This window comes from Manihot esculenta, chromosome 16 (genome assembly GCF_001659605.2).
Source record: "Manihot esculenta cultivar AM560-2 chromosome 16, M.esculenta_v8, whole genome shotgun sequence".
In the NCBI taxonomy this organism is placed as follows: domain Eukaryota; kingdom Viridiplantae; phylum Streptophyta; class Magnoliopsida; order Malpighiales; family Euphorbiaceae; genus Manihot; species Manihot esculenta.
Window position 1 is genome coordinate 11822157 of NC_035176.2, and position 144179 is coordinate 11966335.

Consider the following 144179-nt stretch of genomic DNA (forward strand, 5'->3'; position numbering starts at 1 on the left):
ATGCCCAAGTGAGTCTTCCTTGCCGCCCAAGTTGCATTGATGAGGTGGAGCCTCCTTTTGAATTTCGAATTTTGAATGTGTATCTCCTTGAGATTTGGCTTTTTAAATAAGCTGAATTTTGAATTTTGAATGCTCTTGAAAATTTGAAATTTAAATTTCAAATTAATTTCCTTATTTATCTCCTCTTCAGTTGCAACTTAGCATGCTTGCTCTCCTTTATTCCATTTTAGGCAGTTTTAAGGGCATTTTCTCCAAATTACCTCTTTACACCATTTTCTGCAAAATAAGATCAAAATCACAAAATTCGACAGAAAAAAGTGTAAATTAACATTAATAACATCATGATAAAATGGTCTAAATTTAGACTAATCAAATACCCCCACACCTAGCCTTTTGCTTGTCCTTAAGCAAATAAACTTAGTCAAATAAGCTCTCTTTGCTACTTGATCCTTTATTTCCATTTAAGCTCTTGCTCTAGACCCTTACTTGAAGAATGTATGTACTAAGGTTACCCACCTTCTTTCCTTGTCTCCCTTTACCTACCATAGCTCGTATTTGTTTTCCTCAAGAGAAAGATTATGCATGCACATATTCTTGTTCAATCAAGACTCTTTCTAGCCCTCAGAGTGATTTGCCCTTACTTGAAGCACTTTATTCTTGCTTGAAAAAGTCACCAAATTTTTGACATGAAAGTACATATTAGTGATACCCACCCCCAGTTACTCATTTAATCACCTGTCCAAGTGGCTACTAGCTCTGTTCATAGTCTTTTGACCATTGGAATAATTTTTAATTTGTGCTCTTGAAGTCTTTGCCTTTGCTAAATTTCTTTCTCAATGAATTGGGCAAATCAACACCAATTGGTAAAACAAGTCATGTTTAGTTGTTCACACATCTTTCAATTTATTCTCTCTAATGAGCAATATATATTTTTCTCCATGGCATGCTCAAAGATTCAATTCAAAAGAAAATTCCCAAAAATGAATACAACTCACTGCAATTGATTCAACTTAAGTTTAAAAAGTCATCACATCAATGGGGTCATGAAAAGAAATCTCATTCAACATAGCCTATGAGTTTGAGTAAATCATATCAAAACAGAAAAAAGAAAAAAACTGTGGCTACATGTGTGTGCATTGAAAGCAAAAATAACAAAAATAAAAAATGTGTGCAAACTAAAAAATCAAAGCTAAAAAGGACTTAAAATAAAAATTGCATTGTCCTCACTGTATTGGAAAAGTTAAAGTTCAAAGGAAACTGAGTACTCCCCTGGTGTGGTTTGTGTGGTGCGATCCACTTAAGCAGACTGAAAGGGATGAATGATAGAGCATAATTTAGACCATATTATCATGATGTTATTGATGTTAATTTACACTTTCTCTGCCTAATTTTGTGATTTTAATCTTATTCTACAGAAAATGGTGTAAAGAGACAATTTGGTGAAATGCCCCTAAAACTGCCTAAAATGGAGCAAATGAGAGCAAGCATGCCAAATGCAACTTGAAAGGAGCCAAATAAGGAAAGTAATTTGAAATTCAAATTTCAAATCCTTAAGAGAATTCAAAATTCAAATTCAAGATTCAGCTCATTAAGGAAAGTGCTAAATAAGGAAAGTGCCAAATAAGGAAAGTGCAGTCTGCAGAGTAGTTTGAAATTCAATATCTTCAAGAATCCTTTTCCTTATTAAAGAAGCCAAATCTTTAGAAGATGCACATTCAAATTTGAAATTCAAATTTAGCTTGTCAAAGAAGCTAAAGGAGTCACACGTGCCACCTCAAGTCTTGCACATTCAAAATTCAAAATTCAAAAGAGAGGCTCCACCTCATTAATGCAAGGATATGGGCGGCATGGACAGCTCTTGGGCAGCAACTTAAAAACTTGGGCAGCAAGTAAGGATCTAGGGCAATACTTTCAACTATAAAAAGACACATAAGGAGCCTCCCCATACTTTTTCTACACCCCTTTGGACACACCTACGGGATTGCAAGTGGCCACATCTCTTCTTCATCTCTTTCTTTATTTTTGGTTTTTGTTTTAGTCATGAGTGACTGAAACCTCTTATTCTAGTTGAAGATTGGTTGATACTTTGATTTTTTTTATGGATTGTGAGATCTGAACATATATTGTTTACCTTTTGTTTATTCAATATTTATGCAATTTCATGCTTGATTCCATTATTGGTTTGTTATTTTGATCGATGTGGCCAGTTGATTCTTGATTGCAAGGTAATATATTGTTAGTTTGAATAATTTTGAGTCCGTAATTGCTTGGATTGTTCAAACATAAGAACTCTTGGGGTAAAAACTAAGGACATTGCATGATCTACCAATATCACCATGCATTTGGGTAGCTAGAATTAGGTCTCTCTATTTCTTAATGCAATTGACACTTGTTTTGATGCCTAAGGCCCAAGGACGTTCCTTGGCAACTTGTTGATTAGTGATTAATTAGAGGACGTTCCCTAATTGATTTATGCCTAAGGAGAGATACGGTGGTGAGAAGCGTCTTCCATCTCCATAACTAATTTATTGAATCAAACAAAGGAACCTAAGTATCAATGATCAATCCCAACAACTGATGTGGATCCAATTCTTCAACTAGATCTTTCTTATTATTGATTTCTCTTTATTTTTATTATTCGCTTACTTTATTGCTTTCTTTATTAGTTTAACTGAATCAATGTCAAGACCCCCCTTTTACTTTTATTGTCAGTTTATTTCGCTTTCAATTTATTTTCTTGGTCTTGATAAGGAAGATAGGTAAGTTTTCAATTCCTTATGGATTCGATCCCTTCACCACTATCTGCAGTTGTAATACTGTTGATAACCAGTAAGGTTATTTTTGACCGGCTTCGACAACCGACAGTCAATGCAGCAATTGAATTTCTTCCACTACTTGCACTGTAAACCCTTCATAGTATGGTTTCAGGCGATGCCCATTTACCTTGAAGATCTTTCTTGTCTCCACGCTGCGGATGTTTACGGCTCCATGGGGATAAGCATGCTCCACAATAAATGGTCCAATCCACCTAGACCTAGCTTTCCTAGGAACAGTTTCAAACGAGAATCAAAGAGTAAGACTTTATCACCAACCTCAAAATGTTTTCTTAAAATACGGTTGTCTTGGGAGGCTTTGGTCTTGGCTTTGTAGTTCCGAGAAGTCTCATATGTATCTCGTCTTATTTCTTCTAGCTCTTGGTGTTGCAATTTCCGATGGTGTCCAGCTTCCTTGAGGTCCATGTTGCAAATCTTGACAGCCTAGTGGGCCTTGTGTTCAAGCTCAACTAGAAGATGACAGGCTTTTCCGTAGACCAATCTGTAAGGGGGCATCCCTATGGGTGTCTTGTAGACTGTCCTGTATGCCTATAAGGCATCTTTCAACCGTACACTCTAATCTTTTCTGCTGGGGCACACTGTCTTTTCTATAATGGCTTTGATTTCTCTGTTAGACACTTCAGATTGCCCATTCATCTGAGGTTGGTAGGCTGTGGATGTTATGTGTATAACATTGTGCTTTTTTAGAAGATTTTTCACTATCTTCTTGCAAAAGTGAGTCCCTCTATCACTGATGATTGCCTTGGGCACTCCATGCCTGGCGAAGATGTTGGTTTTCAAAAAATCCACTACTGCCTTTGCATCATCGGTTCAGGTTGGTCTAGCTTCCACCTATTTGGACACATAATCCACTGCTAGGATGATATAAGTGTATCCAAAGGATGGCGAAAATGGCCCCATGAAGTCTATGCCCCATACATCAAATATCTCACAGACCATGATGGGATTCTGCGGCATTTGGCTTATGTTCCCTAGATTCCCAGTATCTTGGCATCATGCACATGACCTGCAAAATAAATAGGAATCTTGAAAAAGAGTAGGCCAAAATAGTCCAGTTTCAAGTATGGCTGTCTTTCGTGGTCCAAAATGTCCACCGCAGCTGTATGAATGGGAGAATGTGAGTACTGAGGCTATCTCTTGATCTGGAATGTGTCTCCTTAACATTTGATCAAAACAGTGTTTCCACAGGTACGGTTCATCCCAAACATAGTACTTTGCACTCTAGTTTATCTTGTCTTTTGTGTGCTTGGGCATATCAGAGGGGAAGTTACCTATGGCTAGGTAGTTGACAATGTCTGCATACCATGACTCATCAGTTTGGGCATGGATGATTTGTTCATAGAAGCCATTCTCACTTTCTTCAGATTCTAGAGGTTGTTGCATGAGGGGCTCCTGTATGGGCAGACAAGTGTCTGTCTGTGTTGGATTCCTGGCTGAACTCGATCCGCGTGTTCCTCTTGTGCGTGGCCTGTCTGTGTTGGATGAATGGCAGAACTAACCTGCGATTCGAGCTGCAGAGGTGCGGGCGATCCCACTTCCGCTTTCTGGAGTTGGTCGTAGCTCATCTTCTGGATGTTGCAGACCGTTGCTTTTAGCTCCGGCTCTTTTTAGCTTCCTCTATCTTCCTGGCTAGCATCCCTGCAAAGATCATTGTTTAGCATATCATCTTGATTCATATCAAAAACTTCCTGGCTCAAGCAATCAATGATATTTAAACCATAAACAAGGGACATGTCATGGGGATATTTCATAGCATCATAAACATTAAACTTTATTATTTCCCCTTCAAATTCCATGGTCAATGTGCCATCATGCACATCTATCTTAGTTATGGCTGTGCTCAAGAAAGGTCGTCCAAGTAAGATGTCTAAAGTAGTGTTGTTATTGTCTTCCTTCATGTCAATAACATAGAAGTCTGCTGGAAAGACAAGTTGATCTACTTGTACTAGAACATCTTCTAGAACTCCTTTTGGGTATACCACAGATCTGTCAGCCAATTGGATCACTACTCTAGTGTCTTTCAGTGCACCTGCATTCAAAGAATTATAAATAGACAGAGGCATAACATTGATTGATGCACCTAAATTGCACATAGCTTTTTTTATGCCAACATTGCCAATTTTATAAGAAATAGCAAACATCCCTCTATCTTTGCATTTGGCTGGTAGTTCTCTCTTTATGACAGTTGTCACAACTTCACCTACACTTATCTTTTCTCTCTTGGTAAGCTTTCTTCTGTTAGTGCACAGTTCTTTCAGAAATTTTGCATACCTGGGGATCTGTTTCACAGCATCTAGCAGAGGTATGTTGATCTGCACTTTCTTGAATGTCTTAAGGATCTCTTTTTCTTCTTTTTCTTTTTGTGACTTCTCAAACCTTTTTGAAAAGGAGGTGGAATCTTGAAACTTACTTGCTGATTTGCATTATGCTGGTGTACATGTTCAGTTTGCCCATTCGGTTTAGACAGACAGTGTTCTGGCTGCTCTCGTGCAGCAGCTTGTGTAACGACCCGAAAATCGGACCGCTACCGGCGCTAGGATCCAGATCGGCGTAAGGCCGCCGGGACACTTAGCAAGCCTGATATGCAACCTGAAAACCTGTTTAATCCCATACATGATCATCAACATGCATAAAAATTTAAACTTTTCCTTCAAACATCCAACTCAACCTGAGCATACACTGAACATAGTCATAATCATGACCCCTTTGTGGGAACTCATCAATACCCCAAAGGGCGCTAAAACATGACATGAGTTGGCTTACATGAACATTATAAAACATGTAAGATCATGTATTAAAAGGGATACCTCAAACATAAAGTCAAGCACAATCTCTAATCCTCAATATCTTTACATGACTGAAACTGTACTTTTACATAACATTAATACATTTATCATGTCCACACTATCTATTTCATACACCAGACTTCATTACTCTTGTAAACCTCCTGGTCTACCCTGTACCTGCAAACCTGGGGAAATGGGAGAGGGGTGAGCTACTAGAGCCCAGTGAGCAGAATAATAAAACATTTAAAATCATATGATAACATGGAATGCATCACATCACAGCTAATCACATCAAGGATGAACCTGTCACCAATAGCCCTCTACATGGTCCAACTGTGCCAGAACGTAGAATGGGTCCTGGTCTTTCCCTTACATCTCATAACATAACAGTGTCCAACTGTGCCAGAACGTAGAATGGGTCCTGGTCTTTCCCTTACATAGTGCCAGCGAACGTAGAATGGGTCCCACTGGTCTTACATTCCGTACCGTACATATCACATCGTCATATCATAGATCGAGGGCTATGGATCATCCAGCATTCATCCACATCAACATTTAAAATGTGCAATGCAACATATTCGTGAATTCTAATGCAAGCAACCTAATTCATCACATGGCATTCATGATGCATGAACATGCTCAAAACTATACGATTAATTTGCTTAAAAACATAAAGGTTTATTCCACTCACCTCTGGATAGCTCTGACCAGACACTGGGGCAACAAACTCACTGCTGGGGTCCTCGGTTCCTCAGGTCCGAACCTACACAGGTGGACTCAAATGAGGGACCAAACATACATGAACATAACTCTAAACTATTCCCCAAAAACCCCCTAAAACATCATGGAATAATCATAGAAAAACATGCAAGAAAGGGCTGGACAGGGCACTTTCGGCGGCAGGTTCGGCGGCCGAAAGTCCCTCCAGAGCCGAAAGTGAGGCAGGTTCGGCAGCACCTTCGGCGGCCGAAACTCCCAGACAGAGACGAAAGTCTCCTTTTGGGGGCAAGCTTCGGCAGCCGAAGGCTGCCTCCACAAGCATATTCGGCGGCCGAAAGTTCCTTCGGCTGCCGAACCTGGTTTCTCCCAGAATGGCAGAAACTCAGCTCCCCTATGCATTTATGCCTCCTATCTCATCCAAACATGCATAAACCTATTCTAGAACACTCATACACAAGCATACAAGTTCCTAGGGGCATCAACTAACTAAAACCCCATCTACCACACATCCAACATACATTTGCAAGCCACATTGTTCAAAATCACATCAAAACCCATAAGCTCAACATAAGCTACACATGCATTTTCTAACCCATGAACTTGCATAAAACTTGCTTAAAACATAAAGTAAGCTAGAGATCGACCCTTACCTCTTGAAGATCGAGGGTAGAGGCGATCTAACTTGGAGTTGGAAGAGATTTGAGTTCTTGAACCTCAAAGCTCCAAAACTTGCTCAAAACTCAGAAATCTTCAAAACAAGATGAAAACTAGTGAAAAACTCGAAAGATCTGAAGGAAAAGACTCAAGATCGGTGAGGGGTGGCAGAGAACTCACCTTGGCTGGAAAAGGGGAAAAAGCTCGCCCGTTTTCGGCTAAGGGACCCTTTTATAGTGGCTGGCCAGGCCACGTTCGGGGGCCGAACGTGCCTCCGCATGCATGCCATGTTCGGCGGCCGAACTTGAGGTTCGGCGGCCGAACCTGGACTTTCCTCACTTATGCTTTCGGGGGCCTAAAGGCGCTCCCAAAGGCATGCATGTTCGGCGGCCGAACTTGAGATTCGGCGGCCGAACCTGAGTTTTCCTTCAAGGTTGTTTTTATGCAAAAACTCGTTTCCATTTTACTTAAAATCATGAAATACCTTAAAACATTTTATAAAAACATGATTCTACCCTACTAGAGGCTTCTGACATCCGAGATTCCACCGGACGGTAGGAATTCCGATACCGGAGTCTAGCCGGGTATTACATTCTCCCCCCCCTTAAGAACATTCGTCCCCGAATGTTCCTTAACTAGCACATAGCATGGCATAAAACATAACATACATACATAGCACATAAACACAAAGAGATCTAACCTTAAAAGAGATGAGGGTACTGCTGGAGCATAGACTCCCGTGTCTCCCAAGTGCATTCCTCCAAATTGTGGTGGTTCCACAGAACTTTCACCATCGGGATTTTCTTGTTCCTTAACTTTCTGATCTGGGTGTCTATGATCCGTACTGGCTGTTCAACATAGGTGAGATCCTCTTGGACCTCCACATCAGGCTCACTAAGAACCTTGCTCGGATCTGACACAAACTTCCTCAACATTGAAACATGGAAAACCGGATGGATACTTTCCATTGAAGCAGGTAAATCCAGCTTGTACGACACATTCCCAATCTTTTGCAAGATTTCAAAGGGTCCGATGTATCGTGGGGCTAGTTTACCTTTCTTCTCGAAGCGAACCACTCCTTTCATAGGAGACACCTTGAGCAATACCAGATCCCCCTCTTGAAACTCGACCTGCCGTCTGCAGATGTCTGCATAACTCTTCTGTCTGCTTGCAGCAGTCTTGATTCTTTCTCTGATTATGGGTACCACCCTGCTGGTGATCTCAACAAGCTCAGGCCCTGCCAAGGCCTTTTCTCCAACCTCTTCCCAGCAAACAGGTGATCTGCACTTCCTTCCATATAAAGCTTCATATGGAGCCATCCCGATGCTAGCATGATGGCTGTTATTGTAGGCAAACTCCACCAAAGGTAGATGCTGCCTCCAAGAACCGCCAAAGTCTAGCACACACATTCTGAGCATATCCTCGATAGTCTGGATGGTCCTTTTTGACTGTCCATCAGTCTGGGGGTGGAAGGCAGTACTGAAATCCAACCTAGTACCCATGGCATTCTGCAGACTCCGCCAAAACCTGGAGGTGAACTGGGGCCCTCTATCTGACACTATCGAAACAGGAACCCCATGCAACCTGACGATCTCATCGACATACACCTGCGCCAACTTGTCCATAGAATAGCCACTCCTGACAGGGATGAAGTGAGCAGATTTGGTGAGTCTATCCACAATCACCCATATGGAGTCCACTCTGTTGGACGCCGCCGGTAACCCCACTACGAAGTCCATAGCTATATTTTCCCATTTCCATTATGGAATAGGTAGCGGGTTAAGCATTCCAGCCGGCTTATGATGTTCCAGCTTCACCCTCTGACACACTTCGCAGGCTGACACAAACTGTGCCACTTCTTTCTTCATCGCTGGCCACCAATAAACCTTCTTCAGATCTTGATACATCTTGGTGGCCCCGGGGTGAACGTTGTATCTTGCATTATGAGCCTCCCTCATAATGTCTCCTTTTAGCCCTATGTCATTCGGTACACACAATCGATTCCCATAGCGGAGGATCCCCTTACTATCAAATCTGAACTCACTGTCTTTGCCTGACTGAACAGTCCTGGCAATCTTCACTAACTCTGGATCCTCATGCTATTTCTGAGCCACCTACTCCAGAAACACGGGTGCCACTCTCATTTGGGCCACTAAGGCACCTGTACTAGACAACTCCATCTGTAGACCTTCCTCAATGAGCTTGTAAAACTCCTTCACCACTGGCCTCCTCTCTGCCGATATGTGGGATAAACTGCCGAGGGATTTCTGGCTTAAGGCGTCCGCCACAACATTCGCCTTACCCGGATGGTACTGAATCTTGCAATCATAATCACTCAGCAGCTCCACCCATCTTCTCTGTCTCAAGTTCAAATCTCTTTGACTCAAGATGTACTGTAGGCTCTTATGATCCGTGAAGATCTCACATTTAACCCCATAGAGGTAGTGCCTCCACATCTTGAGTGCAAAGATTACTGCTGCCATCTCCAGGTCATGTGTGGGGTAATTCAACTCATGCTTCTTCAGCTGCCTAGAAGCATAAGCAATTACCTTTTCATTTTGCATTAACACACAACCCAAACCCACTCGGGATGCATCACAGAAGACTGTGAAGTCCTCACTGCTGGCTAGCAAAGCTAACACTGGTGCCGAAGTCAACCTCCTCTTAAGCTCTTCAAAACTCTCTTCGCACTGGTCGGTCCACACAAACTTCTGATTCTTCCTGGTTAGTCTGGTCAGAGGAGCTGCTATCTTCGAGAAGTCCTGAACGAACCTCTTGTAGTAACCTGCCAGACCCAAGAAACTCTTGATCTCCGTTACTGAAGTGGGTCTAGGCCAGTTAGCCACAATTTCTGTCTTCTTGGGGTCCACCTCAATCCCATTCTCTGACACTACATGCCCCAAGAACGAAATGCTCCTCAACCAGAACTCACATTTAGAGAACTTGGCATAAAAGCCATGTTCCCTCAAGGTCTGCAGAACCAACCTCAGATGATGGGCATGCTCCTCTGCGTTCCTGGAATACACCAAGATATCATCTATGAAGACAATAATGAAGTGATCCAGGTATTGGCTAAACACTCTGTTCATGAGGTCCATGAATGCTGCAGGGGCGTTTGTTAACCCGAACGGCATCACAAGGAACTCGAAATGCCCATATCTGGTCCTGAAAGCTGTCTTCGGCACATCTTCATCCCTTATCCTTAGCTGATGGTACCCCGATCTTAGATCTATTTTGGAGAAACAACCCGCTCCTGCTAGCTGGTCGAATAGATCATCGATCCTTGGCAGAGGGTACCTATTTTTGGTAGTGACTTTGTTCAACTTCCTGTAGTCGATACAAAGTCTAAGGGATCCATCCTTCTTCCTTACAAACAAGACTGGAGCACCCCAAGGTGAGGTACTCTGTCGGATGAAGCCCTTTTCTACCAGCTCCTGCAATTGCTCTTTCAACTCCTTTAACTCGGCTGGGGCCATCCTGTAGGGAGGAATAGAGATCGGTCTAGTTCCAGGCACCAACTCTATCTCGAACTCTATCTCCCTAGCAGGTGGTAAACCTGGAAGCTCGTCTGGAAAGACATCCTGAAACTCTCTGACAACTGGCACCGAGGCTGGCTCCCTGACCTGACTACTAAGCTCTCTCACATGAGCCAAATACCCCTGACATCCCTTCCTAAGCAACCTACGAGCCTGAAGAGCTGATATCAGACCTCTAGGTGTGCCCCTATTGTCTCCTCTGAAGACTACCTCTGACCCGTTCTGATCTCTGAACCTGACTACCTTGTCCCTGCAGTCCAAGGTAGCACCATGGGTAGATAGCCAATCCATCCCTAGAATGACGTCAAAGTCTGTCAAATCTAGAACCACAAGGTCGGCGGAGAGGCATCTTTCTTCAACAAAAACTGGACTGTACTGGCAGACTGACACTGCCACTGACGGGTCACACTTGGGTCCACTGACCCATAAGGGACACTCTAACCCAGAGACTATCAGACCCAACCTCTCAACGGCTCTCGGAGCAATAAATGAATGAGATGCACCCAGGTCCATTAAAGCATACACATCAGAACACCCAATGACGAGATTACCTGACACCACGGTGTTGGATGTGTTAGCCTCCTGCTGAGTCATGGTGAAGATCCTGGCTGGAGCTGATGGACCTTCACCTCGGGAACCAGAAGAAGAGGCTTCCCCTCTCCCTCTACCTCTGCCACTGCCCTGAGTTGTGGCTGGAGCTGCTGGCTGTGCCACACTACCAGAAGCTGTCTGCTGGGGCTGGCCCATAAAAGGTGCTCTAGGGCACTCCCGAGCTATATGTCCCTCCTGTCCACATCTGAAACATGTATTAGTCCCAGCTTGACACACTCCCCTGTGCGGCCTTCCACATCTCTGGCATTCTGTACCGTCTGAGCCTAAGCTCGAGCCACCGCCAAATCCCAGACCGGATTTCAACTTATTCCAAAACTTATTCTTCTTCGGCTTCTTGGTGGTGTTATCCCACCTCTTCTTACTTGAGCTCTGAGAAGAGAGACTCGGCCCTCCTCTGACTGGGGTCTTAACCCCTGAAGACTGGGTCACTGATTGCTTCACTGACCCCTCAACTATAGCACTCGCCTCCATCCTTCGAGCCATATCCACCACAGTGTGGAAACTTTCCCTCTCAACTGACTGAATCAATGAGGAGTACCTAGAATGCAGCTTCATAACATATCTCTTGGCTTTCTTCGTATCTGAATCTAGAGCTTGCCCCGAAAAAGGCAATAGCTCCATGAATTTATCTGTGAACTCCTCCACACTCATGTGCTCTGTCTGCCTCAGTTGCTCAAGCTCAATCATCTTCAGTTCTCTGGAACTGTCTAGAAAAGCCCATCCAGCGAACTCATTCGCAAATTCCTCCCATGTCATACCGTCTAGTCTCGGATCCACATAACACTTGAACCATTCCCGTGCCTTCTTGCACTTTAAAATGAACCCTGCCATCTGAATGGCCCTGCTATCATTCGCCCCTAGCTCATCAGTTATTGTCTTCACTACTCTTAGATACTCAAAGGGGTCATCCCCTGACTTGTATTTGGGAGCATCCAGCTTGAGGTAATCTGTCATCTTTACTTTACTCCCATCGGCTGAGCTAGGTCTGGGAGGTTGAGTAACTGGGGCTGCTGGTTCTGTAGGTGGTGGAGGTGGGGGTGCGGCATTCCCCGAGGTGGGGTTTGCCCGGTTTGGATAGAAGGGTAAGGGTGGATAAGCTGGGTACTGTGTGTAAGGTGGATAGAAAGGTGGATAAGGCATGTAGGTAGGGTAGGGGTTAAAGCTGGAGTAATCCGATGTACCTCCCATCGGATACCCTGAACCCTGTGGGAAGGGTGGATAGTGGGGTGGAAAACCATACCCCGAGGCCTGAACGCCTCCCTGAGACTCCCCTGTCCCTTCTTCCTCCATGCTAAGATCCAGGTTCCCATCCCTCCTCTGATCCTCTCCTGAAACCTCCCTCACATCTGAAGAACTTCCTCCTCTATCTGTCCCCCTTCTGCTAGCATCAAAAGACCTTCTAGGGTCCCTTGACACTCTTTCTCTGTTTGCTCTACAAGACATTGCCCTAGGCAATGTAGGAGGACGGGCGCTCGTGCCCTCATCCTCAGGTGGTACTCCGGTCAATCTTGCCGATCGACGGGTTCTTCTCATCCTGTTTTCTGAAAAACATTACACATCACACAAACATCAGCATCATATGGTTCATGTGGGCACACATGAACCCTCATCACATAAACATATCATTCATATCATAGCATCAATGCACAAGTATATAATCATGGCATTTCACATCATCATACAAGACAGGACTCCACATCCTATCCTAGTGGACATGATCTTCCTATTGTGCTTGACCTTCTAGAACATCTATGAGCCCGACACTCTAGGTCCAATCCTATGAACCTAGGGCTCTGATACCATTCTGTAACGACCCAAAAATCGGACCGCTACCGGCACTAGGATCCAGATCGGCGTAAGGCCGTCGGGACCCTTAGCAAGCCAGATATGCAACCTGAAAACCTGTTTAATCCCATACATGATCATCAACATGCATAAAAATTTAAACTTTTCCTTCAAACATCCAACTCAACCTGAGCATACACTAAACATAGTCATAATCATGACCCCTTTATGGGATCTCATCAATACCCCAAAGGGCGCTAAAACATGAGATGAGTTGGCTTACATGAACATTATAAAACATGTAAGATCATGTATTAAAAGGGATACCTCAAACATAAAGTCAAGCACAATCTCTAATCCTCAATATCTTTACATGACTGAAACTGTACTTTTACATAACATTAATACATTTATCATGTCCACACTATCTATTTCATACACCAGACTTCATTACTCTTGTAAACCTCCTGGTCTACCCTGTACCTGCAAACCTGGGGAAATGGGAGAGGGGTGAGCTACTAGAGCCCAGTGAGCAGAATAATAAAACATTTAAAATCATATGATAACATGGAATGCATCACATCACAGCTAATCACATCAAGGATGAACCTGTCACCAATAGCCCTCTACATGGTCCAACTGTGCCAGAACGTAGAATGGGTCCTGGTCTTTCCCTTACATCTCATAACATAACAGTGTCCAACTGTGCCAGAACGTAGAATGGGTCCTGGTCTTTCCCTTACATAGTGCCAGCGAACGTAGAATGGGTCTCACTGGTCTTACATTCCGTACCGTACATATCACATCGTCATATCATAGATCGTGGGCTATGGATCATCCAGCAGTCATCCACATCAACATTTAAAATGTGCAATGCAACATATTCGTGAATTCTAATGCAAGCAACCTAATTCATCACATGGCATTCATGATGCATGAACATGCTCAAAACTATACGATTAATTTGCTTAAAAACATAAAGGTTTATTCCACTCACCTCTGGGTAGCTCTGACCAGACACTGGGGCAACAGACTCACTGCTGGGGTGCTCGGATCCTCAGGTCTGAACCTACACAGGTGGACTCAAATGAGGGACCAAACATACATGAACATAACTCTAAACTATTCCCCAAAAACCCCCTAAAACATCATGGAATAATCATAGAAAAACATGCAAGAAAGGGCTGGACAGGGCACTTTCGGCGGCAGGTTCGGCGGCCGAAAGTCCTTCCAGAGCCGAAAGTCAGGCAGGTTCGGCGGCACCTTCAGCGGCCGAAACTCCCAGACAGAGACAAAAGTCTCCTTTCGGGGGCAAGCTTCGGCAGCTGAAGGCTGCCTCCACAAGCATGTTCGGCGGCCGAAAGTTCCTTCGGCTGTCGAACCTGGTTTCTCCCAGAATGGCAGAAACTCAGCTCCCCTATGCATTTATGCCTCCTATCTCATCCAAACATGCATAAACCTATTCTACAACACTCATACACAAGCATACAAGTTCCTAGGGGCACCAACTAACTAAAACCCCATCTATCACACATCCAACATACATTTGCAAGCCACATTGTTCAAAATCACATCAAAACCCATAAGCTCAACATAAGCTACACATGCATTTTCTAACCCATGAACTTGCATAAAACTTGCTTAAAACATAAAGTAAGCCAGAGATCAACCCTTACCTATTGAAGATCGAGGGTAGAGGCGATCTAACTTGGAGTTGGAAGAGATTTGAGTTCTTGAACCTCAAAGCTCCAAAACTTGCTCAAAACTCGGAAATCTTCAAAACAAGATGAAAACTAGTGAAAAACTCGAAAGATCTGAAGGAAAAGACTCAAGATCGGTGAGGGGTGGCGGAGAACTCACCTTGGCCGGAAAAGGGGCAATAGCTCGCCCGTTTTCGGCTAAGGGACCCTTTTATAGTGGCTGGCCAGGCCACGTTCGGGGGCCGAACGTGCCTCCGCATGCATGCCATGTTCGGCGGCCGAACCTGGACTTTCCTCACTTATGCTTTTGGGGGCCTAAAGGCGCTCCCGAAGGCATGCATGTTCGGCGGCCGAACTTGAGATTCGGCGGCCGAACCTGAGTTTTCCTTCAAGGTTGTTTTTATGCAAAAACTCGTTTCCATTTTACTTAAAACCATGAAATACCTTAAAACATTTTATAAAAACATGATTCTACCCTACTAGAGGCTTCCGACATCCGAGATTCCACCGGACGGTAGGAATTCCGATACCAGAGTCTAGCCGGGTATTACAGCTTGTCTTTGCACTTGTGAACTTCCTTCATCAGCCTTGGCATCCTGGAGCTCTTTCCCACTTCTTAACATGATAGCACATACATTATGTCTAGGATTATTGATAAGTCCAAATTTAGACCATTTTATCATAATATTATTGATGTTAATTTACACTTTTTCTGTTTGATTTTGTGATTTTGATCTTATTTTGCAGAAAATGGTGTAAAGAAGTAATTTGGAGAAAATGCCCTTAAATTGTCTAAAATTGAACAAAGGAGAGCAAGCATGCCAAGTTGCAACTAAATAGGAGACAAACAAGGAAAGTAATTTGAAATTCAAATTTCAAATCTCCAAGAGCATTCAAAATTCAAGATTCAGCTTATTAAGGAAAGTGCTAAATAAGGAAAGTGGCAAATAAGGAAAGTGCAGTCAGCAGAGCAGTTTGAAATTCAAATCTTCAAGAATCCCTTTCCTTATTGAAGAAGCCAAATCTCTAGAAGATGCACATTCAAAATTTGAAATTCAAAACTCAGCTTGTTAAGGAAGCCAAAGAAGACATATTTGCTCCCCCAAGTCTTGCATATTCAAAATTCAAAATTCAAAAGAGAGGCTCCACCTCATTAATGTGCATTAGGCGGCATGGGCAGCACTTAGGCAGCAAGGAGATCAACTTGGGCAGCAAGTAAGGAGCTAGGGAAACACACAAGGCTATATAATTATCTCTTCAAGCACCGGCCACAACTCTCTTCTCTCATTCCCTTTGGATTGCACAAGCCGCACACCTCCAAGCCTTCAAGCTTCGGTTCTTCTTCTCCTTCTTCTTTTCTTTATTTTTTTGGTTTTGTTTCAGCCATGAGTGGCTGAAACCTTTAATTCTAGTTGAAGATTAGGTAAAACTTTGGTTGTTTTGTGGACTGGAGACTTGATCATACATTGTTCATCTTTTGGTTATTCAATATTTATGCAATTTCATGCTTGATTCCATTATTGCTTTGTTGTTTAGATCTTCGTTGATTCTTGATTGCAAAGTAATAATTTGTCAGTTTGAGTAGTTTAAGTCCGTAATTGCTAGGATTATTCAAACATAAGAACACTTGGTGTAAAAACTAAGGAGATTGCATAATCTAGCAATATCACCATGCGTTTGGGTAGCTAGAATTAGGTCTCTCTATCTCTTAATGCAATTGACAGTTGTTTTGATGCTAAAGGCCCAAAGACGTTCCTTGGCAAATTGTTGATTAGTGATTAATTAGAGGACGTTCCCTAATTTATTTATGCCTAATGAGAGATATGGTGGTGAGAAGCGTCTTCCATCTCCATAACTAATTTATTGAATCAAACAAAGGAACCTAAGTGTCAATGATCAATCCCAACAACTGAAGTGGATCCAATTCTTCAAATAGAGATTTTTTATTATTGATTTCTCTTTACTTTTATTATTCGCTTACTTCATTGCTTTCTTTATTAGTTTAACTGAATCAATCTCAAGACACCCTCCTTTTTACTTTTATTGTCAGTTTATTTTGCTTTTAGTTTATTCGCTTTCAGTTTATTTTCTTGGTCCTAATAAGGAAGATAGGTAAGTTTTTAATTCCTTGTGGATTCGATCCTTTCACCACTATCTGCAGTAGTTATATTGTTGATAACTGAAAAGGTTATTTTTGACCGACTTCGACAACTCACAGTCAAAAATTGGCGCCGTTGCCGAGGAATTGATTTAACTGATTTATTTTTCTTTCATGACCAGATCTGGACACCAGGAAACTCTGCCTTATGATCTAGAAATTGAGCGCATCATCAGGAGACTTGGGAAGCAAGCATCTCGACTCTGGGAGACAACTGAAGCCGAGCCCGCGCCCAAGGAGCACCCCATCGCATATCAAGCTTCTGAAACTTCTGAGTCGCACCAAACAGCCGCAGAGTTTGCTGAACACATTGCACAACCTGCTGCCCATGCTGGACATGATGTCCATGATGAATTAATACAAGAAAATCCAGCAATAAGGCCACCTATGTCAATAGAAAGAACACTAAGAGAGTTGGCAGCTCCTATAGGTGATTAAGCACCTCTTTGCATCACCTATCCACCTCTGACAGTGCCTTTTGAGCTCAAAACAGGTTTGATTCATCTACTCCCTAAATTTAGAGGTTTAGAGAATGAGAATCCACACAAGCACTTTAAAGAGTTCCATATTGTTTGTTCATCTATGAGGCCGCAAGGCATAACTGAAGAACATGATAAATTAAGAGCTTTCCCCTTTTCACTTGATGATTATGCTAAAGATTGGTTGTTTTATTTGCCACCTGGATCTATCACTTCTTGGGATGATATGGTAAGAGTTTTTCTAAGTAAATATTTCCCAACTTCTAAAGCTATAGGCATAAGAAGAGAGATTAGTAGTATTAAGCAAAAACCAACTGAGGATTTGTATGACTATTGGGAAAGGTTTAAGAGATTGTGTACAGGTTGTCCTCAACATGATATTTCAGACAAGTCACTCATAGAATTCTTCTATGGAGGTTTGCTACCTTTAGAAAGGAAATTCCATGATATAGCATGTGGAGGTGCAATTGAAGACAAAACACCTAGGGAGATGAGAGAGTTGATTTCAACACTTGCATCCTCATCTAGACAATATAGAGAGGAAAAGCAACTGCAAAGAGGAGTCAATGAGGTAAGTACATCTATTCTCTCTTCTCAGATTTCTAAACTGACCTGTGCTGTAAAAATTCTTTTCATAGGCCAAGCTCAACAACCCCAGCAATCTCAACCACCTCGGCCATGTGGGATTTGTGCATATGTAGGACACCCAACTAATCAATGTCCTACACTTCAAGAGGATGGCCAGCAAGTCAATGCAATTGGAGGATTCAACAGCTAGCCTAGACATGATCCATACTCCAACACTTATAATCCAGGCTGGAGGGACCATCCAAACTTCAGCTATGCAAGGGCCAACAATTATCAGAGCTATTAAAGAAATCAAGCCCAACCAGCACCCCTAAGTTCCAACCAGCACCTCGAGAAGATGATATAGACACTGGCAAATTTTGTGCAAAGTCTCCAACAACAGATGGGACAGATGGCCACCTCAATGAATAAGCTTGAATCCCAAGGTAAGTTACCTTTTCAAACTGAAACTAATCCTAGACAGAATGTAAGTGCTATCATGTTAAGAAGTGGGAAAGAGCTCCAAGATGCCAAGACTGAGGAAGGAAGGCCAAAAGCGCAAGAACAAGTTGTTTCAGAAGAGCAACCCGAACATTCCCTGTCCAAGCCATGTGGGTGAACTAAATCTGAACAACAGCAAAACACAAATCAGCAAGTAAGTTTCAAAATTCCACCCCCTTTTCCAAAAAGGTTTGAAAGGTCACAAAAAGAAAAAGAAGAAAAAGAGATCCTTGAGACCTTCAGGAAAGTGGAGATCAACATACCTCTGCTAGATGCTGCGAAACAGATTCCCAGGTACGCAAAATTTTTGAAAGAATTGTGCACTAACAGAAGGAAGCTTGTTGAAAGAGAAAAAGTAAGTGTAGGTGAGGTTGTTACTGCTGTTATAAAAAGAGAACTCCCAACCAAATGCAAAGATAAAGGAATGTTTGTTGTTTCTTGCAAAATAGGCAATGTTAGCGTAAAGAAAGCTATGTGTGATTTAGGTGCATCCATTAATGTTATGCCTCTCTCTATCTATAATTCTTTGAATGCAGGTGCCCTGAAAGACACAAGGGTGATGATTCAATTGGCAGACAGATCTATGGTGTATCCAAAAGGAGTCCTATAAGATATTTTAGTGCAAGTAGATCAACTTGTCTTTCCAGCAGACTTCTATGTGATTGATACAAAGGAAGACAATGGTAACACCACATCAGACATCCTACTTGGACCTCCTTTCTTGAGCACAGCCAGGATTAAGATAAATGTGCATGATGGAACATTGACCATGGAATTTGAAGGGGAAGTTATTAAGTTTAATGTTTATGATGCTATGAAATATCCCCATGACATGTCCCCTGTGTATGGTTTATCATTGATTGTTTAAGCCAGGAAATTTTTTATATGAGTCAAAACGATATACTAAACAATGATTTTTGCAGGGAAGAAAGCCGAAAAGAGCCAAAACTGAAAGAAACTGTCTGCTGCATCCAATGGATGGACTGTAATCTTACGCAGAAAGAGGAAGCCAGATCACCCGCACCTCTTCAGCCTGGAACGTAAGTCAGTTGCTCCAGCTTTCCAACGCAGATAAGTCTTGTGCAAAAGGAGAAAGCTGAAACCAGTTCAGCCAGACATCCTAATTTGACAGACACTTGTCCACCCAGTCAGCAGAATACAGGTCAGAAAATTTCTGAATCAGATCTGAAGCCTCTTCCTGGACATCTGAAATACATGTACTTGGGACATGAGAAGACACTTCCAGTGATAGTGTCAAATCAATTGAACCAACGTGAAGAAGAAAGCCTCCTAAAAGTACTGAAGAAACACAAGGGAGCGATAGGATGGACCATAGATGACATCAAAGGCATCTCCCCCACCATGTGCATGCATAGAATTCACATGGAAGAGGAATGCAAATGAGATGCTCAAAGAAGACTGAATCCTCCTATGACGGAAGTGGTGAAAAAGGAGATAGTCAAGCTTCTGGACGCATGTATCATCTATCCTATCTCTGATAGCAAATGGGTGAGTCCTGTGCATGTAGTCCCAGAGAAGACTGGGATCACCATTGTTCCTAACGCTGAAGGAGAACTTATTCCAACTAGAGTTCATAATGGGTGGAGAGTATGCATGGACTATAGAAAGCTAAATGCAGCTGATAGAGCATATTTTATTCCATTTTATCATTATGTTCTTGATGTTTATTTACATCATTTCTGCTTAATTTTATGGTTTAAATCATGTTTTGCAGATATTAGGTGTAAAGAGACAATTCTAGAGAAAATGCTCTTAAAACTGCCAAAAAGTGCCAAATATGGAAAGTACCAAAAAAGGAAAGTTTTCAAATAAGGAAAGTTTTCAAAAAAGAAAAGTTTTCAAATAAGGAAAGTGCAGAAGCAAAAGCAAATAAGGAAAGCTCAGTCAGAAGATTATTTGAAATTCAAATCGCAGATCTTTCTTTCCTTGTTCAAAGATGTGCACACACTACAGCAGTCATATCTTCCTATTTAGGCAGCAAGATCTCATGAAGACACACTTGCCTCTTTTACATTCAGCATTCAAAATTCAAACGAAGGCTGCACCTAAAAAGGAAAAGACTGGACATATTCACTTTCCCTTGTGCATTCAATGACCGCGCGCCACTTTCCCTTTGAAGAGCAAGCACACGCCTCTTTCCTTCTGAATAATTTTGGGACGCGATTAATTCCTTTTCAGCACTTTGGGCAACCTCTTCACTAATTAGGCTGCAAGTATGACCTAGAGCAGCACTTTCAACTATAAAAAGACACATAAGGAGCCTCCACACAACTTTTACACTCCCCTTAGGAGACACCTATGGGATTCACATCTCTTCTTCTACCTTTCTTCTTTTCTTTTATTTTTGGTTTTTGTTTCAGCCATGAGAGGCTGAAATATTTTATTCTAGTTGAAGATTAGGTGATGCTTTAGTTGTTTTATGGATTGGGAGACTTGATCAAACATTGTTTATCTTTTGTTATTCAATATTCATACAATCTCATACTTAATTCCATTGTTGCTTTGTTGTTTTGATCAATATGGCCAATTGATTCTTGATTGCAAGGTAATAATATGTTAGTTTGGGTGATTTAAGTCCGTAATTACTTGGATTATTCAAACATAAGAACGCTTGGTGTAAAAACCAAGGAAATTGTATGATCTAGCAACATCTCATGCATTTGAGTAGTTAGGATTGGATCTCTCTCTTTCTTCATGCAATTAACAATTGTTTGATGCCTAAGGCCCAAGGACGTTCCTTGGCAATTTGTTAATTAGTAATTAATTAGAGGACGTTCCCTAATTGGTTTAATCATAAGGAGAGACATGGTGGTGAGAAGCGTCTTCCATCTCTGATAGAGCATATTTTAGTCTAGTTTATCATTATGTTCTTGATGTTTATTTACATCTTTTTCGCTTAATTTTTTGGTTTTAATTATGTTTTGCAGATATTAGTTGTAAAGAGACAATCTGGAGAAAATGCTCTTAAAACTGCCAAAAAGTGCCAAATATGAAAAGTGCCAAAAAAGGAAAGTTTCCAAATAAGGAAAGTTTCTAGAAAAGGAAAGTTTCCAAATGAGGAAAGTGCAGAAGCAAAAGCAAACAAGGAAAGCTCAGTCAGAAGATTATTTGAAATTCAAATCGCAGATCTTTCTTTCCTTGTTCAAAGATGTGCACACACTGCAGTAGTCATATCTTCCTATTTAGGCAGCAAGATCTCAAAGAGATGCTCTTCCTCTTCTACGTTCAACATTCAAATTTCAAAAGAGGCTCCACCTAAAAAGGAATGTATGGACAGCATATCTTCCCCTTTGAAGATCAAAATTCGTGCATCCTTCCTATTCAGAAACAATCTGCGCGCTTTCCTCTTCTGAAAGCCATCTGCGCGCCACCTTCCTTTTCTGTAACAACTTGGGCAACAAGTTGAGCATGGGCAGCATCTTGGGCAGCCTCTACACTAATTAGGAAGCAAGGTCAGCATCTAAACTTATTTAGAAAACACAATCTGCGCCTCTTTCCCTTTCTGAGACCAAACCGCGCGCACCAACTTCCTTCCGCAAAGCATTCGCGCGCAGCCTTCTTTCTGAAGCCGAAAAACGCGATTCTTTCCTTTTCAGATATAACTTGGGCAGAAAATACCTCTTGGGAAGTAAGTCTGACCTTGGGCAACACTTTTCAACTATAAAAAGCCACATAAGGAGCCTCTACATGTCTTTTACACTCCCATTGGGAGACACCTGCGGGATTCACATCTCTTCTTCTACCTTTCCTCTTTTCTTTTATTTTTACTTTTGTTTCAGCCATGAGAGGCTGAAATCTTTTATTCTAGTTGAAGATTAGGTGATACTTTGGTTGTTTTATGGATTGGGAGACTTGATCAAACATTGTTTAACTTTTGGTTGTTCAATATTTATGCAATTTCATGCTTAATTTCAATATTGCTTTGTTGTTTAGATCTACGTTAATTCTTGATTGCAAAATAATAATATGTTAGCTTGGATGATTTAAGTCTGTAATTGCTTAGATTATTCTTACATAAGTACACTTGGGATAAAACCCAAGGAAATTGTATGATCTAACGTTATCTCTATACGTTTGGGTAGCTAGGATTGGATCTCTCTATTTCTTAATGCAATTGACAATTGTTTTGATGCCTAAGGCCCAAGGACGTTCCTTGGCAATTTGTTAATTAGTAATTAATTAGAGGACGTTCTCTAATTGGTTTAATCATAAGGAGATATAATGGTGGTGAGAAGCGTCTTCCATCTCCATAACTAATCTATTGAATCAACCCAAAGGAAACTAAGTATCAATGATCAATCCCAACAACTAAAGTGGATCCAATTCTTCAACTATATCTTTCTTATTATTTATTTCTCTTTATTTTTATTATTTGCCTTATTTTTATGGCTTTTAGTTTTAGATTAATTAAATCAATCTCAAAACCCCCCCATTTTACTTACAGTTTAGTTGGTTTCAGTTTTATCTCGTTTTAGTTTATTTTGCTTTCCGTTTATTTCTCTTTCAGTTTTATCTCCTTTTAGTTTTATCTCATTTCAGTTTTATCTCGTTTCAGTTTATCTCGTTTTCAGTTTTCTTCTTTTGCAGTTTATTTTTGTTTCAGTTTATTTTATTGGTCTTGATAAGGAAAATAGGTAAGTCTTCAATTCCCTGTGGATTCGATCCTTTCACCACTATCTGCAGTTGTATATTGTTGATAACCAGAAAGGTTATTTTTGACCGGCTTCGACAACCGCGAGTCAATCTCCATAACTAATCTATTGAATCAATAAAAAGAAACTAAGTGTCAATGATCAATCCCAACAATTGAAGTGGATCCAATTCTTCAACTAGAGCTTTCTTATTATTTATTTCTCTTTATTTTTATTATTTGCTTTATTTTATTGCTTTCAGTTTTAGATTAATTGCATCAATCTCAAAACCCCCCATTTTACTTTCAGTTTATTTTGCTTTCAGTTTATTTCGCTTTCAGTTTATTTTGCTTTCCGTTTATTTGGTTTGAGTTTTATCTCATTTCAGTTTATTTTGCTTTCCGTTTCTTTCTCTTTCAGTTCTATCTTGTTTCAGTTTATTTTGCTTTCAGTTTATTTTGCTTTCCGTTTATTTCTCTTTCAATTTATTTTTGTTTCCGTTAATTCTCTTAGTCTCGATAAGGAAAATAGGTAAGTTATCAATTCCCTGTGGATTCAATCCTTTCACCACTATCTGTAGTTGTAAATTGTTGATAACCATAAAGGTTATTTTTGACCGGCTTCGACAACCGCGAGTCAGCAGCAACAATGAAAGATCACTTTCCTTTACCTTTCATTGATCAGATGCTGGAAAGGCTTGCAGGTAAGTCCCACTATTATTGCCTTGATGGTTTTTCAGGTTTTTATCAAATTCCAGTAGCTCCAGAAGACCAAGAGAAGACCACCTTCACTTGTCCTTTTGGCACTTTTGCTTTTAGGAGAATGCCATTTGGGCTCTGCAATGCTCCTGCTACCTTCCAACACTGTATGATGAGCATATTCTCATATTATGTGGAGAAAATCATTGAAGTCTTCTTGGATGATTTCACAGTGTATGGTAACTCCTTTGAAGAATGCCTTGCCAATCTGGAAAAGATCCTACAAAGATGCCTTGAATCAAATCTTGTACTCAACTATGAAAAATGCCACTTTATGGTTAACTAAGGTTTGATCTTAGGCCATGTTGTTTCAGCTAAAGGGATTAAAGTGGACAAAGCCAAGGTGGACACCATAAAAAATCTGCCTTATCCCACAAACGTTAGAGAGATCCGCTCCTTCCTTGGCCATGCAGGATTCTATAGAAGATTCATAAAAGATTTCCCCAAAATCACACAGCCATTATATAGATTACTCCAGCAAGATGTGACGTTTGACTTTGATGCAGGTTGCAAGACAGCATTTGATCTGATAAAGGAATTGCTTGTGACTGCCCCAATCATCCAGGTACCTGATTGGAACTTGCCCTTTGAAATCATGTGTGATGCAAGCAACTATGCTGTGGGGGCAGTCTTGGGGCAACGTGTGGGGAACTCACCTCACGTAATTCACTATGCATCTCGCACATTGGATGCCGCCCAAAGCAATTACTCAACAACAGAAAAGGAGCTCTTGGCTGTTGTATTTGCTTTAGAGAAATTCAGACCATACCTCCTGGGGACTAAAGTCATCATCTATTCTAACCATGCAGCCTTGTGATATCTGATCAAGAAAAAGGAGGCAAAACCAAGACTAATTCGGTGGATTCTGCTATTACAAGGGTTCGATATGGAAATAAGGGACAAGAAAGGGAAAGAGAATCCAGTTGCTGACCACCTAAGCTGACTTCCCACTAGTTTTGCGCCATGTCTAGTTAAGGAAGACTTTCCAGACGAACATCTGTTCGTCTAGTCTGCTTAGTTGATCGCACCACACAAACCATACCAAGGGAGTACTCAGTTTCCTTTGAACTTTATTTTTTTTTTCCATTAAATTGAGGACAATGCATGAATTAGGTGTGGAGGTATATATCTTTGAACTTTTATTTTCAGTCCATTTTTGCTTTCAGTTTTAGTTTGAATAGCCACAGTTTTTTTTTCTTTTTTCTGTTTTGGTTTGCTTTACTCAAACTCATAGACTATGTTGGATGAGCTTTCTTTAAATGACCCCATTGATGTGATGACTCTTTAAACTTAAGTTGAATCAATTGTAGTGAGATGTATTTGTAATACCCGGCTAGACTCCGGTATCGGAATTCCTACCATCCGGTGCAATCTCGGATATCAGAAACCTCTAGAAGGGTAAAACCATGTTTTCATAAAATGTTTTAATGTATTTTATGGTTTTAAGCAAGAAAGGAAATGAGTTTTGTATGAAAATAGCCTTGGAGGAAAACCCAGGTTCGGCCACCGAACCTCAAGTTCGGCTGCCGAACATGCATGCGCTTCGGGAGCGCTTTAGGCCCTCGAAGGCATAAGTGAGGGAAGTCCAGGTTCGGTCGCCGAACCTTAAGTTCGGCCGCCGAACATGGCATGCATGCGGAGGCACGTTAGGCCCCCGAAAGTGGCCTGGCCAGCCACCTATAAAGGGGTCCCTTGTCCGAAACGGGCGAGCTTTTCTCCCCATTTTCGGCTAATGTGAGCTCTCCGCCGTCCCTTGTTGGTTTTGAGCTTCTTCCTTCGAATCTTCATGATTTTCTTATGAGTTTTCACTTTGTTTGAAGATATTTGAACAAAAGAGCAAGTTTTGAAGCTTGGAGACCAAAGAGTTGATTTCTCCCCATCTCCAAGGTAGGATCGTCTTTCCTCTCGATCTTCAAGAGGTAAGCTTAGATCCAACCTTTCTTGTATGTTTTAAACAAGTTTTATGAAGATCTATGGGGTAGAAATGCATGTTTAGGTTATTGTTGAGTTTATGGGTCTATGTTATGTTTTTGTGCAATATGGGTTGTTTGATGTGTTTTGGTTGGGGTTTAAGTTAGTTTGAGACCCTTATGTGCTTGTTGGCTTGAGTTTACATGTTGTAGACTAGGTAAATGCATGATGGAATGGATTGGGAGGCATTTGTGCATGAAAGAGGCTAAGTTCTGCCCTTTGGAAGAACTCAGGTTCGGCAGCCGAAGGAACTTTCAGCTGCCGAACCTGCCTGTGGAGGCCAACTTTTGGCTGCCGAACCCTGCCCCCGAAAGTGGACTTTCGGCTCTAGAAGGGAGTTTCGGCCGCCGAAGGTGCCGCCAAACATGCATGAGTTTCGTCTCTGGAGGGAACCTTCGACCGCCGAAAGTGCCGCCGAAGGTGCATGACTTTCGGCTCTAGAGGGACTTTCGGCCGCCGAACCTGCCGCCGAAAGTGCCCTGTTCAGCCTTCTTTTGCATGATTTATGTGATTGTTTTATGGTGTTTTAGGGGGTTTTTGGGGAGTATTTTAGAGTCATGTTCATGGATGTTTGGTCCCTCATTTGAGTCCACCTGTGTCGGTTCGGACCCGAGGAACCGAGGACCTCAGCAGTGAGATAGCTGCTTCAGAGTCATTAGAGCTTCTGCCAGAGGTGAGTGGAATTGCTCTTTATGTTTCAAAGTAAATAAATAAATTTTGAGCATGATGCATGCATCACGTATGCCATGAGATACACTAGGTTGTTTGCATTAGAATTCACGAATATGTTGCATTGCATATTATGTTGTTGATGTGGATGAATGTTGGATGATCCTTTAGCCCTTACTATGTTATGATACGGTTATGGTATGGTATGGAAGACCAGTGAGGCCCATTCTACGCCCCTGGCATATTGGAACATTATGTTATGTTATGTCAATGTAAGAGAAAGACCAGTGAGGCCCATTCTACGACCCTGGCACTATTGGAATGTGTGGAGGGCTATAGGTGACAAGTTCATCCTTGATGTGATTTGTTTGTGATGTGATGCATTCCATGATATCATATGTTTTAAATATAATGTTTTACTATTCTGCTCACTGGGCTCTAGTAGCTCACCCCACTCCCTTAATCCCCCAGGTTTGCAGGTATAGGGTATATCAGGAGGTTAGCAGGAGTAGTGTCATGTTTTATGTAATAGATAGATGTGGACATGAATTTAATGTAATGTATAGTTCAATAATGTAATGAATAGTATTAAACAGTTATGCGATGTAATGATGTTATTGAGGATAGAATTGTGCTTGACCCTAGTATGTTGTTAATCCCTTTCTAGTACATGATCTTAAATGTTTAATGATGATTATTGTAAACCAAGCTTAATGTATGTTATGTTAACCCATTGGAGTATTTGATGAGGACTCCAATGAGAGGTTTTATGTTATGATTGGTGCATGCACAGGTTAAGCTTGGTGAATGAATGAAAGAATGAATGAAAGAATGAATGAAAGAATGAATGAGAAAGTTTTAAATTTTTGTGTAATTGTTGATCATGTATGGGATTAAACAGGTATACATGATGTATGTTAGGCTTGCTACGGGTCCCGGCGGCCTTAAGCCGATTTGGATCCTAGCGCCGGTAGCGGTCCGGTTTCTGGGTCGTTACAAATTGGTATCAGAGCCCTAGGTTCATATGGTTGGACCTAGAAAGTGTCGGGCTCATAGAGGTTATAGAAGGTCAAGCACAATAGGAAGATCATGTCCACCAGGATAGGATGTAGAGTCCTGTCTTGATTGATGATGTGAAATGCCATGATTATATGCATGTGCATTATTGATATGCTATGTATGTGATGTATGTGATGCGGGTTCATGTGTTTGCACATGAACAATTTGATGCTAATATTTATGTGATGTATGCTGTTTTACAGTAAACAGGATGAGAGGAACTAGTCGATCTGCACGATTGACTGGAGTACCACCGGAGGATGAGGGCGTGAGTGCCCGTCCCCCTGCATTGCCAAGGGCAATGTCTAGCAGGTCTAGCAGGGAAAGAGCAATGAGAGACCCTAGAAGGTCTTTGGATATGATCAGAAGCAGATCAGTAAGGGGAACAATTCAAGGAATTCCTCAGAGGATATGGGGGATGATATGGATGTGGATCAGATGAGGGATGGCAGTCTTGGAGTGAGTATGTCGGAGGAGGGTATGGGAGAGTCCCAAGGAGGCACTCAGGCCTCGGGATTTGTTCAGCCACCCCAGTACCCACCCTTTTCTCAGAATCCCGGGTATTCGATGGGAGGTACATCGGATTACCCCAGCTTTAGCCCTTACCACTCACACATGCCATACCCACCTTTCTACCCACCATACCCATAGTACCCTATGTACCCACCCCCATCTTTCTACCCAGGTACAGCAAACCCTGCCCCAGGGGATGCTGTACCTCCTCCACCACCAGCAGCACCTACTGTCCCAGAAACCCAAGTACCAAAACCTAGCTCATCTGGAGGGAGCAAGGTCAAGATGACCGATTACATGAAGTTGGGTGCTCCCCAGTTTGAAACCGGTGATGACCTGTTTGTGTATCTTAAGAGGGTCAGAACGATTATAGATGAGATAGGAGCTGATGACAGTAGAGCCATTCAGATGGCTGGGTTCACACTAAAATGCAAAAGGCCCGTGAGTGGTTCAAGAACTATGTGAACCCGAGATTGGACAGCCTATCATGGGAGGAGTTTGCAAATGAATTTGCTGGATGGGCTTTCCCTGACAGTTCAAGGGAGTTGAAGATGATTGAATTTGAGCAGTTGAGGCAGTCAGATGAGATGAGTGTGGATGAGTATACATATAGATTCTTGGAGCTGTTGCCGTTTGCCGGGCAGAATCTGGACACGGATCAGAAGAAGTCAATGAGGTATATCATGAGGCTCCATTTCAGGTATTCCTCCTTGATCCAGTCAGCAGAGGGGGAGAGGTTCCATGCCATAGTGGATATGGCTCGGAGGATGGAGGCTAGTGCAATCATCGAAGGGAAAGTTAAACAGTCAGTGGCACAGCCTTCTGGTTCCAAGACCCCAGGTGGGGGAAGATTAGACCCTTATTCTCTGAGTTTAGCTAGTAAGAGGTGGAGCAGTACCACCAAGAAGCCAAAGAAGAACAAGTTCTGGAATAAGATCAAGTCAGGTCTGGGATTAGGAAGTGGCTCGAGCTCAGGTGCAGATAATGCAGCATGTATGAAGTGTGGGAAGTCGCACAAAGGAGTATGTCGGTTTAGGATGACAGCTTGCTTCAAATGTGGGCAGGAGGGACACATGGCACGGGAGTGTCCTAGAGCAGCTTTTGTAGCACAGTCTCAGCAGACAGCTTCTGGTAATGTGGCTCAGCCAGCAGCTCCAGCCGCGACTCAGGCTAGTGGCAGAGGCAGAAGGAGAGGGGCAGCCTCTTCTTCAGCGGGCTTCAGGGGTGAAGGTCCATCAGCTCCAGCACGGATCTTCACCATGACACAGCAGGAGGCAAATGCATCAAACACCGTGGTGTCAGGTAATCTCATCATTGGTTGTTCAGATGTTTATGCCTTAATGGACCCTAGTGCATCTCATTCTTTCATTGCTCCGAGGGCCGTTGATAGATTGGGTTTGATGGTCTCTGGGTTAGAGTGTCCCCTATGGGTCAGTGGACCCAAGTGTGACCCGTCAGTAGCAGAGTAAGTCTGCCAGTGTAGTCCAGTTTTTGTGGAGGGAAGATGCCTTTCTGCCGACCTTTTGGTTCTAGATTTGACAGATTTTGACGTCATTCTAGGGATGGATTGGCTATCTACCCATGGTGCTACCTTGGACTGCAGAGACAAGGTGGTCAAGTTCAGATGTCAGGATGGGTCAGAGGTTGTCTTCAGAGGAGACAGGGGGAGTACACCTAGAGGTTTGATATCAGCCCTTCAGGCTCGTAGGTTGCTCAGGAGGGGTTGTTAGGGTTTTCTAGCTCATGTGAGAGAGCTGGATAGTCATGTTAGAGAGCCCGCCTCAGTGTCCGTGGTCAGTGAGTTCTTAGACGTTTTCCCAGACGAGCTGCCAGGTTTACTGCCTGCTAGGGAGATAGAGTTCGAAATTGAGTTGATGCCTGGAACTAGACCAATCTCTATCCCTCCCTACAGGATGGCACCAGCAGAATTGAAGGAGCTTAAGGAGCAGTTGCAAGAGTTGGTAGATAGAGGCTTCATCCGACCGAGTACCTCACCTTGGGGTGCTCCAGTGTTGTTTGTGAAAAAGAAGGATGGGTCCCTCAGACTTTGTATCGACTACAGGCAGTTGAACAAGGTCACTACTAAGAATAAGTACCCGTTGCCAAGGATCAACGATCTATTTGACCAACTAGCCGGAGCAGGTTGTTTCTCCAAAATAGATCTAAGATCGGGGTACCATCAGCTAAAGATAAGAGAAGAGGATGTGCCGAAGACGGCGTTCAGAACCAGATATGGGCACTATGAGTTTCTCGTGATGCCGTTCAGGTTAACCAATGCCCCTGCAGCATTCATGGATCTCATGAACAGAGTGTTTAGCCAATACCTAGATCACTTTGTTATTGTCTTCATAGATGATATCTTAGTGTATTTCAGGAATGCAGAGGAGCATGCCCATCATCTGAGGTTGGTTTTGCAGACCTTGCGGGAACACGGTTTGTATGCCAAGTTCTCCAAGTGTGAGTTCTGGTTAAGGAGCATTTCATTCTTGGGGCACGTTGTGTCAGAAAATGGAATCGAGGTAAACCCTAAGAAAGTGGAAGCTGTAGCTAACTGGCCTAGACCCACTACAGTGACAGAGATCAAGAGCTTCTTGGGTTTGGCAGGTTACTACAGGAGGTTCATCCAAGACTTCTCTAAGATTGTTGTAACGTCCCGAAAATCGGACCGCCACCGGCGCTAGGATTCAGGTCGAATTAAGGTCGCCGAAACCCGTAGCAAGCCTGCTATACTGTCTGTGTACCTGTAAATCTTATACATGATAAAAAATTTTCTGTGAAAAATAAAAACTTTTCTCTGAACCTAGGCTCAACCTGTGCATGCACCATCTCTGTACTACAGAACCCCTGACTAGAGCTGGCTCTAGATGGGCTAGCTCATACCTGTTAAGCCTGGTTTTCACATACTCTTAAAATATACACATAAACAGATCATGTATCTAAAAGATTTACAATACAGAATAACTAAGTCAAGCACAACTCTATCTGAATACACAACGCATACATCTCGTTAACATTACATGTCCACACTACACTATTACAAAACTCTTTTCTCTTCCTGTACCCTGCTGATCTTCCCCTGTACACTGATCCTGCAAGACTGGGGATAAGGGAGTGGGATGAGCTTTATAGCCCAGTGAGTAGAATAATAAAACAGGTCATTAAAACATGATCTTATGGAATGCATCATATCACAGACAATTCACATCAAGGGTAAACCTGTCACCAAATAGTCCCAGTATACTATCCGTGCCAGGGCATAGAATGGGCACCTACTCTTCCTGTCATGTATATCTATATGTGTATATAACACCTGTACTTACCATTGTGCCAGGGCGTAGTCAAAGGCTCCTGGACTTTCTATACCTGCCAGGGCGTAGTCAAAGGCTCATGGTCTTTCTATACCTGTCAGGGCGTAGTCAAAGGCTCCTGGTCTTTCTCAGAGACTATTGGATCATTCAGCATTCACCCACATCAACAAATAACTATGCAATGCAACATATTCGTGGATTCTAATGTAATGAACCTACTGCATAATCGTGTGCATGAAATATGCTAAAGCATTTAAGAGAAATTAACAGAATTAAGTTTAGTTCCACTCACCTCTGGCTATCTCTGAACAGACTCTGCAAACTCTGAAGTAGTACTCACTGCTGACCTCTCTGGTTCCTCTGGTCTGTGCCTACACAGATGGACTGAAATGAGGGACCAAACTAGCTCAAGAACAACTCTATTAAACTCCCCAAGAATCCCCTTAAACTCCCTAAAACAATCATGCAAAGCATGCAAAAGAAGGCTGAACAGGGCACTTTCGGCAGCAGGTTCGGCGGCCGAAAGTCCTCTCCAGAGCCGAAACTCATGCACCTTCGGCGGCCGAATCTCTACTTTCGGCAGCCGAACCCTTTTGGGGGCAAGTTTCGGGGGCTGAAAGGCACTCTAGAGACGAAAGTCCACAACCTTCGGTGGCACCTTCGGCGGTCGAAACTCCCCTCCAGAGCCGAAAGTCCAAAAGCTCGAGGGCAAGCTTAGGCAACCGAAGCCACCTCCTCAGCACATTCGGCGGCCGAACCATTCTTCGGCGGCCGAAGCTGGGTTCATCAGCAAGACAGAACCTTGCTCTGCCTCACGCCAAAATGCACCAAACTCTCCCAAACTCAAACACCTCCATTCCTCAACATGCATACACCTAAGCATATGCTCAAAGGGGTCAAAAACTACCTTAAAACCCCAACAAAACAAAACACATAACACATATACAAGCTTATATCACAAAGACATCAAAAAACACTCTATATACCCTAACCATGCAACTCTCCTCCAAAACTTCATAAAACCGCCATAAATCTTACAAACAAGTTCAGGATCTTCACTTACCTCTTGAAATCAAGAAGATGAACGATCCTAACGTGGAGATATGGAGCAACTCTCCTTCAAACTCTCCAAACTTCACAACTTTAGTTTTTAGCTAAAAACCTTCAAAATAACATAAAAATCAATCAAAACTTTGCAAGATTTGATGAAAACATGAAGAAAGTCCAAGAAAGAGATGGTCTCACCTCTGGAAAGTGAAAGAAAAGGCGGATGCTTATCCTTCCACCGCTTGAGGGTCTTTTATAGGTGGCTGGCCAGACCACCTTCGGCGGCCTATTGTGAAACCGAAAGCCATGCATGTTCGGAGGCCAAATGTCACCTTCGGCGACCGAACCTGGCTTTTCTGCCTTGGTTCTTTTCTTTCAAACACTTAGTTCCATTTAACTTTAAAACATTAAAACATACTACATTACTTTAGAAAAACCATAAATCTCACCCTTCTAAAGATTCCGACATCCTGAATTCCACTGGAACGTAGAATTCCGACGTCAGACTCTAGCCGGGTATTACAATTGTAGCTCCTATGACCAGACTGACTAAGAAGAACCAGAGGTTTGTGTGGACCGACCAGTGTGAAGAAAGCTTTGAGGAGCTCAAGAAGAGGTTGACTTCAGCACCAGTGTTAGCTCTGCCAACTAGTAATGAAGACTTCACGGTTTTCTGTGATGCGTCCCGTGTAGGACTGGGTTGTGTGTTGATGCAGAATGAAAGGGTGATTGCTTATGCTTATAGGTAGCTGAAGAAGCACGAGTTGAATTACCCTACACATGACCTAGAGATGGCAGCGGTAATCTTTGCACTCAAGATGTGGAGGCACTACCTTTATGGGGTAAAATGAGAGATCTTCACAGATCATAAAAGCCTGCAGTACATCCTGAGTCAGAGAGAGCTGAATTTGAGGCAGAGAAGATGGGTAGAACTGCTCAGTGACTATGATTGCAAGATTCAGTACCATCTGGGTAAGGCGAATGTTGTGGCAGACGCCTTAAGCCGGAAATCACTTGGCAGTTTGTCCCATATTTCAACAGAGAGGAGGCCAGTAGTGAGGGAGTTCTTCGAGCTCATCAATGAAGATTTGCAGTTGGAGTTGTCTGGTACAGGTGCTTTGATAGCCCAGATGAGAGTGGCACCCGTGTTTCTGGAGCAGGTGGCTCAGAAACAGCATGAGGACCCAGAGTTAGTAAAGATTGCCAGGACTGTTCAGTCAAGCAAGAATGAAGAATTCAGGTTTGACAGCAAGAAGATCCTCCACTATGGGAATAGATTGTGTGTACTAGATGATATGGGACTGAAGGGAGACATTATGAGAGAGGCTCATAATGCCAGATACAGTGTTCACCCTAGAGCCACCAAAATGTATCAAGATCTGAAGAGAGTTTATTGGTGGCCAGCTATGAAGAGAGAAGTGGCACAGTTCGTGTCAGCCTGCGAAGTATGTCAGAGGGTGAAGCTGGAACATCAGAAGCCGGCTGGAATGCTTAACCCACTACCTATTCCAAAGTGGAAATGGGAGAATATAGCTATGGACTTCGTGGTGGGGTTACCGGCAACGTCCAACAGACTAGACTCCATATGGGTGATTGTGGACAGACTGACCAAATCTGCTCATTTTATCCCTATCAGGAGTGTCTATTCTGTGGACAAGTTGGCACAGGTGTATGTTGATGAGGTTATCAGGTTGCATGGGGTTCCTATTTCAATAGTGTCCGATAGAGGACCCTAGTTCACCTTCAGGTTTTGGCGGAGTCTGCAGAATGCTATGGGTACCAGGTTGGATTTTAGCACTGCTTTCCATCCACAGACTGACGGACAATCATAGAGGACCATCTAGACAATAGAGGATATGCTCAGAATGTGTGTGCTGGATTTTGGCTGTTCTTGGAGGCAGCATCTACCTCTGGTGGAGTTTGCCTACAATAAAAGCCATCATGCTAGCATAGGGATGGCTCCATATGAGGCTTTGTATGGAAGGAAGTGCAGGTCACCTGTTTGCTGGGAAGAAGTTGGAGAAAGGGCCTTGGCAGGGCCTGAGTTAGTAGAGATCACCAGCAGAGTGGTGCCCATAATCAGAGAAAGGATCAAGACTGCTGTGAGCAGGCAAAAGAGTTATGCAGATGTCCGCAGAATGCTAGTAGAGTTTCAGGAGGGGGATTTGGTATTGCTCAAGGTGTCTCCAATGAAAGGGGTGATTCGGTTCGGAAAGAAAGGTAAGCTAGCTCCACGGTACATCGGACCCTTTGAGACCTTGCAAAAGATTGGGAATGTATCGTATAAGCTAGATTTACCTGCTTCAATGGAGAGAATCCATCCGGTTTTCCATGTTTCTATGCTACAAAAGTTCGTGTCAGATTCGGGTAAGGTTCTTAGTGAGCCTGATATGGAGGTCCAAGAGGATCTCACTTATGTTGAACAGCCAGTACGGATTCTTGACACTCAGATCAAAAAGTTGAGAAACAAGGAGATCCCGATGGTGAAAGTCCTTTGGAATCACCACAACATCGAAGAGTGTACCTGGGAGACACGGGAGTCCATGCTCCAGCAATATCCTCATCTCTTCTAAGGTGAGTGCTATGTGTTTTGTATGTATGTTGATGTTTTATGCTTTGTATGTTCATGTTGTATGTTATGCTATGTTTGTTTGGTGAACATTCGGGGACGAATGTTCTTAAAAGGGGAAGAATGTAATACCCGGCTAGACTCCGGTATTGGAATTCCTACCGTCATGTGGAATCTCGGATGTCGAAAACTTCTAGAAGGGTAAAACCATGTTTTCATAAAATGTTTTAATGTATTTTATGGTTTTAAGCAAGAAAGGAAATGAGTATTGTATGAAAATAGCCTTGGAGGAAGACCCAGGTTCGGCCGCCGAACCTCAAGTTCGGCTGCCGAACATGCATGCGCTTCGGGAGCACTTTAGGCCCCAGAAGGCATAAGTGAGGGAAGTCCAGGTTCGGCCGCCGAACCTTAAGTTCGGCCGCCGAACATGGCATGCATGCGGAGGCATGTTAGGCCCCCGAAAGTGGCCTGGCCAGCTATCTATAAAGGGGTCCCTTGTCCGAAACGGGCGAGCTTTTCTCCCCATTTTTGGCAAAGGTGAGCTCTCCGCCGTCCCTTGTTGGTTTTGAGCTTCTTCCTTCAAATCTTCATGATTTTCTTATGAGTTATCACTTGGTTTGAAGATATTTGAGCAAAAGAGCAAGTTTTGAAGCTTGGAGACCAAAGAGTTGATTTCTCCCCATCTCCAAGCTAGGATCGTCTTTCTTCTCGATCTTCAAGAGGTAAGCTTAGATCCAACCTTTCTTGTATGTTTTAAACAAGTTTTACGAAGATCTATGGGGTAGAAATGCATGTTTAGGTTATTGTTGAGTTTATGGGTCTATGTTATGTTTTTATGCAATGTGGGTTGTTTGATGTGTTTTGGTTGAGGTTTAAGTTAGTTTGAGACCCCTATGTGCTTGTTGGCTTGAGTTTGCATGTTGTAGACTAGGTAAATGCATGATGGAATGGATTGGGAGGCATTTGTGCATGAAAGAGGCTGAGTTTTGCCCTTTGGAAGAACTCAGGTTCGGCAGCCGAAGGAACTTTCGGCCGCCGAACCTGCCTGTGGATGCCAACTTTTGGCTGCCGAACCCTGCCCCCGAAAGTGGACTTTCGGCTCTGGAAGGGAGTTTCGGCCGCCGAAGGTGCCGCCGAACATGCATGAGTTTCGTCTCTGGAGGGAACCTTCGGCCGCCGAAAGTGCCGCCGAAGGTGCATGACTTTCGGCTCTTGAGGGACTTTCGGCCGCCGAACCTACCGCAGAAAGTGCCCTGTTCAGCCTTCTTTTGCATGATTTATGTGATTGTTTTATGGTGTTTTAGGGAATTTTTGGGAAGTATTTTAGAGTCATGTTCATGGATGTTTGGTCCCTCATTTGAGTCCACCTGTGTAGGTTCGGACCCGAGGAACCGAGGACCTCAGCAGTGAGATAGCTGCTTCAGAGTCATTAGAGCTTCTGCCAGAGGTGAGTGGAATAACTCTTTATGTTTCAAAGTAAATAAATAAATTTTGAGCATGATACATGCATCATGTATGCCATGAGATACACTAGGTTGTTTGCATTAGAATTCACGAATATGTTGCATTGCATATTATGTTGTTGATGTGGATGAATGTTGGATGATCCTTTAGCCCTTACTATGCTATGATATGATTATGGTACGGTATGGAAGACCAGTGAAGCCCATTCTACGCCCCTGGCACTATGTAAGAGAAAGACTAGTGAGGCCCATTCTACGCCCCTGGCACTATTGGAATGTGTAGAGGGCTATAGGTGACAAGTTCATCCTTGATGTGATTTGTTTGTGATGTGATGCATTCCATGATATCATATGTTTTAAATATAATGTTTTACTATTCTGCTCATTGGGCTCTAGTAGTCACCCCACTCCCTTAATCCCCCAGGTTTGCAGGTACAGGGTAGACCAGGAGGTCAGCAGGAGTAGTGTCATGTTTTATGTAATAGATAGATGTGGACATGAATTTAATGTAATGTATAGTTCAGTAATGTAATGAATAGTATTAAACAGTTATGCTATGTAATGATGTTATTGAGGATAGAATTGTGCTTGACCCTAGTATGTTGTTAATCCCTTTCTAGTACATGATCTTAAATGTTTAATGATGATTATTGTAAACCAAGCTTAATGCATGTTATGTTAACCCATTGGAGTATTTGATGAGGACTCCAGTGAGAGGTTTTATGTTATGATTGGTGCATGCACAGGTTAAGCTTGGTGAATGAATGAAAGAATGAATGAAAGAATGAATAAATGAAAGAATGAATGAGAAAGTTTTAAATTTTTATGTAATTGTTGATCATGTATGGGATTAAACAGGTATACAGGATGTATGTTAGGCTTGCTACGGGTCCCGGAGGCCTTAAGCCGATCTGGATCCTAGCGCCGGTAGCAGTCCGGTTTCCCGGTCGTTACAGTATTCATGTTTGGGAATTTCGTTTTGAATTGCATGTTTAAGCTTGCCATGGTGAAACATATATATTGCTCATTAGAGAGAATGAATTGAAAGATGTGTGAATGAACTTAACATGACTTGTTTTTGCAATTGGTGTTGATTTGCCCAATTCATTGAGAAAGAATTTTAGCAAAGGCTTAGACTTAATGAGCGCAAATTGAAAACTGTTCCAATGGTTGAAAGACTATGAACAGAGCTAGTAGCCACTTGAACAGGTGACCAACTGAGTAACTAAGGGTGGGTATCACCAATATGTACTTTCACATCAAAAGGTTGGTGACTTTTTCAAGCAAGGTTAAAGTGCAAAAGGCTGAATATAGTACTTCAAGGTAAGGGAAAATCACTCTGAAAGCTAGAAAGAGTCTTAATTGAACAAATAATATGTGCATGTGTAATCTCTCTTTTGAGTAAAACAAATACTAGCCATGGTAGGTGAAGGGAGACAAGGAAAGAAGATGAGTAAGCTTGATGCATACATTCTTCACTACAATGATTCAAAGTAAGGATATAGAGTAAGAGCTTAAGTGGAAATAATGGATCAAGTAGCAAAGAGAGCTTGTTTGATTATGTTTATTTGCTTGAGGACAAGCAAAAGGCTAGGTGTGGGGGTATTTGATCAGTCCAAATTTAGACCATTTTATCATAATGTTATTGATATTTGATAGAGCATAATTTATACCATATTATCATGATGTTATTGATGTTAATTTACACTTTCTCTACTTAATTTTGTGATTTTGATCTTATTCTACAGAAAATGGTGTAAAGAGACAATTTGGTGAAAATGCCCCTAAAACTGCCTAAAATGGAGCAAAGGAGAGCAAGCATGCCAAATGCAATTTGAAAGGAGCCAAATAAGGAAAGTAATTTGAAATTCAAATTTCAAATCCTTAAGAGAATTGAAAATTCAAATTCAAGATTCAACTCATTAAGGAAAGTGCTAAATAAGGAAAGTGCCAAATAAGGAAAGTGCAGTCTACAGAGCAGTTTGAAATTCAAGATCTTCAAGAATCATTTTCCTTATTAAAGAAGCCAAATCTTTAGAAGATACACATTCAAATTTGAAATTCAAATTCAGCTTGTCAAAGAAGCCAAAGGAGTCACACATGCCACCTCAAGTCTTGCACATTCAAAATTCAAAACTCAAAAGAGAGGCTCCACCTTATTAATGCAAGATATGGGCAGCATGGGTAGCACTTGGGCAGTCAAGAATACAACTTGGGCAGCAAGTAAGGACCTAGGGCAACACTTTCAACTATAAAAAGATACATAAGGAGCATCTCCATACTTTTTCTACTCTCCCTTGGACACACCTACGGGATTGCAAGTGGCCACATCTCTTCTTCATCTCTTTCTTTATTTTTGGTTTTTGTTTTAGCCATGAGTGGCTGAAACCTTTATTCTAGTTGAAGTTTGGTTGAAACTTTGGTTTTTTTATGGATTGTGAGATCTGAACATAAATTGTTATATTTGGTTTATTCAATATTTATGCAATTTCATGCTTGATTTCAATATTGCTTTATTGTTTAGATCTACGTTGATTCTTGATTGCAAAGTAATAGTATGTTAGTTTGGATGATTTAAGTCCGTAATTGCTTGGATTGTTCAAACATAAGAACACTTGGTGTAAAAACTAAGGAAGTTGCATGATCCAGTGTTATCACCATACGATTGGATAGCCAGGTGACTCGCGGTTATTGAAGCCGGTCAAAAATAACCTTTCCGATTATCAACAATATTACTACTGCAGATAGTGGTAAAGGATCGAATCCACAGAGAATCGAAAACTTATCTATTTTTCTCAAAAAGACCAAGAGAATTAACTGATAATGCAACTGAAAGCAAGTAACTGAAAGCGGAATAAAAAGAAAGTGTAATAAAAGTAAAATGGGGGGGTTTGATATTGATTTGATTAGCAACTACTGAAAGCAATTAAATAAGCAGAATAGGAAAATAAAAGGGAAATTCAATATGAGAAAGGTCTAGTTGAAGAGTTGGATCCACTTCGATTGTTTGGATTGATCATTGATAGAGCATATTTTAGTCCATTTTATCATATGTTCTTGATCTTTATTTACATCTTTTTTGCTTAATTTTGTGGTTTTAATTATGTTTTGCAGATATTAGGTGTAAAGAGACAATCTAGAGAAAATGCTCTTAAAACTGCCAAAAAGTGCCAAATAAGGAAAGTTTCCAAATAAGGAAAGTTTTCAGAAAAGGAAAGTTTTCAAATGAGGAAAGTGCAGAAGCAAAAGCAAACAAGGAAAGCTCAGTCAGAAGATTATTTGAAATTCAAATCGCAGATCTTTCTTTCCTTGTTCAAAAATGTGCACACATTGCTGCAGTCATATCTTCCTATTTAGGCAGCAAGATCTCAAAGAGATGCTCTTCCTCTTCTGCGTTCAACGTTCGAATTTCAAAAGAGGCTCCACCTAAAAAGGAATGTATGGACAGCATATCTTCCCTTTTGAAGACCAAAATTCGTGCATCCTTCCTATTCAGAAACAATCTGCGCGCTTTCCTCTTCTGAGAGCCATCTGCGCGCCACCTTCCTTTTCTGCAATAACTTGGGCAACAAGTTGAGCATGGGCAGCACCTTGGGCAGCCTCTACACTAATTAGAAAGCAAGGTCAGCATCTAAACTTATTTAGGAAGCACAATCTACGCCTCTTTCCCTTTCTGAGACCAAACCGCGCGCACCAACTTCCTTCCGCAAAGCATTCGCGCGCAGCCTTCCTTCTGAAGTCGAAAAACGCGATTCTTTCCTTTTCAGACATAACTTGGGCAGAAAATACCTCTTGGGCAGTAAGTATGACCTTGGGCAACACTTTTCAACTATAAAAAGCCACATAAGGAGCCTCTACAGGTCCCTTAAGCTCCCCTTGGGAGACACCTACGAAATTCACATCTCTTCTTCTACCTTTCTTCTTTTCTTTTATTTTTAGTTTTGTTTCAGCCATGAGAGGCTGAAATCTTTTATTCTAGTTGAAGATTAGGTGATATTTTGGTTGTTTTATGGATTGGGAGACTTGATCAAACATTATTTAACTTTTGGTTGTTCAATATTTATGCAATTTCAAGCTTGATTTCAATATTGCTTTGTTGTTTAGATCTACGTTGATTCTTGATTGCAAAGTAATAATATGTTAGTTTGGATGATTTAAGTCTGTAATTGCTTAGATTATTCTTACATAAGAACACTTGGGATAAAACCCAAGGAAATTGTATGATCTAGCGTTATCTCCATACGTTTGGGTAGCTAGGATTGGATCTCTCTATTTCTTAATGCAATTGACAATTGTTTTGATGCCTAAGGCCCAAGGACGTTCCTTGGCAATTTGTTAATTAGTAATTAATTAGAGGACGTTCCCTAATTGGTTTAATCATAAGGAGAGATAATGGTGGTGAGAAGCGTCTTCCATCTTCATAACTAATCTATTGAATCAACCCAAAGGAAACTAAGTGTCAATGATCAATCCCAACAACTAAAGTGGATCAAATTCTTCAACTAGATCTTTCTTATTATTTATTTCTCTTTATTTTTATTACTTGCCTTATTTTTATTGCTTTCAGTTTTAGATTAATTAAATCAATCTCAAAACCCCCCATTTTACTTACAGTTTAGTTGGTTTCAGTTTTATCTCATTTTAGTTTATTTTGCTTTCCGTTTATTTCTCTTTCAGTTTTATCTCATTTCAGTTTTATCTCATTTCAGTTTATCTCGTTTTCAGTTTTATCTCGTTTCAGTTTTATCTCGTTTCAATTTATCTCGTTTTCAGTTTTCTTGTTTTGCAGTTTATTTTTATTTCAGTTTATTTTATTGGTCTTGATAAGGAAAATAGGTAAGTCTTCAATTCCCTGTGGATTCGATCCTTTCACCACTATCTACAGTTGTAAATTGTTGATAACCAGAAAGGTTATTTTTGACCGGCTTCGACAACCGCGAGTCAATCATTGAAACTCATGTTCTTTTGATTGATTCAATAGATTAGTTATGGAGATGAAAAATGCTTCTCAGCACCATGTGTCTCCTTATGATTAAACCAATTAGAAAACGTCCTCTAATTAATTACTAATTAACAAATTGCCAAGGAACGTCCTTGGGCCTTAGGCATCAAAACAATTGTTAATTGCATGAAGAAAGAGAGAGATACAATCCTAACTACTCAAACGCATGAGATGTTGCTAGATCATACAATTCCTTAGTTGTTATACCAAGCGTTCTTATGTTTGAACAATTCAAGCAATTACGGACTTAAAATTATCCAAACTAACAATTAATTACCTTGCAATCAAGAATCAAGTGGTCAATTTGATCAAAACAGCAAAGTAATAATAGATTTTAAGCATGAACTGTGTATGAACATTGAATAACCAAAAGGCAAACAATGTGTGTTCAGATTTCACAATCCATAAAACAACCTTAGTTTCAACCAATCTTCAACTAGAATTAAAGATTTCAGTCACTCATGGCTGAAACAAAACAGAAAATAAAAAGAAAAGAAAAAGGGAAGATGAACCAAAGGTGTGAGGAATTAAAGTCTTCCTTGCGCCGAACCTTGAAGATAATTGGAGAGAGTTGTGTCCCCTTTGCTGGCCACTTAAGGGGCTCTTATATATGATTTTAAGTGTTTGCCCTAGGTCTTCAAGTTGCTGTCCACGTGATGCTTGAGCTGCTGCCTATGTACATGTGTCCCCACGCCACCTATGCACATGTGAAGAGTAAGGCGTGTGGCTTGGTCCTTTTGTGCAAAGTGTGGGGCTGCCCTTCTCTTACTTGCTTCCCAAGTGTCTCTTGGCTGCCCTTATGCTTTCACAAGGCTGCCCAAGAATTAAGTTGCTGCCCTTCACACATTCTTTGCCGCCCATGCACAAATAAGGAAGGTGGAGCCTCTCTTTGCAATTTGAATTTTGAATGTGCAAAGCATGAGGTGGCAAGCATGTGATCTTTGGATTTAGCTTCCTTAATAAGCTTGATTTTGAAATTCAAAATTTTGAATATGAATCTTGAAGATTTGAAATTCAAAATACTTTCCTTATTTGGCTCTTCATTTATGGCAACTTGAGATTTGGCTTCTTGAATAAGGAGGTGGCTACTTGGAGATTTGAAATTTGAATTTCAAATTGCTTTGGCTGAATGTTCATTCCTTATTTGCCACTTTCCTTATTTATAACTTTCCTTATTTAGCTTCACTTGATTTCAACTTGGCAGGCTTGCTCTCCTTTGCTCCATTTAAGGCAGTTTTAAGGGTATTTTCTCCAAAATGTCTCTTTACACCTAATATCTGCAAAACATGATTAAAACCACAAAATTAGGCAGAAAAGATGTAAATAAACATCAAGAACATAATGATAAAGTGGACTAAAATATGCTCTATCAAATACCCCCATACCTAGCCTTTTGCTTGTCCTGAAGCAAATAAACATGGCCAAACAAGCTTCCTTTGCTACTTGATCCTTATTTATACTTAAGCTCTTACTCTAGACACCTATTTTGAATCATTGTAGTGAAGAATATATGCATGAAGATTACTCACCTTCTTTCATTGTTTCCCTTTACTTACCATGACTAGGATTTATTTTCCTCAAGAGAGAGATTACACATGAACATATTATTTGTTCAGATAAGACTCTTTTTAGCTTTCGAATTGACTTGCCCTTACCTTGAAGTACTTTATTCAGTCTTTTGCACTTAGATCTTGCTTGAAAAAGTCACCAATCTTTTGATGTAAAGGTACATATTGGTGATACCCACCCACAGTTACTCAGTTGGTCATCTGTCCAAGTGGCTACTAGCTCTGTTCATAGTCTTTCAACTATTAGAACAGTTTTGAATTTATGCTCATGAGGTCTTTGCCTTTTGCTGAATTTTCTTTCTCTCAATGATTTAGGCAAATCAACACCAATTACTAAAATAAGTCATGTTAAGTCCATTCACACAATTTTCAATTTATTCTCTCTATTGAGGGTCATCAATATATTTTTCACCATGGCAAGCTCAAAGATTCAATTCAAAAGGCAATTCTCAAACATGAATATAACTCAATTGATTCAACATAAGTTTAAAGAGTCATCACATCAATAGGGTTATGGAAAGAAAAGCTCATCCAACATAATTCATAAGTTTGAGTAGAGCAAATCAAAAAAAGAAGAAGATTGGTGATTGTGTGTTATTGAAAGTAAAAACGAAAACAAACTAAAAGAAACTGAAAGGAAAAATCACATAAACTGAACAAAAAGAAAGAGAAATTCACAAATCTGAAAGGAAAAAGGAAACAAATTTCGCAGAACTGAAAGGAACGAGGAAAATCGCAAATCTGAAAGGAGAAGAAGAAGAAGGAGAAGGAGAAGGAAGATATGCACCCCCACACCTAAATCATGCATTGTCCTCAATGTATAAGAAAATAAAAGAGCAAAGGAAACTGAGTACTCCCCTGGGGTGTGGTGTGCATGGTGTAATCACTTAGGCTGAATGAGTGACGAACAGATGTTCATCTGGGAAGTCTTCCTTGACTGGGCATAGCACAGAGCTAGATGGAAGTCGGCTCAAGTGATCAACCATTAGATTCTCGTTTCCTTTCTTGTCCCTTATTTTCAGATCAAATTCTTATAGCAACGGAATCCACCGAATGAGTCTCGGTTTTGCTTCCTTTTTCTTGATCAGATATTGCAAAGCTGCATAGTCAGAATAGACAATGACTTTGGTCCCCAAGAGATATGGTCTGAATTTTTCTAAAGCAAATACAACTGCCAAGAGTTTTTTTTCTGTTGTTGAGTAGTTGCTTTGAGCAGCATCCAATTTGTGAGAGGCATAGTGAATGACGTGGGGTGAGTTTCCCACACGTTGCCCCAAGACTGCTCCTACTGCATAGTTGCTTGCATCACACATGATTTCAAAGGGTAAGTTCCAATCAGGTGCTTGAATAATTGGGGCAGTCACAAGCAATTTCTTTATCAGATTAAATGCTGCTTTGCAACCTGCATCAAAATTAAATGTCACATCTTATTGGAGCAATTTACATAAGGGCTGTGTGATTTTGGAGAATTCTTTTATGAATCTCCTATAGAATCCTGCATGACCAAGGAAAGAACGAATTTCTTTAACATTTGTAGGGTAAGGTAGATTTTTAATTGTGTCTACCTTAGCCTTATCTACTTCAATACCTTTGGCTGAAACAACATGTCCCAAAACCATACCTTGATTAACCATAAAATGACATTTTTCATAATTAAGTACAAGGTTAGACTCAAGGCATCTCTGTAGGATCTTTTCCAAGTTAGCAAGGCACTCTACAAAGGAGTTGCCATACACTGTGAAATCATCCATGAACACTTCAATTGTCTTACCCACATAGTCAGAGAATATGCTCATCATGCATCGCTGAAAGGTGGCAGGTGCATTGCATAGTCCAAATGGCATTCTTCTAAAGGCAAAAGTGCCAAAAGGACAAGTGAAAGTGGTCTTCTCTTGGTCCTCTGGAGCAATTGGAATCTGATAAAAACCTGAATAACCATCGAGACAACAGTAATGGGACTTACCTGCAAGCCTTTCTAGCATCTGATCAATGAAAGGTAGTGGAAAGTGGTTTTTTCTTGTGGCTGCATTTAGCTTCCTATAGTCAATGCACACTCTCCACCCATTCTGAATTCTGGTGGGAACAAGTTCTCCTTTAGCATTTGGGACCATGGTGATCCCCATTTTCTTTGGGACTACATGCACAAGGCTCACCCATTTGCTATCAAAGATTGGGTAGATGACACCTGCATCAAGGAGCTTAACTATTTCTTTCTTTAGTACCTCCATCATAGGTGGATTCAGTCTTCTTTGAGCATCTCTGACTGGTTTGCATTCCTCTTCCATGTGTATTCTATCCATGCAGGTGGAAGGAGAAATACCTTTTATGTCATCTATGGTCCATCCTATGGCTCCTTTGTATTTCTGCAGTACTCTCAGGAGGCTTACTTCTTCATGTTGGCTTAATTCATTGGACACTATTACTGGTAGTGTCTTGTCAGCTCCCAAGTATATGTATTTCAGATGGCCTAAAAGAGGCTTCAGATCTGATTCTAAAATTTTTTGATCTGCAGTCTGTCGTTTAAGCGAGCAAGGAGGTGTCTGTGTTGACTGTCTGGCAGAACTGGTCTTAGGAACATCCTTCTATGCAGGCCCTGGCTGAAAGGGAGGACTGATCTGCGTTGGAAGCTGAAAGGGCGTGTCTATAAGGCTTTCAGGTGCCTCTTCCTGCACAGGAATGGTCTGCACACCATTCTGAAAGGGTGCAGTTGGTTTCTGTTCTTTCTATTGTTGTCTGCAATTCACTTGTTGGATGCTGCATACTGTTTCCTTAAGTTTTCGCTCTTTCTGACTCTATATCTGTACCTGGTCAGTATCCCAGCAAAAATCATTGTTCAGAATATCATCTTGATTTTTATCAAAAATTTCTTGGCTCAAGCAGTCAACAGTATCAAGACCATAAATAGGGGACATATCATGTGGATATTTCATAGCATCATAAACATTAAATTTAATGACTTCCCCTTCAAACTCCATAATCAAGGTGCCATCATGCACATCAATCTTAGTCCTAGCAGTACTCAAGAAAGGACGTCCAAGAAGGATGTCAGAACTAGTATTGCAACTGTCTTCCTTAGTATCAATCACATAAAAATCTGCAGGAAAGACAAGTTCATCTACTTGAACTAACACATCTTCTAGAACACCTATGGGATATACCACAGATCTATCAGCTAATTGAATCACAACTCTTGTGTCTTTCAGTGCACATGCATTCAAAGAATTATAAATAGCAATAGGTATAACATTAATAGATGCACCAAGATCACACATAGCTTTCTTAATTCCAACATTCCCTATTTTACAAGAAATAGCAAACATGACTTTATCTTTGCACTTAGTAGGGAGTTCTCTTTTAATAACAGCAGTAACTACTTCACCTACGCTTACTTTCTCTCTCTCAGCAAGCTTTCTTCTATTGGTACACAGTTCTTTTAGAAATTTTGCGTACCTAGGAATTTGCTTAACAGCATCTAGCAGAGGTATGTTGATTTCCACGTTCCTTAAAGTCTCAAGGATCGCCTTTTCTTCTTTTCTTTTTATGTTCTTTCAAATCTCTTAGGAAAAAGAGGTGGAATCTAAAAATGTACCTGGTGATCAGCTCTCTGCACAATAGGCGTTTCAGATGAAGCTTGACTGGCTGGGTTGGGTGACTGTTATGCAGATGTTTCAGTTTGTGCAAGCTCTTGTGCCACTTGCTTCTCTTCCTCATATCTGTTATCTTGAAGCTCTTTCCCACTTCTCAAAGTAATGGCATTTATATTCTGTCAAGGATTGGTTTTAGTTTGAGAAGGGAGCTTACCTCGTGATTCAAGCTTGTTTACTGATATGGCTATCTGTCCCACCTGTTGTTGGAGAGCTTACACAGAGTTTGCAAGAGTCTCCATCATCTTTTCAAGGTGCTAGTTGGAACTTGAAGGTGCTGGTTGGGCTTGATTCTTTTGGTAATTCTGATAATTGTTAGCCCTTCCATAGCTCAGATTTGGATGGTCTCTCTAGCCTGGGTTGTATGTGTTGGAATATGGATCATGTCTAGGCTGGTTGTTGTATCCCCCAATGGCATTCACTTGCTGGCTATCCTCTTGCAATGTAGGACATTGATCAGTTGGGTGTCCAACATATGCACAAATCCCACATGGCCTAGGTGGCTGGGCTTGTTGGGGCTGGCCTATGAAGAAATTTGTCATGGTAGAGGTTAGTGCAGAAATCTGAGAGGAAAGGGTAGACGTACTTACCTCGTTGGCTTCTCTCTGCAGTTGCTTTTCTTCTCCATATTGCTTAGATGAGGCTGCAAGTGTTGAGATTAACTCTCTCATCTCCCTAGGTGTCTTGTCTGTAGGAAAGACAAGTTCATCTACTTGCACTAGAACATCTTCTAGGACTCCTTTTGGATACACCACAGATCTGTCAGCTAGTTGAATCACAACTCTTGTGTCTTTCAGTGCACCTGCATTCAAGGAATTATATATGGAAAAAGGCATAACATTTATGGATGCACCAAGATCACACATAGCTTTCTTAATTCCAACATTCCCAATTTTGCAAGAAATAGCAAGCATTCCTTTATCTCTACATTTGGTTGGGAGCTCTCTTTTAATCACAGCAGTAATAACTTCACCTACACTTACTTTCTCTCTCTCAGCAAGCTTCCTTCTATTGGTACATAGTTCTTTCAGAAATTTTGCGTACCTGGGAATCTATTTAACAACATCTAGCAGAGGTATGTGGATTTCCACTTGCCTGAAAGTCTCAAGAATCTCCTTTTCTTCTTTTTCTTTTTGTGTTCTTTCAGATCTCTTTGGAAAAGGAGGTGGAATCTGAAAACGTACCTATTGATCAGCCTTCTGCGCAGGAGTGGTGTCAGATGGAGTTCAGCCAGCTAGCTCAGGGAGGTGGTGCGTAGGAATGGTTTCAGCTGAAACCCCTGGCTCTTGCGCAACTTGCTTGTCTTCCTCATATTTGGCATCTTAAAGTTCTTTCCCACTTCTCAAACTAATGGCACTCACATTCTGTATAGGATTAGTTTTAGTTTGAGAAGGGAGCTTACCTTAGGATTCCAGCTTACTTATGGAGGTGGCCATTTGTCTCATCTGTTGTTGGAGGCTTTGCAAAGTCTTCACTACCTCATCAAGGGTATTATTGGAACTTGGAGGTGCTGGTTAGGCTTAACTTCTTTGGTAGTTCTGATAATTGTTGGCTCTTCTATAGTTGAAATTGGGGTGGTCTCTCCAACTTGGATTGTAAGTGTTAGAGTATGGATCATGTCTTACCTGACTGTTATATCCTCCAATGGCATTGACTTGCTGGCTGTCTTCTTGAAGTGTGGGACATTGATCAATTTGGTGTCCCACATATGCACAAATCCCACATGGCCTAGGTGGCTGGGATGCTTGAGCTTGTTGAGCAAATCCTATGGCAAAATTTTTCATGACAGAAGTTAGTTCAGAAAGCTGAGAAGAAATAGTAGATGAACTTACCTCATTTGCTCCTCTCTGCAGTTGGTTTTCTTCTCCATATTGCCTAGATGAGGCTGCAAGTATTGAGATCAACTCTCTCATCTCCGTAGGTGTCTTGTCTGCAATGGATCCTCCATAGGCTACATCAATGAAACTAATTTCTAATGAAAGCAATCCTCCATAGAAGAATTCTATGAGTGCCTTATCTGAAATATCATGTTGAGGACAACCTGTACACAACCTTTTAAATCTTTTCCAATAGTCATATAAATCCTTAGATGGTTTCTGTCTAGTGCTACTGATTTCTCTTCTTATGCCAATGGCCTTAAAAGTTGGGAAGTATTTGTTTAAGAAGGTTATTACCATGTCATCCCAAGAAGTAATAGATCCAGGTGGTAAGTAAAATAGCCAATCCTTAGCGTAATCATTAAGTGAAAAAGGAAAAGCTCTTAACTTAACATGATCTTTAGAAATACCTTGAGGTCTCCTAGATGAACAGACAATATTGAACTCTTTCAAGTGCTTGTGTGGATTTTCATTTTCTAAACCTCTAAATTTACGAAGAATATGAATCAAACCTGTTTTCAGTTCAAAGGGAACTGGCAAAGGTGGATAGGTGATGCAAAGAGGTGCTTGATCACCTATAGGTGCTGCCAATTCTCTCATGGTTCTTTCTCTAGGCATTGGGGCTTTCATGGCTGGATTTTGGTGTATGATTTCCTCATGGACAGCAAGTTCATTGTGGACAGCAAGTTGTGCGACGTTTTCAGCCATCTCTGCAGCTTGGTGGTGCGGTTCAGTGGTTTCAGATGAAGCTTCTGCATAGAGGTGGTCTTCAGGTGCTGAATCGGGCGTGACTTGTTTGTTCAGTCTCCTGATTGTGCGCTCAATTTCCAGATCGTAAGGTAGAGTTTCCCTATGTTCAGATCTGGTCATGAAAGAAAAAAAACAGATTAGTTAAATCAATTCTCCAGCAACGGCGCCAATTTTTGACTCGCGGTTGTCGAAGCTGGTAAAAAATAACCTTTCTGGTTATCAACAATATTACTACTGTAAATAGTGGCAAAGGATCGTATCCATAGAGAATTTAAAACTTATCTATTTTTCTCAACAAGACCATGAGACTTAACCGAATGAGAAACTGAAAGCAAGTAACTGAAAGCAGAATAAAAATAAAGTTATGTTCTTTTGATTGATTCAATAGATTAGTTATGGAGATGGAAAACGCTTCTCACCACCATGTCTCTCCTTAAGATTAAACCAATTAGGGAACGTCCTCTAATTAATTACTAATTAACAAATTGCCAAGGAACGTCCTTGGACCTTAGGCATCAAAACAATTGTTAATTGCATGATGAGATAGAGAGATCCAATCCTAGCTACTCAAACGTATGAGATGTTGCTAGATCATATAATTTCCTTGGCTTTTACACCAAATGTTCTTATGTTTGAACAATCCAAGCAATTATGGACTTAAAATTATTCAAACTACCAATATATTACCTTGCAATTAAGAATCAAGTGGCCAATTTGATCAAAACAACAAAGCAATAATAGAATCAAGCATGAAATTGTATGAATATTGAACAAACCAAAGACAAACAATTTATATTCAGATCTCACAATCCATTAAACAACTTTAGTTTCAACCAATCTTCAACTAGATTAACAGGTTTCAGCCACTCATGGATGAAGCAAAACCAAAAATAAAAGAAAAGAAGAAAGTTAGAAGAAGAGAAGAGTGGAGGCATGAAGATGATGTTCCGACCTTGTTCTCGGCTGGTTATGTGCTTCTTAAATAAGATTAGAGGCTGACCTTGCTGTCTAAGAGGTACTTGCTGCCCAAGTTGTGTCTGAAAAGGAAAGGATCGCATTGCAAGCTCTTCAGAAGGAAGGAGGCGTGCGGCATGCTCTTCAAAAGAAAGGTGTGCGCGCGGCAAGACTGTGCAGAAAGGAAAGATATGTTGTCCAGTCTTTCCTTTTTAGGTGAAGCCTTCGTTTGAATTTTGAATGCTAAATGCATAAGAGGCAAGTGCGTCTTCTTGAAATCTTGCTGCCTAAATAGGAAGATCTAACTGCTGCAGTATGTGCACATCTTTAAACAAGGAAAGAAAGATCTGCAATTTGAATTTCAAATAATCTTCTAACTGAGCTTTCCTTATTTGCTTTTGCTTCTGCACTTTTCTTATTTGAAAACTTTCCTTATTTAAAAACTTTCCTTTTTTGGCACTTTCCATATTTGGCACTTTTTGGTAGTTTTAAGAGCATTTTCACCAGATTGTCTCTTTACACCTAATATCTGCAAAACATGATTAAAACCACAAAATTAGACAGAAATAGTGTAAATAAACATCAAGAATATCATGATAAAATAGGCTAAAGTATACTCTATCACCTATACTTTATGAGGATGACCAACAAGTGCATGCATTTGGAGGATTCAATGACCAACAAGTACATGGATTTGGAGGATTCTATGGACAGCCAAGACATGATCCCTACCTTAACACATACAATCCAGATTGGGGAGACCATCCAAACTGCGGCTATGCTGGAGCTAACAACTACCAAAATTACAAAGGAAATCAAGTCCAACCAGCACCTCCAAGTTCCAACCAGCACCTTGAGAAGATGATAGAGACATTGGCAGTTTCTGTGCAAAGCCTCCAACAGCAGATAGGACAAATGGCCACCTCATTAAATGCAACCATGTTAAGAAGAGAGGAAGAGCTTCAAGATGTCAAGGCTGATGATGAAAGCTCACAAGTACAAGAACAAGCTACTGAAGAAACACAACCAGAAAACTGTTTGTCCAAACAAACTAATCAAATAGAACCTGTTGATAGTTTAGATATCATTGATTGTATGAGCTAAGAAATTTTTTATATGAATCAAGATGATATGCTAAACAATGATTTTTGTAGGGAGGCTAGCCAAAAAGATGAAGAAAGCCAAAAAGAGCCAAAACTGAAAGCAAAAGCCCTCTGCATTTCGCAGATGGACCAAACGCAGATTGACCATACACAAAAAGAGAAGGAATCACAGAACCAGACGCCTCTTTAGCTTCCATCGCAGGCGTCCTTTCAACTTCCATCGCAGTCTCTTCAGCTCATCACACATCCAACGCAGACAGGTCTTATGCACAAGGAACAAATGGAATTCCAAGCGCCCAAACCAAAGGAACATGCAGATCAATGCCTGCCTAAACCACCGGATAAGGTAGAATTTGTTTTGCCTAAATTCAGTACCAAATTGTAGCTAGCCATGGAGAAACATGAATTGGAGTTCAAAGTGCTGCCCAGTCACCTAAAAAATGCAAACATAAGGGCTAGAGGCACACCTCACCTGAAAGAGGAGAAGCTAATCATGTTACTTCATGAGTACATGAAAGAAATAGGATGGGTTATGACCAAATCAAAAGGAGTGCTACACTTTTTACTTAATGCAGTTGGAATCCTTTTTCCTCCCCCAATTACTTGAGCCTTGATTAAGTGGAGAAGGTCAATCCCGTGACCTTAAATAAGGGCGCACCACACAAACCACACCAGGGTAGTACTCAGTTTTCTTTGATCTTTTATATTTCCTACACATTGAGGACAATGCATGATTTAGGTGTGAGGGTGCATATCTCTTAACTTTTATTTTCAGTCATTTTTGCTTTCAGTTTTAGTTTGAATAGCCACAGTTTGAATTTTTTGCTTTCAGTTTTTGTTTTCATTTTCAATGTGATTTTTTTTTCATTTTTTTGCATTTTTGCTTTCAATAACACACACTTTAGCCACAGTCTTTTCCTTTTTGTGTTTTGATTTGCTTTACTCAAACTCATAGACTATGTTGAATGAGCTTTCTTTCCATGACCCCATTGATGTGATGACTTTTTAAACTTAAGTTGAATCAATTGCAGTGAGTTGTATTTATGTTTGGAAATTTCCTTTTGAATTGAATCTTTGAACTTGCCATGGTGAAAAATATATATTACTCATTAGAGAGAATGAATTGAAAGATGTGTGAATAACTGAACATGGCTTATTTTAGCAATTGGTGTTCATTCACCCAATTCTTTGAGAAAGAAAATTCAGCAATGGCAAAGGCTTCAAACGCACAAATTAAACTGTTCCAATGGTTGAAAGACTATGAACAGAGCTAATAGCCACTTGGACAGGTAAAATATATACTTTCACATCAAAAGGTTGGTGACTTTTCCAACCAAGATTTAAGTGCAAAAGGCTGAATAAAGTACTTCAAGGTAAGGGCAAATCACTCTGAAAGCTAGAAAGAGTCTTAACTGAACAATAATATGTGCATGTGTAATCTCTCTCTTGAGCAAAACAAATACTAGTCATGGTAGGTGAAGGGAGACAAGGAAATAAGGTGAGTAACCTTGATGCATACATTCTTCACTGTAATGATTCAAAGTAAGTATCTAGAGTAAGAGCTAAAGTGGAAATAAAGGATCAAGTAGCAAAGAGAGGTTGTTTGACTATGTTTATTTGCTTGAGGATAAGCAAAAGGCTAGGTGTGGGGATATTTGATAGAGCATAATTTAGACCATATTATCATGATGTTATTGATGTTAATTTACACTTTTTCTGCCTAATTTTGTGATTTTTATCTTATTCTGCAGAAAATGGTGTAAAAAGACAATTTGGTGAAAATGCCTCTAAAACTGCCTAAAATGGAGCAAAGGAGAGCAAGCATGCCAAATGCAACTTGAAAGGAGCCAAATAAGGAAAGTAATTTGAAATTCAAATTTCAAATCCTTAAGAGAATTCAAAATTCAAATTCAAGAATCAGCTCATTAAGGAAAGTGCTCAATAAGGAAAGTGCCAAATAAGGAAAGTGCAGTCTGCAGAGTAGTTTGAAATTCAAGATCTTCAAGAATCATTTTCCTTATTAAAGAAGCCAAATCTTTAGAAGATGCACATTCAAATTTGAAATTCAAATTTAGCTTGTCAAAGAAGCCAAAGGAGTCACACATGCCACCTCAAGTCTTGTACATTCAAAATTCAAAATTCAAAAGAGAGGCTCCACCTCATTAATGCAAGATATGGGCGGCATGGGCAGCACTTGGGTAGCCAAGAATACAACTTGGGCAGCAAGTAAGGACCTAGGGCAACACTTTCAACTATAAAAAGACACATAAGGAGCCTCCCCATGCTTTTTCTACTCTCCTTTGGACACACTTACGGGATTGCAAGTGGCCACATCTCTTCTTCATCTCTTTCTTTATTTTTGGTTTTTGTTTCAGCCATGAGTGGCTGAAATCTTTATTCTAGTTTAAGTTTGGTTGAAACTTTGGTTGTTTTATGGATTGTGAGATCTGAACATAAATTGTTATCTTTGGTTTATTCAATATTTATGCAATTTCATGCTTGATTTCAATATTGCTTTATTGTTTAGATCTATGTTGATTCTTGATTGCAAAGTAATAATATGTTAGTTTGGATGATTTCAGTTCGTAATTGCTTGGATTGTTCAAACATAAGAACACTTGGTGTAAAAACTAAGGAAGTTGCATGATCTAGCGTTATCACCATACATTTGGGTAGCTAGGTGTAATACCCGGCTAGAATCCGGCACCGGAATTTCTGTTGTCTGATGGCATCCGGGGTGTTGGGATTCTATATAAGGGTAGGAGTTATGTTTTCTACGTGTTATGATGTGTTTTCTGGGTTTACAGTGTGATAGTTTGAGTTGAAATGAACCAAGGCAGAGGAGCCAAGTTCGGCCGCAGAAGGTAAGTTCGGCCGCCGAAAGTGCCCAATGTTTGGCTTCCGAAGTTCAGGTTCGGCCCCCGAATGTTGCATGGTTTTGCATGCGATTCGGCAGCCGAAGCTGTGTTGGTCAGCCAGCTTTTGAGCCATCCTTAGTCAGCATTGTGGACAGGTGTTATGTCCAACTTGTTGCCAGAGGTTGGCCACGTCTCCCTTGGTTTATTTGCTGAGTTTGAGCAGCTCATGCACAAGTTTGCTCGTTTACCAAGTTGTGAGGGTTTGAAGCAAAAAGTGAGTTTGAGAGAGTTTGAGAGTGTGAGAGGAGGTGATCCGTTTTCCCTTGTTCAGAGTGTGTAGCTTCTTACTTCAGGAGGTAAGTGATGTTCTTGAATATGTTTTCCTGAAGGGTTAAAGGAAGGAGAAGTATGCTTAGGTTATTCATGATAGTTTTGATGAGTTATGCATGGATACATGGTTATGTGTTATGTTTGATTTGTTGTTTGGGGTTATTAGCTAGTTTTGGACCCCTGTGATCATATACTTATGTATATGTGTGTTGAGGAGTTGGTATATGCATGTTTGGAGTTGTTAAAGGGAAGGAGGAGATGTTTGCCGTTGAAGCTGAGTTCTGGATGAACTCAGGTTCGGCAGCCGAAGGTTCATTCGGCCGCCGAACCTCTTGCATGGTGGCTTAGTTGCCACAGCTTGCCCCCGAGTGTTTTTGTATGTTCGGCTCTGTTTGGGGGATTCGGCCGCCGAAGGTGCTTGAGTTTCGTCTCTGGAGAGGACTTTCGGCCGCCGAACCTGCCGCCGAAAGTGTTCTGTCCAGCTTTTCTTTTGCATGCTTTGCATGGCTAGTGAAGTGAGTTTCAGGGGATTCTTGGGGAGTTTAATAGAGGTATTGATACAGTAGTTTGGTCCCTCATTTGAGTCTATCTGTATAGGTACAGACCAGAGGAACCAGAGAGAGCAGCAGTGAGTACTGCTCCAGAGTTTCAGAGCCTGCAGAGTCAGTCAGTCCAGATAGCCAGAGGTGAGTGGAACTAAACTTATGACTTTTAAATGAACCACAAACTGCTTTTCGCATATCTCATGCATCATGATTATGCCATAGGGTGATTGCATTAGTATCCACGAATATGTTGCATTGCATTATTATTTGATGATGTGAGTAAATGCTGAATGATCCAATAGTCTCAGACAGGAAGTCCAGGAGCCTTTGACTACGCCCTGGCACGTATAGCAAAGACCAGGAGCCTTTGACTACGCCCTGGCAGGTATATAGCAAAGTCCAGGAGCCTTTGACTACGCCCTGGCAATGGTAAGTTCACAGGTGTTATATACACATATACATATATGACAGGAAGACCAGGTGCTCGATTCTACGCCCTGGCACAGAGTTACTGGGACTATGTGGTGACAGGTTTACTCTTGATGTGGCTTGTCTGTGATATGGTGTATTTCATGAGATCATATTTTACTGAGATGTTTTACTGTTCTACTCACTGGGCTATAGAGCTCATCCCACTCCCTTAACCCCAGTTTTGCAGGTTCAGTGTACAGGGACAGTCCAGCAGAGTACAGGAAGAGTAAAGAGATCTGTAATAGCGTAGAGTGGACATGTAATCTTAAAGAGATGTAATAGTTGTTGCTTGACCTAGTGACCTAGTGATGTATGTTTTGTACATGATCTGTATATGTATATATGTTTTCCTGTATGTGAAAACCAGGCTTAACAGGTATGAGATAGCCCATCTAGAGCAAGCTCTAGTCAGGGATACAGAGTACAGAGTACATGAGTACAGAGTACAGAGATAGTGCATGCACAGGTTAAGCCTTGGTTCAGAAAAGAGTTTATTTTCACAGAATATGTATGATCATGTATGAGGTTTACAGGTACACAGAGAGTATAGCAGGCTTGCTACGGGTTCTGGCGGCCTTAAGCCGACCTGAATCCTAGCGCCGGTGACGGTCCATTTTGGGGTCGTTACATTAGGATTAGATCTCTCTATCTCTTAATACAACTGATAGTTGTTTGTTGCCTGAGGCCCAAGGACGTTCCTTGGCAACTTGTTGATTAGTGATTAATTAGAGGACGTTCCTTGATAGAGCATATTTTAGTCCATTTTATCATTATGTTCTTGATGTTTATTTACATCTTTTATGCTTAATTTTGTGGTTTTAATAATATTTTGCAGATATTAGGTGTAAAGAGACAATCTGGAGAAAATGCTCTTAAAACTGCCAAAAAGTGTCAAATAAGGAAAGTGCCAAAAAAGAAAAGTTTTCAAATAAGGAAAGTTTTCAGAAAAGGAAAGTTTTCAAATAAGGAAAGTGCAGAAGCAAAAGCAAATAAGGAAAGCTCAGTCAGAAGATTATTTGAAATTCAAAATGCAGATCTTTCTTTCCTTATTCAATGATGTGCACACACTGCAGCAGTCATATCTTCCTATTTAGGCAACAAGATCTCAAGAAGACGCACTTGCCTCTTCAGCATTCAGCATTCAAAATTCAAACGAAGGCTCCACCTAAAAAGGAAAGACTAGACACATATCTTTCCTCTTCTGCAGAGCATCCGCGCGCGCCTCACTTTCCCTCTAAAGAGCTTGCCGCGCGCCACCTACCTTCTGCAGTGCATTCAACGCGCCTCTTTCCTTCTGAATAATTTGCAACGCGATTCTTTCCTTTTCAGTCACAACTTGGGTAGCAAGTAAGACTTTGGGCAGCATCTTGAAGACACTTGGACAGCAAGTAAGTCTAGGGCAGCAAGCCATGCGCCCCACTCCTATTCAGGAAGCAATCTGCGTGCACACCTTCCTTCTGAAGAGCCTTCAGTGCGCCACCTTCCTTCTGAAGAGCTTGCAAAGCGATTCTTTCCTTTTCAGACACAACTTGGGCAGCAAGCACCTATTGCGCAGCAACTTGGGCAGCAAGGAGACCTAGGGCAACACTTTCAACTATAAAAAGACACATAAGGAGCCTTCCCATGCCCTTTACACTCTCCTTTGGACACACCTACGGGATTGCAAGTGACACCATCTCTTCTTCTTCCTTTCTTTTATTTTATGTTTTGTTTCAGCCATGAGTGGCTGAAACCTTTTATTCTAGTTGAAGATTGGTTGACACTTAAGTTGTTTTATGGATTGTGAGATCTGAACATAAGTTGTTTGTCTTTGGTTTATTCAATATTCATACAATTTCATGCTTGATTGCAAGGTAATATATTGTTAGTTTGGATAATTTTAAGTCCGTAATTGCTTGGATTGTTCAAACATAAGAACACTTGGTGTAAAAACTGAGAAAATTGTATGATCTAGCAACATCTCATGCGATTGGATCTCTCTTTTTCTTAATGCAATTGACAGTTGTTTGTTGTCCGAGGCCCAAGGACGTTCCTTGGCAACTTGTTGATTAGTGATTGATTAGAGGACGTTTCCTAATGGGTTTAATCTTAATGAGATACATGGTGGTGAGAAGCGTCTTCCATCTCCATAACTGATCTATTGAAACAATCAAAGAAACATAGTGTCAATGATCAATCCTAACAATTGAAGTGAATCTGATTCTTCAACTAGAGCTTTCTCATTATTGATTTCTTTTATTTTAATTATTTGCCTTCTTTTATTGCTTTCAGTTTTAGATCTCTTGAATCAATCTTAAAACCCCTCCATTTTACTTTCAGTTTATTTGCTTTCAGTTTATCTCGTTTCAATTACTTCTCATTCAGTTATTTGCTTTCAGTTAATTTCCTTGGTCTTGATAAGAAGAATAGGTAAGTTTTCAATTCTCTGTGGATTTGATCCTTTACCACTATCTGTAGTAGTAATATTGTTGATAACCAAAAAGGTTATTTATGACCGGTTTCGACAACCATGAGTCATTCCCTAATTGATTTATTCCTAAGGAGAGATAATGGTGTTGAGAGGCGTCCTCCATCACCATAACTAATCTATTGAATCAACCAAGGGAAACTAAGTGTCAATGATCAATCCCAACAACTAAAGTGGATCCAATTCTTCAACTAGAGCTTTCTCATTATTGATTTGTCTTTATTTTTATTATTAGCTTTTCCTTATTGTTTTGCTTTCATTATTAGTTCAACTGAAACAATCCCAAAACCCCCTTTTACTTTAATTGCAGTCTGCTTGCTTTTATTCTGCTTTCAGTTTATTTCTCTCTCAGTTTATTTGCTTTCAGCTTAATTACTTGGTCTTGAAAAGGAAAATAGGTGAGTATCAATTCTCTCTGGATACGATCCTTTCACCACTATCTAAAGTTGTAAGATTGTTGATAACCAGAAAGGTTATTTTTGATCGGCTTCGACAACCACAAGTCAATGTTAATTTACACTTTTTCTATCTAATTTTGTGATTTTGATCTTATTTTGCAGAAAATGGTGTAAAGAGGTAATTTGGAAAAAATGCCCTTAAAACTTTCTAAAATGGAACAAAAGAGAGCAAGCAGGCCAAGTTGCAATTGAAAAGGAGACAAACAAGGAAAATAATTTGAAATTCAAATTTCAAATCTCTAAGAGCATTCAAAGTTCAAGATTCATCTTATTAATGAAAGTGCTAAATAAGGAAAGTGGCAAATAAGGAAAGTGCAGTCAGCAAAGCAGTTTGAAATTCAAATCTTTAAGAATCCCTTTCCTTATTGAAGAAGCCAAATCTCTAGAAGTTGCACATTCCAAATTTGAAATTGAAAATTCAGCTTGTTAAGGAAGCCAAAGAAGACATACTTGCCCCCCAAGTCTTGCACATTCAAAATTTAAATATCAAAAGAGAGGCTCCATGTAACATCCTCAAACCCATAGGTAGAGTAGTGCCATCGTTAGGCTATTTCATTCCTAGAGTAAGGGGCATTAGGGGAGGTGCTAGCTTAACTCTAATCTGCTAATAACTGAATCATAGAAAACTTAAATAAAGAAACGGACATATCCAGAAATAAAGCAGACAGTGTGATTAGCGAGTCGGGAACGAGTCACTTTCGGGAGGTGCTTAGGATTTCCCGACGTGCTTGCTTGAGGTGCTTGTTCACATCCGTCATGCTTGCTTAAGTGAAAAGGACTTTTAAAGGCTAAATGTAGAGTTTAGTAGGTCAATCTATGAATCTTGAAAGTTTGAAAACTAAATTGAAACATGGTAAAGAGTTTAGTAGGTCAAAGTATAACTATGGAAAGTTAAAGGATGATGTGTCACCTAATTATGCATGAAAGAATGACAAAGCAAAATAGAAAAAGTGGCTGTCTTCTTTCTTCCTTCCCATTGCCGTAGGTCATCCATTTTGTTAAAAGAAAATGCTTTGCTTGTCTTTCTCCCACCAAAGCTAAGCTAAACCTCACCAAAGCCAAGCCAAACCTCACCAAATCAGCTTCTTCCTTTAACCAAAATTCATCCTAAGATTAAGAGCTAAAGGAACAGCCATATAGTGAAAGAATTGAAGAAGAAAAGTTTAGGATTCCATATGCACCAAGCTTGAAAATCAAAGGTGAGCTTAGAAATGAGTAGGAAATAGCATCATCTCATTTCTTCATGCATGAATTTGAAGTATAAAGCTTTAATTTACAATTTATTCAATCCTTCCCTAAGATATAAATTGGCATAGGTGAAGGAACATCAAAGGGAAAGGAGATAGCTAGAGATTAGAAGAGGAAAAGAAAAGAAGAATTCAAGAAAGGTTTGGTGTTTTAATGATTTTCTGTTTTCCTTTGATTCTGCCATGAATAAGTGAAATTAGGGGTTGATTTTACTTGCTGGAAATGTTGCTTTGATTGTATAAATATGTTATATGAATGTTAAAATGATGTTTGAAAGGCTTAAGAGTAAAGAAATTTAACATGGGAGCTAAAAGTGTAAATCTGGCAGAATAGGTTGTAACAGGACAGCTTGTGTTACTAACTTCATAACTTATTGTGTATATATTGAAATTAGGCCTAAGATATACCAAATGAAAGCTAAGACAAATATCTAAAACTTTCATGAATTGACAAAATTCTGAATCTGTAGTTAAAATGATGAAAATTGCAAGTGAAACTAAACTGGACACAGTGGGAGTGCATCCGGAACAGAGTCTATTGATTATACCATAACTAATGACATACTCAGTGAAATTTGTTCAAACCAGTGCCAAATGAATCTTACGAAGTATACCTAAAACTTTTTAGAAGACACTTAAGCTTGAATTTGTATGGAAATACATGAATCTGATAAGTTTTGTGATACTATAAACAAGTACCAATACTGGACTGATTAAGACCTTATTGAGCAGCTTGTAAAGAAAAATTCATAACTTAAGCTAGGATGATCAGATTTGCATGAACCATACCTTGTTGGAAAGATAAGACATAAATATACATTTCTTATGAAGAAACTGAAGTCAAATTGTAACTCTAAACTGCTTGAAAAGTTTATGCAATATATGGCAGAATGTAGTTTTCTATATTGAAATGCTAAGTCAATAAAGTTTTGCACTATTTGCCATGAGTTTTCCATATTGTAAACCTTGGCATATGATATATGTACTTTGGAAAAAGAAATCAAATAGCTTCAAATGACATGGATTTACATTGATACATTGAGTTCATTATACATTGAGGTAATGATACTTGGCCCTGGTAAACGTAATAGGAGTCGAGGTTAGCTTAAGGGTATGGCATGCCATATAAATATACAGAGTTCGCAGTACTGCTACCGATACATGATCTATATTAGAGGTTACATATCTGGTACCTCATAAGCATGGCCACAGAGCCCTGCTATCACAGTTTTGGCCTCTGAGCCTACTGTTCGGCACCCTGTGCCTACCGTTATAACTCCTTATCTACCTAGTCGATCCTAATATGTGGTTATAAGGGCTAAGATCTTAATTAAGATTGATACTTGATTTTGTGAACTTATTGGTGAATGTTAACATGTTTACATCTACTAGCTTGTAATTGATTACTTGATTATCTATGTATGCGAGCTTGTTTGTTTGATTATATTATTTGTTGTTATCACCCACTGAGCATTAGCTCAGCGTGTTGGTTTTTACCTCACGCAGGTTGTAGATAACGTAGGCACGTGAAGTTCATCAGAGGTCTACATCAGATACCAAGGCCATTATCATAGCTGGTTGTTTTGAGTCTCTGAGTCATAGTGCAGTTATAATTTGGCATGTACATATTTAATAGAGTGAGTTGTAAAGGTTATGTAATCAAAGACTAGTAAGATGTCAAATATTAGTTGATAATTTTTCATGTGTTTTTCATGTGCTACAGTTTGAAATATTAATGAAACAGATGAGACTCTGTTAACTTTTTGGTTTAAAAATCTCACATTTATTTGATAAAATTTACATGCATTACCTTAAAACTTGGTATTTACAGATAAAGGTAATTGTTTAGTTGTGATATATCCAAAAAGGTATAGTTTGTGACATTCCTTGCACTGTCTACTCTTTGATAGGGTAAGGGGTGTTACAATTAGTGGTATCAGAGCATAGGTTTAGGCGGTTCTAGGTCATAGTATGTATGTGTATATGCATAGTATATGTACATGCCAAAATGAGTTACAGCTATGATATGGTTCTGATGTAAATCTCTTCTTTTTGTGTTTAGGTCGTATATAAGATGTCATCTGACTCACAGAGAGCAATAGATGAGGAGGTAGAGAGTCATGCTCCCTCTGAGGCAGCTGCACCTGCTGCTACTCCTCCACCTGCTGCTGCTGGCGGACTAGGGCAGGATGCATTATTTCATCAAATAGCTGAGTTGCTTAGGAGGGTTACACAAAATGTACCAGAGGTACCACCACCACCTGTAGCAGTCCAGGTTCCCCCACCTGTGGTAGCTAGGCCTCCAATAGAAAAACTCAGAAAGTATGGTGCAACAGATTTTAGAGGTAAAAAGGAAGATGATCCTTCAGCTGCAGAATTCTGGTTAGAAAGTACAGAAAGGGTTTTACAGCAGCTACAGTGTTCACCAGTAGAGAGCTTGATGTGTGCAGTATCATTGCTAAAAGATGAAGCGTATCGATGGTGGACAACTTTAACACAGATGGTTCGACCAGAGCGCCAGACTTGGGAATTCTTTTTGTCAGAGTTTAAGAAGAAGTATGTTGGGGCCTTATATATAGAGGAGAGAAGGAGGGAGTTCTTATACCTCAGACAGGGCAGGCTTACAGTAACTGAGTACGAGCGAGAATTTGTCAGACTTAGTAAGTATGCCACAGAGATAGTTCCTACAGAGGAAGAAAGATGTAAACGCTTTGAGCAGGGATTACATGCTGATATCAGGATGTACCTCACAGCTATGCATCTCAGGGAACTTTCAGTTTTAGTAGAGACGGCCCACAGCCTGGAGCGAATTAAAGAAGAAGAGCAAAGTAGAAGGCAGAAAGGGCAGCAGAAGAGGAGTCAGAGCCAGTATCAGGGACAATCCTCTGCATCTCAGACAAGTAGTAAAAGACAGAGGGAATTTCAGCAGACAGGGCAGAGAGGACCACCTAGGCAGATTCAGAGACCTGGGCAGAGTTCAGTAGTAAGGTCTGGACAGCAGACTACCTCAGTATCCAGTACAGGAGGACCAGGCAGAGGGTTGCCACCAGTATGTGAGCATTGTGGCAGGAGACATGGTGGAGTATGTAGGAGATTGACTGGGGCTTGCTACTTATGTGGAAGCTTAGACCACTTTATGAGGGATTGTCCTAGAGGCCAGTCAGTGCAGCCTATACAGACAGAGAGATCTTTGCCGACAGGGTCTAGAGGCAGAGGTAGAGGTAGAGGTGAATCTAGCAGTGCTCAGAGTCACAGAGTATCAGAGACAGTAGATAGACCAGACACTAGAGCACCTGCCAGAGCATATGCCATTCGTGCAAAGGAAGACCAGGACAAACCAGATGTTATTGCTGGTGAATTTTCTATCTTTGGCAAATATGTTTATGCATTAATTGATCCTGGTTCCACACATTCATACATCAGCATACCCATCAGTAATGAGAAGGGAATTCAAGTAGAACACTTAGAACATGACATAGCAGTGACCAATCCCTTAGGACATCTTGTGATTGTGAATAGAGTTTATAGAGATTGTCCTATATGTGTGCAAGGTCATACCTTTTTAGGTGACTTGATAGAGTTACCTTTTAGAGAGTTTGATGTGATTTTGGGTATGGATTGGTTGTCTAGACATCATGTCATAGTTGACTGTAAGTTAAAGCGAGTTGCACTCAAAACATTAGAGGGTTCTGAGGTTATAGTTGTGGGTGAGAGGTCAGATTACCTCTCTAATGTTATATCTGCCACTACAGCTAGGAGGTTAATTAGAAAAGGCTGTATAGCCTATCTGGCTAGTGTAACTGAAACTAAGAAGGAAGGGCCTAATGTGTCAAACCTACCCACAATATGTCATTTTCCAGATGTATTTCCTGAAGAGTTACCAGGGTTACCTCCAGAAAGGGAAGTGGATTTTGCTATAGAAGTTGTGCCAGGCACCGCACCTATTTCAATTGCTCCTTATAGAATGGCTCCTACAGAATTGAAAGAGTTGAAAATACAGTTACAAGAGTTACTAGATAAGGGCTTTATTCGACCTAGTGTTTCACCATGGGGTGCACCAGTGTTGTTTGTGAAAAAGAAAGATGGATCTCTTCGATTGTGCATTGATTACAGACAGTTGAATAAGGTAACTATAAAGAATAAATATCCACTGCCCAGAATAGATGATTTGTTTGATCAGTTGAAAGGGGCCAGCATTTTCTCTAAAATAGATTTGAGATCGGGTTACCATCAGTTGAGAGTTAAAGGGGCAGATGTGCCTAAGACTGCATTCCGGACACGATATGGACATTATGAGTTTTTAGTTATGAGTTTTTAGACCAATTTGTTGTGGTATTTATTGATGATATTCTGGTATACTCTAAAACTAGGGAAGACCATGACAGACATCTAAGGGTAGTATTGCAGACTCTGAGAGAAAAGCAACTTTATGCCAAGTTCAGTAAATGTGATTTTTGGCTCAATGAAATAGCATTTTTGGGACATGTTGTATCAGTAGAGGGAATCAGGGTAGATCCTCAGAAGATAAATGCTGTTCTGGAATGGAAGCCACCAAAGAATGTTGCAGAGGTCAGAAGTTTCTTGGGTCTAGCTGGGTACTACAGACGGTTTGTGAAAGGGTTTTCACTTATAGCAGCTCCATTGACTAAATTGCTACATAAGGATGTTAAGTATGTTTGGGATGATAGATGTCAAGCAAGCTTTGATAGATTGAAGACTATGCTCACTGAAGCACCTATACTTACACAACCTATTTATGGCAAGGAATTTGTGATATACAGTGATGCTTCTCACAATGGACTTGGATGTGTTTTGATGCAAGAAGGTAAAGTGATTGCCTATGCTTCCAGACAACTGAAGCCACATGAGAAGAACTATCCTACCCATGATCTAGAATTGGCGGCCATAGTTTTTGCACTAAAGATATGGAGACATTACTTATATGGTGAGAAATGTTACATCTATACAGATCATAAAAGCCTGAAATACTTGCCCACACAAAAGGAGCTAAACCTGAGACAGAGAAGATGGATGGAGTTACTGAAAGATTATGATTGCATTATAGATTATCATCCAGGCAAAGCTAATTTGGTAGCAGATGCACTCAGCAGGAAATCCTTATTTGCATTAAGAGCAATGAATGCGCAGTTGACTATAGCAGATGATGGAGCTATCGTAGCAGAATTGAAAGTTAGACCCAACTTACTGCAACAAATTAAAGAAGCACAGAAAGAAGATACAGAGATAGCCTTATGGACTAGACAAGTACAAGAGGGGAAGAAGCAGAAGCATGTGATAAGTGATGATGGTTACTTGTACTATGGTAACAGAGTATGTGTACCTAACATTGGAGAGTTGAAACAGAGTATTCTTACAGAGGCACACAATAGTCCATATGTTATGCATCCAGGTAGCACTAAGATGTATCAAGATCTGAAGATGCACTATTGGTGGCCAGGTATGAAAAGAGATATAGCTGAATTTGTAACAAAATGTTTGACATGTCAACGGGTAAAAGCAGAGCATCAGGTTCCATCAGGGTTATTGCAGCCTATCGCTATACCAGAATGGAAATGGGATAGAATTACCATGGATTTTGTGACAGGATTGCCACTCACACCAAGGAAGAAAGATGCCATATGGGTAATAGTTGACAAGTTAACTAAATCAGCGCATTTCTTGCCAATCAGAATGGATTATACATTGGAAAAGTATGCAGAATTGTACATTGATGAAATTGTGAGACTACATGGTGTCCCTATCTCTATCATATCATACAGAGACCCAAGATTCACATCCAGATTTTGGACAAAACTACATGAAGCTTTAGGGACAAGATTGAATTTTAGTACAGCTTTTCATCCTCAAACAGATGGCCAGTCAGAGAGAGTAATTCAAGTTTTGGAAGATATGCTCAGAAGTTGTGTACTTGAATTTGAAGGAAGCTGGGAAAGATATCTCCCACTAGTGGAATTTGCTTACAACAACAGTTATCAGGCTAGTATTAAGATGGCCCCTTATGAAGCATTGTACGGCAGAAAATGTAGAACCCCATTGTGCTGGACAGAACTCAGTGAAGCTAAACTTGTAGGTCCAGAGTTGATAAGACAGACTGAGGAGAAAGTGAAGATTATCAAAGAAAGATTGAAAGCTGCAACAGATAGGCAAAAATCATATGCAGATTTGAAAAGAAAAGATATAGAATTTGCTATTGGGGATAAAGTGTTTTTGAAAGTTTCTCCGTGGAAGAAAGTGCTAAGATTTGGCAAGAAAGGTAAGCTAAGCCCTCGGTTTATTGGTCCATATGAAATAGTTGAGCGTGTGGGTCCAGTAGCCTATAGGCTAGCTTTACCTCCAGAGTTAGACAGAATACACAATGTCTTCCATGTATCCATGTTAAGAAGATACAGAGCTGATCCTTCACATGTCATTCCAGCTGAAACCATTGATGTACAATCTGATCTAACTTATGCAGAGGAACCAGTGAAAATTTTAGCAAGGGAAATGAAAAAGTTAAGAAATAAGAAGATTCCCTTAGTGAAAGTGTTGTGGAGAGATCATAAGGCAGAAGAAGCTACATGGGAAAGTGAAGAAGTGATGAAGCAACAATATCCCCAGCTATTCACAGCAGGTAAAATTTCGAGGTCGAAATTTCTTAAGAGGGGAAGAGTTGTAACATCCTCAAACCCATAGGTAGAGTAGTGCCATCGTTAGGCTATTTCATTCCTAGAGTAAGGGGCATTAGGGGAGGTGCTAGCTTAACTCTAATCTGCTAATAACTGAATCATAGAAAACTTAAATAAAGAAACGGACATATCCAGAAATAAAGCAGACAATGTGATTAGCGAGTCGGGAACGAGTCACTTTCGGGAGGTGCTTAGGATTTCCCGACGTGCTTGCTTGAGGTGCTTGTTCACATCCGTCATGCTTGCTTAAGTGAAAAGGACTTTTAAAGGCTAAATGTAGAGTTTAGTAGGTCAATCTATGAATCTTGAAAGTTTGAAAACTAAATTGAAACATGGTAAAGAGTTTAGTAGGTCAAAGTATAAATATGGAAAGTTAAAGGATGATGTGTCACCTAATTATGCATGAAAGAATGACAAAGCAAAATAGAAAAAGTGGCTGTCTTCTTTCTTCCTTCCCATTGCCGTAGGTCATCCATTTTGTTAAAAGAAAATGCTTTGCTTGTCTTTCTCCCACCAAAGCTAAGCTAAACCTCACCAAAGCCAAGCCAAACCTCACCAAATCAGCTTCTTCCTTTAACCAAAATTCATCCTAAGATTAAGAGCTAAAGGAACAGCCATATAGTGAAAGAATTGAAGAAGAAAAGTTTAGGATTCCATATGCACCAAGCTTGAAAATCAAAGGTGAGCTTAGAAATGAGTAGGAAATAGCATCATCTCATTTCTTCATGCATGAATTTGAAGTATAAAGCTTTAATTTACAATTTATTCAATCCTTCCCTAAGATATAAATTGGCATAGGTGAAGGAACATCAAAGGGAAAGGAGATAGCTAGAGATTAGAAGAGGAAAAGAAAAGAAGAATTCAAGAAAGGTTTGGTGTTTTAATGATTTTCTGTTTTCCTTTGATTCTGCCATGAATAAGTGAAATTAGGGGTTGATTTTACTTGCTGGAAATGTTGCTTTGATTGTATAAATATGTTATATGAATGTTAAAATGATGTTTGAAAGGCTTAAGAGTAAAGAAATTTAACATGGGAGCTAAAAGTGTAAATCTGGCAGAATAGGTTGTAACAGGACAGCTTGTGTTACTAACTTCATAACTTATTGTGTATATATTGAAATTAGGCCTAAGATATACCAAATGAAAGCTAAGACAAATATCTAAAACTTTCATGAATTGAAAAAATTCTGAATCTGTAGTTAAAATGATGAAAATTGCAAGTGAAACTAAACTGGACACAGTGGGAGTGCATCCGGAACAGAGTCTATTGATTATACCATAACTAATGACATACTCAGTGAAATTTGTTCAAACCAGTGCCAAATGAATCTTACGAAGTATACCTAAAACTTTTTAGAAGACACTTAAACTTGAATTTGTATGGAAATACATGAATCTGATAAGTTTTGTGATACTATAAACAAGTACCAATACTGGACTGATTAAGACCTTATTGAGCAGCTTGTAAAGAAAAATTCATAACTTAAGCTAGGATGATCAGATTTGCATGAACCATACCTTGTTGGAAAGATAAGACATAAATATACATTTCTTATGAAGAAACTGAAGTCAAATTGTAACTCTAAACTGCTTGAAAAGTTTATGCAATATATGGCAGAATGTAGTTTTCTATATTGAAATGCTAAGTCAATAAAGTTTTGCACTATTTGCCATGAGTTTTCCATATTGTAAACCTTGGCATATGATATATGTACTTTGGAAAAAGAAATCAAATAGCTTCAAATGACATGGATTTACATTGATACATTGAGTTCATTATACATTGAGGTAATGATACTTGGCCCTGGTAAACGTAATAGGAGTCGAGGTTAGCTTAAGGGTATGGCATGCCATATAAATATACAGAGTTCGCAGTACTGCTACCGATACATGATCTATATTAGAGGTTACATATCTGGTACCTCATAAGCATGGCCACAGAGCCCTGCTATCACAGTTTTGGCCTCTGAGCCTACTGTTCGGCACCCTGTGCCTACCGTTATAACTCCTTATCTACCTAGTCGATCCTAATATGTGGTTATAAGGGCTAAGATCTTAATTAAGATTGATACTTGATTTTGTGAACTTATTGGTGAATGTTAACATGTTTACATCTACTAGCTTGTAATTGATTACTTGATTATCTATGTATGCGAGCTTGTTTGTTTGATTATATTATTTGTTGTTATCACCCACTGAGCATTAGCTCAGCGTGTTGGTTTTTACCTCACGCAGGTTGTAGATAACGTAGGCACGTGAAGTTCATCAGAGGTCTACATCAGATACCAAGGCCATTATCATAGCTGGTTGTTTTGAGTCTCTGAGTCATAGTGCAGTTATAATTTGGCATGTACATATTTAATAGAGTGAGTTGTAAAGGTTATGTAATCAAAGACTAGTAAGATGTCAAATATTAGTTGATAATTTTTCATGTGTTTTTCATGTGCTACAGTTTGAAATACTAATGAAACAGATGAGACTCTGTTAACTTTTTGGTTTAAAAATCTCACATTTATTTGATAAAATTTACATGCATTACCTTAAAACTTGGTATTTACAGATAAAGGTAATTGTTTAGTTGTGATATATCCAAAAAGGTATAGTTTGTGACATTCCTTGCACTGTCTACTCTTTGATAGGGTAAGGGGTGTTACACTCCACCTCATTAATATGCATTGGGCGGCATAGGCAGCACTTGGGCAGCAAGGAGATCAACTTGGGCAGCAAGTAAGGAGAAGGGCAACACACAAGGCTATATAATCATCTCTTCAAGCACCGGCCACAACTCTCTTCTCTCCCTCCCTTCAGATTGCACAAGCCGCACGCCTGTAAGCCTTCAAGCTTTGGTTCTTCTTCTCCTTCTTCTTTTCTTTACTTTTTTGGTTTTTTCAGCCATGAGTGGCTGAAACCTTTAATTCTAGTTGAAGATTAGGTGAAACTTTGGTTGTTTTATGGATTGAGAGACTTGATCATACATTGTTCATCTTTTGGTTATTCAATATTTATGCAATTTTATGCTTGATTCCATTATTGCTTTGTTGTTTAGATCTACATTGATTCTTGATTGCAAAGTAATAATTTATTAGTTTGAGTAGTTTAAGTTTGTAATTGCTTGGATTATTCAAACATAAGAACACTTGGTGTAAAATCTAAGGAGATTGCATAATCTAGCAATATCACCATGCGTTTAGGTAGCTAGGATTAGGTCTCTCTATCTCTTAATGCAATTGACAGTTGTTTTGATGCCAAAGGCCTAAGGACGTTCCTTGGCAACTTGTTGATTAGTGATTAATTAGAGGACATTCCCTAATCGATTTATGCCTAAGGAGAGATATGGTGGTGAGAAGCGTCTTCCATCTCCATAACTAATTTATTGAATCAAACAAAGGAGCCTAAGTGTCAATGATCAATCCCAACAACTGAAGTGGATCCAATTCTTCAACTAGAGCTTTCTTATTATTGATTTCTCTTTACTTTTATTATTCGCTTACTTTATTGCTTTCTTTATTAGTTTAACTGAATCAATCTCAAGACCCCCCCCTTTTACTTTTATTGTCAGTTTATTTTGCTTTCAGTTTATTCGCTTTCAGTTTATTTTCTTGGTCTTGATAAGGAAGATAGGTAAGTTTTCAATTCCTTGTGGATTCGATCCTTTCACCACTATCTGCAATAGTAATATTGTTGATAACTGAAAAGGTTATTTTTGACCAACTTCGATAACTGATAGTCAATTATCTTCGGTTTGGGAAGGTAACTTACCTCGGGATTCAAGTTTGCTTACTGAGGTGGCTATTTGTCCCATCTGCTGTTGGAGACTTTGCACAGAATTTGCCAATGACTTCATTACCTCCTTAAGGTGCATATTGGAACTTGGAGGTGCTGCTTGGGCTTGATTTCTTTGATAGTTTTGGTAATTGTTAGCCCTAGCAAAGCCGAAGTTCGGATGGTCTCTCCAACCTGGATTGTATGTGTTAGAGTATGGATCATGTCTGGGTTGGCTATTGAATCCTCCAATTGCATTCACTTGCTGGTCATCCTCTTGAAGTGTAGGACATCGATCAGTTGGGTGTCCTACATGTGCGCAAATCCCACATGGCCGAGATTGCTGAAGTTGTTAAGCTTGTTGAGCTTGACCTATGACAAGATTTTTCACAGCAGAGGTTAATTCAAAAATTTGAGAAGTTAGAACAGATGTACTTACCTCATTGACTCCTCTTTGCAGTTGCTTTTCATCACCATATTGTCTAGATGCTACGGCAAGTGTTGAGATCAAGTCTCTAATTGCTCGAGGTGTTCTATCTTCAATGGAACCTCCACATGCTACATCAATGAATTTCCTTTCGGATGGTAGCAAACCTCCATAGAAGAATTATATGAGTGATTTATCTGAAATGTCATGTTGAGGACAACCTGTACACAATCTCTTAAATCTTTCCCAATAGTCATACAAATCCTCAGTTTCTTTTTGCTTAATGCTACTTATCTCTCTTCTTATGCCTATGGCTTTAGAAGCTAGGAAATATTTATTCAGAAAAGCTCTAACCATACCATCCCAAGAAGTGATTGAACCGGGTGGTAAGTAAAACAACCAATCTTTGGCATAATCATCAAGTGAGAATAGGAATGCTCTCAGTTTAACATGCTCTTTAGTTATGCCTTGCGGCCTCATGGATGAACATACAATGTGAAATTCTTTCAAGTGCTTATGTGGATTTTCATTCTCCAAATCTCTAAATTTAGGTAGCAGATGTATCAAACCTGTTTTGAGCTCAAAAAGGGACTGTCAGAGGCTGATAGGTGATGCAGAGAGGTGCTTGATCACCTATAGGGGCTGCCAACTCTCTCAATGTTCTTTCTCTTGGCATTGGTGGCCTCATTGCTGGATTTTCTTGTATTAATTCATCATGGACTGCAGGTTCAGCATTGTTTTCAGCCATCTCTGCGGCTATTTGGTGAAGTTCAGAAGGTGTTGCTTTAGCTCCTGCAATGGCAGGCTCTTCAGAGGTAGGTTCGGTGGTGACTTGCTTCCCAAGTCGTCTTATTGTGCGCTCAATTTCTCGATCGTAAGGCAGAGTTTCCTTGAGTCCATATCTGATCATGAAAGAAAAATAAATTAGTTAAATCAACTCCCCGGCAACGGCGCCAAGTTTTTACTGTGCGGTTATCGAAGCCGGTAAAAAATAACCTTTTTGGTTATCAACAATTTTACAACTACAGATAGTGGCAAAAGGATCGAATCCACAGGTAATTGACACTTACCTATCTTTCTTATCAAGACCAAGAAAAGAAACTGAAATTAAAATAAAAGTAAACTGCAAGTAAAGTAAAAAGGGGGGTTTGAGATTGATTCAATTAAACTAATGATGAGAGCAATAAAGTAAAGCGAATAGTTAAAGTAAAGGAATTCAAATATGATAAAAGCTCTAGTTGAAGAATTGGATCCACTTCAGTTGTTGGGATTGATCATTGATACTTAGGCTCCTTTGTTTGATTCAATAAATTAGTTATGGATATGGAAGACACTTCTCACCACCATATCTCTCCTTAAGCATAAATTAATTAGGGAATGTCCTCTAACTAATCACTAATCAACAAGTTGCTAAGGAACGTCCTTGGGCCTTTAGCATCTAATAACTATCAATTGCATTAAGAAATAGCGAGACCTAATTCTAGCTACCGAAACGCATGGTGATATCGCTAGATCATGCAATTTTCTTAGTTTTTACACTAAGAGTTACTTATGGTTGAATAATCCAAGCAATTAAACTAACAATTTATTACCTTGCAATAAAGAATCAATTGGCCTTATTGATCAAAATAACAAAGCAACAATGGAATTAAGTATGAGATTGCATAAATATTGAAAAATAAAAGTTAAACAATGTATGTTCAGGTCTCCCAATTCATAAAACAACCAAAGTTTCACCTAATATTCAACTAGAAATAAAGGTTTCAGCCACTCATGGCTGAAATAAAACCAAAAAAATAAAGAAAAGAAGAAGAGAAGAAGGAGGTGCGGCGGCTTGCTTGGAGAAGAAGGATGGGCGGCCGAATGTGAGATGGGAGTGACCCAGGGGTGTGAGGCACTTGAATGTGATCCTTTTATAGCCTTTATGTGCTGCCCTAGCTCTTTACTTACTGCCCAAGTGAGTCTTCCTTGCCGCCCAAGTTGCATTGATGAGGTAGAGCCTCCTTTTGAATTTCAAATTTTGAATGTGTATCTCCTTGAGATTTGGCTTCCTGAATAAGCTGAATTTTGAATTTTGAATGCTCTTGAAAATTTGAAATTTAAATTTCAAATTACTTTCCTTGTTTATCTCCTATTCAGTTGCAACTTGGCACGCTTACTCTCCTTTATTCCATTTTAGGCAATTTGAAGGGCATTTTCTCTAAATTACCTCTTTACACCATTTTCTGCAAAATAAGATCAAAATCACAAAATTAGTCAGAAAAAGTGTAAATTAACATTAATAATATCATGATAAAATGGTTTAAATTCGGACTGATCAATGCTCCAATACATCCAAAAGTTGCAGGCTACTCTTGAGCAATACAAGGCTCGAGGGGAGGCGTCAGTCACAGCTCCTATGGAAAAGGAAGAAATCAACATTGACACGCCGAGGACTCATACATAGATGACTAAGAGACGGTCCAAAGGGAAGGCTGACGCCTAAGAAGATGAAGCAGACGATGCTCCAAAAAGGTGTGGACTAAAAACTGGTACGGGACGACCTAAAAGAATCTAAAAGCCATCTGGCGATCTTTAGGACGACTATGCAGCTTCAGGATATCTATGACTTTCTATTGTATTGAGTGTTTCTATCAACTCTCATAGATTTGGCTCAGAAATGGTATCAATATCTGAGCCCAGGTTTGATTAAAAAATTTATGCAGTTTACTACATTGTTTAAATCTCGATTTTTTATTTGTATATATCCTAAAAAACTCTCCTCTGACTTGCAGAAGATTCGCAAAGAGAGGGCGAGTCTCCAAGAAGCTTTACCTCACAGTTCAATGTCGAGGCTATACATATGAAAGAGTTAAATCATGAGATAGTGTGTGAAGCACTAAAGAAAGGGACACACAACGTCAAGTTTATGGATTTCTTAATAAAAAAATCCAGCCACAATGTATCAATAGTTGATAGACAAAGCCTAGAAGAATATCAGATTAGATGACGAAGTCCAAGCATTAAGGAAGGACAAAAGGGCGAGCCAAAAGAAAAATCAAAAGTCAGAGAGGTAAGTGACTGTGCGGTTGTCGAAGCTGGTAAAAAATAACCTTTTTGGTTATCCACAATTTTACAACTATAGATAGTGGTAAAAGGATCGAATCCACAGGGAATTGATACTCACCTATTTTTCTTATCAAGACCAAGTAAATAAACTAAAAATAAAGTAAAAGGGGATTTTTGAGATTGTTGAGCTAAACTAAAATTAAAAGCAATAAAGTAAAGCGAATAATAAAGTAAAGAGAATTCAATAATGAGAAAGCCTAGTTGAAGAATTGGATCCACTTCAATTGTTGGGATTGATCATTGACACTTAGATTCTTTTATTTGACTCAATAAATTAGTTATAGAGGTGGAAGACACTTCTCACCACCATATCCCTCCTTAATCATAGATTAACTAGGGAACGTCCTCTAATTAATCACTAATCAACAAGTTGCCAAGGAACGTCCTTGGGGCTTTCAGCATCTTACAACTGTCAATTGCATTAAGAGATAGAGAGACCTAATTCTAGCTACCCAAACGTATGGTGATCTTGCTAGATTATGCAATCTCCTTGGTTTTTATACCAAGTGTTCTTGTGTTTGAATAATTCAAGCAATTACGGACTTAAACTACTCTAACTAACAAATTATTACTTTGCAATCAAGAATCAATGGCCCTATTGATCTAAACAACAAAGTAACAATAGAATTAAGCATGAAATTGCATAAATATTGATAAATAAAAGATAAACAACATGTGTTCAGATCTCACAATCCATAAACAAATTGAAGTTTCACCTAATCTTCAACTAGAAAAAGGGGTTTCAGCCACTCATGACTGAAACTAACATAAAAATAAAAGAAAGAAAACCAGAAAGGAGGAGAGGAAGGAGCCGATCGGCCGACTGGTGTGGCGCGCGGCTGCAGGTGCAGTCTCCCAAAGATTGAAGCTCGTTTGTTGCTGGTTTGATTCTCTTTTTATAGCTGAATAGGCTGTCCTAAGTTTGTTGATTTGGATGGAGTTCTTTTCCTATTTAGAGTTGGATTTTCTTGAAGGCAATTGAATCTTATTGAGATTTGGCTTCTTAAATAGGTGGGATAGAGTGCTGAGTTGTCTTCACATGTTTGGGGAGGGAAAGACTTCTTCATAAGTTTAAAATTTGAATTTCTCGCGTCTCTGCTTCAGCTTTGTTTGGGCAAACGGTCTTGGGCAAATCAGGCTTGATCTCATTTATTCTCTTTTGGGCAGTTTTAAGGCTATTTTTACCAAATTACCCTTATACACTATTTTCTGCAAAATAAGATCAAAACCACAAAATTAGATAGAAAATATGTAAATTAACATTAATAACAATATGAAAAATGGGTCTAAATTTGGCTTAATCAAATACCCCCACACCTAGCCCTTTACTTATCCTCAAGCAAATAAACTTAGTCAAACAAGCTCTCTTTGCTACTTGATCCTTTATTTCCACTTAAATTCTCACCCTAGACCCCCACTTTGAAGCATTGTAGTGAAGGGTGTATGCACCAAGGTTACTTTTCTCTCTCCTCGTTTCCCTTTACTTACCATGGTTATTAATTGTTTTCCTCAAGAGAGAGATTTAATTATATATGCACATACTCTTGTTTAGTTTAGACTCTTTCTAGCTCTTGGAGTGATTTGCCCTCTATTTGAAGCATTTTACTTAGCTTTTTGCACTTTTTATACTTGCCTGAAAAAGTCACCAACCTTTTGACGCGAAGTTACATATTTGTGATACCCACCCCCGGTTACTCAGTTGGTCACCTGTCCAAGTGGCTACTAGCTCTGTTCATAGTCTTTGACCATTGGAACAATTTTTATTTTGTGCTTTTGAGGTCTTTACCTTTACCTAAATTTTCTTTTTCTCAATGATTTGGGCAAATCAATGCCAATTGCTAAAATAAGTCATGTTTGTTTCATACATCCTTCATTTTATTATTCTCTCCAATGAGTAATGAAATTTATTTTTCACCATAGCAAGCTCAAAGATTCAATTGGAAAGGAAATTCCCAAAAATACTTGAAAGTGGCCTATTCTGGCCCACTATTTTTTGAGATGCTTTTCTGTTTTGCAGATCATGTGCTAGGTGCCAACAAACAGGAAATTTGAGCAAAAGAAATCAAATACCACAGAACCCCATCATGGTCTGTGAAGTATTTGACGTGTGGAACATAGACTTCATGTGTAACGACCCGAAAACCGATACCCCTCTGTAACGGCCCGAACCGCTACCGGCGCTAGGATCCAGGTCGGCTTAAGGCCGCCGGGACCCGTAGCAAGCCAAACATACATCCTATCACCTGGTCAAATCCCATACATGATCAAAATTTTAACATAAAAACTGAAACATCTGATGTATATACCTAGCTTGACCTGTATGCAACATAACTGAAAACATAAAGAACCCCTACTAGAGCCCTCAACAAAACTCTAACTGGGTCAACATGACATACATCAAGCTGGGATCACATCCAAAGAACTAGAACCTAACCTGTGCATGCATCAAACCACAAACATAAGACCTCCACTAGAGTTCTCATCACACTCTAGCATGGTAAACAACACATGCCACAAGTTTAGTTCCAACACAACTCAACATTAAACTAATACATACATCATGTACTAAAAAGGGACCAACCAAGTCTTAGGACCAAGCACAACACTAATCCATAAACATAATTCTACTTTACTTTACATTACAATTCATTATCTCAGTTTACAATACATGTCCACACTAACATACTAAACTATTACAAAGCCACAACCTTAACTCTTGAGACTTCCCAATCTTCCTCAGACCTGCAAACCTGGGGTTAGGGGAGAGGGGTGAGCTAAAAAGCCCAGTGAGTAGAAACAAAGAAAACAGTTCATTAACTACATGCATTCATGAAATGCGTCACAGCACAAACAATTCACATCACGGATTGGACATGACCTCCAAAGCCCCCTCTGTCAATGCCCGGCCCCCAAAGGAGCTCACATAGGACTTTCATTACATAACATAGTGCCTGGGCCTCAAAGGAGCTCATAGGACTTTCATTACATGGTGCCCGGCCCTCAAAGGAGATCCACAGGACTTCTCTTGTTGTGACAGATCGTGGGTCATTGGGGTCGCCTTGGTCCACCCACATCAACAATAAATAATGTAATGCACCATATTCGTGGAACTAGTGCAATCAATCTATTACATATAATCATGATGCATGAACATGCTTTAGGCATTTGATTTCATAAAATAAAAGATTAAGTTTAGTTATACTCACCTCTGGCAGACACTAGACTAACTCTGCAACTGCTAACACTGATAGCCTCCTCGGTCCCTCGGGTCCAATCCTACACAGGTTGACTCGAATGAGGTGCCAAACACATTCTAAACAACTCATAAACAACTACCCCAAAACCCCTCTAAACATCACTTAAACATGCATAGAAAACAACCATGAAAGGGCTGGACAGGGCACTTTCGGCGGCCAAAGGTCCCTTCCAGAGCCAAAAGCCATGCAGGTTCGGCGGCAGGTTCGACGGCCGAAGCCTCACTCCAGATCCGAAAGTCAGGCACCTTCGGCGGCCGAACATCACCTTCGGCGGCCGAAAGTCTACTCCAGATCTGAAACACAACTTTCGGGGGCAAGGTTAGGCGGCCAATCCATGCATCCATAGGCAGGTTCGGCGGCCGAAACCACCTTCGGCGGCCGAACCTGAGTTCATCCAGAACTCAGCCTCATGCACAAACAAGCCTCCCAAACTTTACCAACACCCAAAATGTAATACCCGGCTAGAATCCGGCACCGGAATTCCTGTTGTTTGGTGGACTCCGGGGTGTTGGGATTCTATATAAGGGTAGGAGTTATGGTTTCTATGTGTTATGAGGTGTTTTATGGTTTTACAGTTCTTTAGTTTAGAGTTTTGAGTTGCAATGACCTAAGGCAGTTGAGCCAAGTTCGGCCGCCGAAAGTAAGTTCGGCCGCCGAAAGTGTTTGGCTTCCGAAGGGAAGTTCGGCCCCCGAAGGTTGCATGCGTGTGCATGTGATTGGGCAGCCGAAGCTGAGTTGGCTAGTGAGCTGAGTCATGTGTTTTGACAGATGTTGGCTTCAGATTCTTGCCATGAATTAGCCACGTCTTCTATGACTCATCTGCAAGTGTTTTGAGCAGCTCAGGCAGGAGTTTGCTCATTTACCACGTTTTGAAGGGTTTGAAGCAAAAAGGGAGTTTGAGAGAGAGTTTGCGAGTTTGAGAAGAGGTGATCCGTTTTCCCTTGGTCAGAGTGTTTAGCTTCTTGCTACAGGAGGTACGTGATGCTTTTGACCATGGTTTTATGTGTTTTGTGCAGGTTTTATGGAAGTTAAGGGAGAGAGATGCATGGTTAAGTGAGAAGTAGTGTTTTTGATGAGTTATGCATGTATATATGCTTATGTGTTATGTTTGTTTTGTTGTTTGGGGTATTAGCTAGTTTTGGACCCCTGTGATCATATACATGAGTATATGTATGGTGAGGAGGTGACGTTTGCATGGTTTGAGAAGTTGAAGGAAAGAAGGAGATGGGTTGCCGTTGAAGCTGAGTTCTGGATGAACTCAGGTTCGGCAGCCGAAAGTTCATTCGGCCGCCGAACCTCTTGCATGGTAGCTTAGGCTGCCACAGCTTGCCCCCACGAGTTGTGCATGTTCGGCTCTGTTTGGGGGATTCGGCCGCCGAAGGTGCCGCCGAAGGTGCTTGAGTTTCGTCTCTGGAGAGGACATTCGGCCGCCGAACCTGCCGCCGAAAGTGTTCTGTCCAGCTTTTCTTTTGCATGCTTTGCATGGCTAGTTAAGTGAGTTTCAGGGGAGTCTTGGGTAGGTTACTAGAGGTATTGATACAGTAGTTTGGTCCCTCATTTGAGTCTATCTGTATAGGTACAGATCAGAGGAACCAGAGAGAGCAGCAGTGAGTACTGCTCCAGAGTTTCAGAACCTGCAGAGTGAGTCAGTCCAGAGCCAGAGGTGAGTGGAACTAAACTTATGACTTTTAATTGAATCACAAACTGCTTTTAGCATGTCTCATGCATCATGTTTATGCCATAGGTTGAGTGCATTAGTATTCACGAATATGTTGCATTGCATTGTTATTTGATGGTGTGAGTAAATGCTGAATGATCCAATAGTCACAGACAGGAAGACCAGGAGCCTTTGACTACGCCCTGGCACGTATAGCAAAGACCAGGAGCCTTTGACTACGCCCTGGCAGGTATAGCAAAGTCCAGGAGCCTTTGACTACGCCCTGGCAATGGTAAGTTCACAGGTGTTATATACACATATACATATATGACAGGAAGACCAGGTGCTCGATTCTACGCCCTGGCACAGAGTTACTGGGACTATGTGGTGACAGGTTTACTCTTGATGTGGCTTGTCTGTGATATGGTGCATTCCATGAGATCATATTTTACTGAGATGTTTTACTGTTCTACTCACTGGGCTATAGAGCTCATCCCACTCCCTTAACCCCAGTTTTGCAGGTTCAGTGTACAGTGTACAGGGACAGTCCAGCAGAGTACAGAAAAAGTAAAGAGATCTGTAATAACTTAGAGTGGACATGTAATATTAAAGAGATGTAATAGTTGTTGCTTGACCTAGTGACCTAGTGATGTATGTTTTGTACATGATCTGTATATGTATGTTTGTTTTCCTGTATGTGAAAACCAGGTTTAACAGGTATGAGATAGCCCATCTAGAGCAAGCTCTAGTCAGGGATACAGAGTACAGAGTACATGAGTACAGAGTACAGAGATAGTGCATGCACAGGTTAAGCCTTGGGTCAGAAAAGAGTTTTATGTTCACAGAAAATGTATGATCATGTATGAGGTTTACAGGGACACAGAGAGTATAGCAGGCTTGCTACGGGTTCTGGCGGCCTTAAGCCGACCTGAATCCTAGCGCCGGTGACGGTCCATTTTGGGGTCGTTACAGATTGGTATCAGAGCCCTAGGTTCACATGATCGGACCTATCGAGACAGTGTTGGGCTCAGACAGGTTAGAAGTGGTCAAGCACAATAGGAAATCATGTCCACTAGGATAGGGTCTTGAGTCCTATCTGTTATGATATGCCATGAGTGTATGATTGTTATGTGATATTTATATGCTAAAGTGGTATGTTATGTTGTGTTTTCAGAGTAAAGATGCGAGGAACTCGTCGATCAGCTCGATTGACTGGAGTCCCACCAGAGAATGAGAGACTAGCTGCTCGTCCTCCTGCATTGCCAAGGGCAAGGTCTCAGAGATCTAGCAGGGAAGGTACGTCGATAGACCCTAGAAGGTCTGTAGACGAGAGCAGAAGAGGAACAGTTAGGGGAGGAAGATCAGAGGAAAGGAGGGAAGCTATGGAGATTGATCAGTCGAGAGATGACAACATGGGTATAGGCAGTTTTGAGGAAGGTATGGGAGAGTCGCAGGGAGGTGCTCAGGCCTCAGGTTTTGACTATCCATCCTTGTTTCAGGAGCCAGAGTATCCGATGGAGGGGATGTCGGAGTACTCTCGATTTGACCCATATCCTACGTATATGCCATATATGCCATATCCTCAGTATTACCCATCATATCCACCATATCCTATGTATCCACCATCCCCTAGACATCCAAGTGCAGCACACCCAGAAATAAATGAACCAGTACCTCCACCACCACAAACAGAACCAGTAGCCCCTGTTGGTGACAGACATGAACCTAGCTCATCTGGAGGTAAAGTTCAAATGACGGATTACTTGAAATTGGATGCTCCTAAATACAATACGGGAGATGATCCATTTGATTACCTCAGAGCAGCTAGGATGATCACCAGTGAATTGGGAGCAGATGATAGGAGAGCCATTGAGATGGCAGGTTTCACAATAAAGTGCAGGAAAGCCAGAGAATGGTTTAAGAATTATGTGGAGCCTAGAATGGACAGCATGTCATGGGGAGAGTTCGCCAATGAGTTTGCAGGGTGGGCTTTTCCTGACAGTTCGAGGGAGATGAAAGTAATTGAATTTGAACAGCTGAGACAGACAGACGAGATGAGTGTTGATGAATTCACAGATAATGTAACGACCCGGAAACCGGTACCCCTCAGTAACGGCCCGAACCATCACTGGCACTAGGATCCAGATCGGCTTAAGGCCGCCGGGACCCGTAGCAAGCCGACTATACTCTCTGTGTACCTGATAAATCCCATACATGATACAAAGATACTCACCAATCCTGTAAACTCTGTAGGCTTAACTACTGCTACTCAGATATATCAATCTGAAATGGCCCTCAGGGCCTATACCAGGGACTACTATCTGCTGTGGATCAAGGGATTTAAACCCTTTTTCTCTGTAACACAATCCACTGGTATCACATCAAAGCCATACATTAAGCCTAACTCACACATTTCTCATCAAGAAACGTAAAACAGGATTCATGTATAAGGGATTAATCATACATCACACTATAGCAATGATACTAGGAAAAGCACAAGTCTATCCAGTATACGACAGTACATATCTATACACATTACATTACCACTAATCTTTGAGTTACATCATGTCCACTACTGTATTACAACCATACATTCATGCATATCTTCCCTCTGTACTCTTGCTGACTTTAACTTCCCATAGCTATCTCAGAACCTGCAAAACTGGGGTTAAGGGAGTGGGATGAGCTACTACAGCCCAGTGAGGAGGAACAATAAAAACAGTTCATTCATTACATGCTTTCATGAAATGCATCACATCACAAACATATCATCTCAAGGATGAACTTGTCACCAATAGCCCTCAACTACATGTGATAATCTGACCAACTGTGCCAGGGAGACGATGTCATCACCTGGTCTACTCTTATCTCTGCTCTGATATCATAACATGACCAACTGTGCCAGGGAGACGATGTCATCACCTGGTCTACTCTTATCTCTGCTTTGACAGCCCAGCTGTCTCACTCATAGTACCAGGAGCGACCTGGACTATCCAGGGGCGACCTGGTATGGCTATCTCATGCCACAAATCTGTATCTGCTCTCTGTCAAGGGCTAAGGATCATCCAACATTCATCCACATAACCAACAACGTATATGCAATGTATCATCGTCGTGAAGTCTAATGCAATACAACCTAATACATAACATGGCAGTTTATGATGCATGGATCATGCTAGAATCGTGTCATTTCTCAAGTAAAATATGAAGTTTAGTTCCACTCACCTCTAGCCAATGCTGGCTAACTCTGGGCCAACTCTAACTCTGGAACCTCCTCGGTTCCTCGGTCCAATCCTACACAGATGGACTTAAATGAGGTACCAAACATACTCTAACATAACTATGAACATCTCTCCAAAAACCCTCTAAAACATCACAAAACATGCATGCAAAACAAGCAAAGGAAGGCTGGACAGGGCACCTTCGGCAGCACCTTCGGCGGCCGAATGTCTCCTCCAGAGACGAAAGTCAGGCATGTTCGGCGGCCTAACTTGGACTTTCGGGGGCCGAACCTGAGTTTAGCCAGAACTCAGTTTCGTGCACAAGGACGCCTGCCAGTCCCTCCATCACCTGTTCAGACCTCAACACATGCATTTAACCCTTCTAAAACATGCATAAACACTTCAACAAGCCTAAGGGAGCTTCAAATAACTTTAAACTCCAACAAACAAGCTCACAAGACACACATCAAACATAAAGGATTCATAACCCTATTATGCACATCTCATGCAAACTCATGCCTAGCTCCCTTTTCCCTTTACAAAACTCATAAAAACATCATAAGAACCAGGGATCAACACTTACCTCTTGAAGAACAAAGGCTGAGATGATCCAAACTCAAAGATATGGAGAAACCAAGCTTCAAAAGCTTCAAACTCCAAAACCTTGTTTCAAGCTCACAACTCTTCAAAACAAGGGTAAAACTCATTAAAACCGTGAAAGATTTGAAGAAAAACCATGAAAATACTTTAAGGAGATCAAGACCTCACCTAGGTCAGAAGGAGAGAAGAAACCTCCTCCTTTTTCTGCCACTCGGTGCCCTTATAGATGAGCAACCGCCTCAGGTTCGGCTGCCGAATCGCATGCAAAATTATGCAACTTTCGGGGGCCGAACATAACCTTCGGGGGCCGAACATTGGGCACTTTAGGCGGCCGAACTTAACCTTAGGGGGCCGAACATGGCAAAATGCCTCCTTGGCCATATCTCTTCAAAACTCAATCCTTTTCTACGCTAAACCTTTAAAACACTTGCACATATTTTAGAAAACTTTCTCTTACCCTTCCAGAGACCTCTGACATCCTCGAACTCCCCCGGATGGTAGGAATTCCGATGTCTGAATCTAGCCGGGTATTACATTCTTCCCTCCTTTAAAAACATTCGTCCTCGAATGTTAAAACAACAACAATAAACATACAGGGAAACAAGAAGAAAGCCTACCATCGGTCTCTACGAAGAGACACAGATACCCCTGAAGTAAAACTCCCGGGTTAGCTATACTGTCTGACTTTGCTGACCCTTCACTGCTTAAGCTGTGTTTACATGAATTGTTTCCCACTCTTGCTTGTACACAATTGACCTGACTCTTTCATATGACTACTAACTTTTCTTTTCTTTGCCTTTTCTCAGCTTATTCACACTCCTCTGGTTATACTAACCTTTACTTCTCTTTACTTATCACTTCTGTCAGTACACAACAACTGACTTGAATCTTTCATCTGACTACGGAGCTTCCTTTCTCTTTGCTGCTTCTCGGCTTTTTAACTCTACGGAAATGCTAGATGACTTGGCTATCACGTTCTCTCTCTACTTACTTTCCATGTTATATTGTGACACATCACAATGAAACAGACATGCCCTGCAATTGCACTCAGCTTACAGAACCTGACCTCTATGCCATGTTCTCTGAAAATCTACAACATTTCGTAGATAACGGGCATGCTTCTCTGTTTCTCTAAACTATTCTACGCTTTTGCTGCGCACTCTGATCCTTGCCCGCTTTTCTTCTTCTTTACTCTTTTGATCCCTTTTTAACTACACTGGACTATCTTTAGCGCTCTCGCTCTCTAGCTCTCTAGCTATCTGTTTCTATAGGATAAACTGATAAGCGACATCTGACTGAGGGCAGCTAAGCCTTACCCAGTAAATCCTGTCTTGTATACTCAGAGTCGCTGAGCAGTTTTACCCCTTCCCTCTGGTTTACACTCTTCATTACAATCAAACTCTCATCTCTACGCAACTGTTAACTGGCTTTTCTCTATCTTTCGACAGATCGTCGATTATAGAAAACAACCGGCTTCTACTAGCTGTTCCTATGGAACACCTATCCTTGGTAGTGAGTTTGTGCAACTCTTCACAGTTGTGATAAAATCTCAAGGTTTCATCCTCCGTTTCTCACAACGATACTGGAACATTCCAGGGTGTGTGGTACTAAGTCGGATAGAAGCCTTTACTACCAAGTTCTACTATCGCTCTTCAGTCTGTAACTGCTTTACTAGCTCTTATAGGTTTCAACTCTTACATGCTACAGGTATCATTTCAAAGGAAAAGGTGAAGATGCATTTAGTCTCCATTCTCACTTAACTTGCAACTCCACTGGGTTTACTAATGGTAAACCTGCTAACTCGTCTGGGATAACATCTAACACTCTTTCTCTTTTCCTGTCTATGACTACTGAGGCTGGTTCCCTGACCTGGCTATGCGCTCAAACAAGAGCAAGAAAACGCCTGACTAACTTCCCTAACGAATTCACGAGCCTGTAGGGTTGAGATCAAACTTCTGGGTATGCTAAACTGTCCCCCTCTCAGGACTCACTCTGACCCATCCGAGCCTCTGAACTCTGAACTGTCCTACCTTGTCTTTGCAGACTTAGGTAGTACCTCAAGTAGCTAGCCAATCCGCCCTAGGTTGACATCATCAGTCACCCCTAGAACCATCAGGTCAGCTGGACGGCATCTACTACTCTCAACAAACTCTGAACTGAACCGACAGACTGACTCTGCCTTAGATGGATCACACTCTTGGGCCCTCTGACCCAAAGAGAACACTCTACGCCAGAAGTTATCAACCCCTCCTCTAGTTATGGCTCTCAAAACAACAGGGAAAGAAACATCAGGGTCCACTAGAATCTACACATCTGAACACCCGCAAGTGAACGTATTTGACGTCACCGTGTTCAATGTGTTAACCGCCTACTGAGTCAGGATGAAGATCCAAGCTAAAGCTAACGAATCTTCCTTCGGGAACCGACCAAAGAAAAGGAGAACTCTCTTCTCTTGCCTCAACCCCTGTCCGAAAACATGGCTAGAGCTACAGGCTGAGTTACACTACTAGAAGTCATCTGCTAGGATTGTGCCAATCAGGGCCGCAGTAGGACACTCACATAACATGAGTCCTTCCTGCTCGCATCTATACATGCCGTAGTCCCATACTAACAGACCACTTTCGTATAAACCCCACACCTCACTCATCCAGAACTATCTGAACCAGAGCTCATCGCCATCTAATCCCAGACTAAACTGAAATCTCCTTCTACACTTTCGTACTTTACCTTTATTCTATTCTGTTCTTTCTCTGCTCTATCTTATCTCATTTACTCTTTTCTTTGCTTACTTTTCTCTTACTTACTTTTATTCTTTTTCTTACTCTACACTTTCTTACGCTATTCTCTGCCTTCTTTCTTTACTTAAGGTCTACACTCAGAGATGAGAGATCACTCTCTCTCTACCTGGATTGCAAAGCCACGGCTATAGCTCTCGAGCTTTTTCCCGGCGCACTAACCTTTAACGACTCACTCGTCTCTGACCATCTAACTCTATTACACTTTACTATATTCACATCAACTAATAGTCTATACACATCAGAACACTCAAAAGTGAGTTTACCTGGCACCACTGTGTTCCGTGTGTCTGTCTCTGGCTGATCCTGGGTGAAAATCCGAGCCGGAACTAACGGACGTCCACTGAAGGAACCTCCTGAAGAAGGGACTACCCCTCTTTCTCTACCTCTGCCCTGCACCGAGGCTGGAGCTTCTGGTGGAATTCTATTGTCTGCGGATGTCTGTGGGAACTGTGCTGACATGACCGTAATGGGACACTCTCGTGCCATGTGCCCCTCCTGTCCGCACCTGAAACATGCTGTTGTCCCAGCCCGACATACGCCTTTGTGCCTCCTACCGCACTTCACACAGCTAGAACTGTCCCAACCAGAACTCGAACCCTCGCGAAAACCCATGCCAAACTGTACCCTATTCCAGAACTCTCTTTTCTTTGACCCTTTCAGGCCTCTCACTTTCTTTTTATTCTTTGCAGCAGCCTCACCCAAAGGGAAACGATCAATGTTCTCTGGGTAAGTTTCTACACTCATATTTTCTGTCTGCTCTAGCTGCGCAAAGTCACTCTTCGGACACTCCCTTGGGCTCTCTGGACAAACCCATCCTGTAAACTCTGAAGCAAACTGCTCCCAGGATAAGCTTTCTACCCTCGGGTCCACATGCTGGGTGAACCATTCCCTTGCCTTCTCACATTTCAATGTAACCCCTGCCATCTGTATGGCTCTACTCTCATTAGCTCCCAACTCATCGGTTATCAGCTTAACCATTCGAAGATACTCAACAGGGTCATCACCAGTCTCAAATTTGGGAACATCCAACCTCAAATAAGCTGTCATTTGCACCATACTTTCCCCAGGTGAACTAGGCTTGGGTGTTTGGACAATTGGGGCTACTGGTTCTCCTGGTGGTGGAGGAGATGCAACATGCCCTAGGTTAGGGTTTACTGACCCTGGGTAACAAAAGAAGGGTGGAAACATGGTATACTGTGGATATGACGGGTAAAAGGAAGGATAAGGCATAAAGGTGGGATATGGGTTATATCTAGGAAACTCTGGTGTACCTCTCATCGGGTACTCTGCCTCCCACTGATAGGGTGGATACTGAGGTGGAACAAACCTCGAGGCCTGAGTGCCTCCTTGGGACTCACCCATATCTCCTCCCAACCTACTTCTACTAAAGCTATCATCTCTACTCTGCTCATCCTCCTCTCCTTCTCTCCGATACCCTGACATACTACTCTGAACAACTCCCCTTCTACTCTCATCAACAGACCTTCTAGGGTCCCTTGATGTACCTTCTCTGCTTAAACTATCTGATGTTGTCCTTTGCAGAACGGGAAGATGAGCATCCATGTCCTCATCCTCCGGCGGAGCTCCTGTCAATCTAGCAGATCGACGAGTTCCTCTCATCCTGCCTCTGAAAAAGCACAACAGCACACACAATATCATCAAATGATCCATGTGAAAACACATGAATCCTTAACACATATCAAACATATCAATAATGCACATGCAACTCATCATGGCATTTCACATCAGCATGCAAGACAGGACTCCACATCCTATCCTAGTGGACATGATTTGAACTTATTGTGCTTTCCTTCCTATACAAGACAACACCTCTTTCCGATGTGGGATATCCCAACACACCGTACTCTTGAGGCCCTATGCTCTGATACCAATCTGTAACGACCCGGAAACCGGTACCCCTCAGTAACGGCCCGAACCATCACTGGCACTAGGATCCAGATCGGCTTAAGGCCGCCGGGACCCGTAGCAAGCCGACTATACTCTCTGTGTACCTGATAAATCCCATACATGATACAAAGATACTCACCAATCCTGTAAACTCTGTAGGCTTAACTACTGCTACTCAGATATATCAATCTGAAATGGCCCTCAGGGCCTATACCAGGGACTACTATCTGCTGTGGATCAAGGGATTTAAACCCTTTTTCTCTGTAACACAATCCACTGGTATCACATCAAAGCCATACATTAAGCCTAACTCACACATTTCTCATCAAGAAACGTAAAACAGGATTCATGTATAAGGGATTAATCATACATCACACTATAGCAATGATACTAGGAAAAGCACAAGTCTATCCAGTATACGACAGTACATATCTATACACATTACATTACCACTAATCTTTGAGTTACATCATGTCCACTACTGTATTACAACCATACATTCATGCATATCTTCCCTCTGTACTCTTGCTGACTTTAACTTCCCATAGCTATCTCAGAACCTGCAAAACTGGGGTTAAGGGAGTGGGATGAGCTACTACAGCCCAGTGAGGAGGAACAATAAAAACAGTTCATTCATTACATGCTTTCATGAAATGCATCACATCACAAACATATCATCTCAAGGATGAACTTGTCACCAATAGCCCTCAACTACATGTGATAATCTGACCAACTGTGCCAGGGAGACGATGTCATCACCTGGTCTACTCTTATCTCTGCTCTGATATCATAACATGACCAACTGTGCCAGGGAGACGATGTCATCACCTGGTCTACTCTTATCTCTGCTTTGACAGCCCAGCTGTCTCACTCATAGTACCAGGAGCGACCTGGACTATCCAGGGGCGACCTGGTATGGCTATCTCATGCCACAAATCTGTATCTGCTCTCTGTCAAGGGCTAAGGATCATCCAACATTCATCCACATAACCAACAACGTATATGCAATGTATCATCGTCGTGAAGTCTAATGCAATACAACCTAATACATAACATGGCAGTTTATGATGCATGGATCATGCTAGAATCGTGTCATTTCTCAAGTAAAATATGAAGTTTAGTTCCACTCACCTCTAGCCAATGCTGGCTAACTCTGGGCCAACTCTAACTCTGGAACCTCCTCGGTTCCTCGGTCCAATCCTACACAGATGGACTTAAATGAGGTACCAAACATACTCTAACATAACTATGAACATCTCTCCAAAAACCCTCTAAAACATCACAAAACATGCATGCAAAACAAGCAAAGGAAGGCTGGACAGGGCACCTTCGGCAGCACCTTCGGCGGCCGAATGTCTCCTCCAGAGACGAAAGTCAGGCATGTTCGGCGGCCTAACTTGGACTTTCGGGGGCCGAACCTGAGTTTAGCCAGAACTCAGTTTCGTGCACAAGGACGCCTGCCAGTCCCTCCATCACCTGTTCAGACCTCAACACATGCATTTAACCCTTCTAAAACATGCATAAACACTTCAACAAGCCTAAGGGAGCTTCAAATAACTTTAAACTCCAACAAACAAGCTCACAAGACACACATCAAACATAAAGGATTCATAACCCTATTATGCACATCTCATGCAAACTCATGCCTAGCTCCCTTTTCCCTTTACAAAACTCATAAAAACATCATAAGAACCAGGGATCAACACTTACCTCTTGAAGAACAAAGGCTGAGATGATCCAAACTCAAAGATATGGAGAAACCAAGCTTCAAAAGCTTCAAACTCCAAAACCTTGTTTCAAGCTCACAACTCTTCAAAACAAGGGTAAAACTCATTAAAACCGTGAAAGATTTGAAGAAAAACCATGAAAATACTTTAAGGAGATCAAGACCTCACCTAGGTCAGAAGGAGAGAAGAAACCTCCTCCTTTTTCTGCCACTCGGTGCCCTTATAGATGAGCAACCGCCTCAGGTTCGGCTGCCGAATCGCATGCAAAATTATGCAACTTTCGGGGGCCGAACATAACCTTCGGGGGCCGAACATTGGGCACTTTAGGCGGCCGAACTTAACCTTAGGGGGCCGAACATGGCAAAATGCCTCCTTGGCCATATCTCTTCAAAACTCAATCCTTTTCTACGCTAAACCTTTAAAACACTTGCACATATTTTAGAAAACTTTCTCTTACCCTTCCAGAGACCTCTGACATCCTCGAACTCCCCCGGATGGTAGGAATTCCGATGTCTGAATCTAGCCGGGTATTACAGATAAGTTCCTGGATCTGCTTCAGTACGTGGGTCAAGCCTATGATACTGATCAAAAGAAGGCAAGGAGATATACTATGAGACTGCATCCCAGGTATGCTTCCTTGATTCTTCCAGCCGAAAAGGAGAGTTTCCATACGATAGTAGACGCAGCCAGGAAAATGGAAGCTAGTGCCAATATTCAGAAACAGTCAAAGGCACAGGCTTCGGGTTCTAAGGCCCCCAGTTCCGGTTCTACAGGCAGTAAGAGATGGGATAGAGCGAGAGGAACAAGGAAAGGGTTCTGGAGTAAAGTCAAGTCAGGTCTGGGAATAGGTAGTGGCTCAAGCTCTGGCACAGCTCCCGTCTGCAGACGATGCGGAAAACCACATGGAGGAGTTTGTCGGTTGGGATCTACAGCTTGTTTTCGATGTGGACAGGAAGGGCATATTGCTCGGGATTGTCCGCAGATGACTTTTGCACCATCCCAGCAGATGAGTTCAGGCAGTGTGGTACAGCCAGTTGTACGGCCAGCAGCTCCAGTCATGCCTCAGTCTAGTGGCAGAGGTAGAGGGAGAGGGGTAGCCTCTACTTCAGCAGCAGGTTCCCGAGGTGGAAATCCGATAGCCCCAGCACGGATTTTCACAGTGACACAGGAGGAGGCTAACACGTCGAACACAGTGGTGTCAGGTAATCTCATCATTGGGTGTTCAGATGTGTATGCTTTGATGGACCCCGGTGCTTCTCATTCCTTTATTGCTTCGAGAGCCATAGAGAGGTTGGGTTTGATCAGTTCTGAGTTAGAGTATCCTCTCTGGGTCAGTGGACCTAGATGTGACCCATCAGTGGCAGTGTCAGTCTGTCGTTTCAGTCCAGTGTTCATAGAGGGTAGATGCCTTCCAGCTGACCTTGTGGTTCTAGACTTGACCGATTTTGATGTCATTCTAGGGATGGATTGGCTATCTGCATATAGTGCTACGTTGGACTGTCGAGAAAAGCTAGTGAGTCTCAGAGACCAGGATGGGTCAGAGTGTGTCTTCAGAGGAGACAGGAGAGGTACACCCAGAGGTATGATTTCAGCCCTTCAGGCTCGTCGTTTGCTTAGGAGGGGTTGTCAGGGGTTTCTAGCTCATGTGAGAGAGCTAGACAGTCAGGTTAGGGAACCAGCCACAGTACCAGTAGTCCGAGAGTTTCTCGATGTGTTCCCAGACGATTTGCCAGGACTACCACCTGATAGGGAGATAGGGTTTGAAATTGAATTACTGCCAGGTACTAGACCTATCTCTATTCCTCCCTACAGGATGGCGCCAGCTGAGTTAACAGAGTTGAAAGCACAGTTGCAGGACTTGGTAGATAAGGGTTTCATCCGCCCTAGTACCTCACCTTGGGGTGCTCCAGTGCTCTTTGTCAGAAAGAAGGATGGATCCCTCAGACTTTGTATCGACTACAGACAGTTGAACAAGGTCACTATCAAGAATAGGTATCCCTTACCGCGGATTGATGATCTATTTGACCAGCTAGCTGGAGCAGGTTGTTTCTCGAAAATAGATCTGAGATCTGGGTATCATCAGTTGAGAGTCAGAGAGGCAGATGTGCCTAAGACAGCTTTCCGGACCAGATATGGGCATTATGAGTTCTTAGGGATGCCGTTCGGGTTGACTAACGCCCCTGCAGCATTTATGGATCTCATGAATAGAGTATTCAGTGAGTTTCTGGATCACTTTGTCATTGTGTTTATCGATGATATCTTAGTGTATTCCAGAGATGCAGAGGAGCATGCCCAGCATCTGAGGATCGTTTTGCAGACACTGAGAGAGCATGGTTTATATGCCAAGTTCTCGAAGTGTGAGTTTTGGTTGCGGAGCATTGCCTTCTTGGGACATGTGGTATCAGTAGAGGGTATTGAGGTAGACCCCAAGAAGATAGAGGCTGTAGCTAACTGGCCCAGACCCATGACAGTAACTGAGATTAAAAGCTTTCTGGGACTGGCAGGTTACTACAGGAGGTTCGTTCAGAACTTCTCAAAGATAGCAGCTCCTATGACCAAATTGACTCAGAAGAACCAGAAGTTTATCTGGTCAGACCAGTGTGAAGAGAGCTTTGAAGAGCTCAAAAGGAGGTTGACAACAGCACCAGTGTTAGCTCTGCCTGTCAGTAATGAAGAGTTCACAGTGTTCTGTGATGCATCTCGAGTAGGCTTGGGTTGTGTATTGCTGCAGAATGATAGGGTAATAGCTTATGCTTCTAGACAGTTGAAGAAGCACGAGTTGAATTACCCTACCCATGACCTAGAGATGGCAGCAGTTATCTTTGCACTTAAGATGTGGCGGCATTACCTCTACGGGGTTAAATGCGAGATCTTCACCGATCACAAGAGTTTACAGTACATCTTAAGTCAGAGAGAGCTAAATTTGAGGCAGAGAAGGTGGGTCGAATTGCTCAGTGATTATGATTGTAAGATCCAGTATCATCCGGGTAAGGCGAATGTTGTCGCAGACGCCCTAAGCCGGAAGTCACTAGGCAGTTTATCCCATATAGCAGCAGAGCGGAGACCGGTTGTGATGGAGCTTTATAAGCTCTTTGACGAGGGATTACAGTTAGAGTTGGCTGGTACAGGTGCGTTGATAGCACAGATGAGAGTGACACCTGTGTTTCTGGAGCAGATAGCTCAGAGACAGCACGAGGACCCTGAATTGATGAAAATTGCCAGAACTGTTCAGTCAGGCAACAATGCAGAGTTTAGATTTGATAGCAAAGGGATCCTTCGCTATGGGAGTCGACTTTGTGTACCAGATAGGGGCAGTGTGAAGGAGGACATTATGAGGGAAGCTCATAATGCGAGGTATAGTGTTCACCCAGGAGCCACCAAGATGTATCAGGATCTGAAAAAGGTCTATTGGTGGCCAGCCATGAAGAAAGAAGTGGCGCAATTCGTGACAGCCTGTGAGGGTTGTCAGAGGGTGAAATTAGAGCATCAGAAACCAGCAGGAATGCTTAACCCATTACCGATTCCAGAGTGGAAATGGGAGAACATAGCCATGGATTTTGTAGTGGGTTTACCAGTAGCGTCCAACAGGATAGACTCGATATGGGTGATTGTGGACAGACTCACGAAATCTGCTCATTTTCTTCCCGTACGGAGTAACTATTCTGTGGATAAGTTGGCACAGGTCTATCTGGATGAGATAGTGAGATTACATGGAGTTCCAGTGTCTATAGTTTCAGACAGAGGACCTCAGTTTACCTCCCGCTTTTGGCGGAGTCTGCAAAGTGCGATGGGCACGAGGTTAGATTTTAGTACTGCTTTCCACCCACAGACTGATGGACAGTCAGAAAGGACCATCCAGACCATAGAGGATATGCTTCGCCTATGTGTGTTAGACTTTGGCGGTTCTTGGAGGCAGCATCTACCTTTGGTGGAGTTTGCCTACAATAACAGTCATCATGCTAGCATTGGGATGGCTCCGTATGAAGCTTTGTATGGGAGGAAGTGCAGATCTCCTGTTTGCTGGGAAGAGGTAGGAGAGAAGGCTCTTGCAGGGCCAGAGTTAGTAGACATTACCAGTAGAATGGTGCCCATGATCAGAGAAAGAATCAGAACAGCTCAGAGTAGACAGAAAAGTTATGCAGACGTTCGCAGAAAACAGTTAGAGTTTCAAGAGGGTAATTGGGTATTGCTGAAAGTGTCTCCAATGAAAGGAGTGGTTCGTTTTGGGAAGAAAGGTAAATTAGCTCCACGGTACATTGGACCCTTTGAGGTGTTGCAGAGGATCGGAAATGTGTCGTATAAGCTGGATTTACCTGCTTCTATGGAGAGGATTCACCCGGTATTTCATGTTTCTATGCTACGACAGTTTGTGTCAGATCCGAATCAGGTTCTGAGTGAGCCTGAGGTGGAGATTCACACAGATCTCACCTATATAGAGCAGCCAGTGCGGATTCTGGACACGCAGATCAGACAGCTAAGGAACAAGGAGATTCCGATGGTGAAAATTTTATGGAACCACCATAATTTAGAAGAGTGCACCTGGGAGACGCGGGACTCTATGCTCCAGCAGTATCCATATTTGTTTTGAGGTTCGTTTCCTCCTTGTCTTTTATTTTGTGTTTTGTTTTTGTATGTTTTCGGAACATCCGAGGACGAATGTTCTTAAGGAGGGGAGAATGTAATACCCGGCTAGAATCCGGCACCGGAATTCCTGTTGTTTGGTGGACTCCGGGGTGTTGGGATTCTATATAAGGGTAGGAGTTATGGTTTCTATGTGTTATGAGGTGTTTTATGGTTTTACAGTTCTTTAGTTTAGAGTTTTGAGTTGCAATGACCTAAGGCAGTTGAGCCAAGTTCGGCCGCCGAAAGTAAGTTCGGCCGCCGAAAGTGTTTGGCTTCCGAAGGGAAGTTCGGCCCCCGAAGGTTGCATGCGTGTGCATGTGATTGGGCAGCCGAAGCTGAGTTGGCTAGTGAGCTGAGTCATGTGTTTTGACAGATGTTGGCTTCAGATTCTTGCCATGAATTAGCCACGTCTTCTATGACTCATCTGCAAGTGTTTTGAGCAGCTCAGGCAGGAGTTTGCTCATTTACCACGTTTTGAAGGGTTTGAAGCAAAAAGGGAGTTTGAGAGAGAGTTTGCGAGTTTGAGAAGAGGTGATCCGTTTTCCCTTGGTCAGAGTGTTTAGCTTCTTGCTACAGGAGGTACGTGATGCTTTTGACCATGGTTTTATGTGTTTTGTGCAGGTTTTATGGAAGTTAAGGGAGAGAGATGCATGGTTAAGTGAGAAGTAGTGTTTTTGATGAGTTATGCATGTATATATGCTTATGTGTTATGTTTGTTTTGTTGTTTGGGGTATTAGCTAGTTTTGGACCCCTGTGATCATATACATGAGTATATGTATGGTGAGGAGGTGACGTTTGCATGGTTTGAGAAGTTGAAGGAAAGAAGGAGATGGGTTGCCGTTGAAGCTGAGTTCTGGATGAACTCAGGTTCGGCAGCCGAAAGTTCATTCGGCCGCCGAACCTCTTGCATGGTAGCTTAGGCTGCCACAGCTTGCCCCCACGAGTTGTGCATGTTCGGCTCTGTTTGGGGGATTCGGCCGCCGAAGGTGCCGCCGAAGGTGCTTGAGTTTCGTCTCTGGAGAGGACATTCGGCCGCCGAACCTGCCGCCGAAAGTGTTCTGTCCAGCTTTTCTTTTGCATGCTTTGCATGGCTAGTTAAGTGAGTTTCAGGGGAGTCTTGGGTAGGTTACTAGAGGTATTGATACAGTAGTTTGGTCCCTCATTTGAGTCTATCTGTATAGGTACAGATCAGAGGAACCAGAGAGAGCAGCAGTGAGTACTGCTCCAGAGTTTCAGAACCTGCAGAGTGAGTCAGTCCAGAGCCAGAGGTGAGTGGAACTAAACTTATGACTTTTAATTGAATCACAAACTGCTTTTAGCATGTCTCATGCATCATGTTTATGCCATAGGTTGAGTGCATTAGTATTCACGAATATGTTGCATTGCATTGTTATTTGATGGTGTGAGTAAATGCTGAATGATCCAATAGTCACAGACAGGAAGACCAGGAGCCTTTGACTACGCCCTGGCACGTATAGCAAAGACCAGGAGCCTTTGACTACGCCCTGGCAGGTATAGCAAAGTCCAGGAGCCTTTGACTACGCCCTGGCAATGGTAAGTTCACAGGTGTTATATACACATATACATATATGACAGGAAGACCAGGTGCTCGATTCTACGCCCTGGCACAGAGTTACTGGGACTATGTGGTGACAGGTTTACTCTTGATGTGGCTTGTCTGTGATATGGTGCATTCCATGAGATCATATTTTACTGAGATGTTTTACTGTTCTACTCACTGGGCTATAGAGCTCATCCCACTCCCTTAACCCCAGTTTTGCAGGTTCAGTGTACAGTGTACAGGGACAGTCCAGCAGAGTACAGAAAAAGTAAAGAGATCTGTAATAACTTAGAGTGGACATGTAATATTAAAGAGATGTAATAGTTGTTGCTTGACCTAGTGACCTAGTGATGTATGTTTTGTACATGATCTGTATATGTATGTTTGTTTTCCTGTATGTGAAAACCAGGCTTAACAGGTATGAGATAGCCCATCTAGAGCAAGCTCTAGTCAGGGATACAGAGTACAGAGTACATGAGTACAGAGTACAGAGATAGTGCATGCACAGGTTAAGCCTTGGGTCAGAAAAGAGTTTTATGTTCACAGAAAATGTATGATCATGTATGAGGTTTACAGGGACACAGAGAGTATAGCAGGCTTGCTACGGGTTCTGGCGGCCTTAAGCCGACCTGAATCCTAGCGCCGGTGACGGTCCATTTTGGGGTCGTTACACAAAACATGCCTCCAACCTCACAAACACATGCATAAACCCCTAACCATGCACAAAGGAGCTTAAACAAGCTTAAACTCCAACAAAGAACATCATAAAGCATGCATAAATAGCTTATGACTCACATAAGCCAAAGCCATCAAAACTACTCAAAACCTGACTTGCTCTTTCCCAATCATGCATACACTCTCCCACATGCATAAAGGAGCATAAACTAACATAAACCTTCAACACAAACATCACATAACATACATTGGGCATAAAATCCACATAAGCCTAAACATGCATATCTACCCATACTCAACCATCAAAACATCATTAAACTTACTTAAAACTTCATTAAAACACAAGGAAAGCAAGCATCTACACTTACCTCTTGAAGATCGAGGGGTTGTGCGATCCCTAATTCGGAGGTGTGGAGGATCCAAGCTCCAAAAGCCTCCAAGCTCCCAAAACTCCTATTTAAGCTTTAAAACTTCAAAACAAGGGTAGAACTCATGAAAAACTTGAGGGATGGGTAGAGAAAGCATGAAAACGACCAAAGGAGTACAAAAACTCAGCTGAGCTCGGGAATGGGGAGAAAACTCGCCCATTTCCGATCTGAGGGCTCTTTATAGGTGACCTGGTCAAAGACCTTCGGCAGCCTAACGTGCCCCCTAAACTCATGCATGTTCGGCGGCCGAACTTGAGGTTCGACAGCTGAACCTTGGTTCGTTTAAACAAAGCTTTCGGAGGCCAAAAGTGCTCCCAAAACCTTCCCATGTTTGGCGGCCAAACTTGACTTTCGGCGGCCGAACCTGGCAAATGCCTTCTTGGTATTTTCTTTTCAAAGCTCAATTCTTTTCCATTTAAAACCATGAAATCAGTAAAAACATTTTAGAAAACACATTTTACCCCTCTAGAAGAATCTGGCATCTTCAGAATTCCAGATTCCAACGAAGATTCCGCCGGAAGGTAGGGATTCTGATGCCGAAATCTAGCCGGGTATTACATTCTTCCCCCCTTTAAGAACATTCATCTCCAAATGTTCCACAAACAAACAGGCATAGCATAAAACATAGCATCAATCAAACAAACAAGCAAGCAAAACCTAAAACCTCTCTCCTAAAAGAGAGACACAGGTACTGCTGGAGTATAAACTCCCGGGTCTCCCACACACTCACTACCATCCAATGGTGATTCCAAAGGACTTACACCATCAGGATTCCTTGTTCCTCTGCTTCTTGACTTGTGTGTCTATGATCCGCACTAACTGCTCAACATAGGTGAGACCTCCAAGATCTCCACCTCTAGTTCTTTAAGAACCCTACTAGGACCTGACACGAACTTCCATAACATAGGAACATGGAAATCTGAAGGGATTTTCTCCATAAAGAATCACCCTTCCCAAAGAGACACCTTAGCAATACCCAACCATCTCCTGAAACTCAACAAGCTTCCAAAGCGCTACTCTGATCCTTACTCTTTTCTCTTCATCTTCACTAACTGGCTTCTTCTCACTGCTAACCCAAAACTAACTCTAACTCTCACAGGTAGTACCCGGATTTCAGATCTATCTTGGAAAACAAACAGCTCCTGCTATCTGTTTCAATAGATCATCCATCCTACATGGGAATACCTGCCCTTGGTAGTGACCTTGGTCAACTGTTTACAGTTGTTACAAAGTCTCAAGGATTCATCCTTCTTTTCCCACCACCACACTGGAACAATCCAGGGTGAGGTACTAGGTCGGGTAAAACCCCTTGTCTACCAAGTCTCGCCCCTACTCTGACTACTACCTCTCTCTACAACTGGCACTGAGGCTGGTTCCCTGACCTGACTGCTAAACTCTCAACAAGAGCTCGAACCCTCTGACAACCCCTCCTAAGCACCCTACGAACCTGACAGGCTGACAACAAACCTCGAGGCATCCCTACTGTGTCCTCTCAGAAAAACTACCTCTGACCCATCCTATCCTCAGAATCTGACTACCTTGTCTCGGCAGACCAAGATAACACCACGAGTAGAAAACCAATCCATCCCTCGATTAACGTCCAGACAATCAAGTCTAGGACGTTAAAGTCGAGTAAAAGGCATCTACCCCCAGCTGACACTGAACTGGACCGGCAGACTGACTCTGCCACAGATGGATCACACTCGGGTCCACTGACCCAAAGAGAACACTCTAGCCCAGAAGCTATCAACTCAACCTCTCGACGGCTCCTAGAGCAACTAAAGAAAGAGAACCACCAGAGTTCACAAAACATACACACCAGAACATTCAAAAGTGAGCGTACCTGGCACCACTGTGTTCGATGTGTCTGCCTCCTGCTGAGCTTGGGTGAAGATCCGAGCTGGAGCTGACGGACCTTCTCCACGGGAACCCTCAGAAGAAAAGGCTGACCCCCTTCCTCTGCCTCGACCACTAACCTGAAACATGGCTGGAGCTGCTGGCTGAGCCGCTCTTCCTGAAGCTGTCCACTGGGATTGAGCCATCCTAGGCGCAGTGGGACACTCTCGTGCTATGTGCCCCTCCTGTCCGCACCTAAAACATGCTGTAGTCCCCACCCGACAGACTCCTTTATGCGACCTTCCGCACCTCATGCATCTTGAACTGCCCGAGCCAGAGCTTAAGCCACCAAAACCCAGAATAGCCTTCAAATTCTGCCAAAACTTCTTATTCGACCTTCTGAGGCCTTTGCCCCACTTTCTAGTGGTGTTTCCCCACCTTTTATCTCTTGTGGCAGCTGTACTCAGAGTGGAGGGATCAATTCCTCCTGAACCTAAAATTCTGGAATCCAGAGTCTGAGCATCCTCCTGAGAATCTCCCATGCCTTCCTCTGGCACTCTGATTCCCAAACTGACATCCCTTCTCTAAACACCCAACTCCACTTCCCTCATACTAGCTGACATTCTCTTTGGAGCCATTCCTTTTCTGCTCGCATCAAAAGACCTTCCAGGGTCCCTTGATGTTCCCCATCTGTTAACTCCTCACGACTGCGCTCTTGGTAGAGCAGGGGGAAAGGTGTCCATACCTTCCCTCTCAGATGGAACTCCAGTCGATTCCACAGATCGACGAGCACTTCGTATTCTGGCTCCTCTGAAGAATAACACACAAGCATACAAACAATCATTAGCATCATACGGTTCAGGTGGAAACACATGAACCTACAACATATATAGCATACATAGCATATCATACATAACATTAATGCACATGCATTCACATTATCATTCATAGAAGACAGGACTCGACATCCTATCCTAGTGGACATGATTCTGCCTATTGTGCTTGCCCTACTATGACCTCTAAACCAACCTCTTTCCGATGTGGGATATCTCCGCACATCGTACTTATGAGGCCCTATGCTCTTATACCAATCTGTAACGATCCGGAAACCGATACCCCTCTGTAACGGCCCGAACTGCTACCGGCGCTAGGATCCAGGTCGGCTTAAGGCCGCCGGGACCCGTAGTAAGCCAAACATACATCCTATCACCTGGTCAAATCCCATACATGATCAAAAGTTTAACATAAAAACTGAAACATTTGATGTATATACCGAGCTTGACCTGTATGCAACATAACTGAAAACATAAAGAACCCCCTATTAGAGCCCTCAACAAAACTCTAGCTGGGTCAACATGACATACATCAAGCTGGGATCACATCCAAAGAACTAGAACTTAATCTGTACATGCATCAAACCACAAACATAAGACCTCCACTAGAGTTCTCATCACACTCTAGCATGGTAAACAACACATGCCACAAGTTTAGTTCCAACACAACTCAACATTAAACTAATACATACATCATGTACTAAAAAGGGACCAACCAAGTCTTAGGACCAAGCACAACACTAATCCATAAACATAATTCTACTTTACTTTACATTACAATTCATTATCTCAGCTTACAATACATGTCCACACTAACATACTAAACTATTACAAAGCCACAACCTTAACTCTTGAGACTTCCTAATCTTCCTCAGACCTGCAAACCTGAGGTTAGGGGAGAGGGGTGAGCTAAAAAGCCCAGTGAGTAGAAACAAAGAAAACAGTTCATTAATTACATGCATTCATGAAATGCGTCACAGCACAAACAATTCACATCACGGATTGGACATGACCTCCAAAGCTCCCTCTGTCAATGCCCGGCCCCCAAAGGAGCTCACATAGGACTTTCACTACATAACATGGTGCCTGGCCCTCAAAGGAGCTCACAGGACTTTCATTACATGGTGCCCGGCCCTCAAAGGAGCTCCACAGGACTTCTCTTGTCGTGACAGATCGTGGGCCATTGGGGTTGCCTTGGTCCATCCACATCAACAATAAATAATGCAACGCGTCATATTCGTGGAACTAGTGCAATCAATCTATTACATATAATCATGATGCATGAACATGCTTTAGGCATTTGATTTCATAAAATAAAAGATTAAGTTTAGTTCTACTCACCTCTGGTAGACGCTGGACTAACTCCGCAACTGCTAACACTGATGGCCTCCTCGGACCCTCGGGTCCAATCCTACACAGGTGGAATTGAATGAGGTGCCAAACACATTCTAAACAACTCATAAACAACTACCCGAAAACCCCTCTAAACATCACTTAAACATGCATAGAAAACAACCATAAAAGGGCTAGACAGGGCACTTTCGGCGGCCGAAGGTCCCTTCCAGAGCCGAAAGCCATGCAGGTTCGGCGGCAGGTTCGGCGGCTGAAGCCTCACTCCAAATCCGAAAGTCAGGCACCTTCGGCGGCCGAACATCACCTTCGGCGGCCTAAAGTCTGCTCCAGATCCGAAACACAACTTTCGGGGGCAAGGTTAGGCGGCCAATCTATGCATCCATAGGCAGGTTCGGCGGCCGAAACCACCTTCGGCGGCCGAACCTGAGTTCACCCAGAACTCTGCCTCATGCACAAACAAGCCTCCCAAACCTTACCAACACCCAAAACATGCCTCCAACCTCACAAACACATGCATAAACCCCTAACCATGCACAAAGGAGCTTAAACAAGCTTAAACTCCAACAAAGAACATCATAAAGCATGCATAAATAGCTTATGACCCACATAAGCCAAAACCATCAAAACTACTCAAAACCTCACTTGCTCTTTCCCAATCATGCATACACTCTCCCACATGCATAAAGGAGCATAAACTAACATAAACCTTCAACACAAACATCACATAACATACATTGGGCATAAAATCCACATAAACCTAAACATGCATATCTACCCATACTCAACCATCAAAACATCATTAAACTTACTTAAAACTTCATTAAAACACAAGGAAAGCAAGGATCTACACTTACCTCTTGAAGATCGAGGGGTTGTGCAATCCCTAACTTGGAGGTGTGGAGGATTCAAGCTCCAAAAGCCTCCAAGCTCCCAAAACTCCTATTTAAGCTTTAAAACATCAAAACAAGGGTAGAACTCATGAAAAACTTGAGGGATGGGTAGAGAAAGCATGAAAACGATCAAAGGAGTACAAAAACTCACCTGAGCTCGAGAATGGGGAGAAAACTCGCCCATGTCTGATCTGAGGGCTCTTTATAGGTGACCTGGTCAAAGACCTTCGGCAGCCTAACGTGCCCCCTAAACTCATGCATGTTCGGCGGCCGAACCTTGGTTCGTTTAAACAAAGCTTTCGGAGGCCAAAAGCCCTCCCAAAACCTTCCCATGTTCGGCGGCCGAACTTGACTTTCGGCGGCTGAACCTAGCAAATGCCTCCTTGGTCTTTTCTTTTCAAAACTCAATTCTTTTCCATTTAAAACTATGAAATCAGTAAAAACATTCTAGAAAACACATTTTACCCCTCTAGAAGACTCTGGCATCTTCAGAATTCCAGATTCCAACGAAGATTCCCCCGAAAGGAAGGGATTCTGATGCCGGAATCTAGCCGGGCATTACATCATGGGCCCATTCCCATCATCCTTGTAGTGGATTATGTGTCCAAGTGGGTGGAAGCAAGAGCAACTAAGACTGATGATACCAAGGCAGTAGTAGACTTTGTGAAGACCAATATCTTTGACAGACATGGAGTACCAAAGGCAATCATCAGTGACAGAGGGACCCATTTTTGCAATAAGTTAGTAGAAAGTCTTCTCAGAAAGCACAATGTGTTCCATAGAACATCCACAACATACCACCCTCATACAAATGGGCAAGCTGAAGTGTCCAACAGAGAAATCAAGGCCATCCTTGAAAAGACAGTATCTCCCAATCGGAAGGACTGGAGTACACGTTTGGAAGATGCTCTATGGGCCTACAGGATAGCTTATAAGACCCCCATAGGTATGTCCCCTTACAGATTGGTCTATGGTAAAGCTTGTCACCTTCCAGTTGAGCTTGAACACAAGGTCTATTGGGCCGTAAAGAATTGCAACATGGACCTCAAAGAAGCTGGACAACATCGCAAGTTGCAACTGCAAGAGCTAGAAGAAATAAGACGAGATACTTATGAGACTTCTTGAAACTACAAAGCAAAAACCAAAGCCTCCCTCGACAGTCAGCTTTCAAGAAAACAATTTGAGGTTGGTGATAAAGTCTTACTCTTTGACTCTCGTTTGAAATTGTTTCTAGGAAAGCTACAGTCTAGGTGGATTGGACCATTCATTGTAGAACATGCTTACCCACATGGAGCTGTAGACATTCGCAGTATAGAGACAGGAAAAATCTTCAAGGTGAATGGCCATCGTCTAAAACCTTTCTATGAAGGATTTGCAGTGCAAGTAGTGGAAGAAATTCCACTACATCAACCATCTCATTCAGCCTAAGTGATCACACCATGCACACCACACCCCAGGGGAGTACTCATTTTCCTTTGTTCTTTTATGTTTCTTATACATTGAGGACAATGCATGATTTAGGTGTGGGGGTGCATATTTCTTCTCTTCTTCTTCTCTTCTTCCTCTTCTTTTCTTCTTCTTTTCCTCTCAGCCTGCGGAATTTTTTTCATTTTTTCCTTTCAGAATTTGCGATTTTTGCTTATTCAATTTTGCTTTCAGTTTTCCTTTAGTTTGTTTTCATTTATGCTTTCAATAACACACACACAACCACAACCTTCTTCTTCTTCATTTTGTTTTGCTCTACTCAAACTGATGAACTATGTTGGATGACTTTTTGTTTCCATGACCCCATTGATGTGATGACTCTTTAAACTTATGTTGAATCAATTGCAGTGAGTTATATTCATGTTTGAGAATTGCCTTTTGAATTGAATATTTGAGTTTGTCATGGTGAAAAATATATTGACGACACTCATTAGAGAAAATAAATTGAAATTGTGTGAATAAACTTAACATGACTTTCTTTAGTAATTGTTGTTGATTTGCCCAAATCATTGAGAGAAAGAAAATTCAGCAAAGGCAAAGACCTCATAAGCACAAATTCAAAAACTGTTCCAATGGTCAAAAGACTATGAACAGAGCTAGTAGCCACTTGGACAGGTGACCAACTGAGTAACTGGGGGTGGGTATCACAAATATGTACCTTCGCGTCAAAAGGTTGGTGACTTTTTCAAGCAAAATTAAAGTGCAAAAAGCTGAATAAAGTACTTCAAGGTAAGGGCAAGTCACTCTGAAAGCTAAAAAGAGTATTATCTGAACAAATAATATGTGCATGTATGATCTCTCTCTTGAGTAAAATAAATCCTAGCCATGGTAAGTAAAGGGAAACAAGGAAAGAAGGTGAGTAATCTTTATGCCTATATTCTTCACTGTAATGATTCAAAATAGGTGTCTTGAGAAAGAGCTTAAGTGGAAATAAGGATCAAGTAGCAAAGAAAGCTTATTTGACTATGTTTATTTGCTTGAGGACAAGCAAAAGGCTAGGTGTGGGGGTATTTGATAGAGCATATTTTAGTCCTTTTTATCTTGATATTATTGATGATTATTTACTTGATTTCTGCTTAATTTAGTGCTCTTGGCATTGTTTTACAGAAAATGGTGTAAAAGGACATTTTGGAGAAAATCCCCCTAAAATTGCCTTAAATGGAGCAAAGGAGAGCAAGTCTGCCAAGCTGAAATCAAGTCAAGCTAAATAAGGAAAGTTCTAAATAAGGAAAGTGGCAAATATGGAAAGAACATTCAGCCAAGGCAATTTGAAATTCAAATTTCAAATCTCCAAGTAGCCTTTTCCTTATTCAAGAAGCCAAATCTGAAGTTGCCATATGTGAAGAGCCAAATAAGGAAAGTATTTTGAAATTCAAATCTTCAAGATTCATATTCAAATTTTGAATTTCAAAATCCAGCTTATTAAGGAAGCCAAATCCAAAGATCACATGCTTGTCACCTCATGCCTTGCACATTCAAAATTCAAATTGCAATGGAGGCTCCACCTTCCTTATTAGTGCATGGGCGGCAAGGAGAGTGTGAAGGCAAGTCTTGGGAACCTTGGGCAGCATCTTGAAGACATTTGGGCAGCAAACAAAGACCAAAAGACCCACTCTTGCACAAGCCACACATGCCCCACTTTTTTTCCTTCACACATGTGCATGGATGGCACATCTTGAACCAAGGGCATTTTGGGCAGCCTCTTGAAACCCTAAGACAGCACCTTAGAACATATTTAAAGATCTCAAAGAGGCCATCCAAGGCAGATTGGGACAGCAACTCATCAACACACCATTTGGCCAAGGCTCTCCAAGGCTTTTCTCCACTTCGGTTCTTCATCTTCTTGCTTTCTTTTCTTTTATTTTCTGTTTTGGTTCAGCCATGAGTGGTTGAAACCTTTTATTCTAGTTGAAGATTGATTGAAACTAAGGTTGTTTTATGGATTGTGAGATCTGAACATAAACTATTTGTCTTTGATTAGTTCAATATTCATACAATTGTGTGCTTGAATCTAAGATTGCTTTATTGTTTTGATCAAATTGGCCACTTGATTCTTGATTGCAAGGTAATTGATTGTTAGTTGGGATAATTTTTAGTCCATAATTGCTGGAATTATTCTGACCTAAGAACACTTGGTGTAAAAACTAAGGAATTGTATGATCTAGCAACATCTCATGCCTTTGAGTAGCTAGGATTGGATCTATCTATTTCTTCATGCAATTGACAATTGTTTTGATGCCTAAGGCCCAAGGACGTTTCTTGGCAATTTGTTAATTAGTAATTGATTAGAGGACGTTCCCTAATTGAGATAATCATAAGGAGAGACATGGTGGTGAGAAGCATTTTCCATCCCCATAACTAATTTATTGAACCAATCAAGAGAACATGAGTTTCAATGATCAATTCAAACAACCAAAGTGGATCCATCTCTTCAACTAGACTTTTCTCATATTGAATTTCTCTTTTATTTTATTATTACTTGCTCTTTTAATTACTGTCCGTAGTTGTTAATCAAATCAAACCTCAAAACCCCCCTTTTTTTACTTTTGCTGCACTTTACTTTTGATTCGCTTTCAGTTACTTGCTTTCAGTTTCTCATTCAATTAATTCTCTTGGTCTTGTTGAGAAGAATACATAAGTTTACAATTCTATATGGATTCGATCCTTTACCACTATCTGCAGTTGTAAAATTGTTTATAACTGGAAAGGTTATTTTTGACCGGCTTCGACAACCGAGAGTCAAAAATTGGCGCCGTAGCCGGGGAATTATTCTAACTTGTTTATTTTTCTTTCATGACCAGATCTGAACATAAGGATACTCTACCTTACGATTCGGAAATTGAACGCACCATCAGGAGACTAGGAAAGCAAGCCACTGCGCTAGAACACCCAACTGAAGCCACACTTGCGCCTGAAGGAGCCTCTTGGACATACCACCATCTGAACACCACCGAAACACACCACCAAGCCGCACCAATGGCTGAACCTAATGCACAACATGCTGCCCAAAATGGACATGCTGTCCATGACCAAATAATTCAAGAAAATCCAGCCTTTAGAGCTCTAATGCCAAGAGAAAGGACCATGAGAGAATTGGCAACACCTGTAGGTGATCAAGCGCCACTTTGCATCACCTATCCACCTCTGACAGTTCCCTTTGAACTGAAAACAAGTTTGATTCATCTTCTCCCTAAATTTAAAGGTTTGCAAAATGAAAATCCACACAAGCATTTGAAAGAGTTTAATATTGTTTGTTCATCCATGAGACCTCAAGGTATTTCTGCAAGTCATATTAAGTTAAGAGCTTTTCCTTTTTCATTAGATGACTATGCTAAAGATTGGTTGTTTTATTTGCCACCTGAATCTATAACTTCTTGGAATGATATGGTCCAAACCTTTTTGAACAAATACTTCCCAACATCTAAGTCAATTGGCATACTAAGAGAAATCACTAGCACAAGACAGAAACTAACTGAGGATTTATATGATTATTGGGAAAGGTTTGAAAGACTGTGTACAGATTGTCCACAATATGATATGTCAGACAGGTCTCTCATACATTTCTTCTATGGGGGATTGCTCTCATCAGAAAGGAGATTCATAGATGTAGCTTATGGAGGATCCATTGCAGACAAGACACTTAGGGAGATGCGAGAGTTGATCTCCACACTTGCAGCCTCATCTAGGCAATATGGAGAAGAAAAGCAACTGCAAAGAGGAATCAATAAGGTAAGTTCACCTACTATTTCTGAACTGACATATGTTATGAAAGATTTTTCCATAGGACTGGTTCAACAGATTCAAACATCCCAGCCACCTAGGCCATGTGCTATTTGTGCATATGTAGGACATCCAACTGATCAATGTCCTACTCTTCAAGAAGACAACCAGCAAGTTAATGCCATTGGAGGATATAACAACCAGCCTAGACATGATCCATATTCCAACACTTACAACCCAGGTTGGAGAGACCACCCCAATCTCAGCTATGGAAGGGCTAACAACAATCAGAACTATCATAACTATCAAAGGAATCAAGCCCAACCAGCACCTCCAAATTCCATCCAGCACCTTGAAAAGATGATGGAAACAATGGTAAATGCCATGCAAGGCATGTGACAGGACATAGGACAACTGACTACATCCATGAGCATATCTGAATCCCAAGGTAAGCTCCCTTCTCAAACTGAAACTAATCCTAGATAAAATGTTAGTGCCATTACTTTGAGAAGCGGAAAGGAGCTTCAAGATGCCAGATATGAGGAAGAAAAGCAAGTTGCACAAGAGCCTGCACAACCTGAAGCCTCTCCTGCGCAAAGTGAAACACCTACGCAACCCCATCTCCATGAGCCAGCTAGCCGAGCTCCACCTGAAGCACCTCCTGCGCAGAAGACTGATCAAAAGGTAAGCTTTCACATTCCACCTCCTTTTCCAAAGAGATTTGAAAGAACATAAAAAGAAAAGGAAGAAAAGGAGATCCTTGACACCTTTCGAAAGGTCCAGATCAACATACCTCTACTAGATGCTGTTAAGCAGATTCCAAGGTACGCAAAATTTTTGAAAGAACTTTGCACCAATAGAAGAAAGCTTGCTGAGAGAGAAAAAGTAAGTGTAGGTGAAGTTGTTACTGCTGTGATTAAAAGAGAACTCCCTGCTAAATGCAAAGACAAAGGTATGTTTGCTATTTCTTGCAAAATTGGGAATGTTGGTATTAAGAAAGCTATGTGTGATCTTGGTGTATCCATCAATGTTATGCCTCTTTCCATCTATAATTCTCTTAATGCATGTGCACTGAAAGACACAAGAGTTGTGATTCAATTAGCTGATAGATCTGTGGTATATCCCATAGGTGTTCTAGAGGATGTGTTAGTTCAAGTAGATGAACTTGTCTTTCCTGCAGACTTTTATGTGATTGATACTAAGGAAGATAGTTGCAATACTAGTTCTGACATCCTTCTTGGACGTCCTTTCTTGAGTATTGCTAGGACTAAGATTGATGTACATGATGGTACTTTGACTATGGAGTTTGAAGGGGAAGTCATTAAATTTAATGTCTATGATGCTATGAAATATCCACATTTATGGTCTTGATATTGTTGACTATTTGAGCCAGGAAATTTTTGATAAAAATCAAGATGATATTCTTAACAGTGATTTCTGCAGAGATACTGATCAAGTACAGATTGAGAGCCCGAAAGAGCCAAAACTTAAGGAAACAGTCTGTAGCATCCAACAGGTAGTCTGCAGTCAAGCGCAGAATAAAGGATAGTTAGTCACACCACTTCAGGAAGGACCTGCGCAAACTGAAGCCATGATCTTTCGGCCGCCGAACTCCACTTCCTTTCGGCCGTCGAACTCTACTACCTTTCAGGCACCGAACTCTTCACCTCAGCTCCCATCGCAGACTGAAACCATCCTCAGTGCAGCTCTTCATCCTCCCTTTCAGCCCAGTCCTGTACAAAGGGAAGCTTCTGAATCTAGTTCTGCGCCACCTCCATTGCAGTCAATCCACGAGCAACACCTTTCAGAATTTGAAGAATGTAAGAATGGCCTTCTTGAACAAATCTTCCTTGCCCTATCTGATGAACCATGGTACACAGACATGGTGAACTACTTGGCTACAGGTAATTTATTTTCTGACATGTCAAAGCACACCAAGGATAAGATAAAGAAAGATGCCAAATACTATGTTTGGGATGAGCCATATCTATGGAAACATTGTGCTGATCAAATGATAAGGATATGTATTCCTGACCAAGAAATATCTTCTGTGCTTACTTTTTATCATTCATATAGTTGTGGTGGACACTTTGGTCCAACAAAGACTGCTCATAAGATACTTGAAAGTGGCCTATTCTGACCCACTATTTTTCGAAATGCTTTTCTGTCTTGCAGATCATGTGCTAGGTGCCAACAAATAGGAAATTTGAGCAAAAGAAATCAAATGCCACAGAACCCCATCATGGTCTGTGAACTATTTGACGTGTGGGGCATAGACTTCATGGGCCCATTCCCACCATCCTTTGAATACACTTACATCATCCTTGCAGTGCATTATGTGTCCAAGTGGGTGGAAGCTAGAGCAACTAAGACTGATGATGCCAAGGCAGTAGTAGACTTTGTGAAGACCGATATCTTTGCCAGACATGGAGTACCAAAGGCAATCATCAGTGACAGAAGGACACATATTTTCAATAAGGCAGTAGAAAGCCTTCTCAGAAAGCACAATGTGATTCATAGAACATCCACAGCATACCACCCTCAGACAAATGGGCAAGCTGAAGTGTCCAATAGAGAAATCAAGGCCATCCTTGAAAAGACAGTATCTCCCAATCGGAAGGACTAGAGTACACGTTTGGAAGATGCTCTATGGGCCTACAAGACATCTTACAAGACCCCCATGGGTATATCCCTTTACAGATTGGTCTATGGGAAAGCTTGTCACCTTCCAGTTGAGCTTGAACACAAGGCCTATTGGGCTGTAAAGAATTGCAACATGGACCTCAAAGAAGTTGGACAACATCGCAAGTTGCAACTGCAAGAGCTAGAAGAAATAAGACGAGATGCTTATGAGACTTCTTGGAACTACAAAGCAAAAACCAAAGCCTCCCATGACAGTCAGCTTTCAAGAAAACAATTTGAGGTTGGTGATAAAGTCTTACTCTTTGACTCTCGTTTGAAATTATTTCCAGGAAAGCTACGGTCTAGGTGGATTGGACACTTCATTGTAGAACATGCTTACCCACATGGAGCTGTAGACATTCGCAGTATAGAGATAGGAAAAATCTTCAAGGTGAATGGCCATCGTCTAAAACCTTTCTATGAAGGATTTGCAGTGCAAGTAGTGGAAGAAATTCCACTACATCAACCATCTCATTCAGCCTAAGTGATCGCACCATGCACACCACACCCCAAGGGAGTACTCAGTTTCCTTTGTTCTTTTATGTTTCTTATACATTGAGGACAATGCATGATTTAGGTGTGGGGGTGCATATTTCTTCTCTTCTCCTTCTCTTCTTCCTCTTCTTTTCTTCTTCTTTTCCTCTCAGCCTGCGAAATTGTTTTCATTTTTTCCTTTCAGAATTTGTGATTTTTGCTTATTCAGTTTTGCTTTCAGTTTTCCTTTAAATTGTTTTCATTTATGCTTTCAATAACACACACACAACCACAACCTTCTTCTTCTTCATTTTGTTTTGCTCTACTCAAACTCATGAACTATGTTGGATGACTTTTTCTTTCCATGACCCCATTAATGTCATGACTCTTTAAACTTATGTTGAATCAATTGCAGTGAGTTATATTCATGTTTGAGAATTGCCTTTTGAATTGAATCTTTGAGTTTGCCATGGTGAAAAATATATTGATGACACTCATTAGAGAGAATAAATTGAAATTGTGTGAATGAACTTAACATGACTTGCTTTAGTAATTGGTGTTAATTTGCCCAAATCATTGAGAGAAAGAAAATTCAGCAAAGGCAAAGACCTCATAAGCTCAAATTCAAAAACTGTTCCAATGGTCAAAAGACTATGAACAGAGCTAGTAACCACTTGGACAGGTGACCAACTGAGTAACTGGGGGTGGGTATCACAAATATGTACCTTCGCGTCAAAAGGTTGGTGACTTTTTCAAGCAAAATTAAAGTGCAAAAAGCTGAATAAAGTACTTCAAGGTAAGGGCAAGTCACTCTGAAAGCTAAAAAGAGTATGATCTGAACAAATAATATGTGCATGTATGATCTCTCTCTTTAGTAAAACGAATCCTAGCCGTGGTAAGTAAAGGGAAACAAGGAAAGAAGCTGAGTAATCTTCATGCCTATATTCTTCACTGTAATGATTCAAAATAGGTGTCTTGAGAAAGAGCTTAAGTGGAAATAAGGATCAAGTAGCAAAGAAAGCTTATTTGACTATGTTTATTTGCTTGAGGACAAGCAAAAGGCTAGGTGTGGGGGTAATTGATAGAGCATATTTTAGTCCTTTTTATCTTGATATTATTGATGATTATTTACATGATTTCTGCTTAATTTAGTGCTCTTGGCATTGTTTTGCAGAAAATGGTGTAAAATGATATTTTGGAGAAAATCCCCCTAAAACTGCCTTAAATGGAGCAAAGGAGAGCAAGCCTGCCAAGTTGAAATCAAGTCAAGCAAAATAAGGAAAGTTCTAAATAAGGAAAGTGGCAAATATGGAAAAAACATTCAGCCAAGTCAATTTGAAATTCAAATTTCAAATCTCCAAGTAGCCTTTTCCTTATTCAAGAAGCCAAATCGGAAGTTGCCATATGTGAAGAGCCAAATAAGGAAAATATTTTGAAATTCAAATCTTCAAGATTCATATTCAAATTTTGAATTTCAAAATCCAGCTTATTAAGGAAGCTAAATCCAAAGATCACATGCTTGTCACCACATGCCTTGCACATTCAAAATTCAAATTGCAAAGGGGCTCCACCTTCTTTATTAGTGCATGGGCGGCAAGGAGAGTGTGAAGGCAAGTCTTCGGCACCTTGGGCAGCATCTTAAAGATATTTGGGCAGCAAACAAAGACCAAAAGACCCACTCTTGCACAAGCCACACATGCCCCACGTTTTTTCCTTAACACATGTGCATGGATGGCACATCTTGGACCAAGGGCATTTTGGGCAGCCTTTAAAAACGTGGGCAGCCATTTAAAACCCTAAGACAGCACCTTAGAACATATTTAAAGACCTCAAAGAGGCCATCCAAGGCAGATTAGGACAGCAACTCATCAACACACCATTTGGCCAAGGCTCTCCAAGGCTTCTCCACTTCGGTTCTTCATCTTCTTGCTTTCTTTTCTTTTATTTTCTGTTTTGGTTCAGCCATGAGTGGCTGAAACCTTTTATTCTAGTTGAAGATTGGTTGAAACTAAGGTTGTTTTATGGATTGTGAGATCTGAACATAAACTATTTGTCTTTGATTAGTTCAATATTCATACAATTGTGTGCTTGAATCTAAGATTGCTTTGTTGTTTTTGATCAAATTGGCCACTTGATTCTTGATTGCAAGGTAATTGATTATTAGTTGGGATAATTTTTAGTCCGTAATTGCTGGAATTATTCTGACCTAAGAACACTTGGTGTAAAAACTAAGGAATTGTATGATCTAGCAACATCTCATGCCTTTGAGTAGTTAGGATTGGATCTCTCTATTTCTTCATGCAATTGACAATTGTTTTGATGCCTAAGGCCCAAGGACGTTCTTCGCAATTTGTTAATTAGTAATTGATTAGAAGACGTTCCCTAATTAATTTAATCATAAGGAGAGACATGGTGGTGAGAAGCGTTTTCCATCCCCATAACTAATCTATTGAACCAATCAAGAGAAGGTGAGTTTCAATGATCAATCCAAACAATTAAAGTGGATCCATCTCTTCAACTAGACTTTTTTCATATTGAATTTCTCTTTTATTTTATTATTACTTGCTCTTTTAATTGCTGTCCGTAGTTGTTAATCAAATCAAACCTCAAAACCCCCTTTTTTTTACTTTTACTGGACTTTACTTTTGATTCGCTTTCAGTTACTTGCTTTTAGTTTCTCATTCAATTAATTCTCTTGATCTTGTTGAGAAGAATAGATAAGTTTACAATTCTCTGTGGATTCGATCCTTTACCACTATCTGCTGTTGTAAAATTGTTGATAACCGAAAATGTTATTTTTGACCAGCCATGCATTGATAAATTCAAATTATATTTTTGATTGATAAATTCAAATGATATTGATCACACTATCAATTCATTTGAGCACGGCCATGCATTTCTCAGCCTCACTTATCGAGGGGCCCAGAAGATATCTCTCTCATAGAGAGGGACAAATCCTATATTGATTGTTCATTATCCTCTACATAATTTCTATCATGCTCAATCATAACCTTTATGATTGTCCGATTAAAGATAACATTTGGTTATGTCAAAACATAATAGTCCTTATGTTGGAAACTATGACAATCTCAAGTCAAAGAATTAAGATATAACTACTTTGAGATTCACTTATGACAATGACCCATGTAGTGATCTCAATGCGGGTCCATCCAATACTTTGCTCTCTAACAAGTATTTATGATTATTAAATTATATCAACATATACATAATCATCTCATGATTATTAATCAATAATCATACCAGTTATATTTTATTATTATCAACATAATAATAAGTAACCAGGGATGATAATCATTATTATGTAACATGCAAACAAATAATAATGACAAAAACATCTTTTATTAATAACCAAAACGACATACAAAAAGGTCCAAGATAATGGCCTAGGGCATATACACTAACAATCTCCCACTTGCACTAGGCCTAATCATATAATTGTCTAATACCCATAGACCTGGTGTGCTGATCATGCTTGACCTGTGGAAGAGGCTTGGTCAGTGGATTTGCAATGTTGTCATTTGTGTCTACTTTGCATATTTTGATATCTCCTCTATCAATGATCTCTCAAATAAGGTGATATCACCTGAGTATATGTTTAGATCTCTGGTGAGATCTGGGCTCCTTTGCTTGTGCTATGGCACCGTTATTATCACAATAAAGGTCCATAGGTTTTGCAATGCTGGGAACCATTCCCAACTCTGAGTTGAATTCCTTCAACCAGACTGCCTTTTTAGCTGCATCTAATATTGCTATATACTCAGCTTCTATTGTAGAATCTGCTATAGTGCTCTGCTTGGAACTTTTCCAACTAACAACTCCATCATTTAAAGTGAATACGAATCCTGACTGCGATCTGAAGTCATCTATGTCGATTTGGAAACTAGCATATGTGTAACCACTTACAACTAGCTCGTTTTACAATCCTCCATAAACTAGGAATGCATCCTTAGTCCTTCTAAGGTACTTTAAGATATTCTTAACAGCTGTCTAGTGACTTTCACAGGGATCTGCTTGATATCTGCTTGTTGTGCTCAAGGCATATGAGACGTTTGGTCTAGTACATAACATGGCATACATGATAGATCCAATAGCAGAAGCATAAGGGATCTTATTCATCCGTTATCGCTCATCAGATGTCATAGGACATTGATTCTTGCTGAGATGAATACCGTGAGACATGGGCAAGAATCCTCTTTTGGAGTCTTGCATGCTGAACCTTTTGAGCACTTTGTTAATATAAGTACTTTGACTCAGACCGATTATCCTCTTGGATCTATCCCTATAGATCTTAATACCAAGGATATATGCGGCCTCACCTAAGTCCTTCATTGAAAAATAATTTCCTAACCAAGTCTTAACCTTTTGCAAGGTAGGGATATCATTTCCAATGAGTAATATGTCATCCATATATAGGACTAGAAACACAACTGCAATCCCACTAACCATCTTGTAAACACAAGGTTCATCTTCATTTTTTATGAATCCAAAGTCCCTGACTGTTTCATCAAAACGAAGATTCTAGCTTCGAGAAGCTTGCTTCAATCCATAAATGGATCTCTGAAGCTTGCAAATCTTTCCAGAATTCTCAAGGATTACAAAACCCTTAGGTTGTGTCATGTACACATCCTCGAGCAAAAGTTCACGATTGTCAGTCATGAGAAATCCATATCTCTTAGGCTGATGACGTGTCCTATCAGATCTGCATGGGACTTGTGTCACCCTTTCAGTTTCCATAACTATTCGTGGTTCTGGAAGTGGTTCTACCAATGGTTCAATGCTCTCTTGGGGTTCTTAAGTTTCCTCAAGTCGCACTGTACTCCCACTGAATCTCTGAGAGATAAATTCCTTTTCCAAAAAGGTATCATTTCGAGCAACAAACACTTTGTTCTCTGAGAGAATATAGAAACAGTATCCTTTGGTTTCCTTAGGATACCCCACAAAAATAATCATCAATAATATCAAGATAAAATGGACTAAAATATGTTCTATCAAATACCCCCACACCTAGCCTTTTGCTTGTCCTCAAGCAAATAAACATAGTCAAATAAGCTTTCTTTGCTACTTGATCCTTATTTCCACTTAAACTCTTACTCTAGACACCTATTTTGAATCATTGCAGTGAAGAATATATGCATGAAGATTACTCACCTTCTTTCCTTGTTTCCCTTTACTTACCATGGCTAGGATTTGTTTTACTTAAGAGAGAGATCATACATGCACATATTATTTGTTCAAATAAGAGTATTTTTAGCTTTCAGATTGACTTGCCCTTACCTTGAAGTACTTTATTCAGTCTTTTGCACTTAGCTCTTGCTTGAAAAAGTCACCAACCTTTTGACATGAAGGTACATATTGGTAATACCCACCCCCAGTTACTCAGTTGGTCACTTGTCCAAGTGGCTACTAGCTCTGTTCATAGTCTTTCAACTATTGGAACTAGTAGGTGAACTAGTAGGTGAAAGCAAAAATCGCATGAACTGAAACAAGTAAAAATCGCAAATGTGGAAGAGAAAATGAAAAAAAAAATTTCGCAGACTGAAAGGAAAAGAAGAAGAAGAAGAGAAGAAGAAGAAGATAAAATAAGAAGAGAAAGGGATATGCACCCCCACACCTAAATCATGCATTGTCCTCAATGTATAAGAAACATAAAAGAACAAAGGAAACTGAGTACTCCCCTGGGGTGTGGTGTGCGTGGCATGATCACTTAGGCTGAATGAGTGACAAACAGATGTTCGTCTGGAAATTCTTCCTTGACTAGACAAGGTGTATAGCTAGATGGAAGCCGGCTAAGGTGGTCGGCTATAAGATTTTCTTTCCTTTTCTTGTCTCTTATCTCCATATCAAATTCTTGTAACAACAGAATCTACCGAATGACTTTGGTTCCCAAGAGATATGGTCTAAATTTCTCTAAAGCAAATACAACAGCTAAGAGCTCCTTTTCTGTTGTTGTGTAGTTGCTTTGTGTAGCATCCAATGTGCGAGAGGCATAGTGAATGACGTGCGGTGAGTTTCCCACACGTTGCCCCAAGACTGCTCCTACAACATGGTTGCTTGCATCACACATGATTTCAAAAGGCAGGTTCCAGTCAGGTGCCTGAATAATTGGAGCAGTCACAAGCAATTCTTTAATCAGATCAAATGCCTTTTTGCAATATGCATCAAAATCAAATGTTACATCCTGTTGGAGCAATTTACATAATTGCAATGTAATTTTAGAGAAATCTTTGATGAATCTTCTATAGAACCCTGCATGGCCAAGGAATGATCGAATTTCTTTAACATTTGTAGGGTAAGGTAGATTTTTAATTGTGTCTACCTTAGCCTTGTCTACCTCAATTCCTTTAGCTGAAACAACATGTCCTAAAACCATACCTTGATTAACCATAAAATGACATTTTTCATAATTCAGTACAAGGTTAGACTCAAGGCATCTCTGTAGGATCTTTTCCAAGTTGGCAAGGCATTCTTCAAAGGAGTTGCCATGCACTGTGAAATCATCCATGAACACTTCAACTGTCTTACCCACATAGTTAGAGAATATGCTCATCATGCATCGCTGAAAGGTGGCATGTGCATTGCATAGTCCAAATGGCATTCTTCTAAAGGTAAAAGTGCCAAAAGGACAAGTGAAGGTGGTCTTCTCTTGGTCCTCTGGGGCAACTGAAATCTGATAAAAACCTAAATAACCATCAAGACAACAGTAATGGGACTTACCTGCAAGCCTTTCTAGCATCTGATCAATGAAAGGTAGTGGAAACTGGTCTTTCCTTGTTTCTAGCATCAGATCTCACAATCCATAAAACAACCTTAGTTTCAACCAATCTTCAACTAGAATAAAAGGTTTCAGCCACTCATGGCTGAAACAAAACCAAAAATAAAAGAAAAGAAGAAGAAGATGAAGAGAAGATGGAGCCGGATGAGAGGTTTGCGCAGATGGTGTTGCAAAAACGTGGTTGGAGGATCGGCTGGCCTTTAAGGATTCTTTAAATAGGTTTTAGATGCTGACCTTGCTGCCCTAGAGGTATTTGCTGTCCAAGTTGAGTCAAAAAAGGAAAGATTCGCGTTCCAAAATTATTTAAAAGGAAAGAGGCGTACGCTTGCTCTTTAGATGGAGAGTGGCACACGGAATGGCTTCAAAAGGTAAGAGTGTGCTGTCCAAGATTTTACTTGCTGCCCAAGTGTCTTCAAGATGCTGCCCAAGAGGTACTTGCTGCCTAAGTTGTGTCCGAAAAGGAAAGAATCGCATTGAATGGACTGTAGAGGTAAGGTGGCGCGCGGATGCTCTTCAGAGAGAAGGTGGTCGCGCGGCATGCATGTGCAGAAGGGAAAGTGAATCTATCCAGTCTTTCCTTTATGCTAAACGCAGAAGAGGCAAGTGCGTCTTCATGAAATCTTGCTGCCTAAAAAATCGCATGAACTGAAATAAAAGAAATCGCATTAACTGAAACAAAAGAATCGCATGAACTGAAACAAAAGAAAAAGCATAGAACTGAAACAAAAGAATCGCATGAATTGAAACAAAAAAGCATAGAACTGAAGAGGCAACTGAAAGCAAAAAAATCACATGAACTGAAACAAAAGAAAGCAAAAATCGCAAATCTGAAAGGAAAAAGAAAAAATTTCGTAGAACTGAAAGGAAAAATTGCGAGACTGAAAGGAGAAGAAGAAGAAAAGAAGAAGAAGAAAAGAAGGAGAAGAAGAGAGGTATGCACCTCCACACCTAAATCATGCATTGTCCTCAATGTATAAGAATCATAAAAGAACAAAGAAAACTGAGTACTTCCCTGGGATATGGTGTGCATGGTGTGATCACTAGGCAGATTGAGATGGATGATGTAGTGGAATTTCTTCCACCACTTGTACTGCGAATCCTTCAAAGTATGGCTTCAGACGATGCCCATTCACCTTGAAGATTTTTCCAGTCTCTATGCTTCGGATGTCTACAGCTCCATGGGGATAAGCATGCTCTACAATGAATGGTCCAATCCACCTAGACCGTAGCTTTCCTGAGAACAATTTTAAACAAGAGTCAAAGAGTAAGACTTTATCACCAACCTCAAATTGTTTTCTTGAAATCTGACTGTCATGGAAGGCTTTGGTTTTTACTTTGTAGTTTCAGGAGGTCTCATATGCATCTCATCTTATTTCCTTTAGCTCTTGCAGTTGCAACTTGCGATGGTGTCCATCTTCCTTAAGGTCCATGTTGCAATTCTTTACAACCCAATATGCCTTGTGTTCAAGTTCAACTGGAAGATGGCAAGCTTTTCCATAGACCAATCTGTAAGGGGACATACCTATGGGAGTCTTGTAGGCTATTATGTATGCCCATAAGGCATCTTCTAGACGTGCACTCCAGTCCTTTCGGTTGGGGGACACTGTCTTTTCTAGGATGGCCTTGATTTCTCTGTTGGACCTTCAGCTTGTCCATTTGTCTATGGGTGGTAGGCTGTGGATGTTCTATGGATCACATTATGCTTTTTGAGAAGGCTTTCCACTACCTTGTTGCAAAAATGGGTCCCTCTATCACTGATGATTGCCTTTGGTACTCCATGTCTGGCAAAGATGTTGGTCTTCACAAAGTCTACTACTGCTTTTGCATCATCAGTCTTTGTTGCTCTAGCTTCCACCCATTTGGATACATAATCCACTGCAAGGATGATGTAGGTATATCCAAAGGATGGTTGGAATGGGCCGATGAAGTCTATGCCCACACATCAAATATCTCACAGACCATGATGGGATTCTGTGGCATTTGATTTCTGTTGCTCAGATTTCCAGTCTGTTGACACCTAGCACATGATCTGCAAAACATAAAAAGCATCTCGAAAAATAGTGGGCCAAAATAGGCCACTTTCAAGTATTTTATGTGCAGTCTTTCTTGGACCAAAGTGTCCACCACAACTATATGAATGACAAAAAGTGAGAACTGAAACTATTTCTTGGTCTGGGATACATCTCCTTATCATTTGGTCAGCACAATGTTTCCACAAATACGGCTCATCCCAAACATAGTATTTGGCATCTTTCTTTATCTTATCTTTGGTGTGCTTTGGCATATCAGAAGGCAAGTTACCTGTGGCTAGGTAGTTTACCATGTCTGCGTACCATGGCTTATCAGATTGGGCATGGAAGATCTGTTCAAAGAAGCCATTCTCACATTCTTCATATTCTGAAAGGTGTTGCAAGGGTGTCTGTGTGGACTGTCTGGCAGAACTAGTTTCAGGAACATCCTTTTGCGCAGGACTTGACTGAAAGGGAGGACCGGTCTGCATTGGAAGCTGAAAGGACGCGCTTGAGAGGCTTTCAGGTGCCTCTTTCTGCGCAGGAATGGTTTGCACACCATTCTGGAGTGGTGCAACTGGTTTTTGTACTTTCTGTAGTTGTCTGCAGTTCACCTGCTGTATGCTGCAGACTGTTTCCTTCAGTTTTGGCTCTTTCTGGCTCTCTATCTGTACCTAGTCAGTATCCCTGCAAAATTCATTGTTCAGAATATCATCTTAATTTTTATCAAAAATCTCCTGGCTCAAGCAGTCAACAATATCAAGACCATAAATAGGGGACATATCATATGGATATTTCATAGCATCATAGACATTAAATTTAATGACTTCCCCTTCAAACTCCATAGTCAATGTACCATCATGCACATCAATCTTAGTCCTAGCAGTACTCAAGAAAGGACGTCCAAGAAGGATGTCAGAACTAGCATTGCAACTGTCCTCCTTAGTATCAATCACATAAAAATCTACAGGAAAGAGAAGTTCATCTACTTGAACTAACACATCTTCTAGAACACCTATGGGATATACCACAAATCTATCAGCTAATTGAATCACAACTCTTGTGTCTTTCAGTGCACATGCATTCAAAGAATTATAGATGAAGAGAGGCATAACATTTATGAATGCACCAAGATCACACATGGCTTTCTTAATTCCAACATTCCCAATCTTTCAAGAAATAGCAAACATACCTTTATCTTTGCATTTAGTATGGAGCTCTCTTTTAATTATAGCAGTAACTACTTCACCTACACTTACTTTCTCTCTCTCAGCAAGCTTTCTTCTATTGGTGCAAAGCTCTTTCAGAAATTTTGCGTACCTGGGAATCTGCTTAACAGCATCTAGCAGAGGTATGTTGATTTCCACTTTTCTGAAAGTCTCCAAGATCTCCTTTTCTTCTTTTTCTTTCTGAGTTCTTTCAAATATTTTTGGAAAAGGAGGTGGGATCTGAAAATGTACCTGGTGATCAGCTTTCTGCGCAGGAGGTGTTTCAGATGGAGCTCGGCTAACCAGCTCATGCAAGTGGTGCGCGGTCTCAAATTGCGCAGGGGTGGTCTCAGATTGTGCAGGCTCTTGTGCAACTTGCTTCTCTTCCTCATATCTCACATCTTGAAGCTCCTTTCCACTTCTCAAGGTAATGGCACTAACATTCTGTCTAGGATTAGTTTCAGTTTGAGAATGGAGCTTACCTTGGGATTCCAGTTAGCTTATGGAGGTGGCCATTTGTCCCACTTGCTGTTGGAGGCTTTGCAAAGTCTTAACTACCTCATCAAGAGTATTATTGGAACTTGGAGGTGCTGGTTGAGCTTCATTTCTTTGGTAGCTCTGATAGTTCTGGTTGTTGTTGGCCCTTCCATAGCTGAAATTGGGGTGGTCTCTCCAACCTGGATTATAAGTGTTAGAAAATGGATCATGTCTTACCTGGTTGTTGTATCCTCCAATGGCATTCACTTGCTGGTTATCCTCTTGCAGTGTAGGACATTGATCAGTTGGGTGTCCTACATATGCACAGATCCCACATGGCCTAGTTGGCTGGGCTTGTTGAGGTTGGCCTATGAAGAAATTTGTCATGGCAGAGGTTACCGCAGAAATTTGAGAGGAAAGATTAGATGTACTTACCTCGTTAGCTTCTCTCTACAGTTGCTTTTCTTCTCCATATTGCCTAGATGAGGCTGCAAGTGTTGAGATCAGTTCTCTCATCCCCCTAGGTGTCTTGTCTATAATAGAGCCTCCACAGGCTACATCAATGAATCTCTTTTCTGAAGAAACCAGGCCTCCATAGAAGAATTCTATGAGTGCCTTATCTGAAATCTCATGTTGAGAACAACCTGTACACAACCTTTTAAATCTTTCCCAATAATCATATAAGTCTTCAGATGGTTTCTGTCTAATGCTTGAGATTTCTCTTCTTACACCAATAGCCTTATGAGTTGGGAAATATTTATTTAAGAAAGTTGTTACCATGTCATCCCAGGAAGTAATAGATCCAAGTGGTAAGTAAAATAGCCAATCCTTAGCATAATAATCAAGTGAAAAAGGAAAAGCTCTTAACTTAACATGATCTTCAGAAATACCTTGAGGTCTCATAGATGAACAGACAATATTGAATTCTTTCAAGTGCTTGTGTGGACTTTCATTCTCTAGACCTCTAAACTTAGGGAGAAGATGGATCAAACCTGTTTTCAGCTCAAAGGGAACTGTCAGAGGTGGATAGGTGATGCAAAGTGGTTCTTGATCACCTACAGGTGTTGCCAATTCTTTAATGGTTATTTCTCTTGGCATTGGAGCTCTCATAGCTGGATTTTAGTGCATAATCTCTTCATGGACAGCATGTTGATTGTGGACAGCAGGTTGTGCCATGTTTTTTGCCATATCAGGAACTTGGTGGTGCCATCTGGTGGTTTCAGATGGAGGTTCTGCGCAACAAGGCTCTTTAGGTGATGGGTCTGCGCAAGAAAGTGTTTCAGGCACAGGGTTGATGGTGACTTGCTTGCTCAGTCTCCTGATGGTGCGTTCAATTTTCGGATCGTAAGGCAGAGTGTCCCTACGTTCAGATCTGGTCATGAAAGAAAAATAAATAAGCCAAGTCAACTCCCCAGCAACGACGCCAATTTTTGACTCGCGGGTGTCGAAGCCGGTAAAAAATAACCTTTCCGGTTATTAACAATATTACTACTGCAGATAGTGGTAAATGATCGAATCCACAGAGAATGGAAAACTAATATATTTTTCTCAACAAGTCCAAGAGAATTAACTGAAAGCGCAACTGAAAGTAAGTAATTGAAAGCAGAATAAAAATAAAGTGCAATAAAAGTAAAATGGGGGGGTTTGAGATTGATTTGATTAGCAACTACTAAAAGCAATTAAATAAGCAGAATATGAAAAATAAAAGGGAATATCAATATGAGAAAGGTCTAGTTGAAGAGATGCATCCACTTTGGTTTTTTGGATTGATCATTGAAACTTACGTTCTTTTGATTGATTCAATAGATTAGTTATGGAGATGGAAAATGCTTCTCACCACCATGTCTCTCCTTATGATTAAACCAATTAGGGAATGTCCTCTAATTAATTACTAATTAACAAATTGCCAAGGAACATCCTTGGGCCTTAGACATCAAACAATTGTTAATTGCATGAAGAAAGAGAGAGATCCAATCCTAACTATTCAAACGCATGAGATGTTGCTACATCATACAATTCCTTAGTTGTTACACCAAGTGTTCTTATATTTGAACAATTCAAGCAATTACGGACTTAAAATTATCCAAACTAACAATTAATTACCTTGCAATAAAGACTCAAGTGGCCAATTTGACCAAAACAACAAAGTAATAATAGAATTCAAGCATGAACTGTATGAATATTGAATAACCAAAAGACAAACAATATGTGTTCAGATCTCACAATCCATAAAACAACCTTAGTTTCAACCAATCTTCAACTATAATAAAAGGTTTCAGCCACTCATTGTAATACTCGGCTAGATTTCGGCATCGGAATCCCTACCTTCTGGCGGAATCTCCGTTGGAATCTGGAATTCTGAAGATGCCAGAGTCTTCTAGAAGGGTAAAATGTGTTTCTAAAATGTTTTCACATGATTTTATGGTTTTAAATGAAAAAGAAATGAGTTTTGAAAAGAATAGGCCAAGGAGGAAGGACCCAGGTTCGGCCGCCGAACATGGGGCTGTTTCGGGAGTGCTTTAGGCCTCCGAAGGCTTTGAGGGAAGAAACCAGGTTCGGCCGCCAAACCTCAAGTTTGGCCGCCGAACATGGGATAGTTTAGGAGGCATGTTAGGCTGCCGAAGGTGGTGAGGTTGTGGAAGCAGCTTAGGCCGCCGAAGGTGGTTGACCGACTACCTATAAAAGGCTCCTCAGACCGAAAATGGGCGAGTTTTCTCCCCATTCTCGAGCTAAGGTGAGTTCATGTCCTCCTTTGATCGATTTCATGTTCTTTCTTCAAATCTTTCAAAGTTTTAACAAGTTTTACCTTGGGTTTTGAAGTTGTGAGCTTAAGATCAAGATTTGGGAGCTTGAAGACCCAAGGAGCTAGATTTCTCCCATCTCCAAGTTAGGGATCGCACCAACCCTCGATCTTCAAGAGGTAAGTGTATATCCACACCCTTTTCTTTGTTTTAAGCAAGTTTTAAGAAGTTTTAATGCTTGTGTGAGGGTAGATGTGCATGTTTAGGTTTATGTGGGTTTTATGCTCAATGTATGTTTATATGATGTTTTGTTGGGTGGTTTAAGCTAGTTATGCCCTATATGCATGAGGGAGTGTGTTTGCATGTTTGGGAGAGAGCATGTGAGGTTTTGGGTTGTTTTGGAAGGTTTGGAGGTTGTTTGTGCATGAGGAGGCTGAGTTCTGCCTTTCTGGAAGAACTCAGGTTCGGCAGCCGAAGGGACTTTCAGCCGCCGAACCTGCCTGTGGTGGCTTGTTTTGGCTGTCGAACCCTGCCCCCGAAAGCTGGACTTTCAGCTCTAGAGGAGAGTTTCGGCCGCCGAAAGTGCCGCCGAACATGCATGAGTTTCGGCTCTGGAACCACTTTCGGCCGCCGAAGGTGCCGCCGAAAGTGGCTGAGTTTCAGCTCAGGAGGGACTTTCGGCCGCCGAACCTGCCGCCGAAAGTACCCTGTTCAGCCTTCCTATGCATGGTTCCTATGATTGTTTTATGATGCTTTAGGAGGTTTTTGGGGAGATGTTTAGAGTCCTTTTAGAGTATGTTTGGTCCCTCATTTGAGTCCACCTGTGTAGGATCGGACCTGAGGAACCGAGGTGATCAGCAGTGAGTTAGCTGCTTTAGAGTTAGTAAGCATCAGCCAGAGGTGAGTAGAACATAACTCTTTTATATTAAAGAAATCAAATGTTTTAAGCATGTTCATGCATCATGAATACTATGTTATGTAATAGGTTGATTGCATTTGAATTCACGAATATGTTGCATTGCATAATTTGATGATGATGATGTGGATGGATATTGTAATACCCAGCTAGAGTCCGGCATCGAAATTCTTGTCGTCCGGTAGAATCCAGGATGTCGGCATCTTTAGCGGGTAAGATTTTTGGTTTTCTAAAGTAATGTAGTATGTTTTAAGGTTTTGAAGTTAAAATGAAAAGAGTTTTTGAAAGAAAAGAACCAAGGCAGAAAAGCCAGGTTCGGCCGCCAAAGGTGACATTCGGCCGCCGAACATGCATGGCTTTCGGTTTCATGATAGGCCGCCGAAGGTGGTCTGGCCAACCACCTATAAAAGGCCCTCAGTCGGTTGAACGGATAAGTACTGCCGTTTCTTTCATTTTCTGAGGTGAAACCCTGTCCTTCTTAAGTTTTCTTCATGTTTTCATTACATCATGCAAAGATTTGATTGATTTTTATGTTATTTTGAAGGTTTTGAGCTAAAAATACAAAGTTGTGAAGTTTGGAGAGTTTGAAGGAGAGTGGCTCCAAAACTCCACGTTGGGATCATTCATCTTCTTGTTTTCAAGAGGTAAGTGAAGATCCTGAGCTTGTTTTCATGTTTTCTGAAGGTTTTAGAAGGTTTTGGGTAGAGTTGCATGAATAGGGTAAAAAGTGAGGTTTTTGGTGTTTTGTTGATAAAAGCATGTTTATGTGTTATATGTTTTGTGTTGTTGGGGTTTTAAGATAGTTTCTGACCCCTTTGAGCATATACTTGGGTGTATGCATGTTGAGGAATTGAGGTGTTTGAGTTGGAGGAAGATTGATGCATTTTGGCATGAGGCAGAGCAAGGTTCTGCCTTGCTGATGAACCCAGCTTCGGCCGCCGAAGAAAGGTTCGGTCGCCGAATGTGCTGAGGAGGTGGCTTCGATTGCCCAAGCTTGCCCCCGAGCTTTTGGACTTTCGGCTCTGGAGGGGAGGTTCGGCCGCCGAAGGTGCCGCCGAAGGTTAGAGACTTTCGTCTCTGGAGTGCCTTTCAGCCCCCGAAACTTGCCCCCGAAAGGGTTCGGCTGCCGAAAGTTGAGATTCGGCCGCCAAAGGTGCATGAGTTTCGGCTCTAGAGAGGGCTTTCGGCCATCGAACCTGCCGCCGAAAGTGTTTTATTCAGCCTTCCTTTGCATACTTTGCATGGATGTTTGAGTGAGTTTTAGGGGAGTCTTGGAGAATTTAATAGAGTTATTCATAAGCTAGTTTGGTCCCTCATTTGAGTTTATCTGTGCCTACACAGACCAGAGGAACCAGAGAGAGCAGCAGTGAGTACTGCTCCAGTGTGTACAGAGCCTCCAGAGTCAGTTTAGATAGCCAGAGGTGAGTGGAACTAAACTTAATTCTTTTAATTGAGAAATGGAATGTTTTTTAGCATATTTCATGCATCATGGTTATGCAGTAGGTTGATTGCATTAGAATCCACGAATATGTTGCATTGCATAGTTATTTGTTGATGTGGGTGAATGCTGAATGATCCAATAGTCACTAAGATAAGTCCAGGAGCCTTTGACTATGCCCTGGCAGGTATAGAAGTCCAGGAGCCTTTGACTACGCCCTGGCAGGTATAGTAAAGTCCAGGAGCCTTTGCCTACGCCCTAGCAGTGGTAAGTACAGGTGTTATATACATATATACATATATGAGACAGGAAATCCAGGTGCCTTTGACTACGCCCTGGTATGAGATACTGGGACTATTTGGTGACAGGTTTACCCTTGATGTGGATTGTCTGTGTTATGATGCATTCTGTAACGACCCGAAAACCGGTACCCCTCAGTAACGGTCCGAACCATCACTGGCACTAGGATCCAGATCGGCTTAAGGCCACCGGGACCCGTAGTTAGCCAACTATACTTGCTGTGTACCTGATAAATCCCATACATGATACAGTACGACTCAACAATCCTGGAAAACTCTGTAGGCTTAACTACTGCTACTCAGATATGTCAATCTAGAATGACCCTCAGGGCCTATACCAGGGACTACCATCTGCTGTGGCTTAAGGGATTGAAACCCTTTTAAATCTGTAACACATCCCACTGGTATCTCATCCAAGCCATGCATTAAGCCTAACTCACACATTTCTCATCAAGAAACGTAAAACAGGATTCATGTACAAGGGATTAATCATACATCACACTGTAGCAATGACACTAGGGAAAGCATAAGTCTATCCAGGATATGACAGTACATATCTATACATTATATTACAACTAATCTTTTAATTACATCATGTCCACTGCTATTACACACATACATTCATGCATAACTTTCCTCTGTACTCTTGCTGACTTTGACTTCCCATAGCTATCTCAGAACCTGCAAAACTGGGGTTAAGGGAGTGGGATGAGCTCTAGAGCCCAGTGAGGAGGAACAATAAAAACAGTTCAGTCATTACATGCTCTCATGAAATGCATCACATCACAAACATATCATCTCAAGGATGAATTTGTCACCAATAACCCTCAACTACATGTTATAATAATGCCAACTGTGCCAAGGAGACTATGTCATCACCTGGTCTACACTTATCTCTCTGATATCATAACATGACCAACTGTGCCAAGGAGACGAGGTCTCACCTGGTCTACACTTAACTCTGATTTGACAGCCCAGCTGTCTCACTCATAGTACCAGGAGCGACCTGGACTATCCAGGGGCGACCTGGTATGGCTATCTCATGCCATAAATCTGTATCTGCTCTCTGTCAAGGGCTAAGGCTCATCCAACATTCATCCACATAAACAACATCTTATGCAATGCATCATCGTCGTGAATTCTAATGCAATACAACCTAATACATAACATGGCAGTTTATGATGCATGGATCATGCTAGAATCGTGTCATTTCTCAAGAGAAAATATGTAGTTTAGTTCCACTCACCTCTGCTTCTCTGGCAGATACTGTACTGACTCTGATATCTCTAACTCTGATGACCTCCTCGAACTCTCGGGTCCAATCCTACACAAATGGACTCGAATGAGGTGGCACACATACTTTGATAACTCTTAAACAATTCCCCATAATCCCTTCTACACCTCTGAAAAATAATCACATAACTCATGCAAAAGAAGGCTGGACAGAACACATTCGGCAGCAGGTTCGGCGGCCGAATGTCCTCTCCAGAGCCGAAACTCATGCATGTTCGGCGGCACCTTCGGCGGCCGAATGTGCATGACAGATCCGAAAGTCCATTCTTTCGGAGGCAACCTTAGGCAGCCGAAACTACCTCCACAAGGGGTTCGGCGGCCGAATCCTCCCTTCGGCGGCCGAACCTGAGTTCATCCAGAACTCAGCTTCGTGCATGACCAAGCCTGTCAAGCAACTCCACTCCACAAGAGGTTTGGCGGCCGAATCTTCACTTCGGCGGCCGAAGCTGGGTTCTCCAGAAGGCAGAACCTTGCTTCCTCTCATGCACAACGTCTCCAACACACTTTAACATGCATAACTCAGCGTCTCAACTCACATATACTCTGGTATATGCACAAAGGGGTCCCAAACTACCTATTAACCCCAACAAAACAACCAACACAACACATACTCATGCTTTCACCATTAAAACATCAAAACGAAACTCTAAAACCTAAACATGCAATTCTACCCTTAATAAAACCATAAAACAAGTATAAAGACCTCTCTTACCTTCTGAAACTAGAAGAGGAACCACTTGAACTCAACAAATCCCTTTCACACGCTTCACACCACCAAAACCTCTCTTTTCTCTCAAAACCTTCAACACCTCTTGCAAACGAGCAACCCTCTGCATGAGCTGATTAAAAGCTTGCAGATGAGTCAAGGGAGACGTGGCCTAACCTCTGGTCATGATCTGGAGGTGAACACCTGGCCAAACCACGGACTGAGGAGCATGCACAACTAACCGACCACCTCAGCTTCGGCTATCGAAACTGCATGCAAAACCATGCAACTTTCGGGGGCCGAACTTAACCTTCGGGGGCCGAACATTGGGCACTTTCGGCGGCCGAACTTAACCTTCGGGGGCCGAACATGACAGAAACTCCTTTGGTCAATTCTCCACGAAATCCAACTCGTTTCTACGCTAAACCTTGAAAAACACTTGCAAATATTTTAGAACACTTTCTCTTACCCTTCCAAAGACCTCTGACATCCTCGAATTCCACCGGACGGTAGGAATTCCGATGTCTGAATCTAGCCGGGTATTACATTCTTCCCCCCTTTAAGAACATTCGTCCTCGAATGTTCACACAACAAACACATATGCACAGAAGTAATTAAGGAAAGCTTAACCCTTTCCTCTGAGAAGAGATACAGATACTACTGGAGTAAAACTCCCGGGTTATCTAACTTTATGATTCTTCCCTGCTTAATCTGTGTCCCCACTCCCACTGATTACTGACCATTCCTGTCTGTACACAGTCAATTTGACTCTCTTCTCTAACCCTCTTTAACTTTTCTCAGCTCTATTCATACTACTCTAGTTATACTAACTCTTTCCTCAACCCGGTCAGAGGAGCAATAACTCTAAGGAAATGCTACATGCCTTGCCTATAGCTTTAACTTTCTCAAGTATGCCCCGACATCGAACTCAGATTACAGAACTTGGCCTCTATGCCATGTTCTCTGACAATTTACAACACTTCGTAGACTACGCCACTCTGACTCTTGCCCGCCTTTCTTCTTCTTTACGATCCTGGATTTTTCTTTCACTCTCTCTCTAATGCTCAACATCTAGTTCCCATCTCTTAGCTTTATCGTGGAGGATAATCAGCTCCAACTAGCTGTCTCCACTGATCAGTACTCCTACGTGGGAATATCCGTCCTTGGTAGTGACTTTGTGCAACTGTTCACAGTTGTGACAAAGTCTCTAGGTTTCCTCCTTCCGTTCTCACACTGACACTGGTACATTCCAGGGTGTGTAGTACTAAGTCGGATAGAATCCTTCGCTACCAAGTTCACACTGTTCTACTATCTTCTCACTGATGCAACTGCTTTTCTCGTTCTTACAACTTTTTCAACTTTTCGTAGGAAGAGGTGAAGATGAGTCTAGTCTCCATCCTCACTTAACGTCCAGACTCTATTGGTAATCCTGCTAGCTTATCTGGGATAACACATATAACTCTCTTTCTCTTTTTCTGTCTATGCGTACTGAGGCTGGTTCCCTGACCCGGCTATGCTGCTCTCAAACAAGAGCAAGAAAACCCCTGATTACCCTGCCTACACAATTCACGAGCCTGTAGGGCTGATATCAAACTTCTGGGAATGCTATGTTGTCCCTTCTAAGGACTAACTCTGATCCATCCGAGCCTCTGAACTCTGAACTCTCCTACCTTGTCTTTGCAGACTTAGGTAGTACCTCGAGTAGCTAGCCAATCCGCCCTAGATTGACATCACTAGTCAACTCTAGAACCATAAGGTCAGCTGGATTGCATCCACTACTCTCACCATACACAACAGACTCTGAACTGAACCGACAGACTGACTCTGCCACAGATGGATCACACTCGGGTCTACCAACCCAAAGAAAACTCTCTAAGCCCAGAAGTTATCAAACCCTCCTCTATCTATGGCTCTCAAAACAATAAGGAAAGAAACATCAGGGTCCACTATAACTTACACATCTGAACACCCTCAAGTGCTGTATCTGATGTCACCGTGTTCGATGTGTTAGCCTCCTACTGAGTCAGGATAAAGATCCAAGCTACAGCTAACGAATCTTCCTTCGGGAACCGACCAAAGAAAAGGAGAACTCTCTTCTCCTACCTTAACCACTGTCCTGAAACATGGCTAGAGCTACAAGCTGAGTTACACTACGAGAAGTCATCTGCTGGGACTGTGCCAATCAGGGCCGCAGTAGAACACTCACATAATATGAGTCCTTTCTGCTCGCATCTATACATGCCGTAGTCCCATACCATCAGACTACTTTTGTGTAAACTCCACGCCTCACATATCCAGAACTATCTGAACTATCTGAACTAGAGCTCAATCGCCATCTAATCCCAGACTAAACTGAACTCTCTTTCTCCCCTGTTGTACTTTCCATGTCTTCTATTCTGTTCTTTTTCTGTTCTCTTCTATTTCACTTACTCTTCTCTTATTCTTTTTCTTACTTTTCACGTTTACACTATTTTCTGCCTTCTTTTCTTTACTTACGGTCTGCACGTAACACTTTACTATTCTCCCATCAACTGCAGTAAGATCCAGAAAACCATACACATCAGAACTCGCAAAAATGAGCTTACCTGGCACCACTGTGTTCGGTGTGTCTGTCTCTGGCTGATCCTGGGTGAAAATCCGAGCCGAAACTAACGGACTTCTACTTAAGGAACCTCCTGAAGAAGGGACTACCCCTCTTTCTCTATCTGGTTGGCGCTTGGTCTGAGGATGTCTGTGGGCACTGTGCTGACACGATGATAGTGGGACACTCTCGTGCCATGTGCCCCTCCTGTCCGCACCTGAAACATGCTGTTGTCCCAGCCCGACAGACTCCTTTGTGCCTCCTACCGCACCTCGCACAGCTAGAACTACCCCAACCAGAACTCGAACCCTCGTGACAACCCATGCCAAACTGGACCCTATTCCAGAACGCTCTTTTCTTTGATCCTTTCAAGCCTCTCACTTTCTTTTTATTCGTTGCAGTAGCCTTACCCAAAGGGAAATGATCACTAGTCTCTGGGTCATTTTCGATACTCATGTTTTCTGTCTGCCCTGGCTGCTCATAGTCACTCTCTTTATGCTCCCTTGAGCTATCTGAACAAGCCCATCCTGCAAACTCTATAGCAAACTGTTCCCAGGATAAGCTTTCTACCCTCGGGTCCACATACTGGGTGAACCATTCCCTTGTCTTCTCACATTTCACTGTGACCCCTGCCATCTGAATGGCTCTACTCTCACTGACTCCCAACTCATCAGTTATCATCTTGACCAGTCTAAGATACTCAACAGGGTCATCACCAGTCTCAAATTTGGGAACATCCAACCTCAAATAAGCTGTCATCTGCACCATACTTTCCCCAGGTGAACTAGGCTTGGGTGTTTGAACAATTGGGGCTACTGGTTCTCCTGGTGGTGGAGGAGATGCAACATGCCCTAGGTTAGGGTTTACTGACTCTGGGTAACAAAAGAAGGGTGGAAACATGGTATACTGTGGATATGACGGTGGATTTGGCGGGTAAAAGAAAGGATAGGGCATAAAGGTGGGATATGGGTTATACCTAGGAAACTCTGATGGACCTCTCATCGGGTACTCTGCCCCCCACTGGTAGGGTGGATACTGAGGTGGAACAAATCTCGAGGCCTGAGTGCCTCCTTGGGACTCACCCATATCTCCTCCCAACCTACTCCTGCCAAAGCTATCATCTCTACTCTGCTCATTCTTCTCTATGTCCCTCATAACCCCCGACATACCACTCTGGACAACTCCCCTTCTACTCTCATCAACAGACCTTCTAGGGTCCCTTGATGTACCTTCTCTGCTTATACTATCTGATGTTGCCCTTTGCAGAACGGGGAGATGAGCATCCATGTCCTCATCCTCCGGCGGAGCTCCTGTCAATCTAGCAGATCGACGAGTTCCTCTCATCCTGCCTCTGAAAAGCAAAACATCACACAAAAATATCATCAAATGATCCATGTGAAAACACATGAATCCTCAGCACATATCAAACATATCAAACATATCAATAATGCACATGCAACTCATCATGGCATTTCACATCAGCATGCAAGACAGGACTCCACATCCTATCCTCGTGGACATGATTTTAACTTATTGTGCTTTCCTTCCTATACAAGACAACACCTCTTTCCGATGTGGGATATCTCAACACACCGTACTCTTGAGGCCCTATGCTCTGATACCAATCTGTAACGACCCGAAAACCGGTACCCCTCAGTAACGGTCCGAACCATCACTGGCACTAGGATCCAGATCGGCTTAAGGCCACCGGGACCCGTAGTTAGCCAACTATACTTGCTGTGTACCTGATAAATCCCATACATGATACAGTACGACTCAACAATCCTGGAAAACTCTGTAGGCTTAACTACTGCTACTCAGATATGTCAATCTAGAATGACCCTCAGGGCCTATACCAGGGACTACCATCTGCTGTGGCTTAAGGGATTGAAACCCTTTTAAATCTGTAACACATCCCACTGGTATCTCATCCAAGCCATGCATTAAGCCTAACTCACACATTTCTCATCAAGAAACGTAAAACAGGATTCATGTACAAGGGATTAATCATACATCACACTGTAGCAATGACACTAGGGAAAGCATAAGTCTATCCAGGATATGACAGTACATATCTATACATTATATTACAACTAATCTTTTAATTACATCATGTCCACTGCTATTACACACATACATTCATGCATAACTTTCCTCTGTACTCTTGCTGACTTTGACTTCCCATAGCTATCTCAGAACCTGCAAAACTGGGGTTAAGGGAGTGGGATGAGCTCTAGAGCCCAGTGAGGAGGAACAATAAAAACAGTTCAGTCATTACATGCTCTCATGAAATGCATCACATCACAAACATATCATCTCAAGGATGAATTTGTCACCAATAACCCTCAACTACATGTTATAATAATGCCAACTGTGCCAAGGAGACTATGTCATCACCTGGTCTACACTTATCTCTCTGATATCATAACATGACCAACTGTGCCAAGGAGACGAGGTCTCACCTGGTCTACACTTAACTCTGATTTGACAGCCCAGCTGTCTCACTCATAGTACCAGGAGCGACCTGGACTATCCAGGGGCGACCTGGTATGGCTATCTCATGCCATAAATCTGTATCTGCTCTCTGTCAAGGGCTAAGGATCATCCAACATTCATCCACATAAACAACATCTTATGCAATGCATCATCGTCGTGACTTCTAATGCAATACAACCTAATACATAACATGGCAGTTTATGATGCATGGATCATGCTAGAATCGTGTCATTTCTCAAGAGAAAATATGTAGTTTAGTTCCACTCACCTCTGCTTCTCTGGCAGATACTGTACTGACTCTGATATCTCTAACTCTGATGACCTCCTCGAACTCTCGGGTCCAATCCTACACAAATGGACTCGAATGAGGTGGCACACATACTTTGATAACTCTTAAACAATTCCCCATAATCCCTTCTACACCTCTTAAAAATAATCACATAACTCATGCAAAAGAAGGCTGGACAGAACATGTAACGACCCCAAAATGGACCGTCACCGGCGCTAGGATTTAGGTCGGCTTAAGGCCGCCAGAACCCGTAGTAAGCCTGCTATACTCTCTGTGTACCTGTAAACCTCATACATGATCATACATTTTCTGTGAAAATAAAACTCTTTTCTGAACCAAGGCTTAACCTGTGCATGCACTATCTCTGTACTCTGTACTCATGTACTCTGTACTCTGTATCCCTGACTAGAGCTTGCTCTAGATGGGCTATCTCATACCTGTTAAGCCTGGTTTTCACACATACAGGAAAACATATATACATATACAGATCATGTACAAAACATACATCACTAGGTCACTAGGTCAAGCAACAACTATTACATCTCTTTAAGATTACATGTCCACTCTACGCTATTACAGATCTCTTTACTCTTCCTGTACTCTGCTGGACTGTCCCTGTACACTGTACACACTGAACCTGCAAAACTGGGGTTAAGGGAGTGGGATGAGCTCTATAGCCCAGTGAGTAGAACAGTAAAACATCTCAATAAAATATGATCTCATGAAATGCGTCATAACACAGACAAGCCACATCACGAGTAAACCTGTCACCACATAGTCCCAGTAACTCTGTGCCAGGGCGTAGAATCGAGCACCTGGTCTTCCTGTCATATATGTATATGTGTATATAACACCTGTGAACTTACCATTGCCAGGGCGTAGTCAAAGGCTCCTGGACTTTGCTATATACCTGCCAGGGCGTAGTCAAAGGCTCCTGGTCTTTGCTATACGTGCCAGGGCGTAGTCAAAGGCTCCTGGACTTCCTGTCTGAGACTATTGGATCATTCAGCATTTACTCACATCATCATCAAATATCAATGCAATGCAACATATTCGTGGACTAATGCAATCACCCTATGGCATAAACATGATGCATGAGATATGCTAAAAGCAATTTGTGGTTCAATTAAAAGTCATAAGTTTAGTTCCACTCACCTCTGGCTCTGGACTGACTCACTCTGCAGGCTCTGAAACTCTGGAGCAGTACTCACTGCTGCTCTCTCTGGTTCCTCTGGTCTGTACCTATACAGATAGACTCAAATGAGGGACCAAACTACTGTATCAATACCTCTATTAAACTCCCCAAGAATCCCCTGAAACTCACTTCACTAGCCATGCAAAGCATGCAAAAGAAAAGCTGGACAGAACACTTTCGGCGGCAGGTTCGGCGGCCGAATGTCCTCTCCAGAGACGAAACTCAAGCACCTTCGGCGGCACCTTCGGCGGCCGAAACCCCCAAACAGAGCCGAACATACAAAAACACTCGGGGGCAAGCTGTGGCAACCAAGTCACCATGCAAGAGGTTCGGCGGCCGAATGAACCTTCGGCTGCCGAACCTGAGTTCATCCAGAACTCAGCTTCAACGGCAAACCATCTCCTCCTTCCCTTCAACAACTCCAAACATGCAGATACCAACTCCTCAACACACATATACATAAGTATATGATCACAGGGGTCCAAAACTAGCTAATAACCCCAAACAACAAAACAAACATAACACATCAACATGTATACATACATAACTCATCAAAAACACTACTTCTCACTTAAACATGCATCTCTCTCCCTTAACTTCCATAAAACCTGTACAAAACACATAAACAGGGTTTTAGATCTTCCCTTACCTCTATAAACAGGAAGATGCACGTACTGAACAAGGGAAACGGACCAACTCTTCTTTACCCTCACAAACTCTCTTTTCCTTCAAACCCTTCAAAACTTAGTAAATGAGCAAACTCCTGCATGAGCTGCTCAAAACACTTGCAGATGAGTCATAGAAGACGTGGCTAATTCATGGCAAGAATCTGAGGCCTACATCTGTCAAAAGCCATGACTCAGCTGGCTGGCCAACTCATCGTCGGCTGCCCAATCACATGCAAGACCATGCAACATTCGGGGGCCAAACTTGAAAGCCGAACATGGAGCACTTTCGGCGGCCGAACTTACTTTCGGCGGCCGAACTTGACTCAACTGCCTTAGATCATTTCAACTCAAAACTCACTTCCCTTAACCTTAAAACATTTAAACACCACATCATAACCCTTAGTAACACATAACTCCTACCCTTAGATAGAATCCCAACACCACGGATTCCACCAGATAATAGGAATTCCGGTGCCGGATTCTAGCCGGGTATTACATTCTCCCCTCCTTAAGAACATTCGTCCTCGGATGTTCCTAAAACACAAAATAAAAACACAAGAAGGAAACTAACCTCAAAACAAATATGGATATTGCTGGAGCATAGACTCCCGCGTCTCCCATGTGCACTCTTCTAGATTATGGTGGTTCCATAACACTTTCACCATCGGAATTTCCTTGTTCCTTAGCTGTCTGATCTGCGTGTCCAGAATCCGCACTGGCTGCTCTATATAGGTGAGATCTGTCTGAAACTCCACCTCAGGCTCACTCAGAACCTGATTCGGATCTGACACAAACTGTCGTAGCATAGAAACATGAAATACCGGGTGAATTCTCTCCATAGAAGCAGGTAAATCCAGCTTATATGATACATTTCCGATCCTCTGCAACACCTCAAAGGGTCCAATGTACCGTGGAGCCAATTTACCTTTCTTCCCAAAACGAACCACTCCTTTCATTGGAGACACTTTCAGCAATACCCAATTACCCTCTTGAAACTCTAACTGTTTTCTGCGAACGTCTGCATAACTTTTCTGTCTACTCTGAGCTGTTCTGATTCTCTCTCTGATCATGGGCACCATTCTACTGGTAATGTCTACTAACTCTGGCCCTGCAAGAGCCTTCTCTCCTACCTCTTCCCAGCAAACAGGGGATCTGCACTTCCTCCCATACAAAGCTTCATAAGGAGCCATCCCGATGCTAGCATGATGACTGTTATTGTAGGCAAACTCCACCAAAGGTAGATGCTGCCTCCAAGAACCGCCAAAGTCTAACACACATAGGCGAAGCATATCCTCTATGGTCTGGATGGTCCTTTCTGACTGGCCATCAGTCTGTGGGTGGAAAGCAGTACTAAAATCCAATCTCGTGCCCATCGCACTTTGCAGACTCCGCCAAAAGCGAGAGGTAAACTGAGGTCCTCTGTCTGAAACTATAGACACTGGAACTCCATGTAATCTCACTATCTCATCCAGATAGACCTGAGCCAACTTATCCACAGAATAGTTACTCCGTACTGGAAGAAAATGAGCAGATTTTGTGAGTCTGTCCACAATCACCCATATCGAGTCTATCCTGTTGGACGCTACTGGTAAACCCACTACAAAATCCATGGCTATGTTCTCCCATTTCCACTCTGGAATCGGTAATGGGTTAAGCATTCCGGCTGGTTTCTGATGCTCTAATTTCACCCTCTGACAAACCTCACAGGCTGTCACAAACTGCGCCACTTCTTTCTTCATGGCTGGCCACCAATAGACCCTTTTCAGATCCTGATACATCTTGGTAGCTCCTGGGTGAACACTATACCTCGCATTATGAGCTTCCCTCATAATGTCTTCCTTCACACTGCCCCTATCTGGTACACAAAGGCGACTCCCATAGCGAAGGATCCCTTTGCTGTCAAATCTGAACTCTGCATTATTGCCTGACTGAACAGTCCTGGCAATTCTCATCAACTCAGGGTCCTCATGCTGTCTCTGAGCTATCTGCTCCAGAAACACAGGTGTCACTCTCATCTGTGCTATCAACGCACCTGTACCAGACAACTCTAACTGTAATCCCTCGTCAAAGAGCTTATAAAGCTCCATCACAACTGGTCTCCGCTCTGCTGTTATATGGGATAAACTGCCTAGTGACTTCCGGCTTAGGGCGTCTGCGACAACATTCGCCTTACCCGGATGATACTGGATCTTACAATCATAATCACTGAGCAATTCGACCCATCTTCTTTGCCGCAAATTCAGCTCTCTCTGACTTAAGATGTACTGTAAACTCTTGTGATCGGTAAAGATCTCGCATTTCACTCCGTAGAGGTAATGCCGCCACATCTTAAGTGCAAAGATAACTGCTGCCATCTCTAGGTCATGGGTAGGGTAATTCAACTCGTGCTTCTTCAACTGTCTAGAAGCATAAGCAATCACCTTATCACTCTGCATCAATACACAACCCAATCCCACTCGAGATGCATCACAGAACACTGTGAAATCCTCATTACTGACAGGCAGAGCTAACACTGGTGCTGTAGTCAATTTCCTCTTGAGCTCTTCAAAGCTCTCTTCACACTGGTCTGACCAGACAAACTTCTGGTTCTTCTGAGTCAATTTGGTCATAGGAGTTGCTATCTTTGAGAAGTTCTGAACGAACCTCCTGTAGTAACCTGCCAGTCCCAGAAAGCTTTTAATCTCAGTCACTGTCGTGGGTCTGGGCCAGTTAGCTACAGCCTCTATCTTCTTGGGGTCTACCTCAATACCCTCTGCTGATACCACATGTCCCAAGAAGGCAATGCTCCGTAACCAAAACTCACACTTCGAGAACTTGGCATATAAACCATGCTCTCTCAGTGTCTGCAATACTATCCTCAGATGCTGGGCATGCTCCTCTGCATCTCTGGAATACACTAAAATATCATCGATAAACACAATGACAAAGTGATCCAGAAACTCACGGAATACCCTGTTCATGAGATCCATAAATGCTGCAGGGGCGTTAGTCAACCCGAACGGCATCACTAAGAACTCATAATGCCCATATCTGGTCCGGAAAGCTGTCTTAGGCACATCTGCCTCTCTGACTCTCAACTGATGATACCCGGATCTCAGATCTATTTTCGAGAAACAACCTGCTCCAGCTAGCTGGTCAAATAGATCATCAATCCGAGGTAAGGGATATCTATTCTTGATAGTGACCTTGTTCAACTGTCTGTAGTCGATACAAAGTCTGAGGGATCCATCCTTCTTTCTGACAAAGAGCACTGGAGCACCCCAAGGTGAGGTACTAGGGCGGATGAAACCCTTATCTACCAAGTCCTGCAACTGTTCTTTTAACTCTGTTAACTCAGCTGGCGCCATCCTGTAGGGAGGAATAGAGATAGGTTTGGTACCTGGCAGTAATTCAATTTCAAACCCTATCTCCCTATTAGGTGGTAGTCCTGGCAAATCGTCTGGGAACACATCGAGAAACTCTCGGACTACTGGTACTGTGGCTGGTTCCCTCACCTGACTGTCTAGCTCTCTCACATGAGCTAGAAACCCCTGACAACCCCTCCTAAGCAAACGACGAGCCTGAAGGGCTGAAATCATACCTCTGGGTGTACCTCTCCTGTCTCCTCTGAAGACACACTCTGACCCATCCTGGTCTCTGAAACTCACTAGCTTCTCTCTACAGTCCAACGTAGCACTATATGCAGATAGCCAATCCATCCCTAGAATGACATCAAAATCTGTCAAATCTAGAACCACAAGGTCAGCTGGAAGGCATCTACCCTCAATAAACACTGGACTGAAACGACAGACTGACACTGCCACTGATGGGTCACATCTAGGTCCACTGACCCAGAGAGGATACTCTAACTCAGAACTGATCAAACCCAATCTCTCTATGGCTCTCGAAGCAATAAAGGAATGAGAAGCACCGGGGTCCATTAAAGCATACACATCTGAACACCCAATGATGAGATTACCTGACACCACTGTGTTCGACGTGTTAGCCTCCTCCTGTGTCACTGTGAAAATCCGTGCTGGGGCTATCGGATTTCCACCTCGGGAACCTGCTGCTGAAGTAGAGGCTACCCCTCTCCCTCTACCTCTGCCACTAGACTGAGGCATGACTGGAGCTGCTGGCCGTACAACTGGCTGTACCACACTGCCTGAACTCATCTGCTGGGATGGTACAAAAGTCATCTGCGGACAATCCCGAGCAATATGCCCTTCCTGTCCACATCGAAAACAAGCTGTAGATCCCAACCGACAAACTCCTCCATGTGGTTTTCCGCATCGTCTGCAGACTGGAGCTGTGCCAGAGCTTGAGCCACTACCTATTCCCAGACCTGACTTGACTTTATTCCAGAACTTACTCTTTGTTCCTTTTGCTCTATCCCATCTTTTACTGCTTGGTGTGGGGGCTTTAGAACCCGAAGCCTGTGCCTGTTTCTGAATATTGGCACTAGCTTCCATTTTCCTGGCTGCGTCCACTATCGAGTGAAAACTCTCCTTCTCAGCTGGAAGGATCAAAGAAGAATACCTAGGATGAAGTCTCATGGTATATCTCCTTGCTTTCTTCTGATCAGTATCATAGGCTTGACCCACGTACTGAAGCAAATCCAGGAACTTATCTGTGAATTCATCAACACTCATCTCATCTGTTTGTCGCAACTGTTCAAATTCAATTACTTTCATTTCCCTCGAACTGTCAGGAAAAGCCCACCCTGCAAACTCATTGGCAAACTCTTCCCATGACATACTGTCCATTCTAGGCTCCACATAATGCTTAAACCAGTCTCTGGCCTTCTTGCATTTTATTGTGAAACCTGCCATCTCAATGGCTCTCCTATCATCTGCTCCCAATTCACTGGTGATCATCCTAACTGCTCTGAGGTAATCAAATGGATCATCTCCCGTATTGTATTTAGGAGCATCCAATTTCAAATACTCCGTCATTTGGACTTTACCTCCAGATGAGCTAGGTTCATGTCTGTCAACAACAGGGGCTACTGGTTCTGTTTGTGGTGGTGGAGGTGCTGGTTCATTTATTTCTGGGTGTGCTGCACTTGGATGTATAGGGGACGGTGGATACATAGGATATGGTGGATATGATGGGTAATAGTGAGGATATGGCATATATGGCATGTATGTAGGATATGGGTCAAAGCGAGAGTACTCCGACATACCCTCCATCGGATACTCTGGATCCTGAAACACAGCTGGATAATCAAATCCTGAGGCCTGAACACCTCCCAAAGATTCTCCCATACCTTCATCCATAGACGGATCAGTCTCCATAGCCTCCCTCTCTTCCTCTGATCTACCTCCCCTAGCTGTTCCTCTTCTGCTCTCGTCGACAGACCTTCTAGGGTCTATTGACGTACCTTCCCTGCTAGATCTCTGAGACCTTGCCCTTGGCAATGCAGGAGGACGAGCAGCTGGGCTCTCATTCTCTGGTGGGACTCCAGTCAATCGAGCTGATCGACGAGTTCCTCGCATCTTTACTCTCTGGAAACACAACATATAACATACCACTTTAGCACATAAACATCACATATCAATCATACACATACAACACTCATAGCAAATCATAGCAGATAGGACTCAAGACCCTATCCTAGTGGACATGATTTCCTATTATGCTTGACCACTTCTAACCTGTCTGAGCCCAACACTGTCTCTATAGGTCCGATCATGTGAACCTAGGGCTCTGATACCAATCTGTAACGACCCCAAAATGGACCGTCACCGGCGCTAGGATTTAGGTCGGCTTAAGGCCGCCAGAACCCGTAGCAAGCCTGCTATACTCTCTGTGTACCTGTAAACCTCATACATGATCATACATTTTATGTGAAAATAAAACTCTTTTCTGAACCAAGGCTTAACCTGTGCATGCACTATCTCTGTACTCTGTACTCATGTACTCTGTACTCTGTATCCCTGACTAGAGCTTGCTCTAGATGGGCTATCTCATACCTGTTAAGCCTGGTTTTCACACATACAGGAAAACATATATACATATACAGATCATGTACAAAACATACATCACTAGGTCACTAGGTCAAGCAACAACTATTACATCTCTTTAAGATTACATGTCCACTCTACGCTATTACAGATCTCTTTACTCTTCCTGTACTCTGCTGGACTGTCCCTGTACACTGTACACACTGAACCTGCAAAACTGGGGTTAAGGGAGTGGGATGAGCTCTATAGCCCAGTGAGTAGAACAGTAAAACATCTCAATAAAATATGATCTCATGAAATGCGTCATAACACAGACAAGCCACATCACGAGTAAACCTGTCACCACATAGTCCCAGTAACTCTGTGCCAGGGCGTAGAATCGAGCACCTGGTCTTCCTGTCATATATGTATATGTGTATATAACACCTGTGAACTTACCATTGCCAGGGCGTAGTCAAAGGCTCCTGGACTTTGCTATATACCTGCCAGGGCGTAGTCAAAGGCTCCTGGTCTTTGCTATACGTGCCAGGGCGTAGTCAAAGGCTCCTGGACTTCCTGTCTGAGACTATTGGATCATTCAGCATTTACTCACATCATCATCAAATATCAATGCAATGCAACATATTCGTGGACTAATGCAATCACCCTATGGCATAAACATGATGCATGAGATATGCTAAAAGCAATTTGTGGTTCAATTAAAAGTCATAAGTTTAGTTCCACTCACCTCTGGCTCTGGACTGACTCACTCTGCAGGCTCTGAAACTCTGGAGCAGTACTCACTGCTGCTCTCTCTGGTTCCTCTGGTCTGTACCTATACAGATAGACTCAAATGAGGGACCAAACTACTGTATCAATACCTCTATTAAACTCCCCAAGAATCCCCTGAAACTCACTTCACTAGCCATGCAAAGCATGCAAAAGAAAAGCTGGACAGAACACTTTCGGCGGCAGGTTCGGCGGCCGAATGTCCTCTCCAGAGACGAAACTCAAGCACCTTCGGCGGCACCTTCGGCGGCCGAAACCCCCAAACAGAGCCGAACATACAAAAACACTCGGGGGCAAGCTGTGGCAACCAAGTCACCATGCAAGAGGTTCGGCGGCCGAATGAACCTTCGGCTGCCGAACCTGAGTTCATCCAGAACTCAGCTTCAACGGCAAACCATCTCCTCCTTCCCTTCAACAACTCCAAACATGCAGATACCAACTCCTCAACACACATATACATAAGTATATGATCACAGGGGTCCAAAACTAGCTAATAACCCCAAACAACAAAACAAACATAACACATCAACATGTATACATACATAACTCATCAAAAACACTACTTCTCACTTAAACATGCATCTCTCTCCCTTAACTTCCATAAAACCTGTACAAAACACATAAACAGGGTTTTAGATCTTCCCTTACCTCTATAAACAGGAAGATGCACGTACTGAACAAGGGAAACGGACCAACTCTTCTTTACCCTCACAAACTCTCTTTTCCTTCAAACCCTTCAAAACTTAGTAAATGAGCAAACTCCTGCATGAGCTGCTCAAAACACTTGCAGATGAGTCATAGAAGACGTGGCTAATTCATGGCAAGAATCTGAGGCCTACATCTGTCAAAAGCCATGACTCAGCTGGCTGGCCAACTCATCGTCGGCTGCCCAATCACATGCAAGACCATGCAACATTCGGGGGCCAAACTTGAAAGCCGAACATGGAGCACTTTCGGCGGCCGAACTTACTTTCGGCGGCCGAACTTGACTCAACTGCCTTAGATCATTTCAACTCAAAACTCACTTCCCTTAACCTTAAAACATTTAAACACCACATCATAACCCTTAGTAACACATAACTCCTACCCTTAGATAGAATCCCAACACCACGGATTCCACCAGATAATAGGAATTCCGGTGCCGGATTCTAGCCGGGTATTACATTATTCGGCAGCAGGTTCGGCGGCCGAATGTCCTCTCCAGAGCCGAAACTCATGCATGTTCGGCGGCACCTTCGGCGGCCGAATGTGCATGACAGATCCGAAAGTCCATTCTTTCGGAGGCAACCTTAGGCAGCCGAAACTACCTCCACAAGGGGTTCGGCGGCCGAATCCTCCCTTCGGCGGCCGAACCTGAGTTCATCCAGAACTCAGCTTCGTGCATGACCAAGCCTGTCAAGCAACTCCACTCCACAAGAGGTTTGGCGGCCGAATCTTCACTTCGGCGGCCGAAGCTGGGTTCTCCAGAAGGCAGAACCTTGCTTCCTCTCATGCACAACGTCTCCAACACACTTTAACATGCATAACTCAGCGTCTCAACTCACATATACTCTGGTATATGCACAAAGGGGTCCCAAACTACCTATTAACCCCAACAAAACAACCAACACAACACATACTCATGCTTTCACCATTAAAACATCAAAACGAAACTCTAAAACCTAAACATGCAATTCTACCCTTAATAAAACCATAAAACAAGTATAAAGACCTCTCTTACCTTCTGAAACTAGAAGAGGAACCACTTGAACTCAACAAATCCCCTTCACACGCTTCACACCACCAAAACCTCTCTTTTCTCTCAAAACCTTCAACACCTCTTGCAAACGAGCAACCCTCTGCATGAGCTGATTAAAAGCTTGCAGATGAGTCAAGGGAGACGTGGCCTAACCTCTGGTCATGATCTGGAGGTGAACACCTGGCCAAACCACGGACTGAGGAGCATGCACAACTAACCGACCACCTCAGCTTCGGCTGCCGAAACTGCATGCAAAACCATGCAACTTTCGGGGGCCGAACTTAACCTTCAGGGGCCGAGCATTGGGCACTTTCGGCGGCCGAACTTAACCTTCGGGGGCCGAACATGACAGAAACTCCTTTGGTCAATTCTCCACGAAATCCAACTCGTTTCTACGCTAAACCTTGAAAAACACTTGCAAATATTTTAGAACACTTTCTCTTACCCTTCCAAAGACCTCTGACATCCTCGAATTCCACCGGACGGTAGGAATTCCGATGTCTGAATCTAGCCGGGTATTACACATTCCATAAGATCATGGTTTAATGATATGTTTTGTTGTTCTACTCACTGGGCGATAGAGCTCATTCCACTCCCTTAACCCTAGTCTTGCAGGTTCAGTGTACCGTGTACAGGGGAGAACAGCAGAGGACAGGAAGAGAGAAGAGTTTGTAATAGCTTAGAGTGGACATGTAATATTAAAGAGATGTACTAGTTGTTGTGCTTGACTTAGTTATTTTATGTTGTAAATCTTGTGTTATGTACATGATCTGTATATGTATATGTTTTACAAAGTATGTGAAAAACCAAGCTTAACAGGTATGAGTAAACCCATCTAGAGCAAGCTCTAGTCAGGGGTACAGAGTACAAAGTACAGCGTACAGAGTATAGAGATAGTGCATGCACAGGTTAAGCTTTGGGTCAGAAAAGAGTTTTTAGTTTCACAGAAAATGTATGATCATGTATGAGATTTACAGGTACACAGAGAGTATAGCAGGCTTGCTACGGGTTCTGGCGGCCTTAAACCGACCTGAATCCTAGCATCGGTGACGGTCCATTTTGGGGTCGTTACAGATTGGTATCAGAGCCCTAGGTTCACATGATTGGACCTATAGAGAGAGTGTCGGGCTCATAGAGAGTAGAGGAAGTCAAGCACAATAGGAAATCATGTCCACTAGGATAGGATGTTGAGTCCTGTCTATTTGATGCTATGAAATGCCATGATATGCATATGCCTTATTGCAATATGTGAGTTCAATATATGCTTATATGCCCTGTTATGTGTTGTTTTCC

At 41.7% G+C, this 144179-nt stretch overlaps 1 pseudogene; it reads right to left on the reverse strand.

Annotated features, from left to right (window-relative positions):
- Positions 1-43942: 43942 nt before the first annotated feature.
- On the reverse strand, positions 43943-119986 carry LOC122722074 (annotated as a pseudogene).
- Between the last annotated feature and the right edge of the window lie 24193 nt (positions 119987-144179).